This window comes from Calonectris borealis, chromosome 3, assembly GCF_964195595.1.
Source record: "Calonectris borealis chromosome 3, bCalBor7.hap1.2, whole genome shotgun sequence".
NCBI classification, from domain to species: Eukaryota; Metazoa; Chordata; class Aves; order Procellariiformes; family Procellariidae; genus Calonectris; species Calonectris borealis.
In genome coordinates this window covers 82,364,605-82,508,783 of record NC_134314.1, presented here as the reverse complement: position 1 = coordinate 82,508,783, position 144,179 = coordinate 82,364,605, and the positions used below count along the sequence as shown (strand labels likewise).

The 144,179-nt window shown below is 40.6% G+C and overlaps 1 protein-coding gene across 3 annotated transcripts; it reads left to right on the top strand.

Annotated features, from left to right (window-relative positions):
* The first annotated feature begins 32,656 nt into the window (after window positions 1–32,656).
* On the top strand, window positions 32,657–130,779 carry GALNT2 (polypeptide N-acetylgalactosaminyltransferase 2). 3 transcript variants are annotated; one of them, XM_075146409.1, is made up of 16 exons: window positions 32,657–32,860; window positions 86,613–86,703; window positions 94,041–94,194; window positions 96,460–96,558; window positions 97,133–97,200; window positions 98,132–98,197; window positions 101,460–101,581; window positions 106,772–106,859; window positions 110,634–110,721; window positions 111,286–111,389; window positions 116,214–116,340; window positions 120,404–120,496; window positions 120,699–120,782; window positions 122,579–122,705; window positions 126,465–126,584; window positions 127,867–130,779. In XM_075146409.1, the coding sequence occupies exons 1-16, from the start codon at window positions 32,744–32,746 to the stop codon at window positions 128,020–128,022; spliced, it is 1,704 nt and encodes a 567-aa protein (XP_075002510.1). In that variant the 5' UTR covers window positions 32,657–32,743; the 3' UTR covers window positions 128,023–130,779. The 3 variants fall into 3 exon arrangements, with proteins under 3 accessions (XP_075002510.1, XP_075002511.1, XP_075002512.1); XM_075146410.1 differs by having other exon boundaries at window positions 32,668–32,860; window positions 86,616–86,703; XM_075146411.1 differs by lacking the exon at window positions 32,657–32,860 and adding an exon at window positions 82,935–82,966.
* Window positions 130,780–144,179: the final 13,400 nt, after the last annotated feature.

The window sequence follows — 144,179 nt, the reverse complement described above, 5'->3', positions numbered from 1 at the left end:
AATTATCTCCGCAGGCATGTGGCAGGCAAGTCTGTTGCCATACATTTTTTATATACAGAGGATGAAATTTCGTGTGGTGATTAGAAGGTGGTACCTGAGGTGGGGTGAGGAGGTTCATTGGCTTTTAAAATGATTGTCTGTGTATCAGCAAAAATGTGGAGGGCACTTTACATATGAAATAAGAAAATTTAGTTCACAGTGGGAGCTAAATATCTCAAGCCCCAGCTCTGCATTGATTTACATATGCACTCAACTTAACCTGCCTGTGCTGCTAGAGGGGACTGGGAAACCACCGGGCTTGATCCAGTAAGCCTCACGTGGAGGTTTAGAGCCAAGGGAGATGCCCTTGGATACCGTGCTGGGGCTGCAGCGGGTGGCCCGGAGGGGCCCAGGGTCCCCAGGCACTGCTCCACCTGCCCACAGCTTGCCCATGTCTTTGGGCACTGGAAGGCACCTCGGGGAGCACCAGAAAGGACCCTGTCCCCGGGTGGCTTTGGGAGTCTCGCTGGGCGGCGTGGAGCTCCTGGTGAGGGCAGGGGTTTTAGATGCCCACGTGTGCTTGAGGTGCCTGGGCCAGGCGACGGTTGGGACAGGCAGCGGGGGACAGAGCTGGCCAGGAGGGCCAGGCCTTTCTCTGGCACCGATCTCCCTTTCAGGCTGCCTTGTTAACACGGGGAACAAAGATGGAGGGGGCTGAAAAGTGAACTTGACACCCGTTGCTTTCCCTCAGGCAGGACCCAGCTGCAGCCTGGACAGCTGTTTTGTCTGCGTTCTTGCTGGTTGTATTTTCCTGAGGTGCTCATTATTTTAGGTGCCCTGAGTTGTTTAAACCCTGTCCTCCTTCACAGCTGCCCTTTTAGCAGCTCTATGGATTGGCAATTGGTTTTCCTTTACTTTTTTCCCTATGCGAGAATAAAAATTGGAGAATTGAACAGTTCATTTTCATATTTACAAGACAGATGCACGCTGGCAGAACGAGTAGCTACGCACCTTATACAGTCCTCCTTGAGCGCTTTCTGCCCCTCTTCCCAGGCCCAGCCCGTGGTCTCTGCTCTGTCATGTCTTTCTCTACGCAGGTGAAAAGGTGCCTCTTGTGAGGTTTGGTGCATCCACCCAGAAGATCCGGCTGATGAATGAGTCTGTGGCTACCACGAAGCAGCATCTGTAGTTATTACGAATGTCACACAGAAACAAATAAGTGTGCTTTCGCAAATAAAACCCAAAAAGGGACTTTTTTTTTATTTTGTATTTTTTTATTTTTGTTTTTTGATTTAAAAAATCACTCTGATTTATTTGAATGCCCTTTCACGGGTAGTCTTTTTTTCCTTTTCTTTCCCCCTTTGGAGGAAAAAAAAGTGAAAGAAAAGATGTAAAAATGTAAAATGATGTATTTTTCTCTCATGGAACAAACCAGAGCTGAACATTTTTAACCAATTCCCCTAACTCACATGGCTCTTTACAATAAGCAAAGAGTGTAAAAATACTTAACAGGCTCTTGCCTAGACAAATATAAAGCAGTGAGCCCAAACTTTCCAGCTGGGTGGGTCATGCTGTTATTCTGGTGTCAGGGTGGGCTGGATGCCAGAATCATTTCTCTTCTATCTGACCTGCCTGTGCACCAAACAGTCTGTCGCTGGAAATCCCAACCCCTCCTCAATGTATTGCACAAGCACAGGTTGTTTGCAGCGTGTGCTGCCTGGGGACGGTGCGCTGTCCCCAACCCCGTCAGTCTGTAAGAGCAGATTAGGTGAACATGTTGGGAGGGCTGTAGGTTTAACATATGATGAGGCTTGATGGGCTTGATGGCTCACAGGGTCCCTTCGACTGCGTGGTTGTGCGTGCTATCCACGATGTTCTTGCCATTCCTGGGGAGCCCCAGGAGGTGTCCATCACCAGGACAATTAATGCCGCCTGGTCCTCACCACCCTCTTTCTGAGAAGCGCCTTCGGCATGGGCAGACAGCAGTGCACTGTCTGCTGTAGCTGCCCTGACAGCTGCTGGGACCACTCCTCCTCGGTCATTCCCAAGAGAAAAGGTACCAGGAGCAGGCTGTGGACCAGGTCTTGGTGGCCTGTGTTTGGTCTACATATGAGCTGTGAGTTTGGTATTCCAGATGCGGATGCCTCAGGACCTCTCCGGGTGACACACTAAGTAAAAGCAATGCAGAATAGTAAGAGTGGAAAAGACCCACAACAGTGAGACATTTGGAGGAAGAGAGATTTTGCTGGTAGGCATTGGGGTTTTCGTGCCATTACCCTAAGGAGTTAGTGCAATAAGTAGGTAGTGAGGAAGCTGCTCCAGAGGCAGGAGGAGACTGGACAGATGGCACCAAGGTGGAGCGGGCAGCAGCATCCCAGTGTGCTTCTGGAAAAGCAGCAAGGGAAAGCATTGAGGAGGAAAGGGACAGAGGTACAGGGAAAGGCAGAGCCAATGGGAACCACAAGGAGCTTTGGGATGTGATACAGGAAAGAAAGGTGGTGCATAATGTCCAGGCCTGGAGACAAGGAAAGGTTAAAAAGCGCCAGAAAAGGAGGTTATCTTTTATACTGGCTTGTACGTGTGATGGCTCAGGGAAGGATTATGGTTACTCTGTGGGGATGAGGGTGAGGTGACAGTAATAGCCTAGCAAGTGTGTGGCCCAGTATGAAATTGCAAGCTGTGTCCCTGGCTTTTAATCACTCTGAGAAACATCTGGCTAGGATTAGCATGGCCATGGCCAGAGCAGCTCCGTTAGCCGCCCCTTCAGGGCGGGTGAGCCAGTGGGCTGGCAGTGGCCGGCATGCGGGGAGAGGCAGGGATAGTGACTTAAACAGGTAACTTGAAGCAGGGTCCTCCCTTAAGACCTCCAAGCAGGACTTTGGAGGACGTCCCTGCTCTGCATGGACTACAGGGGCAGGCCAGGGAGGCTCACCTCATGCCTCCGGCATCGCAGCATCCTCCGCCAGCAACACAGTCCCAGGCAGCAGGGAGGGCAGGCATGCGGGGTGCCCCACACCACCCTACCCCATCCCACCTGCCTCAGTCATTGGTGGCCTTGCCCCTGCAGTGCAAGTGGCTGAAAGTCTCGGTCCACTCACAGTTTTATTTGCCCACATGGTTTGCAGAGAAAGGGCAACACAAGTATCATGAGCAGGTCTGTTGACCCCAGCTTGGGTCCGAGCAGTACTTGAATTTGCAGGGTGCTTGGTGAGTGCATGCTGTGGTAGCCAGTAAATGGTTTCCATATGCTATTCATGTTGTATTGTTCTTCTGACAGGTGATACCTTTTTTCCATTGAAATGGTATCCCCTTGTTGGCAGGCTGCGGGTCAGCAAGGGGGAGATGTGGTCTGTTCCAGTTAATTCTGTAATTGCCATCTAACTGCTGACAGAAAGCATTTGGGAAGCTTCTTAAGCAGCCTAATGACTTTACATTGTGTAAAGGAGCACTCAGCCTTTCCAGCTCTGTTGGTGCGTTAACATGTCATGTAATGAAACTATTCAGCCGAGATTAGAGGAAAGCTGTAGGAGCAGGCAGTGGGGAATTGGTTAGAGTCACAACTGTGTCTTCCTGACACTTGTATTGCCAGGGTCACAGAGACAGGCGGAGTGGAGCATGAAATGAGTACATTGCTCATAATTTATTAAACAAAACAAATTGATATTAAGCCATCTGACAGAGAGAGTACGATTCCCCTCCAAAAGCCAGCTATTGCAACGCCACCCTCATATTCCTATAAAGCAATTTTTGCCCCAAGATCTCGAAGCACATCCTGGTCTGAGCATTCTCAGTTTGCAGATGGGAGTCAGGAGCTCAAGGATTGCAACGTTCAATTGTCTGCTGCCTGTGTCCACAACCTGAGAGCAAAGCTGGGCCTTCAGCAGGATTTTTGAGTGCTAGTTCAGTGCTGTAAGTCAGAGGCCACGCTGCCTCACTTGCCAAATGGGCAACAAATTACCTACTTTAAAGCACCCCCTATTCAACGATGTCCTTTCATTTTGGACAAGGGTTAGCGTTTCTGTACAGCATTCCTCACAAATGCCTGTAGCTCAATAAATTGCAGTGGAATTAGATGGCAATTTCTATTCCACGACAGAAGCTCCCCCATGCCTCGTTATTAATAGTTTTCAAATGTTGAAGTTAAGTCAACAAAATTGCAATTGTTTTTCCCCTAATCTTCCAGCCAAGGGAGGGAGTATTTACACAGATATTGCTCAGAGTACTTGAGAAAATGTTTGTTTGTGGCTTTAAATAAAGGACTGCAAATTTCCAGCAGACCCCCCACAGGTTGTTTCACAGTCCTGTGCTTAGGGAACTCAGCCACAGCAGAGGACAGCCTTCTGCAACCCTCACAAGTGCTGGGTGGCTTGTGCTCCTGTGCGTACCTCCCAGTTAGATTCAAGGGACTACTTTCGTAAGCACCACTAAAAATTCACGTGGGTTTCAGAATTTGCCCTGGAAAGTCTGGCAGGGAAAAGTCATCAGAGAGTGGAGTGCTTTCTCAGTGCTCCAAACAGAAGAAATGGTCTTTTGTTCTTTCATGTCTCCATTTCCTTCCTTCCTTTCTGCCTTCCCATCCTCCCTCCCTCCCTGGTTTGCTTTCTCTTCCTTCTCTTCTTTTTCCCTCTTCTTCAACACAGATAATTGAAAAGCTGTCATTCTGGAATTCCTTTGTCCCTGCAGAAGGCACTGAATAGGGATTCCAAAATAGCCCAGCCTTTTCTTTTAATCCATAATTCATCATCCTAAATTGTTGTTCAGTCACTGCAACCCTGAACAAAATGTCACAGACGCAGCATAAAGAAAAGAAATCAAGCAAATGAAAAAGGGGCAAAAGGAAAAGCAGCAAACCCCAAGGGTATCTGCAAAGAGAAATAATTTAATCCAAAAGGCTCCTCAGCTCTCATATAGGAAACCTGACTTCTGCCATGTGTGTCACCACGTATTAGGGGAAAGCAGGACCAGTCTTATCCCAAGACGTGCTGTAGGGTGACTTACTGGGTGGAATAAAATGGAGACAGGACAGAGAAAGACACTAGAAAATAACCTTCTCCACCACCTGTACCTTCACAAGCAGGACTGCAGTGAGCAGCCAGGCCTGGCTCTGTCAAGACTTTCTCATCCCATAGCAGACTCTGATTTGCTCCAGCTGACACCAAGAGCTGGCACTGACTGAGCCCGATGACTCTGCCCCGATCCCCGTGAAATATTGTAGCAGCTACGGAAATGCTGGAAGAGCAGGACAGCAAAACGGGATAGGATCCAACGGGGGTGGTGGTAGTGTCTTCAGCCCTCTGAGACCTGTACCCAGAGCAAAACTCGTTGAGCCTCCCCAACACGCGGGGTGTCTCGCGGTGCTACACACACCAACCTGAATGTCACATTAATATGGGATTTCTTGAAAACACCTTCATCTGGAAGGAATCCAGAGAGAGAGTTTTGTGGCTTGCAACCTGTAATGTGTCTTCAGCTCTAAGCACATCAAGCTCTGGCAGTGGTCACCTGGAATTGGCTACCCTCCGTTCCCTGTGAAGTGCCACCAGCTTCAGGACTCGGAGCAGTTTGGACAGGGTTGCGAGAGGAGGCAGGTAGAAAGCCAGTCAGGCAAGAAAGGATCCCAAGAGCTGGAATAATTGAATTAATACGTACAAGTCTTCCTGCTCCTGCTCCCATTGATGTCAGTGGGGAATTTTACTACGACCTTCAGGGGAAACAGGATCAGGCTCACTTTTGGGAAGAGCAGATCAAAACCCGAGACAAAACGCTTGCACATGTGACTGCGCTGTGATTTGAATCTTGTTTATTTTCCTGAGATGCCCATGCAAGGATGTTGGAGAAATCAGATTAAAAGAGAAGATTTTAAGGTCCCCCTACAAGAGAAATGGAATGGAGAAAGCCATGGGGTTAGTAAATGCAGTTATTATCCATTCATCCCACTTATCCCCTTAGGCTTGTGGCATTCACGTTAGAGTTGTCCTTTGAATACACTGGTTTAAGTTAGTCTTGATGCTCCAAATAATGCCAGCAAAAAAAAAAAAATTGATGATAAATATATTCAAAGCCTTTTAAAAGCTTGCTCAGCTGTGAGAAAGAGGGGTTAAGTCCTTGATCCAGCAAGGTGTTTAAACATATGCCCTTATTTTAAGGGCGTGAGTGGTCCCATTGATTTATACTTAAGAATTCTGCTGAAGAGGGGTCTTTGGCCTCTGGCTCGGCAACGCAGTTACACACGTGCTTCACTTTTGGTGTGTGTAGTCCTGTGACTTTCCTGAGGAAACTCATGTGCTTGGCCAGCTCGGGGCTGAGGGAGAGTCTTCAGGAGGTGGACGGCACTGTAGTATGGCCAGGGTTAGAGGGAAAAATGTCCCAGATCCATGTCTCTGGCTCGGTCACCGCCTTTCTCTCGACTGTTTAACTCTGTTCAACTTCTTGTAGCTTTGGGATAAGCTATAGTGGTGAGAGAGTTTTTCGGGAAAAAAACAAACTTTCACTCAACATTTTGGCACTTACAGTTCTGGCCTTCGCCAGACATGGAAAAGAAAAGATGTAGCCAAAAAGTTTAGAGTCTTGAAGAAAAAGATACTATAAAAGTTTGGTTTTAATCAGGGAGAGGAGTTTCGGGAAGCAGAGAGGAAACAACAATTTGGGTCTAATTCTGCTCCTTCTGGCAAAATACCGCCCCCCTGCATGAGATCATTAGTGTGGCTTTTCTCCAAGCTGATAACAGAAGTGCCTGGCGTGTACGCCTTGCTCACATGCTCAGATAAACCCGTTGCCAGTTTTGGGTCTAAAAGGGATTTCTCCCCCAGGTCAGCTGCGCTGAGTTGGTTTCAGGCTGCTCCACAGGGAGAGGCAGGGGCTGCTCCCCCAGACCACTGGGGATGGTCTGCCAGCCTCCTCCCGGGGCCTTCGGTGGGAATAGCTTTCGGTCCTTTACCGCAAGACTTGAGCTTATAATAGGACATTGGAAGTATCGTAGGGTGGGGTGGACCATCCTTCTGCCCTAGGTCCCACCCCACATCGCCTGCGATGCCAGGCCTGGGCTCAGCAGCCCCAAGGTGGTCCCTTCCCACCCCATGTCTCTAAAATCCAGCTAGCGTGTGCATCGTGAGGAGGGAGACCCGTTACAAGCAGTAGCTGCTGGTGTCTTGGCAAGTAAATATTATCCCAGTAAGGAGATGAGGTCGATACATACACAGTGTATGGTTTGTCGATTCATTTTGACAGCTGGAATATCTTCTGACTCGCTGTCAATGCACAACCTTAGCTCTGCTTTCAAAGCAGAACGAAGCCTCTGTGCAGGGCACGGCACTACAGCTTTGGTGGGAGCTGAGCAGCACAGGCAGCTTGAGCAAACCACACGGAGAAATATCTGAGCACACTGGGACGCAGGAATGCTGGGGAAAGGATGATGGAGTTGTCTGGGATTCCAGCTCCTTGGGCCTGGCCCAAGATTTTACACTTTGTTTATACAATAGTAATCCTGAGCACTTCACGTGATAGATCCCCGGTGATACATTTCAGGGGAGTTGTTACACTGATATACACTGCTCGAGGCCTTGGCCTATATTTTCCAAAGGATTTTCCAAAATTTGCTAATGAAAAATGCCAGAGTGGTCTAATCAGCAGAGGGTCAGGTTACTGCGGTCCGCGGGCTGGGGAGCGCGGGGAGCCCATCTCCCCCGCCTCCCCCGGGGAAGCCCCGGCTGCAAGCTCCTCCAGCCTGCTGAGGGGTGCGGGGTGAGGTCTGCAGGCATTGGGAGACCGGGAGTTTATCTGCTGGCTCTCACCCCCTCTGGAAGACTGTCTGTAATGCACTCAGCTCCCACTTTCAAAAGCTGTGGGGCACTCCTCGCAGGGCGCAAGATTTAAAAGTCTCGACACTGATGAACTCCTTCAGCCCCAAACAGCACCCCAGAGATAGTCTCCTCCCTTTGCCTAAATTCAGCTCTGGGAGTGGCAGAAATGAGCTGACAGTGCATTAGAGCCTGCAAAATCGCATTCCCCAAATAAGATGAAATAACAGTTGGGTCTTGACTTATTCTGCACGTTCCTGCTGCTGTACAGCTCGGAAACAGAGCACTGCCCTTGCCAGTGCCTACTGGGGGAAGCCATTTGGCAGGAGATGGAAGAAGGAGAGCAGGCATGACCAGAGAGGTCAGGAGATCCCTCTGCACTGCTGGAGCCTCAGACCCACCTCTGTATATGAACAGCCCCAGTAGGTCAGCCCCAGGCTCCATCTTGCCCAGACTCCTGTTTCCAGCAGTGGCCCTAGGTGGACGTCATGCGTACGGCCCTCATCACCCTCCATCTCCTTGTCCAGAGCTTCCCCCCGGGGCGCTGTGTTCCTTTGAGGTAAGGACCAGCACACGTAGGTAGCAACTGAGGATTGGTATCCAGGTAGGAGGAATTTACTCTTGCTGCATTTATGGATCAACGGAGAAAGGGTGTAGGAGGAGAGAAGGGCTGATGAGAACACAGCAATCTAAACCAGATCGTTTGTCAGGATTTTGAAGTCTGTGTAAACCACATTATTAATACCTAAACAAGACTTGCTTTTTTCTTTTTTCTTTTCTTTTTTTTTTTTTCTTCCCTCCTGTCTTCCTGTTACAGGATTGCAAAACTCATTTCCGAACAGACTTATTTCTTTCCTGTTACTAATAGCAGCAGGAGTGATTTATATGCACATTGAGGGAAGAAGCATATCTGAAAAGAAAAACCATCCTTCCTTTCTTCCACCTGTATCCAAACTTAGTCTCTTTTCTTCATCCTTCCCTCAGGGCTCAGACGATGGAGTTACTGCGGTTTCTGGAGCTGCCATGGTAACTTGATAGCGTGTCCAGGCCCAAGAAGAGCTCAGCTTTGCATTGTTCAAAGCAAAAGGTCCCCCTTTTTGTTTCAGGAGCTGGGAAAGGCTGAGATGCTGAGTGAAGAACATTGCCTGCCTAGGGGCAGTGAGGTTTGGTCTGAAATTCACTGCTCCGGTAAGAATTTGTGTTGCAGGTTTTCACCTGGAATTCATTTTAACGATTACATCATGCAAGCTCTGGCAAAACGGAGTTTATAATGGAAACACTGGCTTTGCTTTAGTGGGAGCAATGAGAGGGCAATATCAATGCCTGTGATTATTCAAGCTTGTTTGGGGTATTTTGGTATTGGAAATCTGAAAGTCTTGCTCGGGGGCCACAACCCAGCCCCAGGCTGCAGCGTGGTGGCAGGGCCGTGGGTAGCGCCTGCCCCTGTGGTACAGCTGCTGGAGAGGGCGGCGCAGACCGTGGCCGAACAAGGCCTGCAAAGTCAGTAGCCTTGTCCAAATGCTTTTCTGTGCAAGCAGTTTACAGACCAGTACAGAAGAGCTCACCACTAGCACCGCGTCCACACTGTGGGAGAAGGGTCAGAGTTAACTGAAAAGGAGTTTCGGAGGTGAAACAAGTGGCTGGGGAAGGGCTTTGTCAGGATGGAATGCAAGAAGTTAACAGCAAATACTGCAGCTGATTTTGGTGGGAGGATTTTCTGTGCGAGGTTGGCAAGCGTATGTTAACGAGCATCATTAGAATTGGGTAACAATGCACTTCCATGTAGGGTTGCCTAACTCTTGCTGTGCTTTCAAGCTGAACATATGTTTTCAATTATTAACATGATTAATGGGAATGAGGTGACTTGAATCCCAATGAGTTCTATCTTGCCATCACACACAAACCCCACAATACGGGAATGTTTATGCAGTGTGGAAGTGCATGATTTCCTTCACCAGGAGAGGCCTTAGGAGGTCCAGGTATCTAACTCTCAGCAAGTTTGGAGATCTACAATTAGAGCCACTTGCTGTATTAAGTCCCTGGGCTCCTGCCCCTGTGTCTCCGGGCGCACGGGGTGTGGAAACTGCTGTGCAGGAGCCAATTCACACTGTGCTGTCCCAGCTTGGCATGGGTTTTGGTCAGGAGTCCGAGAAGGGCTGGGAAACATGAAACCACCTTCTTCCCATCGTCATCTGGAATAACCTCCAGGAAGCATAAATCTCTGGTTCAGCTGAGACTCTCACTATTTTGTGTGGGCTCTAAACCTTCCTTTTCATTCGTGATGGGCAACTTTTGCTAAGGTGTGCATCATTTTCACCCTGCCCTATGTTTTTGGGAAGGGAATAAGGGAATGTTTAATTCCTTTCCAGCTGCCAGACCCAGAAATCATCATTATACTTGGACCCTTTTCCCCCCATCTGTTAAGTCCTGGTCCGATTCCTTTTGACATAAGTATATGTCACTCACCCAAAATCTGAAATCATATCTCTGGAAGTGAGACATTCAGCCCCTTAACAAACAGGAAAATATTGGGTAGAAGCAAAATTGTACAGAATGAGTGTATTTGCTGAAGGTCCAACCTAGAAATGGACAGAGGAACACCCTCCTTCAGATCAACAGAAACAAAATAGTGCCATGAGCACTGGAACTAATGAAGCCAGCCTTCCCATCGGCTCGGGTCTGGTGGTTGAATGAAAGTTCCCATTTAAGTTTTCCTAGGGTTGCTACACTTTCAAATTTGCTGTCTCTTGCAGATTCTGTGGATTAAAGTGAAGGTAAATTCATATTATAGCCTTTACCTCAGTCACAATACAGATTGAGGCTTTCTCCTCTGTCTAGCTGCATATTTGCATTGATTCTGTAAGAAATCAGCTGTCTACAGGTAAGCTTGGAGCTGCTAAAAAGGTTTGGGATTGCAAAGAGAGCAAGCAGGCAGAAGGGGAATGATTTCATAAATCATTATTTCCATGGGAAATATGACTAAAATTGCTATACAGTGCAAGCGCAAATGGTTTTTGCAGTACCAGCAGCGTGTGCACATGTGTGTATGCAGATAGACATACAGTATCAGTTAGCATCAAGAAGCTGTGTGACTAAATCTCCTTTTTAATTTTGAAATATTCTCTCTATACATATACATATGCGTATATACACATACATATAAATGACATCTTCCTGTCTGTCTCTACGCATATATATGTCTGCGTTTTTCTGTCTAAGCATTCCATATATATCTAGACAGAGTATACAGCATTGTCGAATACGTTGGTATATGATTATTTTTCTTACTGCACTTCAGACATATTCTTTTCAGATTTACCAAATCAACCAAATAGGTTGCATATTAGGACTCCTGAATTCAGCCACTGAAAAGAGGGGGGTGTGTGTGTGCATGTTAGTGTATGTGAGTGTGTATGAATAATAGGTGATGTACAGCTATACAAAGGTTGCACTCACTTAGATGAGAGACAGCTACAAAATATAAAAGCAGTAAGGCCACCCCAAATAAGCACCTCTTGCCACCATGACTGCCACAACCCGAGCGTCTGTATGCTAGCAGATGGTCCCAAGTCACCTGCTCATTCTCCATCTTTCTGCGAGTAATTTTACTGTTAGCAAACACGAAAATTCATGTCACAGGAATAATCTGCAAATGGTTACGGGTGGTATTTCCATGTGTGACTGTAGCTGGGTTCTGCACAAATAAAAACTTGCCTAGTAATAAACTATGAGTTCCCAGACTGTAAAATACTTATAACTGGATCTGTGCTCAACTGCTCTTTTGCTTGGGTGAACTGCAGTGAAGGAGCGTGGAGCATTACCAGTTAACTAATGGCACGTTAGTAGAAAGCATGGAATAGGCTCAACACCGTCGCTGCTACGGGTGTACAATCACACAGAAGTTGCCGTCAAACAGTAACAATTTTTGGTAATTGCCAAGCACAGCGAGAGGCAGCAATCCTCAATATTCCATTACCCATTCTCCCAGACATCCACTTTTGCTGAGGAAGGGATTTTAGAAACAGAACCTATATTTAAGGTCAATTGACGTCTGAAGAGATTCCAATTTTTTTTTAAGTTGCCATTATTCAGCGTAATGCACTGCTGCGAGCATCTGGAAAAGGCAAGGCAGGGGGGTGAGCTGCTCTTGTGCTGGGAGCACAGGCAGGCGTCTGAAAGCAGAGCAGCTGCTTTTTGGTTGGGGCAAGGCAAGCCCAAACCAGGGACCTTAAATGAAAGCAAACTGCTGTTTGTGAGAGAGCGTGTGCCAGACCGCGAGCCGCTTTCCGCACGACGTTTCGTTGGCATCGCCTGGGCTAAAGAGGTTATTTATGGCAGGTCATGGGATTTCAAATGGAAGAGAGAACTGCTTTAGCAAAGGGTGCTGAGATGTCTCAGGCTGAAGGGCATGCTCTTATGGCTGGCAGAGTAGGTCCCAAGTGAGATCTTCCCCTCCTGCGTCCCCGGCAGCCTCCACTCAGGAGAAAGACATGCGTGTGCTACAGCTGGGCCTGAAGAAGAAGGCTGACTCCCCCACGCTTGTCTTGTTTTTCTGTATGTAGCATGAAGCAAATAAAACATGGCAGCCTGGGTTTTAATAACAAACGCTCATTATTCCTGGGAGACGGGCACAGTTAAAGGCGAGCAGAAGGAGTCCATTGTGGGTCGTGCAGCAGTGTTAGCTGGCACCTAAACAGGTTGCAGGGTTTGTCACCCTATTTTGGTACCAATTTTTTTGCTGGCAGACTTTCAAAGCCTTGGTGCCCTTATGCCAAAGCTTTGTATTTCATTCTCAGTATCAGATTAATCTGGCAGCTGGACTTTTCTTTGACCTTGCCAGAACCTCAGTTCTTGAAATATCTAAAGAGGATGGAGAAAGCAGGATTTCCAAAGATAGGTCCGGGGACTCATCAACCAGGCTAGGGCACGGTATGCAGTGGTGGGGAGACTGCTGAGACCCCAAACCAGCCTACTTGGGATCCAGTGCCCTGGGGCGCGGGCTGTGAGCTACAGCGGCGAGGAAGCAGAGGCTTGCTTTCTCCCACCCCTCCTTCTCCGACCCTTTGCATGGGCTGGCAGCCCCTGCCAAGTGGCTGGGGGAGAGCTGGGGGAGCATGGCGGCTGCTGCGCCCGAGCCTGCCTTCCCCGCGCTTCAGTCACAGCCCTAATTCACTTCCAGAGAGAACTAAGATAAACTGAATTAGGGGCTCTCTATTTCTGAATGAGAGTGTTTAATCCGCCGCTGATTATGTGTCAGCACCTAATCCACTTCCAAAGATAAATCAATTTAATTCTCCTGAATGTCCCCGTATCAACATGCCCTGAACGCGACTGAGATGAAAGCTATCTTCCATGCCTAAGGTGGCTGGAGAGATACCAAGTTTAAGGATGTTCGGAGCACCTGGTGCCTGAGGCAGACATGAGGCATGGCAGTAACCTACTTCCCGAAAACCCCGTGAAGTCTTCCCTGCAAAAACCCCCGTGCCCATGTCAGCAGAGGTGTTTGGTGGCTTCAGCAGGGAGCAAGAGCCAGAAGCCCATGGGTGCTGGTGCTGGCTCATGCTCAGCTCCATCACTTCGCACGGCTGAAGCACGTTCCTCCAGCTGAAGGCAACACCATGAACAAAACCACATTCTTCTGCCCATTGTTTCCAGCTGCAGTAAATTTTAAGCAAAATCAGATATTGTTTAACAAGAAAAGTTTACTTTTTTTTCTTCTTCTCGCAGGTTTCAGTTTGTAAACAGTACTTAAAGCTCTGGATTAGAATATTTTACAACTACGATGTGGCAGACCATCAGCACAGCAAGTAGCACTTTGATGAATCCCAGCAGAGACATAATGACCTGGAAGCATAAAAAAGACCTCAAATTCAGTTCTGAAAGAACCTGCAGATTTGACTAAAATATAGATGTATACCGATATTAATGTAAAACTGACAATCTTGCATTTGGTTTTTTGAGATAGAATGACACTCAGAATACAGTGTTTACTACTGCCGTGCTGCTATTTATAAGGGTCAAACCCAGCCAATTCAGACAGAAGAACGCACTGCAGAGTGTTAGAAGGGTGGTAAAAAAAAATGAAAGTTTTGCTGTTGGAAATTGTACGTCTAGAACATCATACCAGGGACCTGTGTGATATTTTAAGTGCTTTTAAATTAAACGTTTGTTTGAGAATGCCGTTTGAATGCCACCCCCCAAAAAGTCCGTAGCTTCTCATCACAGGACAGAACAGGGAAGTGTTTGGCAACCATCTTCGCAGCCCACAGTAAGTATGTGTGCAAGCCTCTATGTGATGCACAGAGGGTAAGAGCAGTTGCAAATATGAAGAAGTGCAGTTCTTTGAGAAACGCTAAATTTTCACTCAGAAAATCATGGAATTTGTGGAAAAGAACCAAGGTAATCAGGAATTTCGGTCAAATTTGCCAAATGAAATATTTTAAAATACTTTGTGTTCATGGTTTTGAAGTTGAATGTTTTGTTTGGGGAAATCCTAGGAATTATTATTATTATTATTACTATTATTATTATTATTGTTATTGATGGTTGTTATTATTATTATTATTATTATTATTATTATTATTATTATTATTATTATGATGCAACATCATTTGAGATGGAAGCAAACTATTTTATTTCAAATAAAACAAAATAGTTCAGGAAAAATCATTTTGGGTGGGCTGTTATTTGTTTCACAAAACCTCTAATTTGTTCTGGTTCACTTTTACCTGAACCTGGAGCTGTTTTTCATTTTCCCCCACCCCAAATTGCACACCACACTGAAAATCCAAGTATCACAAGCCCTAGATCCAACTTCTTTCACCTCTGTGATTCTCCCACACAATCCTTCTGGGCTGGAAGGATGTGTCCACGACACAAGTGGAATACGCCCTGCTTTCCAATCATGGCAAACCCCACAACCAGAAGGACTCACCTTTGATGAGTTAGTTTTATAAGACACCCTCTCTGCTGGTGCCTGGGTTTTTTGGAAAGAGAAGATCCCAGGTTTGCTCCCTCTGCCAGATGTTGGCCGAGAGCCTGTTGTCATCTGTTGATGTGGAAGCTCACTTTTTGAGATTCACGTCATCTGGTCCAGATCCATTAATATATTGCAGCCAGTGGCTTTTATGTGATGAGGGTGAACAGATCAGAAATCACCTAAAGGAGATCTGCATTGTAAGCAGTAGGGGGTAAGCATTCCTCTTTGCAGAGTGATGGAAGACAAGACTGGATAACGAGTGATTTTCCATCTCAGCAGACGGCTTTTGCACTTTCTTTTTGCTCTCTGCTATACACAGAATAAACTTCTCTAACTCATTCACAAAAATACCACTTCGTCCTCCACAAATCTCTCTTCAGTTGTGAAGTGCAGAGTCAACTGTTCTGAGTAAATATTTATTAGATGCTAATAACATGGTTCAGTATTTCTTAATTGTATCTTCCAAAGAATAAAACTGTGCTATTTGTGCCCAGAACAAAAGTGTCTTATCACTTCTAATCCTTCTCTTCTTTTCTCCATTCCTTCCTTATGGGTTTTCTTCTGGCAGTTGGTGATATGCCTTAAATCTGGTTTAAATCTATTTGATTTAGAGACTTTTTTCTCATGTGCTTGTATGACAGCATGATTCTTGTCTGGCTATAGTATTAACAACAATTACACAGTATTTTCTTATCGCCACAGCAGGGATGATACGATCCTGCGGTTTTATCCGGCTCCCATCTGAATTCTGTGGGAAATCGCCCTTATCTATGGCAGGAGCAAGCTTGAGTCCATTACAATTGCAAGCCGTCAGTATCACCCTTCAAGGTGTATACCGAGGGGCTCAGAGGTCCTGCTAGCTCAGGGCAGAGCTCAGCTGCCTGGATGAATTTGCGGGGATGTCTTATGATTTGTGCTGCTCCGGTCACAGCTGGAGACCAGAAGCCGAGCTAGAGGGATGGCCGGTTCCTTGCTCCAAGGCAGCAATGCTTCTGGTTGCACTAGATCAGGCAGTGGCTCTTAAACGTTTGCCTGAAGTGCCTGAATGTGAATAGCTGAGATGTCTATTGACAGCAAGTAGCTTCCAATCCAAGACACTGAGTTGCAATATGAGATGCAGTTAATACCAGCTTGAACCAGCTGGTGTTCATCTGCTTGTCCATAGCCCTGAATTATTTATCTGTTATCCATTGCACAGCATTTTATTGCTGCAGCTTACTCTTTTGTGCCTTGCACTCATTCTCAAAAGAATAGTACAGATCCACAGAAAAATCTCCCATGTCAGTATCCTGCGACCAGAAATCCCTTGTTTCACTGCAGCGGTTTTGAACAACGTGAGAAAAAAGGGCAATTTCTGAGATAGATGTTGTTCTGTCAACATACTCATTTGTGCCTTCTGCACTCGTCCAGCCTTTTTATTTTCCCCCAGTACTCTCTCACAAATAACAAGTGATGCACCACAGACAAGTCTGGCAGATCATCAAGATGCAAAGGTTGGACTGTATGTTAAGAGAAGAATTCAGATATTTTTAACGCTTCAGTCATTATTCCCAGAACACCGTCCTTTTGGTTTATGGACCTGCCATATAATCTGCCTGATAATTTATATACTATTTGACCTACCACAGTCTCAGATTACTGTTTTTATCACCCTGGAATAACCGGCGAAAAGTAACAGTTACTTTACTATAAGTTTCCAATGGAAGTGTATTTCCCTGTGCTGAAGGCAACGTGCCATATCTAAGGGAATTCCACACACGAGTAATTTCTGTGTATCCTTTTGCTTATGCTTCAGATTTTGTTATTGTTATTTATTTATTGAGCATTGCCAATGAGCTCAGTTTTGTACACTGTGTAGGAAAAGCACGCAGAGCCTGACTCTCAGCCAAGTTAAACTGGCGTGTTGTGCTCTGGTGAGTCTGGCTTTCACTCCCTTATCTTTTGGGCGTACCATCAAAGGGTTTCACACGGCTGCATTAGGTACCAAGCTCTTCTTCCTTTCGTTTGCTAGCTGTACATTCAAACACCTTTGGGGATCTGGCCTTGCTGAGAAACTGGGACTTAAATCAGGTGCAGTGGGAATTCTAGTACCTCATTTCTAAATCACACCGGTCTGCTTTTCCTTTTATTTTCCCTCTCTTATTTCTTTTATCCCCCTTCTTGTGTGCTGAAAAAGTGCTATATCTTATCAGAAGCAAATGCCACAAGGCTTCTCTTATTCCTTTGAACACAAAAGCAAAGTTCTCCTGGACGTGAACAGCACACAATCAGGGCACTTGGTGATGTGAGGTGTTGCACAACCAAAAAGTTAACCTGTATTACCTGCTTCCCTGCTTGGACCCCTAAATGTTGCTCACCAAGGGGCTACAAAAGGTCCCACTCATCTGGGGGGAAGATTATTTCCTTGTGAGCCCTGCAGGGAGCAGCCACAAGGCTATATTCCTGGGCATTTGGCAAACCCTGTGCTGCGGTATCATGAGTTGTGGGGAAGGGGTACATAAGGAAAGGGGGGGCAACTCTCTCCACTGCCATTTCTAGACAGGACCATTTCTCCTGGGAAGGTCCTGGGAACATCCCCCTTTGGACTCCAGTGGTGTTTCTACATTACTCAGAGCATTCTGGAGCAACATGGGATGGGGCAACGTACAGGTGGCCATGCCCTGATCGTGGAGGTTGTAAGCTCCCTGCTGTGCCTCTTACAGCTACTTAACTGTGCAAGGATGTGCTTACAGCTCGCTTGGGCCTCGTGTAGCTGCCGCAGCATAGAGCGGAGCCACAGGTAAGGCCCCATGTATTTATTAAGATCCTGGACAGACTTTGCAGTCCATACTAAACCCTGCATAGCTATAGTCCTACTGTTTTTAATACTGAGCTAACATAAAACTAGGTGTTCTATCAGCTGCAATTGGTACTCTGGCTTGTAGTGTACCCATAGCTGGAGTGATGGAGTACAGAAACTTACCCCAGCTGCAGGGGACATGAGCCAAAACTGGGAGCTGATGGAAAATGTGGAAAATGTGAGGACTTCTGTGAGGAAAATAGCCAAAAGCAATAAACATATAAGGAAATAAATAAGTAAATGGCTGAGGAAACATATCCCTGGGTGTAGTAAGAAAAATAAGTGGAAGAAAGGATAGAATTAGAGAAAAGGACTGGAAGAGAAGGAGAAGAGATGGGAAAAAAAAGAGAATTTTACTGGGTGTTCATTTTTCTTAGGGGGAGTTGGGAGAGGGAATTGGGGAATGGGAAGAAAGAAAATAGAAAAATTAAGAGCTCTGAAAGGAAGGAGAAAAGAAAGATGCTGAAGGATGTAAAAAATGTTAAAAATAACATGTTGAACTTATGGAATGGGAAAACATAGGCTGTGAATGGAAGTAAAAAGCAAGTAGAACCAGACTTTACTATCCTTATGCACAACATCTTGCTGTTCAGTGTGGGTAAGCCAGCGAGCCCAGAGGGATGCTCTGCAGAGCAAAGGGCCTATCTGCATGAGAGAAGGGATCAGAATCTGGCAGGAGGGTGAGGTAGATGGACAACTGAATGGCTGAGAAAGTGCAAGAGAAAAAAGAAAAATCAATGTTACTGTGGAAAGGCTGATGACAGAATGTTGTGGAAACAAATTTTGATTTTTCACTTTCTGCAATGCATGATTGCTGAGAGGCAGGAGAAGAAGTGGTCAGGTCTGGTGGTGGCTGAATAGTGTGCACATGAGCCCCTGCATTTTGGGGTGCAAGTGTGAAAACTCTTTAGAAGTTTTCTTGAGCTTTTCTGTGGTGGCTAGGACTCACCTGAGTGCATCCATGCAGAGACTTCTTGGTGCATGCTGGTGTATCAGAAGCCCAACAGCTTTTTATGTGCAAATTAGAGTTCCACCAGGAGCCTTCCTTTATTCTGACTTAAAATCTTTTTTGAACGAAAAAAGTCTTCTGAAAATACAGGCAATTGCATTTCTTTTATACTTTCCAAGAAAAGAATTACTTGCATGAAAGCTTCTACATTTTGCTTTACTACCTCTTCACACAGGTTTGGTTGTCTGTTGGAGGGGGGGAGGATATTCTCCAGCTATAACGAAAGCACTGCAGGGTGATGCAAGGGAGATCTCCGGTCTGTTTACCTCCACCGGCCTCAGTCCTGAGGTTGCCATCCAGCCTTACTCTCTGTGCTAATTGAATTGCTGGGGTTTTCAGGCTGTGAACAAAATCATTTGTAAGAGCCACTGTGAAGAAGGGCAAATCAGCCTGCATGGGGCTCCCTCCTCCTGCAGCTAAATGTTTCTCATAATTTGATGTTATCTCACACACGTTGATACTGCACCACAGTCTGCAGCACACAACAGAGCAGAGACCCGGACAAACATTGCCCATACTATACTCCCCACCACTAAGATAGGGAGCAGGTGAGGTGATGGTGGTACCTTCATTTTCTTGCTGCAGAGGCACTCCCTTGTGCTCTATTACAAACTTGCATGGAGGAAAGAGTCTGGTCCTTTTCTCTAGGTCCCTGGATCATAAAGCTGTTGCAGGTCTGCAGTGCAGTGGGAGAGGGTGGATTTGCCAGAGGTGCTGGGCTTTCAGGCTCTGGCAGAGACCTTTGTTTTACAGGACTCCTTGTGAAGCAGCATGCAGGGGGTAAACTGGAACAATGCTGTGGATTCCTCATTTTCTGGGCCCTGGCAGGGAGGAATGCAGGACTCACAGCAGTTCAGGGCTCACACAGCACCTTCACAGCAACCCACGGGTCAGGGTGGGGGGGCTGCAGCATCCCACAGCTCAGGCTTTGCCTTCAGCGGGGTTGATCCTGAGGTAGAGATTAGAGCCTGAGAGTCTTCATGGACAGCTGAACCCCGAATAAACCTTCTCTGCTTTCAACCACAGTGAAGACAAAAATTCAGGGTGACCTAGAAAATATTAGGAGTGGAGTCCCATATCAGAACAAGATCTAGGAGTGACCGGAAAGGGGGTATGTGTGACCACTTGAGTGTACCCATGTCACATCGCTGGGAACAGAGGCAGTGCACTGGGGAGAGAAGGAGGAATGCAACCCCCTCAGGACTCTCACTGCTGGGAAACCCACATGTGCAAGCAGGGAGCAGAGTTAGATGATGAGAATGGTCCCTGCTTGTCCAACAAAAGCATGAGAAAGGAAAGGTGTCTGATCCTGAATTTGTAACTGCCAAAGTGTTGAAGCGACTGAAAAGCACCTGCGGCTCAGCTTCAACACTGTGCTGTTGCAAACAAAAAGGAGCTGGATGGTGCTGTTGATAAAATAGGATTGAGAATGTTGAGAAGCTATATGAAACCACTGAGATAATTTCCCTGCTCCAAGTGGGATCAAATATACCTGTAGCACTGCCAGATCTATTCCTAAAATCCTCCGCTAGCACAGAGATCCGAGTCTCCCTAAGTATTATTAGACAGCCTTGAATTTTCCTCCAATATCTAACTGCCATTCTGCAGGATCTAGTAGATTCGTTCTTGAAAACTGGGCAAAAGGAATAAATGATTGTTGTCCTTTCTTGGACAGTCTTTCACATACTGGGAAACTGTTATAAAACTCCCTTTGGAGCTTCTAGAATGACAAACCTAATTATCTGAGCTGTTTCTGGTAAGCCACATTCTCTAAATGTCTTATATTCTTGTTGTTTTTTTTTAAAAGCCACCCAGAACTAGATCAAATACTCCAGCTGGGTCTTCACCAGTGCCTTGCAGAGCTGAATTCCCTGTTGCATATGACACTTCTGTAATAATACATCTCAGTATGAGATTTGCCTTTCAGGAGCTTTACCTGCTTTGCTCATATTTGCTTTGAGTCCTTCTGTAGCTCTCACATTCTTTTTTTTCAGTCCTTCCACCTCTTCTATGACTCCTCATTTCTGTATTTGTGCATTTGGTCTTTCATTTCTTCATGTAGTGCTTTGTATGGGTTGTTACTAAATTCTGTCTTGCTAGTTTTAGACTATTTCTCCAACGTATTGAGATAATTTTGAATTCTGATCCCATCCTCTGAAGTGCTTGCATCCACTCCCACCTTGGTGTCATCCACAAATTTTATAAGTGCACTCTCCACGCCATCATCTCCGAGATGGCAAGAAAATACTGAGCTAGGTAATAAAACATTATTTTTAAACCTTGCAAAGATAAATGGTGAGTTAAGTTCTGATAAAAAACACTTCAGGATGAAAAAGGTGTGAATCTATCATCTTAGCTCTAGGACTTCTAATCCCGGTTTGTGTGAATAGTTTGCATGTGCTACATACTTGAGTGAAGATTGGAAAAACGCAATCCTAATTTTTTGAGGGGCTTTCTTCCCCTACCAGCCTAACTGCAAATGAAAAAGGATGCAGTAAACTGAAGTATAAAAAAAGCTGTATTGTATAGCACAAGATAGTACCAGAAAGAAGTTTCGTATTCAGGGAATGTACAGCACTAAAATCCTTGTCAGTGTTGCAGTATTTTGACATATAAGTGGGACACATCTGAAGCCTTATCTTTGCCCTCCATTGCCTAGTGCTAAGAACTGGCGCAGTGACAGAATTCATCTTGCTCAGGAGTCAAGATGTTACAAGAGCCATCTCTAGCAAAAAAAAAAGAAGAAAATAAAAAGAAATGGCAACACCTATAGAAGTCTTACAGCGCTGGCTTGGCAATTGCAGCATCTGTACTTTTGACAAGCCTGGGACGTTTTGTCTGAACTCAGAAATACACAGTTTGTGAACCTGCTCTCTGCGGAAATGTCAAGAGGATACTTTCCTTAGCCTTTGGGGTGTTGCCAGTTCTCCCAAATTGCTGTCAACCTTGCCAATGCTTCTATGATTTTCCCATCTGTGTAATCAATTGACAAAATATATCTTTTTGCTTCCAGAAGGTATTCATCCTGCCTTTATTTGATGCTGCTTTTTCTGTGTAGGGTGGAGATCTAACTGGAACAATGAGCTGAAAATACATTCAATTCCAATTGCATCTGTTCTTTTTGTTTTGTTGGTTTTAGCAAATTTAATGGTTCTGAATGGTGCCAGATCAACAGCTTCTGTACCAATGTTCCCTTTCTTTTCAATACAGCAGGTACAGGATCAGTGCTGGCTTTACTAAGGCTTCTTTACTGGGGTGTATCTCAGCCCAGTAGGATGGAGAGCGGTGTACTCGCTCGGTTGTGGTCCCTGTAACAACCCACAGTGCAAGTGCAAATGTTGATCACGACCTGTGCTGTCAACTCTGATGCACTACGAGTGGCCTGAGACCGGGCCATTTGACAGACAGCTATTGAACGGCTTCGGGGACTGAGCAGCCCGGCCAGGTCTCTCTGGCGGATACTGGGAGCTCTGTGTACTGTTACCAGCCACCTGAGGCTGCCAGCTCTCCCAGCAGATGCGTGGAGAGCCTGCTTGTGGCAGGACCAGTCTGAATGCTTCTGGGCTTTTCTCAAGGAAGCGGAGGAAAATCTTAGCAGGGAGATTTACATGGGGAGAGGGTAACTGGTTACACACTGAAAAGAGGCCTTGGCTCAGCTGATTTATTTATTCAAACTTTTCTCAGCTCTAGGTAACGTCACTCCCCATGGGGCATGCAGAATAGAAGCACAGCTCTGGCAGGGTTTCCTACATTGAAGAGGTTCGTCTCTGAAGACTTTATTTCCCTTGGAAGGAGAAAGTCCTCCTCCATTTGTAAATTGCAAATGCAGACCTCTGTTGTGTTTGTAGGTGTGAGCATTGGTTCTGCATTTCTTGGGATGTCAGAAGCACGTTGACTACTCTCAGACATGTATCAGCTACTGCCTCAAGTTCCTGCCAGGACCCTGCTTCCTTGGCTGGGGGAGTGGGGTATGGGAGTCCTGTCAGGACCTCTTCTGGCTCTCGGAAGCCCTTTGTTTCAAGTCTTTTTTCCTGTGCAGCAGCACAGTACAATTTTTCATGAACTAAAATAATGACATGTGCAGACTGACGCTGACAAGCGCGCAAGATCTGAATCTGTTCAGGTCTTTCAAATGCAAACTCCCCGTCTTTCCTCTCTCTCTCTCCATGAGCGATGATAAGAGATCATGGCTGATCAAATTCAGCAGCTAAAGTACCAGTGGGATCCTGAACTAATTTGGTGCCCCATCAAATTCTTTGATATAGCTATACAACAGCTCAATGTTTTAGTGAGTAGAGGGAAAAAACAACTCTCCTTAGTGTATTGGGCCTGCTGATGGTTTTTTGGCTTTTAGAACAGAAGATCTAACTAAAATAACAATCTTATGAACCACCTCATTTTTCCTGTTTATTATTGTTACTCAAGCACATAGTAGGCCTGAAAATAACCTAGCCAAGAAAACAGCATGGACAGCAAGCAAACGCTATGGAGAGCCAGCACAGAGCATCATGATCAAACCCAGGGAAACTCCAACTGCTGGGTTAATTATTGTTATTTAGTCACATGCCAGAAAACGTGTTATTAATTGCAGCAAGAAAAGGCACTGCCCTTTGTCGAATTTAAAAAAAGTCTGCTTGCCAGGAAGACAGACAAGATCTCTGAAGCTGATAAACTGAAATAGAAGCAGGAAAGAGCAAGATAAAAGCTAACAGAGGTCCTGCAGCAGGTGAGACTTCCCATTGCATCCAACCCCTAGCAAGGTGGGGGCTTTCCCCATCAGAAAGCAGGGGAAACCATGACACCCAAGCACAGAGGGTGTGGCTTTTGTTCTGGCTGAAATCCTGTACCGGTGGCTTGACAGAGCCCTGAGGAATTGTGGGAGCACAAGGAGATAAATTTCTTAAGTACGGGGTTTCTCTGCAGTGTGTAGGTGTGTGCCTGGCTAACATGCAGTGACATGGCCCTCTTCCTGATGGGATCCTTGCCTTCAGGTGCGATGGTGTCTGTAGCGTCGAGCCACCACCCGCTTTGTGCTCTGGGGCTCAACTGCTCCAGGGCATGTATCGTGCAGGATCCTGAAAGGGCGGATGACTCAGACAAATAATGGTTTAGGTGAGGCACTGCTAGGTTTGGCAGGAGCTGTGCTGGTTAAAGGCAGGATTTTTGCTGGTGGACTGCTAGGGTTTCTGCTGGTGCTCCACATGGTGTATGACCGCCAAGGTCAATATTGTGTATGCACATTTGTCTCGCCACTGTCACGCTGTACTTCTGCGGGTACATCTGTGTCCCTAGGCAAGTATTTAGTGAGCTCTTCTGTGACAAGGACACACGGAGAATAGCTGGTAAATATTTTATACTGTGCAGTACAGCCAAGGATGTTTGATCCTGTAAGATTGTCCTGGGACATCCATCCAGAGGGGATGACTCAGGCAGTACAAAAGACAAATAAGTATACAGTAGAAGTGCTGCTTACAAAGATGCGATACCAGAAACAGTGTTTTTCTTGTTCAGCATCACAGAGTTTTCTATTCCCAGCATCACAGCAGGAAGCATCTCCTAAAATGTGGGGTTTTTTTCTCTCCTTAACAAGTGATGTGTGAGAGGCTACAGTGCGAAGGCATGTCCCTCATGCTGGGCTTCCTGGCACAACCAGTATATGCCCATATGTAACCAAGCAGAGGGCATGTCCTCTCTTTTCTGATTCTTCCCTCCTCTTCCTCTTCCTCTTCCTCTTCCTCTTCCTCTTCCTCTTCCTCTTCCTCTTCCTCTTCCTCTTCCTCTTCCTCTTCCTCTTCCTCCTCTTCCTCTTCCTCTTCCTTTTCCTCTTCCTATTCCTCTTCCTCTCCCACTTCCACTTCCCATGCCTTCCTCGCCCTTGCCTCCCCTGCCACTCCCCCTCCTTGCACACAAGCCTTTGGGGCGGACACTGGCCCTGTGAGCATTTCCATGCACAAAGTCATTTGCTGTGACAGTTTTTAAGACTGTTCTGTGCAAAGTATACGTAGAAGTGCAGTACTCTGTGCAAACGCCTTTCTTTTCTCCACTGTATATTACCACATTTCTGTGAGAGAAGGAGCTGATAGGAAACCTGATTCTTTTTCTCAACTTATATCAGTTTTTCCATGTTGTGGTGACATGACCTTCTACAGAGTTACTTGAATTTACACCAGTGCATGTGAGATGACAATCGGACAAAGTATCTCTCCTTGGACTTATGAAAGGAATGACCTTGCTGGGGAATTCCTGAGGCCAAAAATGTTATTTCAATAGGGAAGGCCTCATTTACACCTGAATGCGCTGGAAGAATCTAATTTACAAGTAAAAGTAAAATCATTATTTTATGCACACGAGGTGCATGTCTCTCTCAGCTCAGAAATAGTTTTGAAAGCTAGAGAAAACAGTGAGCGATACTCTGGTAGAATGGGAAAGGAAAAAGGATCTTAACCTCAGTTCACAAACCCACAGACCTTCTGATTACAGAAACAGGACAGAAAGTTCTTTTATCTGCCGTTCGACTTTTTAGAAGAAAACACTTGCTCCTCTACCTGAAACTCTTGAAAGAACAAAGGGGATGGAAAATACATGGTCTCTGCAGGGCAATCCCAGTTTCTCTTTCAAATTATTTTGTTTGTGTGATAGGCGCTGGGGCCAAGTTCATTGTGGTTCAGTCAAGTTACACGGAGATCTGGCCAATTCTGTTGGAAGAGGAGGAGTGTAAAACTAATTTCTCCACGTTTGCTGGTTTTGGCCCTGTTTTTAGAAACAACATCTTTCCTGATTTCAACAGATGATGATAAAGTTTTGAAGCCAAAAGGGTCATGAAGGCTACAAACAGGGTCAATTTCCATCCCCCGTGGTAAGTGAGCCTATTTACTTTCTGTTCCAAAGTACTGAAAGATTAAATTTGGGAGAAATCGATATTAGACTTCTAGAGGGTATGTGAACTGAAATAGCTGTGAGCATCTCTTTTCCCTCTTATATGAAATATGCCTGAGCGTGATACAGAAGACCTGTGTAATTTGTTGTAATGATTGTGGGATCCAAACACCAAATTTTGCAAATTGGCAAATATGCAAATGAACATGATAAAGTAATGTATTTATTGATGATATGGGCTGTGTGAAAAGACTACTTTTAATTGCACAGCGCAAAATATTCTTGAGCAATATCCGGGAGTACAATCTATAGTGTTGATAAAAATATATCACTGGGGTTTATTTGTTTAGCCACAGTTGTAATGCAAAAAGCAGACACGGTGCTAGAGCAGGTGTGTGGGGAGTGGTGTCCTTCACCTGGTGCAGAGGAGTCCCTGGGGATGTGCAGCACTGCTGACTGTCAGCCTGCACTGTGTCCAGGAGGAATAGCGTGGATAGGTTGCTATCCACTTTTGAGGCACGGGCTCCGTTGTGTGCATCTGAGTGGGAGCCAACAGTATGAAAATGGAAGAATGATTTTTTTTAAAAAAAAAAGATTAATCAAAAACATCTGAGCTGTATTCTGTCTGTCCGTATGGCACCTCTGGAAGTAACTTATAACTGTCAGTTATTAGGATGCTTCTCCAGAAAACCGGAGACCTGGTTTCCATGTCTCAGACTGAAAGCACTTTCTTTAACTCCTGCTGTAAAGGAAGTGGGAAAGAAGTAAGGAGACGCTTTCTACTGTCGAGCTGAAACTAAAATATTGTATAGCAAGGAAAGATTTTCTCTCTCTGCCCCTCTGAATCATACACAGTCACTGCAGAAAGGCATTTGCAATACCTAGGTTGAGCACTTGCTAAGCATCACCTTTTCCCTGCCATCTGTGTAAGAAGCCAGGGTCTGATATCCTGGGGAGCTGGTGATCTGAATCACTTATTGGTCTTTTCAATTCAGACACTGTGGAGAGAGACTCTGAATATGGTGCAGTAACTTTGGAAGGGAATGGCCTATGTTGCTTCCTTGTACTCTCACGTCCCTTCCTACCACATCTCCTTCATTCCTTTTTACATCTGTTCTTTCTTTTTCCCTGTGCCTCACATTCCCTGTGGTGAGCTGATGATGGTGCAATTAGCTAGGAAAGACTTTATTTAAAGAGATAAGCAAAACCTGCCTCTGGTAGAACACTTTGACTTGGGGAAACCTCTTTCTTGATCTCCAGAAATGTTATTATAGGCTAATTTAGCTGTATTTTCTATGCTTTGCTGTAGCAAAGCTGTATCATATATAGATAGCCTCAAATTACTTGGCTGTAGCCAAAGCTATATAGATAGCCTCAAAGCTATATAGATAGCCTCAAATTACTTGGCTGTAGCCAAATTACTTGGCTTGTAGACAAAGTACTAGTTGAGAGTACAGCACCATTGTGTGATGTGTTCACATTTGTCTTTGTTGCTCAAAAATAGTCTTTTGTATTATGCATTAGCACGCATGTAGGGTTTACCCCTAGCCTCATATGACTTACAGTACTACAGCTGCACACCACTGCAACATAGACTTGCTTGAGAGGAAAGGATGGAATTTCCTGCCAGGTCTCAGACCGTAGAATATCAGTCTTTACCACTCCTGACAGCTATGAAGAATCCAGCATGACCCTCAGAATTCAGATAAATGCAATGAAGGGGGACCAAATTACCTCAATCAAAGGTGAGGTCATTGTTTCAGCAAGCCTCTCTCCACAGCCGATTCTCTCTTTCATCTACCATCACTCTCCTATGGGAGATGCTTCTGAGCCGTATCACATTTTGAAATCTGATCATCAGCCTACAGAATGCCGCAAGAGGTTTGTTTTGTGCTGCTGAAGTTTAGTCCAACATGCTAAGTGACTCAGCTTGGGAAGAATAGTTGGCAATGGGACTGCAGTTTGTACTGGCTTCTGCCATCTTTAGCGGGAGGCCTACCAAAGGCTGAGTTGTTCTTTCTTTGTCTTCACCACCCATAGGAAAAGAATCTGTTTCCTCTCTTTGTAGAACTGAACAACTCCAAGGAATGTTGAACCTTAAACCTTATTTAATAGAGAGGAAGGGCTTCCAGATTTGGATCATTTGCCTTGGAAGCATGAGGTCTTAAGCTGATACTGCAAACCTCTTTGAGAAAATGCAGCGTTTACAATATTTTCAACGCATGATGTAATGTGTTGATCGATCTCTAATGGGGAAACAGCATTAAAAAACTGCTATCAGAGGAAATAGCCATTGCTTTATGCTTTAAAAGTGAAGATACTACCTTCTTGATATCAAAGTCTAGGACGAGAGAGCTTTAGTTCTAAAAGGCCTGAATTCATTCAGACCTTGCACGGCAAACCCTGTACAGGTCAGGCAGGGCGACACACTATTTTCAAGGTAAAATGTGCATGATACAATATTTGCTACGTGGGGTTTTAACAGCTCGAAAAACATTCTTGGAGGGTAACAAGATTTTCTGGAAGTGAGCCACTTTTGAGTGCTATTGCCAGCACGTCTGCCTACTCTGGGTAGCATCAGAAACTGTGCTGAAAAATTAAACAAACATAGTTCTTGGCATCTAAACAGATGGGAGAGGACATGTTGACTCCCAAGTCTTTAGCTGAGGAGGTACTCTGTTTCTTATTGTTACCACTGTGCAGTGAGGAATTGCAAAACACCCACATAGATTTTCAGACCTGCTAGCTGCACTTAACCTTTAATCCTGCAAGTACTCAGCCATGAGCATATAATTTTAAACGTCTGAGTAGTCTGACTGACTCCAATGGGAATACGCACTGAATGAAATTAAACATTTGCATAAACGTTTGCAGGATCAGGATCTTTCACTACAAACATAATTCTTGCACTACAAACACAAACTCGGCTCAGGCTGAGTACTCAGCTCAAGCTCTCAAGGCGTTAATGAACCTATACCCTCTACAGATGTATTTAAATTTCACGTTAATGTGTGATTTCTATGTTATAAACTGTCTTACATTAGGCTAATGTGTAACCTTTCTCATGAGAGAGGAGGAATGATATGCTTTCTGACATAACTGCATAGGTTTGAAAGAATGTAATCTGAACTGGATCAGCAATATATTAACTTCCATGTATCAAAGAGGTTCAGGCATCTTGATCAGATTTTTGGCCTTTTAAAGTTTTTAAAACCTATTTTCTGTGTTTTAGACCTGATCTGAAAATCCTCCTTCCTGTCTTTGCAAGGACGAGATTGCTTGCATGAGTAAGGGATTGACTCACTTATTCCTGAAGGTGAGGACTACTTTCCATTCTCACTGTCAGAGGATTCGTTCACCTCTGACTAGGTCATTTAACTCCAGAAAAGGATGAACAACTTTTGTGGTCTTTAGTTACAAGAAGATGAACACTAACACTCTGAATTAGACTCTGGTCATGGTTGTGTCTGGTTTTATACCCCCTCTCAAATAAATTTGGTGACATTCCCTCTGGTTTATACCCTAGCTAACTAGATCAGAACTTGGCCCATCAAATCTAGGTGTCTGCATTACAGATCAAAGGCAGTTTTGATGATTCCTTTGGCAAATTTCACTCCTATTTGTACTCTCACATGCTTGATCTCTCTTTTGTTTAAGGGACTGTGGTTGATACAGAAGCATTTATATTCTGTGAATCATTCTAGCAATGCTGCTCTTAAAATATGCTAATATTTTCTTTTGAAATGCACTGGAAAAATCATTAAAAAAAAATCTTACATTTTTCTTGAATTCTTTGCTTTAATTGAAATGCCTTTTTTTTTCAGTTTTGCTTTGCTGACTAAACATGTTAGGACTTTTGAGGCAAAGAGGTATGTGAATGCGAATGCATTGTAACAGAACAAGTAGCTTTTCCTAGAGTTAAAGCGATGTAACATTTTCCATTCTAAACCTCTGTGTTTTCTGTGGTCTCTGAAATATAAATGATTCAGGATGAAATCTGCCGGATTGGGACTTTGTCCAAATGTGAATATTTTGGGAAGATTTGAACAAAACTGGTTCAGCCAGTTCAGAATATCAGGAGAGTGAAAAAAAAAAATGTGTTTCTCGAGCTAAATAAGTTCTTACAGCCTTTTTTGAGCATTTCTGTAACTTTATCAGCAGAAGGCTGAAAAATGAACTCTGACATGGAAGTAGCCTTCCTTGAAGCAGACATGTATTTGCTTGTTCGAGAAGAAATTAGTTTTGATTTGACTGAGTTATAAACCTTTGAAAATGGCCATTGAGCATGTGCAGTGGATTATTTCAGTAAGCTTGCGAAGTGTGCAGCTACAGAAAGATTTTCTGCACATGCATGGCTGGTTAATTTTGCTGGAAAGGGAAAAATCTATGTAAGCACATTGCTAAAATCAGTGAAAATACCTGGGGCTTCAGGGAGACCTTCGAAAACTGTCTCAAGATCTTTTAGACTATGAAAAGGGCAAGAAAAGATTCTGTAGGATTTGCAAGGTGTTTAAAGAGTAAGTGGCCTGCAGATTTTGTAAGGTTAAATGGATTATGGTTCCAGAATTGGGAACTTTACACATATAAATACATGATGTTTTCTGAGGGGAAGCATGTCATGCACAGCACCCTCTCCCTCAGCAGATCTGCCCAGTGAGGGAATCCCCCAGCAGCAGGGAAGCTGCTTCTTCATCTCACTTCTAGCTGATGGTAGAGCTTAAGTGGCAGGAGTTTATCAGCATGTTAACAACCTTGGGCTGCAGAGCACGCTCCCAAATTATATAGAAAATCTTGCTAATTAAAATTTAGCCTTTGGGGTGGGGTGTGTGTGTCTTTTTAGATGCAGGCATGATCAGTGCTTTTGCAGGAACTGCTCTCACTTGCATCAAACACACTTCGGATAAATCAAAAACTCTCATCCAGAACATCTGCGTGTTTCCTGGCAGCCCATGCTCTCCATTGTACCTCACTTCAATAGATGCCAGTTATTTGATTACAAAACTTGTATTTTACACAAATGGGGTGTCTCTCTCCAACTCCCTCCAAAACCAAGAATCATAATGCTGAGTTTACTGAGAGAGTCATTTGCTCTGAAGAAAGAGATCTCTCTATTTTACATTCCCTGGGGTGCACTTATTTGGGATTTCTTCCTTTGTCTTTTCACCCATCCTATCTCTCCATCATGGCTCTGGCAGGTGGGAAGGTATGCAGTGATTCACGGAAATCTTTGCATGCCAGACAACTTCTGTCCAGGCTGTGCCAACACGGACACAAATCACCTCCCTGACGAGACTATCAGCAGAGTGACTGTGCCGGTGAGCAGGTGAGCTTTTGATGCCATTTCTTTTGGCTGCTGGATCTTTTCCTGCTCATGCAACAGAATTTCTGCCAGACCCCTGCCACATCCTGGCATGGCTTGATAAGCAGCCTTCTGCACAAACTCTGTAGCCACTGGTGCGGCTGAACTGGCAGAGGTCTGACATCGGTGTAGATAGGAGGACAGAAATGTGCGATACAGTCAGAATGGGGTGGCAGTAAAACAGCATATTGAAAAAGAGGTGAGATGACAGAGGAAACTTTTAAAAACTGGGAGTGTTCTACCTTGAGTGGATACCGTGGCTCTTAAATAGAGGTGCTTTCTAATTGTTAGGGAATGTATCTCTTCCCTTTTTAGATTTGCATTCTCATTTCTTGATGTCTCACAGTGAGATGAGATAGCAGCAAATGCCGAACAACAGGAAACCCAGTGGCGTGGAAACACAGCAGCATGAGCTGCGCACGCACAAGTCAGTGAACCACAGTGAGAGCTAGCAGCAGTGTAGCATCTCTGCCCTGAGGTCTTTAAGGGTGGAACTGGGTAAGCAGATGGAAAGGTAATTTTACCAGACAATGACCCATATCAACAGACCAGTCTCTAAGAGTGGAGACCCAGTTGGGTCAACCTCATGGGAAGATCCAGGCAGAGTCCCCCAGAGGTCCCTTTAGCCCTGCATAGGGCTGACCACACTTCCAGAGTGGGCACTGCCACCTGAGTAATGCAGTGACCCCAGAAGTGCAGGGGGAACAGGTGCGTAATCTCAGTGGTATGACAGGGTTGTCAGGACCTTGACGTCTCCTATAAGGCCATGGAAGAATCTCTTGAATAATGTGAGAAAGGCTGAGACTTACCAAAGGAGATGCAGATACCTGTCACGCAGAGGACACTGGGCATTATCCAACATGACTTTGCTTTCTCACCTTTGAGGTTTAATGAAGACCAGCCTCACTAGCTGCCTCAAGTGAACTGAAGGACATCACCTTCACAAAGCATGTTCTCCGTCCCCCTGAACAGCAGGGAGAGAGACAGAGACACGACTCGTGGTGGCCAGCCTGGAGTTTCTGCGGACCTGGGAGTCTCTACGTAATCAGCCAGTAAGGGTGGGAGTGAGACAACCCAAAAGAGGAGTGATCAACACACCAGTGGTGCTCGGAGACTGCACGGAACGGGGGTGCAGCCACTAGCAAACCCTGCGAGCCGAGATCACCCCTCATGTCAGAAGTCCCGCTCCCGGCGCTGCCCATGCCCCAGCTCCGCAGGGAGCCCGCAGACCGATCCACGGAGCGCCGCCACAGACACTTCGCCGCTGTCGGCCCGAGGCAGGCGGGGGTGGAAGGTGGCGGGCCGGCACCCAGAGCGCACCGCGCCCGCGAGGCGGCCCCCCCAGCGGCTCCGAAGCCACGCCGCGGCGCGGCACCCGCCGGCCGCCTCTCCGGCCGCGAGCCGGCTGCTCTCCCCGCCCGCCCGGGGAAGCCGCAGCCGCGGGGGCGGCCCCGCCGCCTCAGGGAGGGGAAGGGAAGCGGTCGCCACCCGCCGCCCGGCCGTTGGCCGCGAGGCGCAGCGCGCGGCTCCCGCCTCACGGGGCGGCGGCGGCAGCGCGCGCCCCTCAGGCAGGCAGGGGCCGGAGGGACCGGCCGCGGGAGAGGCGGGCGGGGTCGAGCCGCGCCGGTGCGCGCCCTGCCGCCGCGGGGGGCGCGCAGCCCCCGGCCCGTGAGGGAGGAGGCGGCAGCCCGGCCGCGGCCCGGCGTGCTGCAACCATGGCGACGCCGGTACTCCCGCCCCGCCCCGCCCCGCCCCCCGTGGGGCCGGGCGGCGCGGGATTGGTCGGGGGGCGGGCGTTCGCCCTCTGCCCCCTGACCCTGCGCGGCGGCGGCGGCGGCAGGAGCGGAGGCGGCGGCGGTTGCTGGCCGTTTCCTGGTGGCCTGGCGGCGGCGCGGGAGGAGGGAGGATGCGGCGCAGGTCTCGGGTGCTGCTCTGCTTCGCCTTCCTCTGGGTGCTGGGCATCGCCTACTACATGTACTCGGGCGGCAGCGCCGCGCTGGCCGGCGGCGGCGGCGGCAGGAAGGTGAGAGCCCAGCTCGGAGCCCTGCGCGGGGCGGGCGGGGAAGGTGCGCCCGCTCCGTGCCCCGCCGGCGGGGCGGCTCGGGCCGGGCGGGGGGCGGCGCTGCCCGGTGCTCGGTGCGGGGGCCGGGGCGGCGGGGGGATCTTCTCACCCCCGCGGGGCGGGGTGAAGCTCCCGCGGGCTTCTCCTTCTCCCCCACCCCGCCCGTCCGCCCTTCCCCAGCCCGTTTCCCGGAGGCAGATGGCTTCTTTGTGGACTTCAGACCGGTTTCAGCCTCGTCACGTCGCTCCCTATCCAACTGCGGCCGGCCACGTCCCGGGCCGGGGGAAGTTGGTGTGGGAGGGGAGAGCGGGGCGGGCGGCGGGGGGGGGGGGCCGGGGCCGCGCTCCGGGGCGGGGGGGACTCCGCCTCGGCTCCGCTCCGCTCCCTCCCGGCAGATAACGTCTGCCCTTTCCTTCCTTCCTTCCCCGCCGGCACCGGGGTCGTTTGGGCTCGTGTTCCCACCTGGAGAGTACGCGGAGATCCGAGCTGCAAATGCCTTTCCCCCTTTCTTTTCCCTCTTGGATGCACAGCGATTTCCTTTCTCCTCAGCCCTACGCGTGAAAGATACCGTTTTCTGATCGGTTTTGCGGTGTTTCAGGAAATAGCTGGATTTGTCACACTTCATGTCTGTGGTGTGGAAGGTCTGCCTCTTCCTTTTTTTTAACGGCTCAGTTACTAGTGTTCAAGAAGCTGTCTATTGACAGTACAGGAGTAATTTTGCGTTATGCTGTCTAGCAACTTATTAAGTAAATTTTTCAATGTCTTGCAGTAATTCATTGATCAGGAAAATAGCTGGACGTTAAGTACGTCATAGTTCATGTTTGTGTCAATCAAAACAGGTTTTTGTGGCATGATGTGGGAAGTGGCAACTTTACCCACTAACTCTGTTTAGAAAAATTAATTATGAATAAGTAGTGGTGGTTTTTTTTGTGGGTTTTTCTTCCCCCAAAGACTAGCAAAGCCAAGAGCTTTTAGAAACTGTTGTTTAAGCCTTATATTTTGGAATAGGAAAGGTGAAAAAGCATTTCATAATTGCATCATTTTTCAAAAAACCCCAAACAAACCCAGAAATGGGAAGAGGGCAAGTGAGCGAAGTGCACCGCAGCTAAGCAGTGTTATTTGCTAATAAATGGCAGAGTCCTGTTAAATGAAAAGTATTGTTTCTTAAGTCTAGCAGTATATAAGAAGAGGAATCTTTTTATGTTGCTTTGGTGGAGTTCGGTTCATCAATGCATGTATTCCCAGTAAAAATCTGCTGACGACTGGTTCCCATGGCAGGTTGTGGAAGCAAATACTTGCATGATTACTTACAAGATTACTTACGTGAGCAAGGGTCTAGAGAATGAGTTGCTGCTCATTGATAGTTGGCTCTCTGTTCGGATGTGTCCTGTTTTATTTTCTCCCTGTAGCTTAGGAATATGTTCAACAGCAACTTTTGACGTAATATATTAAAGTAAGTGTTAAGTGTGTATTGCTAAATACAAGCTCTTGGTCCTTCAAAGTACATACAGTAGCAGAAATAGATCAAGCATGTGATAAAAAGTAAGGCAGTAGCCTAAAGCCTTTCTTGAAGAACCACCAGAGTGTATTTAGAAAGTAAAAGCAATCTTGTGCTGCTGCTGACGTATAATGGGATAAAGAAAAGCCATCAAGGCAAATATATCTGCAGATAGGGAAATCATTTTTAACTCTTATGGTGTGTTTCATTTGGAGTTTCCAGACAGATTTGCAATTCTGTTCAATTCATTTTTACTGCTGGGGAAACTGCAATGTGGGGATAGTGATTTGCCCAAGGTCACCTAGAAGACTAGGTGAGAATAAAATAGAAAAGAAACCAGTTTTTCTGAGTACGAGTCTGGTACTTAATCTACTAGAACCTGCTGCTATTCATTATTGATATAAGTAGGAGTTTTTATTATGGTTTTAAGAGATCTATGATCCTGATACTTGCTTTGGTAGAATAATTTGTTATCATTCTGCGCAAAATTTAGTAAACCTTACTGGTCTGGGTAATTGGGAGAGTTTAGTAAAGATAATTTAAAGAAAATGAGACATTTCATAGGCCTGAGATGAAGCTCAGTGCTAGGTTTAAAATTGTGAAAGTTTAAAGTAACGCTGTGGTAAGGAAGAAAGTAGGTACTGTGACCACAAGAAACAAGAGGGGAAATTAACAATTATGTGTGGATTGGTGATTTAGGATTCTATTTTCTGTCAGTGAAGCATAAAATTTAGTCCTGGGCCTCAGTGTAGGTTAGCAAATGTAAGTAGAGGAAGATGTGTGTAATGTAATAGCTTTTGAATCTCAATAAAAGGCTTATTAACTTAGTGTCAGATCCTGGTGTAAAGCAAAAACACAAACTGTCTTAAACTTACGAACAGAAACCCTGCCGTAGTAAATTTCTTCGTGTGTATGACTTCATGTAGTCTTTATTACTTGCCCACTATTTCAATATAATGGAAACAGAGTTGCTTACTGAAGAACATCACTTTTAATAAATTGGAGTCTCTGCTGTGTTCAGTCTATAAAATTACAAAAGCGGGAGGGGATAGTTCTTCATTTGTGTGAGTAAGTAATTTGCATGTTAATTACAGATCTGGTTATACAAATAGCATGTTTTTTTCCATAAGGATGACTTTTTTTTCCATACACAGACCTAGTGTGTTATCCAGACATACTGGACTTGTTTGGTACAGCAGCCAGTCCCATGATGTGATGAACACCACCAATTCCCTTTCTCTTCAGTAGAGTTGAAGGTGTTTGCCCTTTGCCAGGATGCACCCGAGTAAGAGAATAGAGTGATTTTTTTTTTTCTTTGCTTTTCTTATTAGAGTAGCATCAGAGTTAATGTAAGCTTCTACTTATTTTGGTTCCCCATTTACAACCTTTCTAATGAGATCTATGAAGCTATTTGGATGTTGCAGTGTGGGCTACAGCCTTGCCTAAGTTTTTGGCCCCTGGCAACAGTGGTGGAATCCACAGCCCTGTGTGCAGTGCTCTGGCTTAGTAGGAGCTGAGCAGGCATGAAAGGGTCTAAAGCACACAAAGTAGAAGCTGTCTTATTGGTAAATGTGTAAATAATAATAACAAAAAAGATAGGAAGGTGCAATGCTTCTCATTCTGGACCTAGGCATAAAACTGTAGTAGAAAGAAATGATGACTTCGTGTCTGGAATTTAGGGTGTGACAACCTTTTTTCTTTTTTTTTTTTTTTTTCTTGAAAAGAAGAAAAGGGTAAAGTCAAGGCCTTTCATTCAAAATGTGCTTGGAGGGGACAGAAATGTGTGTGTTTGGTTGGTTTTTAATTTTTTTTTCCCACCTCCCCTCCAGTGAATCTCCAGTTAAAATGATTGTAAGCATGAGAGAGAGCCATGGGTTCAGTTCACTCCTTTTCCAGCCAGATCACTGGGCTGTAGACTGGAAAGAGTGAGTCTGATTCACTTGTTTAAAGGTTAGAGAAACAGTTCCCAAAACAGAGGCTGTGACACAAAAGAAGGCAAGTTGCAAGCCCGGCAGTTGTGAGATTGAGAAAAATGTGGGCTACTTTTGTGTTCACTTAATATGTTTTATATTAAAAAGCCTTTGGAGTGGAGACTAGAACTTCCCTTTTTTTCGTGGATGAATTTCCTAACCCATAGCAAAAGCAGTTCATGCTCTGTGTCTCAGACTTGCACAAAATGCGGCAGCTTCTGCAAGATGGTTAGAAAGTTACTCATACCCTCCCAAGCCTAAGTCATACTGATGATGCGATCCCCTCCTAAGACTGGTGTGAATTTGAATTTGTGTATTTGTCACACAGGTTTTGAGTTCTTTAACCACTAAACTCTTGCACAATAGAGTAACTGGATTGAAAAAAAACCAAAAAAAGCCAAAACCCCCAGCTGTTTTCTAAAGAACTTACTCTTCTAGGCATTAAGAAAGTAGCCTTGTGTAATTGAGCCCTTCAGACAGGACAGAGGAATGCCTGCATCTTGTTGAAAGCACCAAACGCTTCACCACTGCCAAGAGTGAAATCCTCCTAGGCGTACCCTGAAGGAGACAGAAAGGGGATTTACTGTTGAAAGCTAAGGCATCAGGAGAGGCCTGCTAGGTTAAGCCGCAGCTGGGCTGAGGTTTGGAGCCTTCTGGATTTAGGTGCCAGAGTGCTGACAAGCTTTTGCTTCTGTTGCCATGTAAAGAATTCAGTTGTTTTTAAGTTGGATCTCTGTCCCCTCCCACCCCTGTCTTTGCTATCTAGAGGAGGAGGCTAAAAGCAATCTTTCAGTAATGAGAGATGGATAACTTCTGCTTCTTAAAATTAGAAACATCTTTCTTTTTCATCAACTCCCCCCCCCACTAAAAACCCCCCACAACAACCCCAAAACCAAACAAAAAACAAACCCCAACCAAACCAAACCCCCAAACCACCTTGAACTAGAAGCTTGTTGCTCTCTTGGCTCACCAGATTTACTGGGTATAATGGAATGTATTGGAGAAATCTAATTTATGGTTAGTTGAGCCACAAGGAGGCAGGCTTCTCCTGTAGAACTGGTTATTATCCTGTCCATAGCACTATTTTTCCTTTCCATATTCGGGTTTTTTGTTTTTTCTTTTTTTTTTTTTTTTATTTTGGAGCAGGCTTTTGATAGGTGGCTGTAGCATGGAGCTAGCTGAGGTGAAATAAATCCAAAGGTAAAAGGTGATGCTTTGCCTTGACTACATGACTGATTAAAAGTGACTTGATCACTTTGGCAAAAGCAGGAGGAAAAGAAGCAAGCTTTGTAAATTCTTGTTCTACAAGGATAAAACTTTAGAATAACTCCTTTCAGCATACACAAAGCTTTGTTCTCCTCTTTCTTGTCTTGTTTTTTGGAACCCATTTAACAGTTACTGTTAAATAAGACTCTTATTGCCGTTATGCATAATGATGTACAAAAGCGAGCAAGAGCACTACATATACTAAAGATTTAGTGTACCTAAGTTTCTTTTTGAAGGTGTAAGTAGGAGGAGAAGGAAATGTGTTTTAACTTTAGGTGCATTAACCTGTTTTTGTCAGAGAATGAAACTGCGGAGTGTAACTTCTTTTGACTGTTTCTCTCAAGGGGTGTGAAGGCAGTAGAGCTGCTTTTTGGAAGGGGGTTAAAAGTAACCTCTCCAATTCTGTTGTTTTCTTTCATCTGAGGAAGGCATTGCCTGTTTTAATTGCTAAATACTAAGTTTAGTTTGCTGCATGATTTTTAAATATAACTTCATTCCCTTATATGATGTGACATTGGATGTGATTTCTGATATCTTGATATTAGACAAGTGAAGATATCAAAGGTTAGAAAAGTCAGATTAACATGTGTCTTTTCTGTGGCATTCAATTCCTGGAAGGTGCAAGGAGATAGAAAAGAATGTTCCTCTGTATAACAGGTAACAGTTTCTGCTAATAGATGTTTTTATTCTACACAATTTTATAATAAATGGAAAAGAAATTAAATGCTCTGGCACTTCAATAATAACACTGTCCTTCTCTCACTGGAATGTAAAAATGAGTCTGAAGTTTGTCGTACATGTATGTTTTCTTAATCTAACGTATGTCACTTGACAAAATGACTGTCTTGGCAATCCAGTCATTTATTTTCATGGATTACTTCAAAAAAATTAACTTTGAGTGCAATGAAAAGACAATCAAATGCAAATTTTGTGAGTCTGTTTAGGTGTGTGGTCATATTGGGCTCTTCCCTTTTTCTCCCCTGCTATTTGAAATGCTTCAGTGTGGGTTTTTCCCCTATGGAGGGGTAGTGAGAAATTAATTCTTAGCTAGAAGACTGTTGTGTTGTCCCCAGCAACCTGCCAGATTAGAAACTGATGATTCTGGCTTTGGTACAGATGCTGTCGCTCTTGGATTACTGATAGCTATTTTGTTTCATAAATGGAGAAGTAGAGCAAGGCTGCAGTGATGGCAGAAGGGGTTGGGGAAACAAGAATGACTTCTTCAGTAGTTTCATATGAAACAGGGTAGTTAACCAGCTTTTCCCCTAGTTTTTCTCTTTCATGTGGGTATTGAAGTAGTTTGCTAAGCTTCTCTGTGTTATTCCATTGCTGTTGTGGTTTGCTGCTTGCTGTGATCTCTGTGTACAAGGTTTGTAAGTTGTAGTGATGTCCTTTAACAGATATAGTTTAAAAATTAAGCAGTGCACTAATGAAGTGTGCCATGTACCTTACCTGTTCCATCTTGTCAGTCTTGTGTTTTGAGGTGTATTGCAAGTAAATGCCAGTTGTTCTTTCCATGTGTTCTAGATCCTTCAAAAAATACAACATGAAAAGTGATGTAATAGCACTTTTTTCTAATTTAGACAAGGCACAACATTACTTCATATGAAGTAAAAGAATATTAAAGATCCATCTCAGTGGTGATTACCAAAATGAAATTGTCATCACTTGGTCTTTAGACCAACCTAGAAAAACAAAATATAAACTATTTAAACATGTGTTAGAGAACTTCAATCTCGGTCTTCAAAATTACATGATAATTCCACATTTTTTCCTTAGAAATCATGTTGGGTTTTTTTCCCTCTTTTGTCTTGTCTGTTCTTTTGGTCTTTTTCTCTTCGGTTTACAATGTTATGTGATATCCAAGTGCTTATGTATAACTGATACTGTTTTGATAAGATGATGGTAGGACAGATGAGAGGTGCAGTATTGTCTGCTAGAAAGCCGCTCACAATGATACTCTACTACTGAATAGAAGAGAGACCTTTATACTGGTACTGGGTGTCACAAGAGATTAACCCTTGTTGCATGCCTAGAAACTGTTTAAAAATAATAATTACAGCCGACAGCCTAGAAGATGTTTTTGGTTGGCTTTTTGGTAACTACATATAACTTATAAATAATTTAATGTACAGTACTTTTGGTTAAGTTAAATCTGTTTGAAAAGAAAATATTAGGACACAGTTGATCCTGTGAAACTCAGGTGATGAATGTAAGCTGCTCAAATGAAGTCAATGCAAATGATAAATATAAACTTGTATTTTTGTTTAAGTTTATTTGGTCCACTTAAATCTTTTCTTAAATAACATACTCTTGACAGTAGTTTAGCAATAGCGGTACAAATCAATGTATAGCCACGTGTTGTACGAACAGTTTCTCAACTCCCTGGCCATTGATAACTTGTTACTAAATGTGATTTTTATTAGGACTTAGTGGAGAAGCCGTGTATTGCTAATATGTTGGCAATGCCATGTGTTGGCAATACATTTGAATTCTAATAACGAATCTGCAGGAAGCAGTGAGACATTTGCATTTTTTTTTGCAGGAATATGGGGCTGAATGTCATTGCCCGAATATATCGGGGTGGTTTGGAAACAGAATATCAGCGTGGGTGTTACAGAAGGAAACACTAAGCAGGTTGTTCTATTGCCATCGTGTAATGCAAAGTAGTGGTATCTTAAGCTATATAAATTTTAAAACCTGGGTGCATTCTTTCGTGCTGTTTGTTTTGAAATTAGTAGGTGCTCATCTTCTCTTCTACTTTTCCTTTTCATGTAAGCTTTCAGAGGAATAAGGGATGGATTGAGGAAGGAAGATTGGGAAAAAAAAAGTTAAATGTCCACATCAAAATGTTAGTTTTCTGTGTTTGGGAATTTAAAGGCATAGCATAAAATAGTCTAGATAACACTAGAAACTGATGCATCTTATGTTCCCTCTGGGTCCGTAGGGTTCTTTCACAGAAAGCTTCATATGGTAGACCTCTCCCATTAAGTGGAAGTGAAGATATTTAAATGTGTGGTGGTTGTTTTTCTCCATTATTTGGAGAATGCATTATTTTATGAAACCTGTATGTTACTGATGCATACCGATTACATGCTTACCTGTCATTCTCTAAGTGTTCATTTACCAAGTAATCTTACCATGAATGAATCAGTCCTTCATTTAATTATTGTGTCCTGTGGCAGTCATTAATGATCAAGAAAGTGGAAAAAATCAACATCTGTTTTCTTTCTATAAACTGTGACTGATAAATCCCCTGTTGGAATATAGAGTATTTTAAAATTTCATTGTGATTTTAAGGTAGGCTTTTTTTGTGGGTTTTTTTTTTGTGTTTTTCTTTTTTTCTTGTTTAATACTTGCATATTAAAGTTGTTTTTCTTCTGAGAAAACAAAGTAACTTGTTCATATGATAGCCTTCCAATGTAGCCTGTGCAAATTACTATCAACACTTCTTTTTTTCCAGTTGCCTTCTCATCTGTATAAATTGTTTATTTTCCCCACTATCCCTTTTTTATACACTGGTTTTGTTAACTGCCCAGGGTACCTTTATTGTCATTTAAACAAGTTAAAATATGCTAGTTCAAATAGCTCCACCACCTGACAGAGCACATCTGTGTAAAGGGACTATCCAGGCAGATGGTAGTTTTGAGCTCCGTTTATGAAATTCAAATGGGAAAGGAATGAGACAGTAAAAGAACAGAAAGTCAGAATTTTAGAGCATTCCATATATTCCCCCAAACTGCTGTGTAGTGCACATCAAAGGCAATAATTCGGATTTGTCGTCTTTATAACTATGGTCTCTTATGGGGAGGAAAGAGCCTATTGAAAAAGTTTCAGGTTCAGTTGTTAAATAACTTTTCTGAAGTTGTAAAATTGTCATAAAACCTGGGCACTTTTTTAGGGAAAGCAAAGAATAACTAGAGATTCTGCTCAGTTCAGGCATTAGCAAAGTGCAGTAGACTGTCTGTACTGAGTAATAGATCTGCTTGAAACAAAAAGACTTTCGCCAGGGAAAGATTATACAAAGAATTGGCACCGAGCTAATGCTATTGTGTACAAATTCTCAAAGAGCTATGACTTGATGAGGAGAAAATGTTTTCTCCTTGTATGAAGTTCCAAATGTTTAGCCACCCTGGAAATAATCATCATAGCTGAAATTAGTTTCAGTTACTAAAATAGATTTCCTCTAGCTGGCCTGTCGGTTAAAGGATGGTCAATAAATATATGAGTGTATATATGGATATATGCTTTGGTGAGATGAAATGTCAAGGTTTTTAGATTGCTTGACTTTTCCTTTTCTTGCTTCTTTTAAGTGAAATGGAAAAGTCTGTTCACTTAAGTACACTTAGGTTCTTTCAAGACCTTGGTAAGGAAAAGGAAAATTTCCTTCTCATTAATTACTTCATTTGGTAGCAAACTGCTACTGACTAATGGTGCACCAGCCTATATACTTACAGGTCGTTGTTCAACCATTGGGAAACGTCCCTGTCACAAAACCACTACTGTGGTAGGCAGACCTACCAAAAATGTGGGGGCGATTGAATTACAGTATATATCTGCTGGAGTGTTTTGCAAAATTAGGTTTGCGTATGTTGTCCAGACAGTGTAATAAGTTCTTGTTATGGGTGGTGGCATGTCTCCTGCTACAGTGGAACGCACCAGTCCTCCTGGTTACTATAGCAGACCATCCATCCACATCCATGAGCAACCTTGCTCATTTTCTCTTGCGTTATCTATAGGGAGCAAATAAGGGGTGTTCTTTAGTCCTCTGACTTGTGCTCTCACAGCACAATATGTTGCTTTGCCAACAGCCACTGACATGAAGATGTGCTATGTCATTTAGCCTCAACAAATGGTGAACCGACTGCTCTACCACGTGGAATAGTTATTACCCGTATACACTATGTTAGTGAATACTTTTAAAAGTTTTAATTAAGGAAATGTTCCTTTTCGTTCCATTGACAGCATCTAGCTTTCTTTTGGTGTTCTCTGTAGGTACTGATGGTGAACAGTAATTGTAGCAAGTGCCATAAGGACCTTGTGAGAGAGCTGGAGCTTGATTCTGTTACTTGATGCACTTTTAAGAACCATTCTTAGTACCTCTTAAGCTGATAGATGTCTATCAAAGACAATGCCCCTACTCCATTTGCTAATCTGTGTGCTTTTTGTTAATAAGCACATCTTAAGAACTTGCAGGTCTGGATAGTTAAATAAAAAGGCATTTGGAGTCTGAAAGAAGTATTTCAACTAAAAGTAGTGGGCAGTGGCCTAGCAAACAGCAGCACTTCTTTGCATCCTTAGGTTTCATACTTAATGTGCAAAAAGTAAAGGGGGAGAGACTTGGCTGCTTTGTACAGCAAAAAGTGTGCCTGAACATTTTTGGAGGAAACTTTTTTCTTTTTTTTTCTTTATAGAAATGTAAGTGCAAGTGTTGTTTAGCCTGGTAGATTCCTAGTGGGAAGACTGAACTGAGTGGAAGAATGTTGATACCACCACTGAGGTATCACAAGAGTTAGAAATATGTTAGGACAAAAAAAAAAGGAGAAAAAAATTTTTGAAGGACCTGTCTGCAGTGACTGTCAGATTTGTGAGAGACTTGGTAAGGAGGCAGTATGCCTCGTTAAGGTGCAATTGTTCAGTTATTCCCCATACTTTCTGAATATTCTCTAGCAAAAATAAGCAAGAGATTGATCTTGATGCTCACTTTAGCCTAGACCTAAAGTACCTGGCTTTATACACAGCAGAAGTTATTTGCTTAAAAATCCATTTCAGTTACCTACTGAGATAACTAATGTGAATCATAGTGGTGTTCTAGGAAAAATACTTCTTGTATCCTGGGAACAATAGCTAGAAAATCAAGATGATAAAATCAGTCTGCAATCATTTAATGTTCTCTCTCATGTGTGCTTGCAATACCAAGAGCCAGAAACTTAGGCAAAAACTGGTTTTATACACATGGATAGTCTTGGAGTGTGACTTCAAATTTTTCTTTTTAATTGTGTCATCATTATTCTTTAATGGTTGCAAATGTTTCAAATTCGGCCATGATTGTGTCTTTATTTAGTGATATGCCAAAGTAGTTGTGTGGTGTGGTGGTTGTGTGGGGTTTTTTTGTGGGTGGGTTTTTTTTTTAAGTTAAGCATGTTGAAAATATTTTTGACAATTTCAAGTAGTACATTTGCTAGGTTGTCTGTGTATAAGTAATCCTTTTCTTGATAAACGTGGCTGTTGTAAATACTGTCCGACAGTATTGGAAAGTCTGGTGAAAAGATGCCACCACTTGTTCAGGACACTTTTGACTGTTGTTTGCATTGCAGCACTGTCTAGAGTCCTGGTTCTATTGTGCAAAAGACTGAATGGTCTTAACAGGTTATTTAAACACCATGAACTTAGAAGAGGACTTCTGCCTAGTAGGATTTAGATACCTATGTGTGAATGTTCGGTGTAGTTTTACAGTACAAATTCTAATGTGGTCATCTCTTGGTGTGGCCTTTCACTCAAAACCAAATCTTTTTGTCTATGTGTATCTCAACAAGCTATATTAGATAATTGGCTTTTATGGATTAAAACCTCAGTAATTGAATGGACTTAAAGAAATGATAATGTCCCAAGTCATACATCACATGGAAAAGACAGCTCAAGCTTTTCAGTTTTCAGCATTGAAGTGTGATGGGACTTCATGCTGCTAAGCTTACTGGAATGTGGGTCTGGATCTGATATGGTAGTCAAGCTATGCAGTGAACCACATTTAGTTCATGTTGAGTGGTTGATGTTGACCACTTCTGAAACCTCCAGTTTATGCAAGTTCAGTTTTGTTTAGAATTGGAAATAAACATTAGAATATCATAAGAGCAGCTACAGTTCAGATGCAGGCAACGTTTTGGAAATATCCTGGCATTTGCTCAGATTAACTGTGATTGTGGCTGTCATCTCACTATGTTGTTATCCCAGTTACTGAGAAAAGTTTCCAGTCACAGATCTGGATAAGTGTGCAAGAAAATTGATGTAAAAATTCTTTCTTCTACTCCTGAATGTTATGTGTCCTGTAATGATTTTTTTTTTTTAAACTTACAGAAATGTCCTTGGTGTTCCAAAAGGTGTGCTTAAAAAAAAAAAAAAGGGCAGTTTAGGGGTGTTGTTCAATGAGCCTTGGCACATAGGAGTACTTTGGATGTTACTTCCTTTGAATACTTTACAATGCCCGAACTGATTGCTTTTCAATTGTAAATTACTTTGAAGATTTTTTTTTTAAGGGAACTGCTGTGCGAGTGATTTGGTAAAGTCTTGTGAAGACTTCTAAAACTACGTTAAGAGACATTGGGTTTAGTGCACCCAGTTTGTGATGAAAGCCAGTTCATAATGATGAATAAACAAGGTGTTGGATGTTAGTGGGTGTATGTACTTGATAGTCTTCCAAGACGTTATCTTCTTTTTTTAAGACGTGACTAGTAGAACTTAAGGAGGAACCCTGTACTTAAGATGGCAATTTCTATTAAAATAATCCACAGAAGCACTGAAATTATGGCAGTTCTTCAAGACTCTAAGCACTCGTTTATGTAGGCAAAACAACTAATAAGTGTCTGCAGTTTGCTTCAATTATTAATACTTTTCTGTTTGAGTGTTATATACCATCTTATTTTGAGTTTATCCCTAATTCCTCTTAGCTATATGACTGTGTCACTTTCCTCTTGTAGTGTCATAATATTTTGTCAGAACATCATGGCACATGGTCGATTTTTTTTTTTTTTTAAACATAATTTCTTAGGTAAGGCAGGTTTTTCAGTAGAGATTCTATTTTATTATAAAAGTGAGGATAGACGTAAAACTGGTTTTGGCAAAGTGTGTGTGTGATTTTTGATTTTGGTTTTTGTTTCTTTTAAAACTAATGACAGTGGTCTCTATGTAGATAGTGATACTTTGTTTGCTATACTGATATGTTGTTTGCTACTGTTTCTCATACAATATTTGCACAAGTCTGACTTTCTTCTCTTTGCCTAGAAGTGTGAACTTTGCAGTGATGCAGCTTGGTATCAGCAGTTTCAAGTGAGCTGAAGACATTTGTCTGCTCTTGTCTTTTGTAGGTTAATGTCCTCCTTTTCCTGGAGGGAGGTGATAAGAGAGGGAGCATTAAATGATCAGTCCAGAAAACGTACTTTCACATAAGCATCTTATCAGAATAATGAAAAATAATTTTTTTCTAGCTTTTTGTGATCAGCTAGTGCTTGCAGATATCAGTTTTCTAGCTCTGAATTTGTTTAGCTGGCTCTTTTGTCAGCTGAAGGAAGAAGAGTCTCTAATGGGAGAGTATTTTGGAAGTATGTCAGTATAACTGTTCTTCTGGCAACTGCGCCGATGTTTTCATTTAGACTGTTCTCATGCTCTTACTGGCAGTAGGCTGTAGCAGCTGGGATGTCAGCATGTTTGCTTTCTTGTGACATGGTTTAGTCTTCTTTTTCAGGCTTATCAGTTTAAGACAATAATTTTGTAGTAATTTTTTTCCCCTGTATTTGAATGGCCTTTTGCCATTATACAAATAGTGAAGAAAATGGGAATGAAATGACGGGAAGTGCTAGTACTGGCTACCCTTCTGGTTTTGGAAGTTACAGTGGTTATTGCATGCCTGAATGCTATTTTTTGCCCATAGTTCAATGATCAAGCAGTCGATTCTCTTCTTCCCTTTTTCTGAATTCTGGATTTTGCCAGGAAAACGAAGCTTTTCCCAGCTCTGCCAGTAAACAGCAGTGCTTGCCAGTTAATGCAATGATGTTAGCATGGATAGAACTACTGTTGAGATGGGAATTGTCCCAATTGTACTGTTTGAATAGGTGGATAACATGGTATAGGCTGTATTTCTACTGTTCCTTTTGAGTGCTAGCATGCCTAAGTATGTGGTCTTAATTTGTCCATGTTAACTTTAAGATTAATTCCCTAAATACTTTAGCCAGGAGTGTTCTTGTTTGCTGTTGAAGAAAATGGTAATTACTGGCTTATGTCTAGTAAAAATGCAGATGCCTTTTAGCATTTTATAGTGGAAGTAATTAGTCCCTACCATGATATTAGTAATCACAGTTTTTATGTTTACTTGTCCTAGTATAATCTCTCTCACATGTAGCACCATGTAGTTTTTCAACCGTAACTTGATTCTGCCCATTTTTTCTGGAAGCACAGTTCTAGCTCTTATGCCCATCTGGGTAATAGAGGTGACTTGTAACATACACTGCCCTCTTACTCCTTTGAGGATTGAAGATGTACAGCAGAAGTTTTATTAGTTCTATTTGCCCAGTTTCTGTGCTGTGCTCTTGGGTTTGTATTTGAATCTCTAGCGGCTGTACTCTTTATATCTTCGTTGAGAAAAAGTACCGTGTAAATAAATTGCATGTTTTCTTTTCCCTGCAAGTACGAAAAACTGCTGATATTGACATGACAGTATTCCTGCTGTGGAAGAAAGAATGTATGGTGAATAATTCTTGGGAAATCTGCTATCTAACCAGGAGCTTATAAAGAGAAAGTTAGATGGTCACTTGATTATTTTTCATTAACTAGAACTTTTATGATCCTAGATTTAAACATTAAATAATTGCATACTGGTAGAATATGAAAAAAAAAAAAGCTCAACGTTTCTGTTTCAGTAAGTAACTTAAACTAGGAACTGGCTGCTTCCATTTGTGATGCCCACAACCAGTGTTTCCATGGAGGAAGAAGGACTGCACGAATCTAATAATTTTAATAGTATCTGGCACACACCAACACACGTTTTACTTGTGTTCTGCAACAGAAAAGGGAAAGGTAATGATATAGGCTGCTACTTTGTTTTAAAAGGCATGGTATCTGTGGTACATAATTTTCATCAGTCGCCCACAAAGCATCCTGTGTAAGAAAAGGAAGAAACAGGGTGAAGATAAGCTGTAGGTCAAAAAGCAAAGAAAGGTATGCTAAAGAAGAGTAGCCTTTTACTTCCCTTTTCTCTATCTCAGCAAATCATCACAAGCCCTAAGAGAACAAATGTGTTTTTTGCTAATCTTACCATTAGTATAAAACGCTGCCTATATCAGCTGATCTTTGTGTGAAAGCCATATCCAGTTGAACTGAAGGAAATCTAGGGAGAATATGATGCTGCAAATGTTTTTAGTTGATGTTCATTTGTACTAGTGGCAACAATGTATAATTTTAGTTATCCTATTAAATTCACTTAGCTTTGAGGTTTACAAAACAATAAATAGTCTCTGTGCTAAGAATAACAATGCAGTTTTAAACAGAGCTGTTCAGTATACCTGTTTACCAAGTTTACTTCTAGACAAAGCCAATTATTTCCCATTAAGAGCAAATATGAGTGGAAAGCTGTTCTCTTCATGTTTGTTTTGTTGTTTGGGCTGTTGTGTCCCTCTACTTGACCATTTGGTTGCTTCTTGACAACTCAGCTGATTTATTTCTTTTTCAGTCATGTTTGGATTTTAATTATGACAAATGTTTTTTTCGTAGACTGTGTCAGCTGCCTTCAGATTTGCATTAGCAGAGAAGGAGACTTCTAGAAATGGAAACCACATCTGTCGTGATACTACAGTGTCTTTTTTGGCAGCTATAAAGTATGGTGTATATAGAGAGAAATTAAATATGTGGTGTAGGGGTGTACAAGACTAAGAAGAAAGATATGACACAGACATGGTGCTTCATCCTAGGATGCCAGGTGATTTGGATTGTACCCACTTTTGGTGGGTACATTTCAAAAAAACTTTCAAGTCACAGTAATCTATAAAAATCTGAGTTTTGTGTAGCTACAAACCATGCTTCAAAAATCACTGGAAAGATTCAGCTGGGTGGGAGAGCCCGCAAGAAAAGTTACAGCTCGAACTGTGACAAAACTAAGGTACTGAAAATCTTCTAAGAGAAGAGCCAGTTTACTCTGTAAACATCACTATGACTCCAACCATTGAAATACTGGGTTTAGGTTATCTTTAAAGCTAGAATACATGTCTGAAAGCTAAAATGAAGCTGCTTTTTTCCATTGATGGCTGTTTGGGAATTCACAGTAACTTCTGGCAGGTAGTTAGGCAGAATTAGGTTCTGGTGAGCATGGGACACCCGTGGCTTCCACTGTGTTCAGTGCCGCTCTGCGGTATAAAAGTTGGCGTTGAACTTGTTTTCAGTCTTCATTTCTTTTTGGGTCATAGCTCTTGCTAGTAAGTGGCACTGGTGCTAGAAATGTCAATGCCTATCTTAATGTTGCACGACTTCAGCTTATTTCAAAATTGATCAGAAGGTGTTTTGATAGGAGATCTGCAGTTATGAAAGGGAGGTGAAATTGCCAATTTAATTTTTTCCTGTGGTTGGATATCTACAAATTTTAACTTGTTTGCTATTTTACAATGTGGTTTTCAAATTCTACTTCAATGGTAGGCTTGGGCTATTCATTGAGAGAAGCTGTATATTTCACAACAATGTTCATTTGCCAAGGCTCTGTTTTGCAGCTGCCTTCTTAGGGATGCACTAATTCTGAATGTGTTGCATGTTCAGCATCCCTCTCTGTCCACCTTTGTTACTTAAAACAAAACCTGTCTTACCAGGTTGCTGTAAAAGAAATTGGAATGGAGATTTCTGTTATTGCAACAAGAAATAACAGGCACTGTTTTTGCAAAATATTTTTACCATTTTGTGTAAGCATGCTATTTTACTTTATAAACTGTCTGCATTGAGTGCAAGTGGAAACTATTATGTCTTATAAATAAAAGTTAATTTAAACGGCTTGTGATATTTTTGCCATTGTACTGTTTACAATCTTTAAGACTTCTTAAATATGTTGGAGCTTGTTTCTTTTTGAGAATGGCAAAATGTGTCTGATTTCCTCTTTCACATCATCATTTACACTGTGCTACAGTTTGAAGTAACAGGGATGTCGGAGCCTTCAGTTTTCTACATAAGGCTGTGGACCAACCCCTTATTTCCTAGATCTCGGGTTACTAGACAGTTATAGTTGAACATGTTTTCCAAACCAGAGAAATGTTGACCTGAAATGTCACAGAGATAAGGACATTGTAATAATTTCCTTTATAAAGGGCTGATGAAGTAGAGTAAAATCCATGTGGACAGGTCATTGGTACTTTATTTTTGTTTATAGGAGGAAATGCACTGTTACTGAACTATCTCATGGCATGATACTATGACCATATGGTCATGATTAATGCATAAGTATACTTAATTAAAAATTTGACAGTCCTTTCTTTTTTTCCCCCTCTTGCTCCCCTCGTTGTGTAGTGTTAACTAATAGGAATGAAATCTTAATATACGCAATTATTTTCCTCCTTGAGATAACCTTTTGGAGACCAAGTAGCTCCTGGGAGTCCTTGAAGAAGCACATTGTTCTTTATAACAAAGTCTTTCTTCTGCAGAACCTGAACAGCATCTTCCACATATGATCGTCATAATAAACACCACCTTGGTGCGTAGCCAATGCTTGAAATTCAAGTAAGGTTTACTAGGCTTTCTTTGAATCATTATATAGAAGTAGTACAGAGTCTACCAAACTTACAAGTTAAAATTAATGTTAATTTTCAAAATTATACTTAAAAAAATTAATTCCGTGTTCAGAGGGTTAATTCATGGCTCTACCAAGGAGCATAGTCAGCTCTGCCCTAGAAAGGGAGCTTTGATTCAGTTCATAAAGATCACTGAGTAGGTTCTCCTACTGGCTGACTGGCTTTCTTTACATCTGGTAACTGTGTGATGTCCCTCTGATTTTAATCTGTTTTCTCCCTTCCAGCTGATACTTGACCGCTGCAAATAAGTAGCCATGTAGTTCTTGTCCTCACACATAGTTTTTTCTGAGTATCTTCATACAAAGTTATGCTATTTTGTTGTTCCAGGTTTTAAAGAATTTGGCTGTTGGTAGGATTATACTGGGTTATCTATTTTACAGTAATGCTTTTTCTGATGTAAGCCATACATGTAGGCACTGACTTAAAAGAAAATAGAGTTCTTGCCTGTTGAGGTTTTTTTGGCCACCAGTGCAGACCAGTACCCTTTGGGGAGGAAATAATGTAAAACATTGTCATAAAAGAAGAATAATTTTTTTCGTCTCTTGCTTAGAGAATCCTCAAATTAGTGTGAGAGGGGGAAGTTCAGAAACAAAGAAAAATAACATGGCTATTTTCCTGCTGGAGGGAAAGTGTGACACAATGCTGTGCTGATGGTAACCAGAGCCCGAAGAATATAATGATCTTGCAAAAAAAGCAATTCTTCAGAGCGAGAATGTGTGTGTTGGGTGGTGGGAGGGTGGATGGCAAAGCTTCAGTTTATTATGTCAGGCAATTTGATGTTTCAAACTGAACTTAGGTATGAATTTATATCAAAGATTTTGAATGAAGGGTAACTTAAAGATGGCTTCACAAGGAGATTTTGAAAAACAGTTTCTGCCAGATCTGAATTTGTTGTCATTGTGGGCTTTCTTTTTCCAAAGAAATCTGCTCTAGTAGCAGTCTTGGAGTCTGTATTTGTGTGGCATGGCATATCTCCAAAGTCTTGGGAATTTGTTTTTGAAGAGTGGTGATGTAGCTATTTCTTTATTCTAGTTGCATACAAAATCAACCATCTTTGTTCTGCTCATTCTAATATATTCATTCCATAAAATAGATATAACCCTCAGTATTTTTCCTTGAAGCTTCCCTTGCCTTTGTGAAATTTTCAGTTGCTTGACCTGAAGAACTGGTTTTCAAACCCAGGAGTTTGTATTTACTGAAAGGGATATAAAAATTAACATTTCTGCTTTTCACATCTGAGATTTGTCCATAGCAGGTACTGATGACAAGAGTACAGTATGTGAACTGCAGAGAATTACGCTCTGTTAGTGCAGATTATCAACACAGATGTATAGGTAGAAATTACCACAATGCAGAAACCGCCTCAAATTTAGCCTGTGCGGAAGCTGTACGTCAACAGCTAGATTCAGAACTTGAAACATTACTTGGTTATTATAAGCAGTTGAGAGCAGCTTCTGGATTTTAAAAACTTATTTTAACATCTTTGACTGTAAGGTATACCTTTGTTCTACTTCTGTTCAGTGAAGTCAGTGTAAGCATTTGTCTGATGTAAGAAAAAAACAATCCGTTCAGTGGCTTTTTTTTTTTGAACAGCAACACAAGGAATTCTTGCCTGCCATTGCTCCTTCTATCCCTGTGACTGCTCTTAAGGGTTTTTGTCGATCTGGGATGGTTTTCCAGTGGAAAGGTCAAATTTTCCAAGCAGTCTTTTTTTTCCTGTTGCCATAATAGTAGTATTGCCATACTCCTGAGTAGCTGGTTTTCTGATCAGAAAGTAAGTCTTACGAAATACTGCATGGGCACTATCTGTTAAATGGGTGAATGAGTGGTCTCAATTTGTGCAGAAAGCAAATAAACTGACATTATTTTGTTAAGAGCCAGATTTTAAATGTGTCTAATTCACTGTAATTACTGATTGACTAGTTCAGTAATTGGCCACTTCTGCAGAAGGTGCATCTGGTAGCCTCAGACCACTGGTGGAATGGTCCTCGTCTTGAAATTCTGGGAAATGGGACACTAATTGTCAAGCTGCCACAGACTCCAAAGGCAGTCATTCTTGAAAAAATGTTTCTAAAACCAAAGCTTTCGAAGTCTGCACAAACTTTCATGGAAGTTTTTTATAAAGAAAAAAGCAGGTTTTCCTTGCCTTATTTCAGAATTTAATTTCTCAGGAAATGCATGTACTGGGGGAGAGTAGAATTCTTATGTTGAACACAGTATTGGTCCTCCTGTGTTTAATAAACTAATATTTTTGATAGTTTTAACTGTTGTTATGTTTTTGAAGAATGTGCTTGGAAGAGCTGATTAATTGGTATGAGACTGAGAATTTTCACTATGTTTAAATTTCTCTTTACTCAATGTTGTCCTTTAAGGGGGTAAGAACAGCTGTTTGTCAGTACAGGATATGTCTGAATGAAGTTTTTCTTTTGAGTGCCCATATCCAGCCCCTAGTATTATCCCCACCACACCTCCCTCCTCTCTTATTTGAGGTAGATTGAATTGATTTCTTCTTAACAGATTTTTAGCTATAAATCTTTGTGGCTTTTCCTGTGGAGGAGGGAGAACATAAGGAAAAGAAAGAGTCTGAAGAGGGTGTTACTGAATTCAAAGGGAAGTCTGGTGTTGGACTCCAGATAATTTTCCCAGTGTGTCTTGCTCAGACAACTGACAGAGTATGTTTTTACAAGCAGCTATGAAGTTCTCTTCTTTGGGGGGTGGGAGAGGCTGCATGGTTGCAGATATTAGCACAATAGTATTGTTGTATTTTTAAATCCAACTAGTGAATTTCAAAATTCAAGGGCTGAATCTCTCAACTAATACTGAAGGTATTTCAGTACCTCTATAAGTACAATGACTTTCTTCCTGGGCAATCTAGATTTCCGTTTCCTCCCTGCTTTGGGGGTATGCAGCGTGATCAGTAGCATCTTGTATCTCGTGTTTTAGTCTGGTTAGACTCCAAAGAGCAAGCCTATGAACAACTTCACAAACCCTGTGATTTTGTATTATGTTGGAAGCTTTTTTGCTTTGAATCTAGTAAGGCAAGTAGTGAAGAAGAAAGCCTCACAGCCAGGCATACAAATACCCTTTCTTTGATTTTGCTGTGTTGTACAGTAATAAGCATAGCCTATAAAAAGCATTCTGTTATCTTCTTAGTTCCTACTTGCTGTGAAGATCCTTTTTCTAGTAATGTGACAATTTTCCATTCTCGTACCTATGCTGGGATATGGATAAACTGTGAACTCCCTCTTCCTCATAGCTGCAAATGTCCTGGTGAGTGCCACTGAGAAAGGCTGTTGTAGATAGAAATAAGTCAAAATAATTGCTCTTGCTTGCAGGTTTGGCTGTCCTTTCTGTGAGATTTTCTTGTCAAAAAGGTGGGGTGAATCCACGACTACAGTAGAGTGCACGGAACTGCTGCAGCATCCATAGCTAGCACCTTGGAAGCACAACAGCGTGTCTATACTGCAGGAGATTAGACCTGCTCTTCCTGCTTATAAATGACTGAGTACTGTCAGGCTTGGCTCTCTGAGATGAGCGGGATATGTTTTGCTGTTCTCCATCACATTAGGGTGGATTACAATAAGGTTTTTGAGATGTGGCTTATACTGTCAGGAAGATTTAACTCTCTAGTCCATGATAAAAGGCTCCATTTGCATGAAAGTATTGTAGAAAAAATACTTAGCAGCACAGGGTAGAAGGGAGATTCTGGAAGCAACAAGGATGCTTGAGGACTATTCATTTTCAAGTCAAGCAAATGATTATAGCTCTTCATTCAGCTGTGCTCAGTGTTGTGGGTTAACCTTGGCTGGCCACAAGGTACCTACCAAGCTGCTCCCCCTCCTCGACAGGACAGGGGGAGAAAATACAATGAAAAGCTTGTGGGTTGAGATTAGGACAGGAAGATCACCCAACAATTACTGTCATTGGTAAAACAGACTCAACTTAAGGAAATTAATTTAATTTATTGCCAGTTAATAACAGAGTAGGATAGTGAGAAATTAGAATAAAAACTAAAACCACTTTCCCCCACCCCTCCCTTCTTCTTGGGCTCAACTTCACTCCTGACTCTTGTACCTCCTCCCTTCCTTTTATCATATAAAAGTACTGTAAAACTCAGTTGTTTTTTAATTTTCTGCTTGTCCAACTTTTAAGTGAGTAGAAACTCATGACATAACTTAAAAATGTGGAAAGGTAGTAATGCAAGAGAGTAGTCAACAATTGCGGTGCACAGTTTGTATGCACATTTACAGTGTAGTAAAATGTGCAAGCTTGTCTTGAACACAGGAACTATGACTGGGGACAAGTGGCTTCTGTATCATTAATAGCGTGACTGCGGATCTCTGACAACTTCATACACTTTTATTGCAGATGGTATCAGCACATGTGTTAAAAGATGTACATTGCTGAATGAAACAGCAGTGGTAATCAGAGCAGTAAGTGTGTGTGTGGAAAATCTCAACAGATACGTTCACTCTTACACTTTGAGGAAATAAAAGTGCACAGGATAGCACCATTAATATAAAATAGTTACTAGTCTTGCTAGAGGTCCAGTAAGCATGTGTGTGAGGCCCTTCATCTTAATAACAGGGTTGTTAGACAGCCGCAAGATAATGCGGTAAGTGGCCATGTCTCTACCTTGCCACGCTGTTAAAGTTTGTTTGCCTTACAGCATGTGTCACTTATGTGATTTTCCAAGAGTTTTGAGCCAGTGCCCTTTATCTTTGTCTATAAATTTTGGTAAGGCAATGCATCATTTGGAAGCAAAGCAATAGTGATGAGGAAACAATTTTCTCTTTACCTTGTCAGTCTAACTAAAAGTAGTCTAGCTCTGGGCAGCCCTGATTGCTCTGGGCTTTTGCAGGAACCGTCTTCTATTAGCTTATTAGCATTAATAAGTTTTTGTGATCTCAGTTACTGTGTATCAATACCTACTTAGCAAGAACAGATAATTGAATGGGCAGTACTACTGGGCTAGTAAAAGAAACTTTGCTAGAACCAGCTGTTCTGCAACCTTTAAAGCAAAGAGGGAAGAAAGCAGTGTTTGGGAAGGGCGTGGGAGAGAGGCCTAAAAAAACCAATTAGAAGGGCAGAAGAAGAAAATATGAAAGGATGTACACCAAAGGGGTATCATCAACACAGCACAGTAGGAATAGTTGCTCTGCTTTAGGAGAAAAGAGTTGGCAGAGCACAGGGAGTGGGCACTGTAGAGCTGAAGGAGCAGATGGGTCTTAGCGAAAAGAGGGTAGATCATAGAATGAATTTAAGCATGTTATTTTTGATCTTGTGCCTTTAAAGTGACAGTGGGTAGACCAAACAACTGTTCTTTATCATCACTTTTTAGGAAATGTAAATAAGCCTAAATGTTAATTCACTTCTAAAACTTCACCTCAGCTTACTTCTAAAATATTTGCTGGTGTGTTTGCTCCATACACAGATGGGGAATTTTGAGGAAAACCAAGTTTTTTGCAAAAATACCGCTCTCCTGCCCCAACCCTGACAACCTACTATAATATAGGACAAGTTTAGGAGTTAGTTAACTTAGGAACCAATTAACCAATTTTGGTATTGGTATGTATGTAGTTCTGTTGTCGATCTGTATGGTGAAGAGAGGCTGTTTGCTATGTTCCATTGTGGTCCTAGGACTTCATATCCACTTTGCATTTCTAGTGTCAGGAAAGTTTTCATTAGCTGTCAGTCCTTGGAGTGCACTATGCTTGCGTAGAGAAAACACTCTTGGAGGATCTTGCATCTTTCTTAAAAGTAGGGAACTACAGGTAGAGTCCTGGGGTAGAACTGTAGCTTTGGTTTCACCAGGAGGGGGGATGCTTTGAGCATGCTTGGGCTGTGCCTTAATAAATGCTGCAAAACTCCAGATATAGACACAATGCAAACTTTCACCAAGGAGTACCCCTTTGGCATGCTAAATCACTATTGTAGATGCAGCTGGTGTGAGCCACATCTATTGCTTCACTGTTAATGTTTTCAGCCAGCTGTAATCTGCTTACTGAATGCTTAATTTGTCCCAGATAAGTAAAGCAGGAGGACAGAGAACACTTCAGAAGTTTAGAAACTGTTGTGATGCTAATTCGTACTTGACAGGGTCAGATGCGGCATGTCTCCTTTGGAAGTTTAAATGGCATCCAGGTAGTCAGGATCTGCCACAGAGTTCTTCGTCAGCAAAAAGTTGGTGCCAAAACAGTGTTGCTGGTTAGGCTTAATAGTTGCTTCTGTGCTATGATGATATAGGCATTCAAGTCCAGTGCTTAATATTGACCATGCTGAAAATCTGTCTGCATTTATTATGTCATTGCGTCTCCCGAAATCATGTTACTTGTATTGTCTTAAAAGGAAATTGTGTCACATAAATTTATTCAAGTCCCAGGGAATGTGTTTTATTTGGTTCCTGGCCAGGATTAGAGGGCATAGCTGAGAACGTGAGTCTGGTCTGAACTCAGGTATGTTCAGTAACTCTAAACGGTTCTGTTTGTTGGGGGGAAAAAAAAAATGCTTCCAGGGTTAAATCGGAAAGAAATTAAAACACAAACTCAGCGACTAACAAATTCCATGAATGTAGGCCTTGCATGTTTGTTCTTGTGGTGGTTTTTCTGCACATATATGTTCTTTCATTAGCCATCAGGGTGTACATGAGTATAAGCCTTACAAATTTACGTGAAGAAGCAAGTATTGCTTTTTTATTTTATGTTTGTTTGCATCTTCAGAAACTCCTATCACTAAATTGTTGAGCTAATTTCTATGAAATTAGAACTCCGAGATTTCTATAAGGTACTGCTAGCACTGAGCTACACAACTCGAAGTTGCAATTTTTCTAATCATTCTTGATTACATCTTAGTCTCTTGCATGTCAGGGGTAATTAAATGTTGACTAATTATAGTGCTTTAGATTTTTTGCTGACAAAAATCTGCTTTAGAAATTGCAAATTCCTGTTCTAGTTATAGCTGTCTTCTTCCAGCCTATATTTTAACACCTAAAAAATACCACTTGGAGACTGCCTAAGCAAAAACGAAAGCAATATGAATTGTGGTGTAATTGAACTACAGTAAGCTGTAGAATTAGCTGCCCTGAAATGGTGGTGCTTTGTTGGAGCACATCTTTCTGTACAGCGGTTCTTTTTATACCTGCCAGACACTTCTACACTGCTTTTGCTGAAATCCAGGGTAGCAAAGGTTTGGGCCAGAGCAAGTGGATTTTAATTTCCATCAGTTGGATCTAGAGCATAGTCTTAGTAGAGAATTGGGTGGGTGCATAATGGTGCTCAACAATGTTATTCTGTCTCCTGCCATCCCAAAATACTGGGCAAACCTTTCCTACCTCTCCTTCTACCACTCTTGAAATTCTAGATACACTTTTTTTTCTGCTACAGATCAGTGTTTTCTGCAGTGTACTTACTGACTAACTGAATTCAAGTGATGGAAAGTTCAGTTATGTTTCACAAAACAGTATACGAATTTGTGCTGCACAAATGGAACAGCCGTAAATGAGATATCTAGTTGTGAGTTAGCAAGGTAACATCGCACTTTATTGTGGAAAGCCGCTACCTATGGAAGCGGTAGGAAGCTGATTAGTGTTTGAGGACATCTTTCAGAAATATAGAAGAGGATGATGTTATAGTGATGCTCTTCAGCATTTTAGAATGTAAGACTTGCTTTTTGGTATGCCAGCTGGCATAACTAACTTGTATAACTGAAGTGAGTTTCTAGAGGAGTAGAGGATAAAAGTTGATGCCACTTTTGTCAATACACTTCTATGACGTTCTCTTTGTTAACTTGACACGTTTTCAAGAGTGAAGATATGAACTGCTTAAGATGCACCTTTAGTTCTCTTAAACTAAAAGAAGGTTTTATGGAAATTCAATCATCAGTATCTTATGCGCAATATAGTGAGTTACCATACTAGAATGTCTTTTTTTTTAAGTATTACAAACTCTATATCCCATAGTATTTCTGTAAGAATTTCTAAAAAAGTATCACATATAGTCTTACAGGTTTAAAACGCCTCTTCACTTACTGTGACTGTATAGGGTCATAATTTTAGATAAGACAAAATATTCTTGGCACTTGTGATAATGCTTCTTTAGTTGACTCAGAAAATAGAGAGATTGCAGTGATTTCATGGCAGAGTGACCACAGAAAAATTATTCTTAGTACTAAAGCAGACTTTGGTTTTGGCTTTTTTTGTTGTTTTGCTGTAAGGCACAATCACAAGAAATTGTGAAAACAAAACTTTACTTATCTAGCTCGCCTGGTGTGTGAGAGGAGTATTGATTGTTCTTGAAATTGATTTAGAGATGCAGCTTGCTGCATGCCTCTGTGATGACTATATAAAAATCTGTGGGTCTGTTCTAAATGTGGCGGGTTTTTTAGTGTTTGTATTATAAACAGCCTCCTGACTGAGCTATTGGCATTGCTGTGTGTGTGTTGCCCAGGAAATGGGCAGTGCTCGTGTGCCTTCTGAAGCTTTGATACAACCCCCCTCTCCCTGCACCTTGTGAGTGGTAATTTTCAAAGCAACTTTTAATGGCCTTCTATTAGACATCAAGAGCATCTTGCTGCAAGTATGAATGCTTCCATATTCCTTAGTGGCTTGCTTGTAAAATTGTATCCATAAAAATTTTCTTTGTCTAATGTTGTACTAGGCAGATTAGTTTTGCATAAGAAGTTGTATCTTGTTTCCGCAGTTTCAGAATTTTACTTCTTTGTCTTCAGCTAACAAACAGGAGAGCCAGTCATGCACAAATCTGCCGTTTTCTCAAAATGGTTTTGACAATTAAAATTTGATTTCTGTTGCTGAAGTCAAATGCTGTGTTTTCCCCTCTCCCTTGAGTGATGAGCTTTGAAAACTTTACTGTCAGTTTAAAACAAGAGATAGGGCCTGATAGTCTGGGTGGAAATGCAGCTGAGCCTTTTTGGTTGGTTTTGATTGGGACCTCTGAACTTCGTGATTTTTAACTGAAAGGTTACAGTTGGTGCAGTGTACTGCAGTTTGTCTTTCCATTGGAATATTATCCAATCACTTCTATTCTACTTTCTTGTCTTCCATGGTATCTTAGCTCTTCTCCTTAGTCCCTTCATCCCTTCCTCTCTGTCCTTTTACTGCAGGAAAGAAGCCTTGTAGATGCATATAGTCAGCTCTTCCCTTGATTGACAGGTTATGTTGTTGCTTAGTATACTGGCTGTAAAAGCCTCTGTGTTCTATCAGTTTCCTGATACTGCACCTGCCAACTCCAATGAATCTTTCGCAGACCTTAATGTTTCTGAAGACTCTGTTAGTAATTGGAGTCCTAAACGAAGGTTTAGTGGTTCTGATCCTGGACTGTTGCTCTGGGAAGAAATGGGTTTTACTGTCGCCTCCTGCCTGCTGGGGCTCCAGAGGGCTGCCCAGATGCCCCAGTTTCTCTAGGCTCTAGTAGCAGGTGTAGTATCCATCTGAGCTGCTACTCCATCTGAACAGTGGAAGTGAGTGTTTTTTTCAAGGGTACTGGAAAAAGGTCTCTAATCTAAAACTCTGTAACTGGTTTTTATAACTGTTGCAGGTATAGCTAGCGGCCAGATTTTTGTAGGTTCCGTAGTTTCCCAGATGACTAATAACATCGTCCGGATAAGTAAATTCATATTTCTCTAGTGGCTTGGGAATGTTTTGAGCAAGAATATTGGGATTTGAACAAGAATGCTTCACTGTAAATTTGCTTTCTCTTAACTCCTTAAAGATTATCTTTAGGAAAGGACAAATCTAATGTCTGACCCTCATAAAGGAAGTTGAGAGATGCCCTGAGATTCTCTGCCTTCATTTGAGGCGATACTCCTCTTCCTAGTGGTCTGCGGCTATTGTAGAAAGAAGTGGAGAGGAAACACTGTATGATCTAGACAGTTAGCCCTAGCTGAAAATGACTCTAACATAGATAGAGATGTGCTTACCTGTTTAAATGCTTGTTGCTAAAGGCTTGTTCTGTGCCTTCTAAATTTCTTTGAAGAATAATGTCTGTAGGAAATAAATTTCTAGAGCTGTTTGAAGTTCTTTGAAAATAATAGGAGGAGGAAAATGGTCAACAGTGCAAATTAATATAAAAATTCAGCAGAAATTGAACTCTTTCTTTATATGTGATTCTTGCTTTGGCTAAAATTTAGTTATTATATCATCTTTTGTCTGTCCTTCTTAATTTGTCTGACTACCTGAAAACTGCTACAGAAATGATATACCCGCCGAAGATTATTAAACATTGAAATGCAAACACCCATAATGCTTAATATTCCTTGTGTTAGTTCTTTATGTTGTTACCCTTTCATACTTTATTTCCCACAAATTATATGCAGGTCTTTCTGATCACAACTTTGTATGAATATAGTGTTTTTGAACTAACGTGGATGCCACTTCCATGATGCTCTAGAGAAGTTTTGGTTTTTAAGGTTGTCAGCTGCAAAATGGTGTTTTTGAAAGTGAATTTAAGCAAGCTGAAATAATGAAAGATGTGAATTCCAATGATTGTCAGATTTTTTGGATGGAAAAAAACTTTCACAAATTAAACATGTGAGAAACATGAGTGTATTCCTACTGTGTCTGTGTAAATAGTCCAGGCTAAGCAAACCCTCTATTTAACACAAAGCTTGACAGTTCAGATTATCAGATAATTAGGAGAAAAGATGCACACAGTCTATCAGTTCAGTGAGGGGGGAAATGACTTCTTCCTTTACAGTTCAGTGAAGAAAAATGTTTTCTGCCCCTTAATGTGAAGGTGCACTATTTTTAAGAGTTTTGTTCTTTATTTCACCTATGCTTTCTACTAAGGTGTGGCAATTCATAGTCTATGTCCTTTGACAAATCTGAGACCACCAGAACTTGATGTTTTACCCTCTGTTCTCTCATTTTATAAACTTACGGAAAACTTGAAGGGCAGAAAGCCATTTTGCAAACAAACCTTTTTTTTGGGTCAACTTTTAAGATGTTCTATTGAGCAAGACTTCACTTGGAAAAACTACTGTATCTGACTTCTTGCTGTTCTTTCATTGAAAGTTGTTGGGAATAGTGTTAAAGATATCTTTGAAGTTTGTTTCTTTTTGAAGCTGTGAAATCTGCAGCGGTTTGGATTCCTGGTTATGGAAACATTTGTTCAGAGCATGACTGATAAATTAAGACAAAGCTTTCTTCCTTAGCTTAAACAGGAAAGGAGTGTGGTTACTTTTGAAGACTCAGGGGGGCTAGGTTAGCTGGTATAAAATCACTCTGGGAATTCTAGTTAGCTTCTTGCAAAGATGTTTCTTGAAATGCGTGTAGAGAAGGAAATACCTTTTCACTTGCAACTTTGTTCACTTGTGCCTGCAGCAGAAAGGAAGTTTTATCTCAGGAGTTTATTTTTGATATGTACTGGAACCTATAGCAAGGATTGTAATATTCCAGTGGCTCTCGAGCTCTTTTGTAGAAGCATGATAATTATTCATTTAAGGTATTTTGTACCTTTGTAGGTGCTGGATGCTTTAAACATCTTCCTGGAGTTAAAACAGTTTATGAAACTTCTGCTCAGCATTTCTGGACTGGAAACTTATGTCTAACTTCTATATGCATGGTTATAAATCTCCATGGTTAATTTGCAAAGTATTTACACTGAGACCATGCCTTCTAAGGATCCATGGTATTGTCTGATTTTCTTCTGTTCCTCAGTCATGATGATTTTGAATTACTCTGAAGACACCACAGGGAGATCAGGTTTTCCCTAAAGCAACTCTGCAGAACTGGAAGTTATTAGAATCGTCATAGTACTAATCTTCAATATTGCTTCAGCAATTAGGTGGATCTTAAATGCTCAAAATCACTTTACCAATTAATGATGACAGACTTTTAACAACATGCATCTCTGAAAGGAGTTTTATGCGAAGGACCTGCTTCTACATGATAAATTACTTCCAATCTTCTTGCAGAGTAGTGTTTGGAATGCCTCTTATATAAAAGGTTTATCTTAAACTTATACCAAATAGGCCTAATATATGGGGTACTTGATATATAGGTATATATGTATGTTTGTGTTTTTTTTTTTTTTTCTTCCTCTAACTATCAAGGTTTGGGCATCTTATCTTTTTATGGCACTGATAAAGATCATTCACTGATATTTTTTGTGTGTGTGTTTATGTAACTACATACCAGAGTTGCTTTGATTTCTTTACCCTCCCCCAAATTATTCTCAGTATTAGTTAATAGTTTTAAAGTAGAATAATTGTTATAGCTCTGCCTTTACTTCTGCCTCCTTCATGAATGACTTCTCTTCATCAAGAGTCCAGCTGTAGCAAATCCCTAAAGCTTTATTCCTTAGGCTTTTTTATTAAATTTCATCTAACTTGATATGTATTTTGTATGATACAATAAGCCAAATAGTTAATCTTTTCAATCTTCAAACTTCTTACTGAATCTCAGTCAAAAAAAGTTCGATTAGGACTCTTAGTTTTGTACAGGTAAATTGTTGGTGGGGAGGGAAGGAAGGTAAGGGTTTAGGGAGGATTGCTTGTTTAAGATGAGAAGCAGCTGTCTTAATTGACTACTGGTTAACTTTTCTGTCTCCATTGGTGTAATGTTGAAGAGGTTCTTAACTGACTTTTTAGTTTTGTCTTCCTCTTATCTGGGGACCTGCTATCTTGACTGTTATCTGCATTCTTCTTTCCTTGAAAGTATTGCATACATATTTGTAGAAGAGCACTCTGTCTCTTAATGCTACAGCATTTCTTGTAATCAAGATATCTGAAAATGAGGCTAACCCAATCTGCCTCCCCAAAACATTAATTATTGTAGGGAACTAATAGTCACATGAAACAGTGACTTTTGTCTTCTGAAAGTGCTGTTATTACCAGCTATTAAAGTAGAAAATGAAGTACTGTAATGCAAAGTTCATCTTTACAGTACCTTTCTCTAAATTTGCAGCAACTTAATTCTGCAGTTTTAATCATTCGATCAAGTATTTCTGTGTAAGTTTAGAAGTTTTGCCTTTACTAAGAAAGGTTGGCTTCAGAAAAGTGATACTTAGAGTAATTGGGAATTTCCTTTTGTTGTCAACATGAACTAATTAGTATCACATTGTTTGGCTTTTAGCACTAGCTAAGTGAAATCAAATTAAATTGCACATGTCTATTTGTTTCCAAAATAATCATTTTGGATGTTTGACAAATGGGCTTGCCTTTGTTATCACACACTCATTCTGGGATAGCTTCCCCATTAAAAATGAGAACAAGCTGCCTTTCTAACTGGAAAACTAGCAAAGTAGCTTTGTGTTTAAGCATTTGGTAGAGCTTAAGGCCCAATTATGTCCTTAGATGTCATTTAGACTCTATAGCAATACAAGTTAAGAAAAATCTAATATTTCATCTTTTGACATGATACTTCACTGCTTATTTGAGGTAAGACCACAGCCCTGTGCGAGAATGCACACTATACAGTGCAAGATGGGTCGCAAAACTGGCTGTTAGTCTGTCTTCTGCTTTTTATGCTGTTTAGTTAGGTATTTTTAACTTCTGTATGTCAACAGGTGAGTCTGTAGGCCATGCAATGTGGACCATCACTAGGGAAGTGAAGGGTTGCCTGTTTTTGAGGCATATTTATTCAGTTGCATTGATTGCAACTAAAGAGTATATTTTCTAACAAATCATTTTTGTATGATTCTATGATTTATTGCTGATGTGGCTGATGAGCTGATTGGAGATCAGGCTAAAGTTGTATTAGTCATGAATAACCCCACAAGAGGGGGACTAGGTGCACAGCAGATGTAAGTGGGGCAGGCATGTCCAGGCACCTCCATGTTGAAACAGTTAAATGTCATCAAAACTGCACATAATTGATTTGAGCAGGCTAAGTAGAGCAGTGGAGCAAAAGCTGGTGCTTCTCCTGACTGCAGTGAATTAATGGTAGGAAATATGGCTGGAGAAGAGCAATGTAGTATAAAATATAGCATATAAAGATATTTTTAGGGAATAATTGGTTATCAGTTGCTCTCTCCCATAGGCTTGTATGAGTCCACAGAGTAATGGCTTCCTGGCAGAGCACGCAGTTGAGCTGGCAGCTCTGAGCAGGCATGTATTGCCAACTTCCTCATGGTGCAGGGGATGGCCCGTGGCCAGCCGTGAACTCTGGGGATAGTCCTTCTGCGGGTCATTGTGGAGGCACTGAAGTGAATTCTGCCCAAAACACAGCCTTTTGAATTAAGAGGAAAACTACCATTTACTCAAGTTCTTTTTTCGTGCTGGCAGATTGGTCTAACAATTTAATTCAGCTCTTGCTCTTCAGTTAATGCCTAGGAAAGATATAAGTCATGTTGCAGTACATGGCTGTTGTGCCTTCATTCTGAAGTCTTAAAATTCTCTTGCAAAAAGTTAATGTCAGGAGTATCTGTTCTTCATTTAAAAAAAAAAATCAGGGAAAACTCTAAATGTCATATTAAAGTGTGTGTGTAGAGGCTTCAATGTTGGGAACATTCTATAAGGAAATACTTAAATCCTTGACACGGTACTGAGAAAGTGGATGGGCTAGAATGTATTAACTGCACAGAAAAGCTAGATGTTGCTGTACATTTGAGAATTCTGTAATATTCTATTAGCTTTATCTTTTAGATAGTTGGAGTAACGTCTATAGTATGCATTCCTCCAAGGGTTTAAAAACAAAAATTGAAAATCCTTTTCTTTACAGTCACCTTCTCAAAATGGAAAGGAATGTTACTAGGTAATATTTTCATGTAGTAAATTAGACAACTCTGACAGTTCTGCCAAGTTATTCTTCAATCATCCATAAAACAGAATTATCTTAGCAAGCAATACCTTAATTGGTAGACCGAGAAATATATCTAGTGTGCTTCTAATAAATCTTAATTTAAACAGAGTATTATTCAGAACAGGAATGTTGTCAACCCACAGATAAGCATTCACACAGAAACTTTAGGGTTAGCATGTTTCTTGCATTTTTTCTATCTTATTTTGATAAAGCACTTTTTCTTCTTGTTTACATCTATATAAATCTTATCAGTAGTAATTTAACTAAAAATAATTTAAAAGGTGAAGATTTGCTTGTTTGGATGCGAGTCATTGGAAGACTAATACAAGAGCTTGATAAGATCATGAGTAGGAGTTAAGAGGAAGCCAAACTTGGTTTTTTTGTGCTGCAATGAAACTTGGCAGCCTGAAGATTCTAGACTTTTCATTTCTTTATTAATACATTTCTCAGGATGGATGACATGCAGTATGTTTTTCTAGGATAAGAGAAGTATTGACTGCCAGAACAGCTATTTCATTTTCTGTTCTCTCCCATTTCCTATGAAAGGAATATGTTTCCATACAGTTTGCTAGTTGTGCAACAAAAAAGCTGTTCATCTAATAATTTTTCTGTTGTCCAGGGACTTTTTATGCATCTGCTGTGGTATTTGGCTTTATCAAAATACCATGAGGGACCAGTGGAAAACGAGAAATTTTTTTTTTTGTCATATTAGTCAATGTTGCTGTGTAAGGTGCTATAGAACAATTAAGAATGATTTCTCATAGCCTGTGTTACCTTCTGGAGAGGTAGGCTTCTGAGATGGAACCTGCTTTTACTTTTAAGTAGAAATCTTATGATGGAAATCTAGTTGGTTTCCACAGATTCTTGTTTTGTTACAAAATTTCGGTACTTACTGCTCTTACAAGGAAGACCTGTTTGAAACTTTGCCTGTAAGTGGTAGGCACCAGGAAAATTAATAGGACAAATGGCATATTTCAAAGTTTTGTATCTTTTATAAGTGTTAAATGTGTACTGTGGTTTGGTTTTGCCCACCCCTTCAGTTTCCATTGTGCTTGTGTGCATGACAGCTTTTTTTAAAAAAAAAAAATTAAATTCAGGGCAATTTTTGTGTAGAGGATAACATTCTGTTGAGAAAATACATCCCTTCTTTAGGTTCAGTAGGGATCACTAAAATGCAAGTAAACTTACTACCAGAAAATTGAATTTACTTATGTACTTTTTAAAATGTCTTGCACATCCATCTTCTGGGTCAGCCTAATAGATGAGATCAGTAGTTCTTCCAATGGCTGGAGAGAAAGAGAGCAAAACTTCAGGGGGCACAAACTCCCTTACTTCTAAGCTCTCTGAGCAGTCAAGAGGACTGTCCTCATAACCAGATTCTCCTTTTGATGATTCAAGCCTGCTACCTTGGCTGGACCATGTCCTCCCAAGACACTATCCATATAGACTATAACATTTTTGCTGCGGTGTGTGCTGAGGTGTGCTAGCTCTGCCACGTGAAGAGGACCGGTGTAATTGGTCTAGCAGAACAGACTTTTGCTGAGTGTCTGGGTTCACATGTTAGTACTTGCACGCTCTTGAGCTTCACAACTTTTACCTGGGTCATAGCTAACATAGCTGCACAGCGTGAACTCCCAAGTGTAATGTAGTGGTCACTTGGAGATGCCCGAGCCTGCCTTTAGGAAAATGAAACTGAAAGCTGAAGAGTGGTGCTCTGTTGGCGCTCGGTAAGAGATTAATAGGTATCTAGATGGAAGGCATGAGAAACTCTGCTTGAAAGTATTCTCTAATAGTTTTTGAGTCACTACTAGAAGAGCTCTATCTGTCAAAGCAGAGCTCTCCTTTGTTCTCCATTCTGCAGAGCCCTGATGAAGAGGTCCTGGACAGACAGGCTTTTCTGTGTTTGCCAGCTCTGCTCCTTTGCCTGTATCTCTTGTATGTCCTTAGTTCTTGCTAGCTGCTGAGTTGATCACTATTTGAACGGGCTAATCTTTTGGTGGTATTGTGCGTATGACAAAACCAGGTTTGCTTTTCTACGTATTCAGAACTAGATATCCGAAGCTCATTAGGAAATAAGCTTTAAGGGTTTTTTGAACTGTTTTTCAGCTGTAACTAAACATATTCCCAATGTGCATGTGTAACATCGTTCTGTGTGCTGAACCAATGTAGAAAGCGGATTAAGAATGCAAACTTCAAAAAGTCTGTTGCAAGAGCAGGGAAGACTAATTTTATTCTAGTCCTTCACTGAAAGCCAGACATGTCCAGTTTATCAACCGTGTGGAGGAGGAAGGTGGTATTGTTCTTCCAGCTCTCTCATTTGAGTTCCTTGACACTTGGTGTATTTCCTGCTTCCTGCGCTGTATTTTTTTACCCTACCTACATACTTTTAGTTAGAAATTCATGCTTTTAGTGTTTGACTGGCAATAAAGACATTATTTTCGTCAAAAGGTTACAAGATTTCAGTATAGTTTCTAGAAAGTTCAGAGCCCTGCAGCTCATACTCATCTTCTCCAAGAAAATCTGTTGTCATCAGGGATGCAGTTCTCCTTTTAAGGGGATGAAAATGTGAGAACTCAAAGTTAAGTAAAAATAACCAGTGTTTTATTTCATCTCCAAAGGAATTATTTCATTAAGAGAACAAATATTTATGTTCTCTCATCTGGAATATGTATTATTCATACCGTTATATAGTTTGTAAATATTCATGATTAAGGTTCATTTTGGACTTTAGAGCAGGTTTGTTTTTTCTTGATCCTGCTGGTGCAGAAGTCTAGGTTTCTTTTCATTTTGGAGAACCATTCCTCACAATCTCTGCTGCCTTCCAGAAGTTTATGGTAGAAATAATCCCAAGATGCTTTTTTTTTTTCCATAATTAAACCTTGAGTACGCAGCTTCTTTTTTTCTTTTCTTTTTTTTTTTTGTCTTTAGATGTGTGCGTGTGTGTGTGTGTTCGGGTTTTATGAGTAAACAATGTATTATATTCTCCTTTTTTTTTTTCCCCTTTTCCACCCTCTAGAGAGTTCCAGACGAGCCCCCTTATTCTGAAAAATCTCTTGACTCTGCTTCTGCTAGTTCTGCAGATTCTGCATTTTTCCTCAAATTCCTTTATCTCTGCTTTCACTAGAGTTTCCTGGAATTTAACCTGGACAGATCCAAGTAGATACAAAGGACTAACCTGGTTAAAAAGTGAGAAGCATTATCTTTTGTTCAGAAGAGAGCCCTCCTGATACCGCATCTGAGGGCTGATAGGTTATGTTCTCCAGATCACTTTTTGCATTGATTCCCCTGCCTGATGTGCTCGCCCTCCTTGATATGGTGGAAATCTTCAATATGAGGTTGTTTTCGGTGGTGGTGATAGGTGTTCCCCAAAATTATCCCTGAGAATTGCCATCAGGTATGTAAACTGTTTGAGAGGTACTGTGTATTTTTCATTGGGGAGAAGGGCAAGGAAGAATAAGCATCTGAAATAAAAACTGTTATGGGGGCACTGTCTCTCTTTATTTTAAATCACTCCATATAGAAAAGTGGATTAAAAAAAAAAATCAAAAAACCTTTTTAATCTAGAAACCTAGCAGAGTGCAAGATAGTAGTAAAAATCCATTAACATGTAGGAAAACTGGGCTAAGAAATCTAAATTAAACAGGAGTGGAAAAATGTACTACTTCAACTTGAAAGTGTTTAATGTGAGAAGATATAGGCATAGGTTCATCCCTGTGTAAAGGGACACTAAGAAATATAAGGTGCTGCTTGTTATTCACAAGGCTTAAAGTGTGGTTGCCAGTGAACTATTTCTGAATACTAAATTCACTAGACAAGTCTTGAATAATTGTCATAAGACTTTGTATCCTAGGCTTAAAAAATCTACTCTGCTTTTTACTTGCGGTGGTGTCAAGGGTATCTCATTATTCCATAAATACAATTTTACCATTAATTAAAACACTTCTGAAAAATAGCGCAAAAAGATATTTGAAAATCTAAAAATAGAATTGCCTTGTTTGTCTTCAGTGATACTAGTAGCAGGGGTTTGTAGTCAGTGGAACGAACTGATGCTTAAGACAGAATCAATACCTTCTATTAAACTGAAGTGTAAACTGCAGTGTACGAGTTTCTGTGTAAGTTTATCTTTGCCTCAAGTACGTTGATTTCACAAATGCAAAATCATCTTGTGTCCAAAACTAATCAATAAACCTGTCTGTGTGCACTGCTTCAGGCTTATTATAACCAAACAATGAACTGAGATTGTTCTCAAAGTTGTTGTTTGTAGTCATGTGTTTAATAAGACATTCTTATTATTGTATCTGACAAGCATTTAAACTAATAGCCTGATTAAAAACCAATTTACTTATAAAGGTGTTCCTTAACAGAAAACCTGTTGCTCCCATTGTAGGTCATGAATTTTAACAAATATTCAATATTCTATTAGTTTTTACCTACTTAAATATGATTTTAAAATTCTAAGTTCCTGCTTATGTCTTACAATTCACCCATCTCATCTTTAGCAATGGGTCAGTTGTTGTTTTCAGTAACTCCAGCCAAAAAAGAGAATTCTTTTGGTAGTAATAAAAGCAGCTGATAGAGGAATAAACCCAATAATAATCATGTACAACACGTATTCCAAACCAACTTATTATATTATTGTGCTTATGAAGGGAAACTCCTGCCCAGTTGCATTTCTCCCTGTATAAGAAAGTTTAAAGACTACCTTTATATAATCTCAGCATTATTTCTAAATATGTGCTATTGCAACAAATGGTTAGCATTGGGTATGGAGCTGACAATGGGTTTTTGAGTGTTTTGCCTTAAGTGCTGATGGTAAAGGAGTCACAAGCACAAGAAACTGTAAAAATGGTGGTTGCTGGGTGTTATGGCTTTGAAGCAGTAGCAGAAAATGTGTAAACAGTGTTTAGCACTGTTTACAAACCAAGTATGGCCATCCCAAATTATAATACATAGGTGTTTCAAGTGCAGCTAATGCTGACAGTAAGCAACTCCTTTTTATAATATCAGCAGTCAGAAACGTTTGGAGAAAGGGAAAGGGACAGCCTTGTGAAATACAGGATCAGAACAGGTTTTGATGTTAGGTTGAGGAAGTAGAGCTGACGGCTTTCAAAAGCGATGTAAGAAACCACTGCTATAACTTGCTCCTGTTTGTGTTGCAGCTTGATTCAGTGGCACCTGATCAGCTTGAGCATCAGGAATTCAACTCCAGTTTTAAAGACTGATTCATCCTCTTAGAGGAAAGAAGCGTAAGTGCATGAGCGAAAAGGAAAAAGGTGGAAAAGGTTGGAGTCCCCAGGCAATATTGCTCTGGGCTGGCAAAAAGTAGCAGATACTTGGCTTTTGGAAAGTTGCATTCAGTAGTTCAGTAGCTAGAGAAAGTAACATGTGTCTCCCACTCCTTTCCCCTTTTAAATTATTTGTGAATGTTGTTTTTAATGCTTGTGTAAATTTAGGGGAATTTATCTTTCAGAATTTTCTTTAGCACTTCATTTTTTCAACTTTAATCTCAACATGTGAATAATATCCATCAACAGAACAGCACACACTTTAAGAGCAAGTGACCTAATCTATGTCTCTGTCTTTATCTGTGTTTTCCTGCAAGTGCAAAATAAATGAGTTTTCAAGCAGTCTCTGTTTTTAATAATAAACTTTTAAAAGTTGCTGTTATCTGAAACATAGGTATCCAGTAGTGAGAATTAAGTGTCAAAGAAATATTTACTTTGAATTGTTGCTTGGTGGTTCTGAAGTTTTCCTTTATTTTCTCCAGGAGTGTGGGTTTTTTTTTTGCATCTATGTGTGTGTCAGTATTTTTTTAGCGTTCCTCCCGCCCCAGAAAACTTTTGATGGACTGTCTTGTTTCTTTCCTTCCTTATTCTTCTTCCTTCTCCAGCTTTTGAATCTGTTATTCAATTCAAAAAAACCTTCAATATTTCATCTTTGTCAAGTTCTTTGAAACTAGACAATGTAGTAGATAAGAACAGATCAGATTATGACGTCCCTGAAGGAACAGCTGTGTTGTGAATTGAAATATTTGTAACTCCTTGTAGGTTAAGATTATAAAGCCTAATTTCTCATGGCCTTAGCTTATAAATGCTGCTGCTTGCATAGTTCTGCTATTCTAGTCTTACTGAAGTCTTAAAAATGATGGTAAAGCTGCATTTAGGCTGCCATTCAACTATTAACCTGGCTATGTGAGTCGGAATATAAGGAATTTGACAGATCATATTTACTCATTAGTCTAGAAATAGCTTTTGAATTATTAGTCTGTGTAAGTGAGAAGTATGGCTGTGCTAATTACTACCTCTCTGAAGCTCAGTTTCACTTGTATGCTGTGGCTCAATATTTTGGTGCTTTTTTCCAAAATACAAAAAAAAAGAAGAAATTAGACATTAGGGGTAGGAAATTAGAGCAATGTGTGAGTTTTTAAAAATCTGGTGGCTCTAACTTTTGGATAGTGTGACTGGTCTAAAAATTGAAGCCAGTTGACTATACCTGGTTGTCGTGGTTTAACCCCAGCCAGCAAATAAACCCCACACAGCCGCTCGCTCACTCCCCCCTCTCCGGTGGGATGGGGGAGAGAATCGGGAGGGCACAAGTAGGAAAACTCCCGGGTTGAGGTAAAAACAGTTTAATAGTTGAAATAAAACGAAGTAGAACAGTAAGAATAACGATGAGAACAACAATAACAGAATATACAAAGCAGACGATGCACAGTGCAACTGCTCGCCGACCGCGTGTCACGAACGGGTCGTTTTTTATACTGAGCATGATGTCACATGGTATAGAATACCCCATTGGCCAGCTGGGTCCACCACCTCGGCTGTGCTCCCTCTCCCCGGTGCAAGCATCACCCAGCAACAGCCAAAGCATCAATGGGCCATCAACGCTCCCTTCACACCACACCCAAAACACAGCACACCCCCCAAGCTACTGGGAAGAAAGTTAACCCTGTCCCAGCCGGAACCAGGACACAGGTTTATTTATCCACACTGTTCAAAACAAGTCATTAGGAAGATAAGACAGTATCTGAGAACTTCTGACTCATGTCGTTTGAATCCCTCCAAGTTTGATGAACAACTTCTTATTCTCTCCTCTAAATCTTTTAGGTTAAACAAACTGTTCTAGGACTTCAGAAATATCCAGAAAAGTTGTTTTGGTTTGGGTGTGATTTTTTTTTGTTTTGACTTGGAGGATCTAGCTTTCAGCTAGAGGTACTGGATGTCTACAGCTATAACCTGTTGCTCTCAGAAATATTATCATTCAGCCTTGAAGTGAAAAGACTGGCTGATGAAACTCGACAGTTCTAATGCCTCATTGTGATGAGGAATTACAGATGATTTGAAAGAACAGCAATGAAGGAAGTGGTTTAAAAAGCCAATGATGCAACTGTCTTGATATCTACCTGTAGTATCTCATGTTACCACTTGTTCCCTTCATCCCCCTGTTGTCTGAACTGTTGGGGCTGGACAGCTGTTTTATGTGTTTATAAAGGATGAGCCTGCTTAAAGTTCTACGTAAAATGAAATTATGTATAAAAGAGTGATTAAACAGTCTCTACAATCAGTAAAAGTGGAAAATACAGCCATAGCACAGTCCAGTGTTGAATTTTTTTTTTTGTGTGATGGGATGTCTCTGATAGATTTAGTCAATGCAGTGGCACTTTATAATGGAGTGTGAGACTGATTTAAAGACAGTGATCACCTTTTTAGCCAGAAAGAAGGTTTCTATCCTGAAGAGATGATGTTCTACCCAGATAACAATTAGAAAAGAGTAGATGAGTCAGATTTCAGGTGTGAAGTGGTGTTACTGCTGTGCAAAACTGAGGACCACTGTATGTGAGGGCATAAATAAACCCCATGTTTTCAGACTGATGCAAGGAAAGAAAATGTCGCTGTCTCAAATCATGTATTTTTTCCTGAATATTTTGTGGAATAGCCAATACTAAAATAATCTTCACTCCTTTCCCACCACATCAGCTATTTCATTCTGTCAGTTCTGCTACTGTTTTGACTGTTACAGAAAATTAAATGAAAAATTATAAGAAATAAGAAGTAATAGCCCATTAATGAAACATAAACCCTTTATGTTCATGAGAATTGTTCTATTTTTTTTAAATGATTTGTAGTGTTGGATACTTACTGCATTACCTCACTGTATCTAGCTTGATTGACCACCAACATATGAATGAGTTGGTATGTTCGCGTAGAGTAATTAAAATATTTGCAGCAGTGCAGTGATCTTTCTCAATATGAAGCCTGCTGGTCAGTACAAGCATCAAACTCATAACCATATTCTTACTGGACCTAATTTGTGATTTTGGAGCTGCCTTCTATTGTATAGACATACATTGTCTTTCCTGAGTATCATGTAGTCCTTACTCTCTCATCTTTAAGGACTTTTCTAATCCACGTGACAATGTATTTTTCAGGATGCTGAACACACCCTCTTAATTTACTAGCTAAATTTGAGAATGCTGCTGTGGCTTGGGTTCAAGACAGTTGATATTACTATTTTTCTTAGTTTTTGTGAAATCTTGTTGCTTACTCTTAGGTTTTTTTCTTCTTTGGGGTAATGTATCCCTTAATTTTGTTATTTGCTGTTGTGCTGTGATCAAGATTTCAACTCTTCTCTCATTTGCCAGAGTGCAATTAAATTTTTTTTTTCTGTCTCCTAGTGGCAGCTCAAATTACTTATTAGGATTTCTGTTGCGCTTTTGAAAGTGCACTTGATCTCCCACCCTGTGCCTGCCCCCATTTTTCTACCACGAAGTAAGTCTGCGATTGGAGTTCACTTCTGGCTGCTAACGTGAAAAGGTGCTTCTCTCTGTGTGTATGCATGTGTGTATATATTTTTGTGTGTGCATATATATGTATGCATGCATGCACATGAACTTAAGGAGTCTTTCTCCTCAAATCCTTTTTTTATTTTCTTACTTTGGGATGACTTCTTACTTAAATGTCAGTATATGGGCGTATCTAGTGAGAGGAGGCAGAGCGCTCACTGTTGAAAATAGTGGGGTAGTACGTATGATGGAAACAGTAGATGATAGGAGTGACGTTTTGCTCTTATCTTTTATATACTATTCACGACTTCCAAAACAGATGATGGCTTTTACCTCATCTCTTGGCATTTTCCAACGTTAAGGCTAATATTCCATTTCCAAGTTGGTAGTAAAAAAACGTGTTTGAGCTAATGAATTCTGGAAAATGGTAGCTCATAAAATCCTGCAGAAGGGTTTAGATTTTGACTTTGAGAAGTTTCTAATAGTTTATGAGTTAGGCAGCCTTAAAGTGGAATCTGAGTTGGAGTCATCTTTCCTGTCGGAGTCTTCTGAGTTGTTAAATTCCAAGACTTTTCCTTATTGGTAGGTTTGAGAACAGCACAAAAGCTTTCTACGCTGCACCTGGTTTAGCCGTCATGCTTAGATCAGCCTTTAGTTCTGGCTTTCCCCCTCTTAGGTCAGCTTCTATGATAAGGGCTCTTTGTGGAGGCTGTGCGAGATCTCCGCGAAGAGTGCACAGTTGGTGACCTCTCCTCTGAGGGATTGCAGATGAATAGGCCATAACTTGAGCAGACTTTAGCCCCCATCCTCTTCTTGCTAGGCCTTAACATCCAGGAGGAGGTTTCCCATCTCTTTTTAGTATGAGATTAACTCAAGTGTGCCTGTATAGTGTGAAGTAGCCTTCCAGGTTGCTGCTTGCAAGTGTGCAGAATTCCTAGGATGCTTCAGTAAATTGCCCAGTCCTTTCTAAACATCTTCCCCTCAGTCCTGAAAAACTTGTTTTCCTATGAACAGGTTTGTGTATTATTAGCTTTGTCTCACAACTGAAGGTTATGTTCTTCCAGGTCTCATAGATGAATCTGATACACAGTGGAAATCGTGAAGGTTTTGCACAAAGAACCTAAGTCATATCTGAAGGGCTCCATTTATATACTTGGTATAAAATTTAGCAGCATAAAGCTGCTGCTCCCCTCTGTGCCTCACTATCAGCCTTTGCTCAGGACTGAACAACCGGGATCCCTACTTGAAGGAATGTACTTTCTCAGAAAGTACAGACAAACTAATGAAGCACCGATCAGAGGAAGAGCAGCGCTGTGTGCTAGGAGCAGAATGTGTAGCAGCAAGGCAGCATGCCTGATTTCCTGCCTTGAAGCTGTGGGTCTGTGCATGGTCGAAATTTTACTAACAGGGTGCTCTGACGCTGGTTTCCTGTAATAGCATCAGTTTGGGTGTTAACCTTAGCAGACAAAAAAAGCAAGATTTTTTTTTCCAGTTGGTGCCTTATTGCAGCATGGTGCCTTTCAAAGGTATGATGTTGTATAGTTTTGTTCTGTGTTGAGCAGAGATACAAAGATATGCATTGCCTACTTCAGATATAAATCTTGGTACTAAAATTGGGCAGAAAGAATTTGAAGGAAGTATAGATGTCCCTTATCTCTGTAGTGATTAGTATTTCTTCCTCCTGATGCAGGGGTCTGCCTTTCACACTTCTTGTCTGGTTTGTGATAGGCATTCGTTTCATTATGGGATTGAGCTTTGATTTAGTAATCCAGAGTGTTTCAGATGAACGATGCTGTGTAGGTCTGGCAAAACTGAAAGATGTTATTGGCAATTATCTGTGTGAATTTTGTACTATGGAGCCTTTAATGTTTGAATGTATTAGTAGATGTCATTTACTGTCAGAATTTTTGGACTGTATTAAAACTTTATATTTGCTGTGGACAATATTTTTCATTTTGATTTTTTTTTAAAAATAAGAATTTGGAGTTAAACACTAATGCTAAATAGTCATACTATGTGTAACGTGTCATGTGCCCAGAGCTGCAGAGACTTGTCCATAAATCCTAATGTTGGGATGGAAGGGAAAATATGCAGAGAGTTATTGAAGGCAGAAGTCATCTGTCAAATGCAAGCTTGTCATAAGGTTATTTAATTAGAGGAGTTGCTAAGTAATTTTTCAGAATTCTGGGAACTATTCCATCTGTTTGTGTTCAAAAATGTCCTCTTTGAAAGAGGTAGAAGGAAGTAGTTCCCTTGTTTTTCAGTGGCTCAGTTTCTGAATCTGAAGATTAACCTTTTCCCCTTTTTAAAAAGGTTAAGATTTTAAGTCAGTCTCGCTTTTTGTTTTCCTATTGTTTTCGTAGAGAACAAAGCAATGCTTTTGCATGCTACAGAAAAGATCCAAGACACAGTAACTTTAATTCCCTTGTCTCAACCTATCTTCAGTTTCCTTATATGCCTGCGATAACCTTCTGTTAGGGCTGAGAAAATGTGGTGTAATGTTGTGTTGCTTCATTGCATCATAACCCTGCAGATCTGATCCAGCAAAACACTCAACCTGTTAACTGCATCTCGTTTTTCTTTTTTCTTTTTTTTTTTTCCTCATCCAAGATAGCTCTCTTGGATCCTATTTCTATGTTGTTTTGTTATAATAGTCACCTTGATCCCTTTACTAACAAACTGCGGACATGACTGCCACAGCAGTTTTGCCTTTACATATACTTGCATTTCTGATAAATGTATATCCTTTTGATCTCAGTTACATTTGCACATTTAAATATTTATAAAACAAAATTAAGCTGGAAAGGTTTTAGTTCTAAGTGCTTTCCCTTTCTGCTCTCTGTGCTTTAAGATGTGTGTAAAGGCGTTGGAGTTTTCTTTGTTCTTCCCTTCTTCCCCAGCTAGTTCTTGTATTGCAGCTAAGGGATTGCCTACTGCTTCCTTCAGAAGTATATAGATGGAGAATTGGAAATACCTGGGTTATTGGCGTACTTCAATATACTTAAGTTACTGGGTGCATACATTTTAAGTTGAGTTCTGCTTATTTATTCAATCCATCGCTTTTCTTTCAATTACTTAACTCCAGTTTCCTGGACTTCCAGAAAATATAAGACTTTCTCGTGTGCGTAAATATTAAAAGAAAGCACCGCATCCTTTGCTTTCTGTGTTTGTTTTTTTTTCCTTTCCTTTGGAAAAGCTTTTTTTTTTCTTTAGAGAGTCAGTCTTAGAGCTAAGAGCAAGCAGTGATGAGTTGAATTCAAAGAGGATTAGGGACAGGACTTTGAAATGCAGGCTAATTCATCAGACACTTCTGATATTGTAGAATTAACAAGAGATGGCATTAAATCATGCCTGAGCATTTGTTGGAGTAATTGCCTTCTTTCAAGCAGAAAAATATGTAGTGGTTTTGAGTGATGGGTGATTTAGTGTTGTAACAAACCTTGTAATCCTTTACTTGTAATAGGAACACCCCTTTCAGCACTTTTTTCCCTGCTACCCTGGCTGCTGCTTCCCTTGCATCAAATATCTCGGATAATTTAATGATTGATCAATTGCCCAGTGAAATAATACATCTATACATACCCCCCTCCCCCGCCCGCCCGCCCAGCTCACTAGCAAGTCAGCTGAATGAATGGGATCACCTGATCTGCCACACCAGTGTCTGTAAGGGGAGAAGTGGGGACAGTCCAGCAGCTCAGGATGGAGATGTGGTGAAATGTGAACAGCCCCTTTCAGCAGCAGATGACCTTTAAAGCAGCTGACTTGTCAGGGTGGGAGGCACCAACTATACATGCTCACTTTGCAAAGCACTGCTGCAGTTTAAGATTTTATTGTCCCTCTGGTTTCTTCCCCTTGTTGGACTAGTTGTTCGTGGGATCTTTCATCTGCTGTAAGTAAAATCAACTGGGATTGTTAAACAGGGGTTTAGTCTAATCTTGTTAATTTTTTGAATGACTAACGTGCCCACTTTATCTCTTGGATCTGAATTGAAGTCTGTGTACTTGTATTAAGCTACTTGAATGTTCAGATTTCACATCTTGGAAAGTGCTCAAGCGAGAAAATGAATACACACAGTAATTCTCAAACAAGAGCTATGGACTTTGAAAGAAGCACACTGGGCAGATACTGTTTGTGCATCAAGCCATGCCCTACATTTTTGGGACCTGTCACCACTTTTTCTACTTTCTTCCATTCCAGAAACTGATCAATTAAAACAGTCAAACAAAAAAATTTAGAATATTCTTTGTAAACATTATAAAGTGTGGGAAAAGCAGTAGGGATGAGATAGGCATGCTAAAATTAATGCTGCTGCCCGAGTATGTATCTCAAAACACTTTTTAAGCCAAATGAGATACGATGACAAAACGCTCCCTGGAGGTGGACATAAGACATACCAAGATGCTTTTAACAAGTTGCAAATGGTCACAAGTTTTGTGCCATCTTCCTGACTCTTCTTTTTTGCTTTTGAAGTTTTTTTTTCAAGCGTATGTATAACAGATCAGATCACTCAATTCCTTTTGATTGATGATGATTTGTGATTAATTTATTCTTGGATTTTTTTCTCAATCTAGTGCAACTAAAAGAGCAATGTAAACACCATTGCTGCTGAGTGTGCACTTGCTGTGTAAATCATGGAACTATGTGTCTACACTGACAATAACTTCAGAATAGAAGGCTGTTTTAGACATTATTTTAAAAAAATGTGAATTATCTATTGAAAGAATGCCTCAATCTTTCCTTTTGGGAATTAAAATTGAGTCATAAGAAACTTAGATATTATTTTGAATTTAAATAATCATTGCAAATGTTTTGTGATGTTTTATTTCCACAGTCTGTGGCAGGTAGTGCAGACAAGTGAGATTTTTTTTTTTTTTTTAGACATGATAAATTTAGCAGGAAATACTTGATACTGTTTCTGACTCCCTGCTGCTATCCTTAGAGATGGTTATTCCTTGCTTTCAAAGGTACTGGTACACTTGAGAGTTTACCCTTCCATCAGTGCCAGTACCCTTAAATGTTCCTCCTCCTCTTCCCCCCTCCCCGCCTCGCCATCCACCCTCTGCATTTACACAGCTTCATGAATCATGAGGATTGAATAGTCTTAAAAAAAAAAAACCTAGCAAAGCCTTTTAATGGCTCCTCTGCAGTGTTTCCGATGCATTTGTGTTCTTTCTGGTGTATGAAACTTTCCCCTCGCTTCTGCTGTTTCTGTGGAGAGGTGGCATTCTCTCCCACGAGTCGGAGCGAGATTCTGTTTTGCTTTCTTGGGCGCTTCACAGCGGGTGCCGGTCCTGCTTCTGCCTGTGGTAGCCTCTGCGGAGATTTTTGCTTGGTTGGTAGGGCTTCTTTAGGCATGGTAGACTTGAGTTAGCTGATGTGGTTAGAAGTAGCCTCTGGCAAGAAGATCTGTTCTTATCCACCCACTCTTTATCTGTGTGGGGGTGTGTGTTACTGCACCGTCTTGTCTGTCCTCTCAGTCTGAGGACTACTTCAGCTCCAACAGTGTTTTTTTTCACTGTACAGCTGAAAAAAATGAAGGATGTGTTGTAGTTTTTTGGGTTTGTGGGTTGTTTTGTGGGTTTTTTGTTTCCCCTTTCTGGTGGTATACTAGCTTGCCAATTTTGGAAGGCAAGTAGCGTTTAGTTTTCTGCTTTCTTGGTAGCTGATAAGGTTGACCCCTAAAGTTTAGACACTTATTACTACAGTGGATGAAATCTCCAGGCAAAAGGGAACATGATTTATTAGAGGTCACCTGGAGCTGGATACCTGAATTCTCATGGAGCTGTAAGAGTGGTGTGGGTTTTTTGTACCTTTAGGATCATGTTATATGATGTCAGATGCTTATAGAAGAATTTACCATTTGTTGTAAAATATTGCAATACAGTCCAAAACTGCATAGCATTTGCGGCTAATCAATTAACTCAGTGTATGTTAAACCAATGTCGGCATTTGGGTGGTAAGTCATGCTGTTACTTTTAGGTTATCTTCAAATTTTAATTAGTTCCCTAAAATATACTGAAATGCAAATCTTTGTATTTGACAGCTTACCTATACTTAAAAGTCTACTGCCTGAGTAGCCCTACCTGCCCTACCTGGGGTTTTCCATTGCTCTTACCAGTTGAATAAATTTATTGTGCCCAGAAATCTTAAATGAAGTTGAACTGGAACTTCTAGTTGATCCCATTTGCTGTACAAATAAGTCTTCTGCTGCAAAGTTGGATCAGACCTTCCTCAGAGAATATGTATACATGTATACCAGAAACTTCAGATAAAGCATTATTTTTGTCTAATCCATTATGGGCTTATAAAATGTCAGGTTTTATAGTTTTTTTGGTACTTCAAATAGTGCCTGTAAGCTCCGAAATATGTACTTTGCCCTAAGTAAAGGTAAAACTTACAGAGCAGGTAGGGCACTAAGGCATTTAATTTTGTCTGGAGACTGCAGCTTATAGTAATTGGCATTTTCAAAATGTTTTGAGTATATTTACTGAGAGTATATCTAAACATATTTCCTATATATGGATCCATCGAAGTATAATCTTGATTACTTTTTCCCCTTTTTTTTCTGAGAATTTAAAATTGCCTTCTTGTATCCGTGAGTGGGGGGGGTGTGTGTGCGGGGGATGTGTGTGTGTGTGTGTGTGTGTGTTTGTTCCCCCCTGCTGGAAGCTTCTATTTTTGTTCTGAATATTCAAACATAAGAAAGGAATGTACCTTTGGCAGCAATTTACTTAAACTGAGTAAAGGAATAAGAATGAAAATTAAATCATCTTTGCTGTAATAATTTCAGACACTATGTCTTACAGTGGTAATTAAATATTGCAAAGTATATATATGTAATGTTCATTGTTTTTCTGGTCACTTATATTTTGCTTACTGGTGTACTTGGAAATGTCTGTTTTACTAATGCTAAGCAAGTTGGCAACCAAAGGAAGTCAGCATTTGTTTATGGGATATTTCTTGCTCATCTTGCCTGTAAGAATCAGCGTTCCAGGCATTTTCAAAGTATGCTTTATCTCAGTTTTGTACAAAACATTTTTTGCTGACAAGGGAAGACATGGGTGCCCTGTAATGTAATTACGTTAAATTGCTAGAGTGCTTGCCTGCTATATAGGAAAGCTGGATTCATTTACTACAGCAAGAGAGACTTGGAGTCATGTTTCTGAAGACCTTTTGGAAGGCAGCGAGCGAGCGTTCGGTCAGAAAGCAAGCCGACACGCCGGACTCTCTCCTCTGCTGAAGGTTGTCCTGGGTTAGGAGGAACTGGTGCTTCAGAGCCTGATTAGCTGTTCTATAAGCATCTAAGGTGATGTCTAATTAAAAGATTGTAAATTGAATTGGAGGGAAAAAAGAGGCAGATATTAAGTGCCAGCAGTAGCAAAGATGATCAGGCTTTGGCTGCGTCTGTAGCTCAGGCAGCTGTCTAACTCTGCCCGGCTTTGAGTCCTTTTCTGAGGTAACTAGGCTCTGTAAGGAGCCTTCATGCTTGGTTTAGGGATCTGAATTGTGGCAGGCATTAAACTGCTGCAATGCCAAGTGCTGCTCTACATAACATCAAAGTGCTTCTGTGTATCTGGCCCCAAGTACATGATCAGAACAGAAGTACATGAAGTGCTGAGAGGAGTGTCTGCTGCAGTGAGAGCACCCCTTCCAAAATCACCAACTGATGATTTGACTGATCTGTACTGCATGATGCAGCAAAGCCTTGTATTAGGCCAGCTGGATCAAATGATGCTCTTTGAAAGTGCTGCCAGGATTCAGTTTCCTCTTAGAAAATCATCAGTAGAAGAAAATCTGTCTGCAGTTGGCCCTTGGCCAAGATCTTAAAGGCAAGTACCAAACCAGATATTAAGCCTTAGCGTGTATTTTGTCCCATGAAGCCACATTTCTCAATTATACTATCTGAGCGTATGCTACCAAGGTAAGTAGAACTTTGTTTTATTCTGTGCAATTCCCTGCTTTGTATTCTGTGTGAACTTCTTTGAAAAGTTGTGCTGGTACATGGTGATGAGCAAAGCAGTTGGTTTGACGTGTGTCTAGGATAGCGGGATGGATTTAGCCCTTAAGTAGTGCTGTGTGTTAGCCTGTGAGATGTTTTCATCTGGCTTGCTGCCATTTCCATGGAAGACACAATGAACAGCTGTCCAGGTAGCACGTGGTGCAGTCATAGCTCCCAGCCATCTCCTGTGCCCGAGTGTTGCGTGCTGCTCAGCATCTGGGTTGTCTGTGAGAGGAATGGCTGGTATTAGGAGCATACTCAGCTCCCACTTAAGATGTTTTCAACCACAAGAGCTTTGCTGAAGTCTGTGTTGACTCGCCATTTGTAAGGCATGTGATATCTTAATATATTTAGTGATGTTACATGTTGGTAAGTTGTTCTCTTGTTGATAGGAAACCAGTGTAGGATAGAAATCTCTGCTATAATGAGTTCTAATACATAGCAGTTAAATGTCAAATCCGTGATACTTGAAACTTTAATTAAAAGAAAAAAAAAAGTATTGGAAGACAGAAATAGGAAAAACAGTAGTGGTTTTAAGTTTTTTATATAGGAGCAATACCTAGGGACTGGGATCAGTTGAGTATCTTTTTTTTTTTTTTTTTTGTGCTAAGTGAAATAATAATTGACAAAGCACTAATTGCTCTGCAATGCTTGTAAGGAATATAGTGTTCAATGCAAACACATATACCAAAACTAGAAGGGTAAGTGGTCTGGAAGATCTAAGTAAAGGTAATGAAACTATCCACTAATGTTCCCCTCTGTATAATTGCAGCTTTCTAAACTAAAATGGCACTAGTCTTAAATTTCGTGTTGAATGTGATTGTGTCTTGTTGTAGATACATAGAAATGCTGTAAAAATGTGTTTGAATCTTGCTTTGCATTTGTACTACCTCATCCTCCCTTCCCCCCCCACCAGTCAGAGCAGCTGCAAATGTGTAACTAGTCATTTCACGAAACAATTTTTTCACGTCTGATTCTTGAAACTGGAGTTTCATACTGCATCTTTGTCATATCTCAAATTCAATCTGTCGGGTAGTCTTAATGGAGTGGGTGAGTTGAGCAGGAAAAGAAAAGTGGTAATAGCAAGGTTTGTAAACTGATGCAGGCTTTCTGAGGCATAGAGAGAGTTTACGGTATCCTGAAAGAAAAAGTTGCTGCACTTCAGTGATTAATCAGCCTAAAAAAACCCCTAAAACCCACCAAAATTTGTTCAATTTAACCATAATGAATTGTGGTTATGGTTTGCAAGGAATGTTTTAACAATTTGGTAAGTAAACGTACATCACCTTAACTTCTGAGCTTTTAGAGTAGTGAAGGTATTTAGATAATTGAATTTTAAAATTACATTTAATTTATGTTTATTTGGTACGTCTAAAATATTACTACAACACTGTTGTAAGATTCCCCACTGAATGGAGTCAAAAGATTGCAATTTTGTTTCTTCGCATGTCATCTGGTAGTGAATCAGGAATTAATGGGAAACAGTGACATGATGTGTAAAATTAATGTATGCCAAATCCCTGCAACATGTGCATTATAGCCAGCGTGTACTTATTTTGATGTTGCTATATGTGTCCTGGGCTGAGAAAATAACTGCATGAATAATGACTGCAAATGTATTACTTTACTGGCGTTCCACGTGCATCTAATGTTTGGTTAGTGTCTATGTTGGTTAGTCTTTATGGTAGTTGGCCAGTTACCTCTTTATTTTTTAATAAGCTCAAAATACTTGTCCAAGTGTATTTACAGCATTTATGTATTTAGGTTGTAGCCTGATATTGTCAGCTTTTTTAGTATGTCAGGAAAATAGTACTTTAAAGTATTAAGTACTAATAGTATTTTAATATAGAAAAGGCATTAGCCTTTTCTTTTTAATTTTTATTCATTAAATCTCTCTTGTGCTCTCATGATTAAAGAGCTGTACCTCCTCTTAAATGGTTTCAGTTGCTTTCAGTCTTGCCTTAAGCTTAGCTTTTTGTATGAATGACTTCTGTCGATGCAAGTATTGTTATCTTCTACCAAGAAGATTACTCATCAAATACAAGTGGCTTTTTAAGATCACACTAGAACCTGGGATTTTGTTTCATTCCAAGCAAGCTGAAAAATCAGCTCTGTCCTGTGATGATGACAACATAGGAATGTCATTTGACCATATGGTTCATTCCTATATTGCACCAAATTAACATGCTGAAGCAATTTACAGTGAGAATTGTAAAGAAACTGGTTGTATTTATGTCTATGGTTTTAACGTCGTCTTTCTTCTCCTTTTGTGCACTTGAATTCTCTCTAAAGGATATAACATACTGTTTGCCCCTAACAGGCATGGGATGCCCACATTTACTTTCCAAATGCTTTATTGGGTGGAAGTTAGTGCTTGCAACAGTTTTAGCTGAGTAGCCTATTTTAAAAATCATTAAAGTAGACTTCTTTTGGGGAAGAAAAATACCACAGAGCCCTAATCTTGGGCACAAAGGTTCGAGGTTAATCCCATACTCTCCTATCACTACATTGTTTTACAGGGAGTCCTAGGAGGCAAGTTGAACATCCAGCAATCTGCGGTGGAAACTTTCATCCTGGCAGCTTGGCTCCCCTCAGAATTTCTGAGGGCTGTACACAAGTAGTTTCCTAAAAGCCTCAAATTTATAAGAATTTAAAATAGCATTTAGCTATTAGATCTCTAAATCTAACCTTTGCCTTTGGTAGTTTGTGTTTAAAAAAACCAAAACAAACAAACAAAACCAAAACCAAAAAAAACCACACCAAAGTGGAAGAACTTAATAAATAATCATGCTTAAGGGCACATGCTCCTCAGCTGGTAGGATTAATGGGAAGACGAGAGTTTTCCCCTAAAGACTTAAAGGGGTGGAGAGGGAAAGAGAATGAGGAAGCACTCAGTAGTTTTTGTTTAACTACAGGAGAAATCCTTGCAATTTTTTTGGTTGCTTAATGGATGTTTTGCATTTATTCTTCAACTTACATAGGTATTCTTTTAGACTTGTTACAGTAATTTGGGACAGTGAAGAGCTTGGTAGAATTTTGCAAAATTTGACATTCTTACTGGGAAGATTTTTCTTCCAGCTGCAGTTGGTACTTGCATTTCAGTGTTTCCATAGCGTTGTTATCTTTAACGTGGTGTACAAAGCCAAATAACTACTGAAATACAACTTTCCAGACCCATAGAAAGTTTCTGTTTCAATGTGCTGGTGGGACTCAGTGCACCAGCATAAGCCTTGATAATTTTCTTGAAATGTGGTAGGGGTTGGCTGATTTTTTTACTTATTTATTTATTTTTATTGCTTTAATCTTTATTTAAGCAAAATTATTGACCTCCACAAGGCCCAGTAACCCAAAGTATAAGAACCTCGACAAATTCTCTCTCTCTGGTATTCTCAATGCACAATTCTATAAAAAACGTGCATTTGTAGCATTTCATTCTTAACCGATTTAGTGTTTATATGGCTGTTCTTCTCTGAAAACGATTAACAATTTCAAGAAAGCATCAGTATTCAGTTTTGCATTTCAGTATTTTAGAAAGCCTTTTTTCCAACATATTTCCAGCTATTAGTGCCTACCTAGTGTAGACACTTAAGCTGAATTTACATTGGAAAATTCCGACATGCCTGGGGACATACTGAAATGTTATAATTTGCGGTTGAGATCTTCCCCAACACGAATTTGTCCTGTTCCAACTACTTGCTATTCTACCCAAGGAATTCCCAGATGTGGCTTAGGAGCTGGGATGGCAGAGGCAGTTTACAGTATGCACTTTGTGTTGAGGCTTGGGCAGATTCTTAGAAAAGGTATGAACCATTCTGCACTGCTTGGCTTCAGTGACTGGTAATGTTTCTAGGCCCACTTGATTTATTAGTATAGGTATAGTATTGCATCTTCTTACATGATATAGTAAAGGTGTTGCCTTTAGTGGGGTTGTGCAAATAAAACCAATGTTATAATTGATACTTCTTCAGTGCAGACTTAGAAAAGGCAACAGAATTTCCTTTGGCCAGTGTGCAAAAATAACAGAAGCTGGTGGCCCTTAACTCAGTTGGCTAAATGTAGTGTGCAAATCGGCATACAGTTGCAAACTATATATTTTTTTTTTTTAAAGTTACCCTCTTCTCCACTTCTTCCAAATGCACAATGGGATAAGGACCCAATTCAAGCTTGACGTCTTGTGTGTTTTTTGGTAATGAGCATACAAGGGTGTTTTTCTCTGTTGAAAGGAAAGTAAGATTTACAGATTTAGAATCAATGTTGGAAATTGGGGGTGGGGAGGAGGTGAAATTTATTAATGCTTTTTTTTCCCCTCCCCTCTCTCAATGGGTATAATCAATATTACTGGAATCACAAATCCAGCGGATTTGCCTGTGAAACCCATGATAAGCTCCACTGAAATGAACACATGAAAATAGCAACTTGCAGATATTTTGGAAGGCTTTTTCCAATTGGAAAACTGCCACTGTGGATATAACTGCTAGATAACCTGACTTCTCTTTTTCAGATAACTTTCCTATTTGGCCTATTCCTTGCTGGAAAAGGGTTTTCTTCAGGTTTTATTTAATCTTTTTGCCTGCCTTGCTTATTTGAGTATTACTGATTTTTTTTTTTTAATTAATAAATTTATTATTTCATTTTTCCTAATACATTTCTTTCTTAAACAATTATTTTTTTTTCCAAGTAAGAATTGTTGTATAAATTAAATGCAAAAGCCTGTCTTAAATTTTTTTTCTGTTTATTATGTTTTTCAAGTAATGAAGACAATAATCATCCTTTCTCTTAAAATCCAAAGTTAGCTCTCTTGGACCACTTCATGAGTTTAAAATCCACAAAGCTTAGTTATTGCTGTTCGCTTTGAAAACACAAAATTTAAATCAATTAAGGAGATTATTTTAAAGATTATGTACTTTTTTCAGGAGGACCCAAATGATATCGACCCCAAAAGGAAAGACGTGCGTGGCAATGATGGGGAGGACAAAGCACAAAGTGTGGAAACGCTACCTCCAGGTACTGCAGTAATGTTTGTTATGAAAGATCCATAGCCATAAAACATTTATCCTTGAAAGCCATAAAACATAGCAGTTGTTCTGATTCATTCTTTGTAGTTTGGAAGTGCTAGGATTATTTTAGCAATATGTACTTCTCTATGAAAGCTTCAGCTTCCTTAAATTTTACCTGCTTCACTACTCCTTTGGGTTTAAAACCATAATGTGACTCTCTGCTAGTACGTTTGTATCGTCCTGCAATAGGTTTGAGCTGCTGTAAAAGCCTCTGGTACTAAAGTAGTCCATTTCTCTCAATGGATAGCGCTGGCAGGCAACAGACAAGTTGCCTTGGGACTGTGCTTCTGACTGAAGATTCAGCCAAGGTTCATACTTTTGATGTGGCAGTTTTTCCTGAGTGCACTGATCATGTACCTTATTTTTCTCATACTTGCATAGTATTTGTCACATGCTGGCAAATAAAAAGAGCAACATGAATTTTGTTTCATTTAATGAAATGGTCTCATGCCCTGAGGATGAGCTAGGAAAATTAAGTGTTAAGGAACCTTCATTTCGTATGACTGCTTCCATAAAACTACTTCTGTTGCTGAACTGTTTCACATCAATGAGATTTAATATATAGCTAGAATTGATGTACCAAGGAATACAGAAATAGTAAAATGGATTTGAATATTTTACACTGTATTCAAAAAATTTACCATACAAGGAAGACAACTTCTGATCAGATAGCTTCACAACACATTTTACTCTTTTTCGATTAATCCTAATGTTTGGCTTACAAATTTGCTTTAGCAAAACATTTGAAATACTATGAGATCTTGAAGAAAGAAGTAACCAAAGTAAACTTTCCTTTAAGCAGCTGGGAACTTCCATCCCCAATAACGTGTGAGGTATGATTTTTGTTTTACAGTCTTAGACTCCTGATAGAGTATAAGCTGTTTGATATTCATGGCTTTTTTCTGTAGCCTTTGGCCTACCTTGTCTTAGCTGCTTTCTGGAGAGGGGATACAAGACTCTGGTTATGTATGTATGCTTTTTTGGCAAAACCTTTACTTTGTGTGTGAATTGGGAAATAAATACTGAAAAGTTGAAGAGCCTGGCTTATTTAACTTGGTTTCTGGCAGATCTTTCCGAGTATTTTTTTTTTCCCTTAACAGAACTCTCTGCAAATACTGTTACTGGGATTACAGGTCAGCTACTATTCTTATTTCCCCTTTTTGAATGTTTATGTATTCTGGGCCAAGCCCTATACATTTCCTCTAAGACCTTCCTTTCCCAGTGGCCCTAAGTAGCCATTTGAGTATTAAAAGAAGTGGGAAGCATCACCGGTTGAAAGGGAGAGATATCAGAAGCTGTAAGGGTTGAAGCTAGAAGTAAAATTAAGTGTAAAGTAGAGCAGGTCAGGGCTTTTTCATTTCATCTGTTGATTAGTAATCTCTTATGGCTTGATTTAACAGGCAGGAGAATCATTACTGCAAAGTATCATGAGAGTCTCGAGTCAAACATCAAAGGCTACACAGAATTATGCACTCTTAAATCACTATTTTGATTACTTTTAATTCTTGTAGGCAAACTTTCGAATCCTTATGGCAATGAAGCTTGGAATTCATATTTCTGCAGATTCTTTGCATTGTTCTAAAGCAAAGTGATCAAATTTTAGGCGGGCTTTGGTTCAAAACATTCTTGCTTTTCCTGAGATTAGGACACCTGTAGTTTAGGTTTCAGCATTATGCAGTGTAGTATCTTTCAGAACTTCTTGGAATTAAGGAATTGTTTATTATTTTATCTTTAAAATGAGGTTTTTTTACCTTCTGTACATCAGAGTGTATCTATCCTTTGACATTTGGTGACTTTTTTATATGCTGCAAAAGTCTATTTCTTCTTTTGTGAAAATAGTGATGTTAGTTCTTGTAGTTCGAAAGACCAACCCTGAACTGTCTGCATGGATAACTAAAGCAAAACTGCATAACCAGTTCTCTGTAATGATAGGAGTTTCAGCAGTTACTCAAACAGCTCTTCCTGTTAGTTAATAAAGATCTGGAATCTCTTAATGCCTGTAAGTCAAAATAATCATATCGAGTATGCTACTGCTTTTAAGCTGCATTGAGTCAGTAAGAGGAAGCGCAAGATATTTAGGGGATTTTGTATCCATCTGTTCCTACTCGTTGTTGCCTGCCGCTTGCTTGTGTGCAGATTTATCTGCTATGTTTTTTTTCTCTTTGATCTCACTTCAACCTGCTCTTACTGTTATCTGTCTTTTCCCTAATAGATCTGATTCATATTGCACATGGTTGACAGGGCCTTCTGCTGGAGCCACAGCCAGGCTTTGCCTCCTGAAGTCAAACTCACTTCTTTTTATATTCTGTGGGCTGTCACTGCTTTTCAGTAAATTTAGCCATATGAAGTGGTCATCTGTCTCTCTTCGCAAATTTACTCTGCTTTCTGGACTAGTGTTGCATTTGCTGGTTTTAAAGTCTTAGAAAATGGTAAATGATTGTCCTGGTTTTGGCTGGGATAGAGTTAATTTTCTTCTGGTAGCTGGTATAGTGCTGTGTTTTGGATTTAGTATGAGAATAATGTTGATAACACACTGATGTTTTAGTTGTTACTAAGTAGTGCTTACACTAAGTCAAGGACTTTTCAGCTTCTCATGCTCTACCAACTGAGAAGGCTGGAGACGCACAAGAAGCTGGGAGGGAGCACAGCCAGGACAGCTGACCCAAACTGGCCAAAGGGATATTCCATACCATGTGATGTCATGATCAGTATATACACTAGAGGAAAGCTGGCCGGGGGGGCTGCTGCTCGGGAACTGGCTGGGCATTGGTTGGCGGGTGGTGAGCAATTGGATTGTGCATCACTTATTTTGTATATTCTTCTATTGCTACCACCATTGCTACCACCATTGCTACCACCATTGCTACCACCATTGCTACCACCATTGCTACCACCATTGCTACCACCATTGCTACCACCATTGCTACCACCATTGCTACCACCATTGCTACCACCATTGCTACCACCATTGCTACCACCATTGCTACCACCATTGCTACCACCATTGCTACCACCATTGCTACCACCATTGCTACCACCAGACTATTTTATGACTATTTTATGACTATTATTATTTTATCTTCTTTTCTGTCCTATTAAACGGTCTTTATCTCAAACCATGAATCTCACTTTTTTTTTATCCCCAATTTTCTCCCCCATCCCATTGCAGGGGGGAGTGAGCAAATGGCTGTGTGGTGTTTAGCTGCCTGCTGGGTTAAACCACAACAATGATACATTTTAAATGATTTATATCAAGCTCCACTTGGATGGAAACTGGAATGAAATAAAATGTACCAAACTAGCACTATTTTTTAAATTACAGAGCAGAAAAATCAAAATGTGCTTCCTATTGAAAATCAACCAGCTTATTATTAAAAATAATAGCAGTGAATTACACTATTTTTGTTGATTGCCTTCTCTAAGATTTCAGAGTTGGGAAATACCTGGCACAAAAAGAAGCAGCTTCACTGGATTTCACCTGATTCTTGTTTCTACTTAGCTTCTCAGGCTCAGAACAGTCTGTAAAATAAGCACTTCTTGTCAAGTTTAAACCAAGTTTAGCACTGCAGCATACCCTAGTTCCAGGTTCTTAGCCAGTTCGGTGATTTTTTTTTTTTTCTTTCTCTATTTGAATCTGGTAGCAAACTCTGCGGTTCATTTACGATTGAGTTTAAAAGATTAGTTTATTGTCACGTTAGGTCTCAGTACAGGTAAACACACATTTGCTTGAATTTGAAGTTACAAAGTTGCTTAACTTAAGTTTGAAAAAATGTAGTTGTGTTTTCTGATACTCATTCCACCTGGCAAAGTCATTGAAACTCAGGAAACTACAGAGCCAGCTAACTCCCCAGAAGAAATTAAATTGAACATGCTCCTATTTGTGTACCCTAGGGAAGCATACAACAGTGGTTTTGTTAAACCACTTCTAACTTCAAAATTTAGTTGATAAATTGTCAGAAAGGCAAGCCTTTCAGCAAAAGTAAGGCTGGACAGTATACTTAAAATCATAGAATCATTGAGGTTGGAAAAGACCCTTAAGATCATCAAGTCCAACTGTTAACCTAGCACTGCCAAGTCCACCCCTAAACCATGTCCCTAAGCACCACATCTACATGTCTTTTAAATACCTCCAGGGATGGTGACTCAACCACTTCCCTGGGCAGCTTGACAACCCTTTCAGTGAAGAAATTTTTCCTAATATCCAATCTAAACCTCCCCTGGCCCAACTTGAGGCCATTTCCTCTTGTCCTGTCACTTTTTACTCGGGAGAAGAGACCGACACCCACCCTGCTACAACCTCCTGTCAGGTAGTTGTAGAGAGCGATAAGGTCTCCTCTGAGCCTCCTTTTCTCCGGGCTAAACAACCCCAGTTCCTTCAGCCGCTGCTCATAAGACTTGTGCTCCAGGCCCTTCAGCCATCTTTGTTGCTCTTCTCTGGACACGCTCCAGCACCTCCATGTCCTTCTTGTAGTGAGGGGCCCAAAACTGAACACAGGATTCGAGGTGCGGCCTCACCAGTGCCGAGTACAGGGGCACGATCACCTCCCTGCTCCTGCTGGCCACACTATTTCTGATACAGGCCAGGATGCCGTTGGCCTTCTTGGCCACCTGGGCACAATGCTGGCTCATGTTCAGCTGGCTGTCAACCAGCACCCCCAGGTCCTTTTCCTCTGGGCAGCTTTCCAGCCACTCTTCCCCAAGCCTGTAGCGTTGCATGGGGTGGTTGTGACCCAAGTGCAGGACCCTTAAGTTTGGATCAGCCTTTGATTTTCCAGCAGTTAACTTGGGCCGTTAGCACTTGTGGGCAGCCCATGTTACATATTGTAGTTCATAAAGAACACAACCTGTTTAAGAAGAATGCTTGTGATGGCATCACCCGTACCACTGATGTGATGCCCTCATGACCTCTTGGTTTAGCTACTCTTTCCACTGGATGGAAGGCGACTAGAGGAGTGGTTGCGGGTGGCAGTCCTGAAGCAAGCATAGCATTAAAATCCATTGGAAGTTCGAGTGTTTGAAAATTGGAAGTCCTATATAAATGCATTTTAAGTGTAGATTATATTTTGTAAAATGCATTAAAATCTTCATTTTTAGACTGGAAAAGCAGTGACATAACATGTCCTGTATTTCAGAAAATATTCAACATATGTTCCAGATTGATGCTATATTATAAATTAGAAGCAAGGGTGATAATATAGTTTAGTTACCAAGGAGGTTGCAAGAGCATTGAGAAATGCTAAGGGAGAAAGTTACACGGGGAGATGATCTTGTGATCTCTGCTGTTTCTTCCAGTTTCCTGAACCAAGCCACTCTGCACTTTGTATGGTTTTGTTGCAAGTGAGTTTTGGTGTAATCTTTGTAAACAATTTTGTATTGGGTTATTTGTAGTGTGGTAGCTGGCTGAGGTGTAAACTTGTTTTCAGAGTAAGTTCCTGGAAATATTTTGAAGAACGAACTTGAAAGGCTAAGAAAAACTCTTGGCAGTCTGTGGGCTACCAACAACAGCAGGAAAGCTTCCTTTTTAGAGGTCTTTCAGTAACTGGAGCTTGAAAATCTCCCTCCAGTTATTTTCCTATAGTTTCCCCTCTGGGCTGCTTCACCAAGTATCTATTAAATGTTCTGCAGTCTGTTTTTAACTTTCTAGTTCTGGCTTCTGTGTGTATGTGTGCATGTTTTAACTTCTTTAGGATGGTAATTCAGATGTAAAAACAGTTGCTTAGTATTAACTGGCTAGCTCTTAAACCAGTAATCCAAAAGTATGGGCACTTTTCTCTTACTCTGTGACTTTACTCAGATGTTGGAAGTTTCTTAAAAACAAACCAACCAACCCAAAACCACCTCCCCTCCCAACCTTGATATTTTTGCCTTACAACCTCCACTGCCATCTGATAACCAAATCACACCTTGGGTCCAAGTTGCTTTTGTAGATGATCTGGAGATTATAGAGAATTTTTAATGAAGTTGGTATTTTTCAGGTTAAATAACAGACAATTATTTTGTTTAATGATGGAAAGTATTCTTTCAATATCTACTAGATACTTGGTATCTAGCTGTTAGAGTAGTATTCCCTCTATGCTTGTCAGCTTAGTTTAGGATATGCCTGAGCTATATTATTTGTCTAAAAGCTGAGCTTGAATGGAATGACATCTCTGCAACCTGCTAGTTACTGAACTTAATTAAGAGTACCTCAAAAACTTTGTATATTAATTATGAAAACAATGAATATTGACTCCTCTCATCTGTAATAAACAGTGACCCTAAAAGACAGCTTTTGCTTTGTATTTTTTTTTATGCCAACAACATGCTGTGTTCACCACAACATGCTTGCAGGAGATTCTCATACACATCCGTGTTAAAACAAGAACGTCTGTATTGCATTAGAACTTGAGCTCTGATTTTGAGCTAAAGATGGTTTAAATTTGCTGTAGGTAGCATAGGTTTGGCTCAATAGGCAAAAAAGTAAACATTCAGCCAGAGGTAAGAACTGCCAGTTTTAAGACATTTGGTAAGTATCATACCGTTGTTTTATACCTGAAGATGGTGAAAGTCCTGAATTTTGTTCCTGGTGGCTGGATGCTAATGTACCTTTTCGTGTTAGTGCCATGACCAGTCACATAATAACACAGTCCTTGTTAAAGAGGGATTAATCTGTGAATCAATTCTGATTGTAAAGGAGATTGCAGTTATGTTGTATTGGAGAGCAATCTAGTGCTTTGTCTCCATGAAGTGCTGTCTTTTGAGAATAATGTTGCCTTGTACTTCTAACAGGTCTGTTCCTCAAATGGTTTGATTATAACTGACTGGTTTTACTTATGTAATGAGACAGTAAATGAAATTATAGTGGCTTGAAATCTTAAAAAATAAATGTTACTTGGATAACTTTATGGCCAGGTCATCTGCCATATTAATGCCTGTTGATATGTGGAGGTTTTGTTTTTTTTTTTTTAAATGGAAGTTGTGGTAGTTGGGTTAAAAAAAACATAAACAAACAAAAAAACCAAAAAACAACAAACAAAACGGACAAGATGAAGTATGGTCTGGTGATTACTTGTATAAACTGAGATATGTAAAATTGTTCAATTTTATATTAATTCATGGGGCGTTCTAGAGGAATTTAATATGCAAAAGTGACTGATGTTACAGTGTTAACAATACTGTTGAAGTTTAATTAGGTTGTTGCAAAATTAAAAACCAAGCTATTTCATCAGTTATGTTTGGATTGCTGAATGCTGTTCTTCAAATTGTGAAGATTAAATTGGATATTTTCCTATTTTTCTATTGTAGGAAAAGTTCGGTGGCAAGACTTTGATCAAGATGCTTATGTTGGCGCTACCATGGTGCGATCTGGTCAGGATCCATATGCCCGCAATAAGTTTAATCAGGTAGAAAGTGACAAACTGCGAATGGACCGAAGCATTCCCGACACTAGGCATGATCAGTAAGTGCCAAACTGAGCCATGTTTGGGTTGGATTAACTCTTTTGTATTTATGACTTTTGAGCAGCAGGTGATTTTTCTAAAGCAGGAGCTCTCCAGCTTTCGAAATGACAGGAACAGTAAACTGTGGTGCGATCCTTAAACAGTGGGTTAAAGAACAACGAATCTTATTCAAGTTTTTCTGTTTCCATGACTTCCATCAGTGTGTATTCTATATCCAAACTGGTGCTGCATTTCAGTCTCTTTTTGTTCCTATGTATCAGATGGCTTTTCTTGGTTTCACATTTGAAAGTGTCTTTCACTGTGAGGATGATCAAACAGTGGAGCAGGTTGCCCAAAAAGGGTGTGAAGTCCCCAGGCTTAGGGATATTCAAAGCCCAATGCACAGCCTGCTGTAGCTGGCCCTATTTTGAGCAGGCAGTTTGGACTAAAAGATTTCCAGGGGCCCCTTCTGACTTCAATTGCTCTGTGATTTTGTTGTTATAAGTATGTGATGATTGTAAACTCCAGACCTGAAGGAATCCATTTATGCACACCTTGGTGAACATAGGACAGAATTACACTTCAGATGCTTAAATACTTTTGCTACGTCAGGCTGCTTGTGCAGATTCAGGAAATAGTACACTTCAGAGTGAGGAAAAATATTACTTTCTTGTGGATAGAGAAGACTTTCATTTAAAAAAGGGTTTGAGTAACTTGACTAATCTTGTTTAAGCAGAATTGATTAATATTAAAACAACAGTTGCTCATTAGGACTTCCATAACTTAAAGAAAAATAACAAAAGCAGGTTGAACTTGGCTTTAAAAACTAGGCAAGCATAGTCTCAAAGCATAAAATTAGCCAACTGTGTATAGTTTATTTGCCTAACTAATTCTGCAGTGAGGATGAACGTACATTGACAGCTTTGTGGGTAGAAGAAGCTGGAGGAGACACCAGAGGGAGAGAGAAAAGGAAGGTGCCTGGTTTTTTTCTCCATAAAGCTCTTTAATCAGGAATGGCATGGCAAAGGAGATTTGTATAGAAACTCAGACACTGTGTCATTTTTAAATCCCTTGTATAATAGCATGGTTTTAGGTTCCTTTAAGCAGATGACTTGTAGATAGAGTAAAGCAAGTCTTGTATAATTTGCCATTAATTGATGAAAGTAGGAAGAATCTGGTGTTTCACTTGTTGCCATGAAAACAGTGAAAAGCACGATGCCTATGGTATACTGAGGAGCTTAAAATGACTTTTGAATTTTCTTCATCACATATTCTTCTTTTTTACAAGAAATGCATTCTAACTTTTTAGATCAGGTATTCTTTTCCCACAAGAGCAAAGCTCAGCCACCAACTTTTAGAAGCTTCTGTGATTCAGATATGCTGAATTTGGAATTTTTCTAGATATTTAGTAACCTCTGAGGGGGGTCTAACAGACAAATGCTCTCCTTTGAGAAGAACTTAAATAAGAGAATTATATTACAGTGGCTATGTTTAACTGTCAGTGTTGTGATTATATGCTAACCTGCCTGGGTTTTTTCACTAAATGGAGCTGGAAAAGAACCCTGCAATGGAGAGAAAGAGAGAGAGAAGTTTCTGGGGAAAGGCCGTGTCTGTGCTGTGATTGTTACTTAGACTTCGCCATGGAGCAGATATAAGTGCCCATCAGTCTGTAAATGGTCATCTTTTTAAAGATGTGGTTCTGTGTTTAGTTGGCTCAACATTGTCACAGCTAGCCTTGTTCTTCAGCTTTGTTTTTCAAATTCTGCATGTTACAATCCTTAAAAACAGTTTTCTATTCTAATGAGAAGTTATATCTATGAGCAAGACCAGGATGCTACAGTAGCTTTAAAAATAAAAGGAGAAGTGGACATATGCCATTCCAAAGAAGAGACATACGGTAACCTGTGAACCCATGCATTTTCATTGAAAGTATGCCCATTTGCTTAGATTTATTGCATGCTTTTAAAGTAAAATACGTGCTCTGGTTTCATACTCAGTTGCTTGAAAGGTATTTATGACATACTGCAGTGATGGTAGTCCGGTGACTTTTCTGAACCTGCCTATATTTGACACTGACTTCTTAGCCTGTTGTGTACTAAGACAACTACCAAAAGTGGCAGAAGAGGAGTTGATTATAATCTTATCCGAAAACAAGATATTTCATTCTTCCTAGGTAGATGTAGTGTGTACATGAGTTTAGTAGATAACTGCTTCACAATGAAGGCTGTCTGCTAAGCCTGGGATGTAAATATTATGTTCAAATGACAGGGTATTATGTCTTTCAGGTGTCAACGGAAACAATGGCGGATAGATTTGCCAGCCACTAGTGTGGTGATCACCTTTCATAATGAGGCAAGATCTGCTTTGCTTCGAACTGTTGTCAGGTATACCTAAGAGAGACCTTGATTTTTCCCTAAAGGCAGTTCATTTGTGTCAGATAATGGCTTATGATGAGGAAGGGAAGTAACAATCCATTATGCTTTTCTGAAATGAACCATTTGCAGAGGGAAAGATGAGTCTTAATTTTATTGATGCCTCCAGTTCTTACATTCTGAAATAGTGATGTTAAACAAAATTGCTCCCCTTAACTACAAATGCATGGAAGTGTGGAACCAATTACCAGATGATGTGTGGAGGTTGGCTGTATAACTAGTTTCAAGAAAAAAGTCAGGGAATGTGGATTCTCAGGGGATATTTGACCTAAAGATATCTGCAAAACTTCCATGTTACAAGTTGTCTAATGCACTGATTTCTAGAGGCTTGAATTTTGGGGGGGAATGATTCTACGTGTGCCTCTCTTCACAAAGACTTTCTGTAAGAATAAGCCAATAGCTGTTGTTGAAGATAGTAGCATCCTGGGCTGGGTTCTGTGGCTTAACAAAGTAACTGCTTTTATGACACTGTTACAGAAAATTAAGACTGCTTAGCATTGAATGCTTTTTTTTTCGTCTGTTTCAGTGTCCTTAAAAAAAGCCCATCACATCTTATTAAGGAAATCATACTGGTGGATGACTACAGTAATGATTGTAAGTACTTTTACAGGGTCCTAACTTTATTTTGTTTATTCTAGTAAGACTTTCTGTAGATGCTAGTAGGTGACTCGCTTGAGAATCGGTCACATGAATAGGAGTTTGCAGGGACTGATCCAAAACCAGGTCTTAATTCTTTTGTATCTGTTATTGTGGAAATGTGAAGAGTTCTGATAAATAGTTCAGGTCTATTTTATTACTTCCTGCTAGCTGAAGGAGCAGAGTGTACAGCTTTTACATAGCATGTTATCTGATATAAAAGAAAAAAAAACCATGATGCTTGCACCAAATATTTTTGTAGCACTGCTTTAAATGAATGCTGGTCTCCATCAACCTCTTGGAAAAATTCTTACTGAATCAAAAATAAATAAAGGTTTTGTAAGTACTAGGATATCACAATACAAACTTGAACAATTGAAATGGACTTCTGAGTAACATTTGTTAAGGGAAGCTAATGTCTACACTTGCATTGCTAGTTTATAGCTAGTTTAGGATAGGTTTAAGCCTTAATGTTGGTTAAAAAGTGAGCTTTCTTATATGCAAAGAAAACAGTTAATCCTAGAAAATAGTTTAATCCTATAAAAGTTTTTTTTTCTTATGCAATGTAGAAACTGTCTAAAATAAGCATAGAGAATATAATTAAATAAAAATATTTCAAGAGTGTAAAATTAAATTAGCTTTAAATAACATAATGAGGGTAGTAATTTCTTAACCTGGTAACTTTTCTTTATTTCTGGTGAGACAAATAGGCATTTTTTTAAGCATATATCTTATATTTAACTACTTATGACAATAAATAGACTTTCCACTACAAAGCTTTTGTTTTTCTTTGAAGATAGCCACTCTTATGGTGGTATTGGATGGTATTGGATATCAAATTGGTTCTCATCACTTGATTTCTTTTTTTTTTAAATTTTATTTTTTAAAGCTGAGGATGGTGCTCTCTTGGGAAAAATTGAAAAAGTGCGGGTTCTTCGAAATGATCGCCGAGAAGGTAGGCTTAATCTGTGGGAAGGAAGATACAAATTCCACTGTGTTGCCTTATCTGTTAATCTTCAAGTCTTTTAAAGGAAGATTCTGCTATACATTCCATATTGAAGGGAGGATTTTCACTTTATAAATCAACTTACTAGTGGAAAGAATAAAAGCAAATACATTTGTGCAAGTAAAAACAGTAGTTCTGATTAATTCTGTATTGTTGTGTGCGCAATTGTTGGCTTTCACAGTGAAAGCTGACTTGAGAAATTGTCTTTCACCCTCAACCTCTCCTTTCTCTTACTGTACTGAATCCTCAGTTAAGCTGCTCCCATTGTATGTAAGTTCTCACTGTAAACTGTATGAATGTTTGAAATGATCCAGCTTAAAAATAGCCCTTTTTTGCCTGTTCCCTCACTAGAGATCATTTTGAGGATCCAGTTGATGGACAGCCTGGCAAACAGTTTGTTTGGCAGACTTGAGAGGGTTTGAGCAGCCAGGAGGGCTGGGACCACGTATGCCAGTTGTGCTGAAGCCAGTGTGCCATGTAACAAACCTGTCTTACGTTTTTGTTTTCTTCTTCGTTGCTTTGTAAATTATGGTCTCATATCACTGAGCCCTTCAGTCAGCAGCTTCCTGGCTATGGAGCTTAAAGTATTAGATACAGGCAACTGTTATTCTACAGCTGTTTGAAATAATAACTGAGAGTTGACAGTTGAAATGTCTGACTGAGTTAGCAGATATGTGCTTGTTTATTTTTATAAGCACTGTATCTTTTAAGCTGCCAGCCTGGCCTGGGGAGCAACTAGAATCATTAAATTGTCAGAAACTGGAAATTACACACACAAAACCTGTATGTCCCGTAATTAAAGTTACTGCAAACTGGTGGGTTCTTAGTGTTTAAATGTTTTGTTTGGAATACACTTGTGAACAAAGACTTGTTAGGAAAGCAGGCTTTCTATGACTTGCCATGGTTGCAGGGTTCTGAGTAAGTTAATATCATTTTTCTGATCAGTACAGCACTTAAAGATGGAAATAATAGTAATGGGAAAAAACAGAATGGAGTAACACTTTTTTGATTTTTATTATTTAGTAATTATAAATATTAACTTTGTATTGCATATACAGATTTGTACTTAAAAATATGCGTCAGTATATCTGAAAATGAAATACGATTTGACAAATCTTTTACTATGTCAGAAAAGAACAACTCTTTGCAGACTGAAGGCACAGTATTAGTTTACTTGGTATTTTTGTGAGATTAAGATTAAATTATTACCCATGGGATTTACTGTACTGTTCATAAAGTTTTGCCTAGGCATCCATATCAGGCATCCACCTGATAATTTTTTAAATTAAAATACTGTAAGACTTCATTTGATTGCTGGCTTGCTATGCTTGAGTCTGATACTCACTTTGCTTTTAATTTTCAAGTGTAGGCTGATATTGATACGTCAGACACATACAAATTAAAATTTAAGAGAATCAGTAAAATCAACCAGTGTGTAGGATGCTAAGAGTAACACATTAGTATGAACAACAGAGAAAAGCGGTGTGTTTTAAAACAAAAAATAAAAGGATGGTGTCTATGGAGGGGATGACATTGACTGCCTTGCTTTCAGAAATATGTGATAGTAGCTTTTAGTCTCATCTGTAAGACTGGAGTATGGGAACAGATGTGTTTTGGAGGGCTTGGTAGTCTATAGAATAAATGTTCAGGGGAACCTTCTCGACTTTCTGTTGTAAGGCTGAATGTGATTGTAGAGGACTCAGTGACCCAAGTGGCCATCTCCATTTTTTTGGCCCTAAATCTGAAATTAGAAACGCTGTTGTGTGTTTTCTGTGGAAGGGCAAGACAGTAGATTCTATAAGAATGTAAGTTAGAAATGATAAGCTCTGGAAGGAGGAATTGCAAAAATAAAGGAAACATAGAGTGCTTGAGGAATGGTTTGATGTGGAAAAACTGAACAGAACAGGTTCAAAGGTTGGAATTAGGGAGCCAGCACAAAAAGCAATGAGGTACAGTTAGCTGCCCACGTGCAACAGATAAGGTGTAGAAAGTACTGTCGGAGAGCATCAGCACAGCGCGTATCTACAACAGTGAAGCGCTCACATTTGCGGTAAGAGACAGTACAAGGATCTTGATGAGGCTGTTGCTGAATGTTGGACAGAGCAAACAAGCTTTTCCTCTTAAGCATCTTGTATTCTGTTTGGCAGAGTCATATTTTGGAGGTTTATTTTGTAAAGTGGATGGAAAGAAATGGGGTTGACTCTTTTACAATGTTTCAGTTGGGGGTGGGGTGGAAAAGCAGAACAGATTTGGTGGGGAACAATGTAGAAAGAAAAAGAAAAAAAAAGTAATTACTTGGCTTTGGTCTTGAGTGACAATGAAATCAATAATTTTTGAATAGTAATAGAGAAAAGTAGGGAGGAAATTTGCAGAGGAATGAGAGGAAGATTGCTATTTTTCTGTATTGAAGTACATGATGGGATGTTCTGGGGTATGTGTGTATATGTAACAAGGGACGTTAAGGAATGGTGAGGTCATCCAATGAACAAATATTAAAAGGGAAGGAAGGAAGGAAAGGAACAGGATAAATCAATGAGGGAATCTGTGATTGAGGTGTAGAGAAGAGAAGAACCTTTTGGCATTACCAGAAGTTCTTCCTAAAGAAATCTTTTCAAGATAAGATTAAAAAAACCCCAAACCCAAACAAACAAGAGAATTGCAGGAAACACCGGGAAAAGACAGTTGAAGGGGGTGGGAGGAAGGCTCTCAGACATGAATTAATGAAGTACGGTTATTTCTGGAAGAAGTTGATAGAAGAACGGACAGACTGTGGTGGGAACTAAGATGGGGGGTGGCAAAAAGGTGGTGAGGATAAGTTAATGATGGTGCTTTCCTCAGTTGTATCATAGAACTGTTGGAAAGGTGTTTGTTTTCTTGAGTAACGTTTATCAGTATAAATACTATTTACTGTAATGCAGACCCAGCTGTACTTGTGTATCACTTTTTTTGAAAAGGTACTTTAATTTTTCTATCTAAATCAGATTGAAACCTGTAGACTAGGGTGCAATGGGTTGGAAACTTGTGGGCTGTTTGTTATGAAGTCATTTCACTGAATTGTTAACTAGCATCTCATTTTGATAATGGAACTTGTGTGTTTGTCCTGTCCGAGTTAGTGATTTAATTCATAACTTACTTGGAATGCAGTAGTTTCTCACTACAGTTGATTGTTTTCCTCAGTAAGTACTTTAAACTTTTTACCTTTACTTCTCAGGCCTGATGCGCTCCCGTGTCAGAGGGGCAGATGCAGCACAAGCAAAAGTACTGACCTTCCTGGATAGTCACTGTGAATGCAATGAACACTGGCTGGAACCGCTTTTGGAAAGAGTAGCTGAGGTTAGTAAAGAGTTCTTCTAAAGTAATTTCCTGAAGGAGTAGCTTTTAAATTTTAAAGCCATCTGGTTTATACTACATTAATTTTATGCATTTTTCTAAGGAAGATTTTTCTCTGAAGTGAGATGATCAGAGTGTTCTGTGATTAAAACCCACTTTTTGTTCATTTAATCTGTGAACACAGGAACATAAAATGTGAATATTTATTATTATCTTTACAAGCAATTCAAATATATGCTGCTTTGGTTCTTTAGAGACGTCCTCAGTAAGTGTTGAAAATCTTTAGAGCAAAGTATAGTTCTCCTCAACCAACATCATCTCAATGTAATTCAGTTTACCTGAGTATTTATGCCTCATTAAGATTCAGTGTGATAATAGGAGAGAAGTTGAGCTGTGAAACCAAAATTCTCATGGAAATTAGCAGGGACTGTGGGCTCTCAGCTTCCATGAAAATGATGCTTAGTCCTGGAAAAGCAATTGAGAGGATTGAGAGTGAAAGTATACTGTTTTCTCCAGGGGTTGGTTATACTTGTTAAGTTGCTCTGGAGGAACTCAGCTGAAGTGGAAAGTGAATCAAGTGTGATCTCAAAAAGCACAGGGGAACACTCAAGATAACAGGGTTTTTCTTCGTTCTTAATTCCATTCCCTTTCTGGTAAACTCCCCTTTCTGGAAAGGCTTTCTTTCAAAATGCTCCTGGTCAAAATGGTTTTGCTAAGCTACTCTGTCTTGTTAATGCCCAGTTCTTCGCTTATCCTCCCTACACTTCCCTTTGCGTTTCCCCTCCAAGAGGTGGGGGGGTGGGAAGGAAATAAAACTCAGCTTCTCCATTGGCATATTGAGTATATATCGACTGATGACTGGTTTTCCTTATTCTGTTTGGTTCTATGATGCTTTACTGTGTATTCCAGAAATACTGTAAGTTGCCTAAGACATATCAGCAGTTAAAATCCTATTTTGGAGTAGAAATAACTTTAAGCAGCTCAGACCTGGACACTGTTAAAGTACCTAGAGCCTACAAAGCCCTTGAGCATGAGTAACATAGCACTTCCTTCTATTTTTGTGCTCGTGTGAAGTGTTGCAGCCTCAGAATGTTTGGGGGGGGATTTCTCTATAATAATTAACTAGGAAAATAAACTTGAAGGCATTAAATATATCTCAGAAGGAAGTGGAGAATGCTTGCAGCTAAAGCACTAACGGATTCTAGGATGTGGGAACTGTTTTCAAGCCTTTTTGTGTAAATGGTTTGAAGCATCTACTTCTTCAAGAAATCAGAAGAGAAATGGTAATTTTGGTCAACAAAACCTTGCTTTTAGTAAGACAGCTATTTTGCCAATTACCCTGTTTCTTTATGACTTTTTTCAGGGCATACTCATTTAGCTTTCTGAAACTGATATGGGATATGAAAAAGTGTTAACTTTTTCATCATAACAGAATGTAAAATCTCTTATTAAATTGCCGACAGTTTTGTGAAGATCCAGTATTACACGTGGTGTACTTGGTGGGAGAAACTGGTGCATATTTTGCTTTGTGCAGCAGCCACTTTTTAGCAGCACATGTATTATTAGATCCTTCAAAACTTACTTTTCACAATCATCACTTGATACACACTAATTATGTGTGCCATTGAACAGTTTTCAGCTGTATGAATATAGTTTTCCATTCTTAAAAGCTTGATGTTAAAGAAATAATTTATGTGGAATTCCAGTTTACTTTTATCTGGGAAGATTCCCAATCAACAAGTATGGGGATTGATAAAGTAGCTTCTAAGCTTTCTGCTTCTCCAAATAATTAAGGCATGGATAGTGTTTACATACAGTATATGATAGTTCTTTGTTATTTTAAATGGATTGATTTTGCTCACCGTACAGACGGTATGTTACTTGATGTTAATTGGTAGCATTTTCTTGATAGTCTCAGTGAAAAGAAGCTGAATAGATGCGAACTCATTCCTCTTCTGGCTTCAAAGGTAACTTTTTCAAGGTCAGGGCTACTCTGCCTTAATACAGTATTTTCTGATGTGCTGCTGCATCTATTCCGTATGTGGTGGAAAGTGTGGGCTTTTTCTTTTTTTCTTTTGTTCCAGAATTGCCCACTTGGCATTTAATTCTGTTGGAGTTTTGGGGGATTAGTTGTGTGTGTTACAATATAAAAATTTATAGCTTCCAAGGAACAGTCTGAATTGAATCAGTTCTACAATACTCTATCTGATGTGCTGTAACCACTTTAGAAAGCTGTGTCTTTGACCTCTTGCTTGTGTTAGGAGCACCTGAGGCATCAAACCCTCCTCTTCAATTGAAGGATGATCCATCCCACAGTTTTCTTCTTTGAGATGGTTTCCTGGTTAGACTATCTTTGTCTATTGACCAGGCTTGCTTGGCTTTCCTAGAGGCGTCTGACACTGCTAGGGATTTTTCTTCAGCAATTTGAGCGAAGGCTTAAAGCAGAAGCAGCATACATACAAGGTGAACATTTTAGAGTTCAGAAGTACAGATACCTGTGTAACCTGGAGCTGGTATATCATCTTCTTTTTGTTCCCTCCTGGAGAATGGTTTTCTGCCTGTTTCCCTAAGACTACCTTTTATGCCCTCTAGATTTTTTTGTGTGTGTTAGGGGAGATTAAACGAGGAGACAGTGGAGGTTAACCCTTTGATTCCCCCAAAATGTCAACACAGTAATGAGTATATGCAATCTTGAAAATATTGGTAACTACTAGCTATTTCATGAACATTTGTCCGCTTGACTTTTTCCATTTCCAATTTCTAATCACTTTGATGTTCTATTCTTATAATACATCAGTTATATGAGAAAAATGAAAATTGAAAGATCCTGGTGCAGAACTGAACTAATCTGTTTTCATAGCATAGCTTAAATCCTATATCACTTTTAGGAAGGTATTTTTAAACAAAGATGATCTTAAAAGGAAGAAAGAACTAAGATTAAGAAATGAGATGTAGATTCCTTTTTATATCTGTCTCAGATTTTTGTGACCTTGAATGAGTCAACTTTTAACTGGCACAATGCTGAAAGGAAAATATTTATGTTTTCTCTTAAGAGTGTTGTGAAACTTAATCTTTGAAGTGTCTTGAGATTTTTTTTGGGGGGAAGCAATGTATGCAGAATCTTGAGGATAATTTCTGATGGTTTATGAGAATAATATATAATAGTCTAACTCTCTAGAGCATACATAACCTCCTTATGAAATATTAAAATGAAATAGTCTGCTACAAATTTCCAGGCACTACAGACTTGCAGTATTCACAGGTTATTTCTTTCCACTACCCTCACCAAGAAGCACATGGTTTTCCAATTGTGTGTTCCATTATAAGTTATGGTGTCAACCCTTCAGAATGAAACAAGAGATTACAAAAAGAGGTTCTTTTTGCTTGTGTTTTTGTTTCTAAATCAGATTTCTACTTTAACCACATCAGATTTCTACTTTAATCACACTATGGTTAAATAAGTAACTTGCTTTAGGATAATTTAAAGGGAGCAGCTGCTTTTTAGTGTTTTGAGTGAATGAACTCCCTGTACTTTGGAGACCCACAAGCTCTTTCCAGCAGTCTCTGCATTAACAACTTTGTAGTGCCCTGCAAAACATCACCTTAAGAATGTGTGAGTCTTTTGTCTGCTTTGCTGCTGAGCAAATCTGTAATTTCAAATCATGGAAGGAACAACCTGCTTCCAAGCCAATAAAGTGGGGGTTGTTCATCGAACTGAATGGTCGCAACCTAGGTATTTGTCTGTCAGAGAAACAGCTGTTGAGTTGTTTAAATAATACATTAGGTGTAACAAGTGGTGGTAGTGTGGTGTCGCACTGATATTGATAGGACTGATCAGACCAGCAGTAAAAGCCTGAGGAAATCCCAAATGTGTAGAGACAACGTGCTACCTGCTTACTCAGCACGGTGGAGTGGAGATAAGTTGAAGCCTAACTGAAGCTCTACTTAATGTGACACCTGATAGATTGGGCAACTTTTACCACCAGGTTCAACCGAGCTGAGTAAATTTTTGTCAGAAAAGGTTTTTAGAGGTGGCCATAGATGTTGGTCTTTTCCCAAGTAACAAGTGATAGGACAAGAGGAAATGGCCTCAAGTTGCGCCAGGGGAGGTTTAGATTGGATATTAGGAAAAATTTCTTCACTGAAAGCATTGTCAAGCACTGGAACAGGCTGCCCAGGGGAGTGGTTGAGTCACCATCCCTGGAGGTATTTAAAAGACGTGTAGATGTGGTGCTTAGGGACATGGTTTAGCGGTGGATTTGGCAGTGTCAGGTTTAGGGTTGGACTTGATGATCTTAAGGGTCTTTTCCAACCTAATGATTCTATTCTATAAGCTGTCTCAGTTTTTCCTTCCTCAAGAAGTGCTTACTTCATAGAGACAAACTGGCTTAACCATGATATTGCATTTCTAATATTAGATGAGACTTTTTTTTTTTAGAGTACTGATGTCTTGTGATCCTGCTGGATGATGCATGTGGAGTTGTTGGAAGGATTTTTGTTTTTTCTTAAAAATTATGTTGACAAGCACATCAGCTAAGGTAATTAACATTACTCAGAGTAGTATATGAGACCATGGTCAGACAGAGGAATGTGGTATCTGTACTACTGGAATCTTGGCTGCTGGAAATTAATAGCATTCATTAGTCTGAGGTGTTTTTAGGTTCTCTTTTCTATCTAAGTATCTGATTGTGAAGTGTGATTCTTCTAGTGTGAAATGGGTTAGCATTAACCTAAGACTTTCCTAATTGCAGAAAGGCCTAAGTGTTCATTAAAGGTTGGAGTAATAAGACTAGTACACTGTGTGGCTAGAGATTTGCTGTGGAAAATACCAATTGCCTGGATGCTTCTTTTCTTTCAGCTGGTTTTAAAAGCAAGAATGGAAGTGCTGTTTGCTCAACTGCCTTTAGAACTACAAGTTTGCTGCCTTCTTCAAGAGCAAGTTGGAAGAGGGGGATTACTTGAATATAAGTAGCCTAGAATAGAAAGAGGATGCCCAGCTATATAGTGTGGTTTCTGCTTTCTGAAGCAATGCTATTCACAGCACCGGCTATTCAGAGGCATAAATGGAAATAGGGGGAGAGCTGGGGGAGGTGTGCTAATGAAATCCTGGTGAACTGTTCAACATCTCATCCTGCCTGAATCTTTATATATTGATTTCATTATTTCAATATTACTTTCTAATATTTATTTTAGGACAAGACCAGAGTTGTGTCTCCTATTATTGATGTAATTAATATGGACAACTTCCAGTATGTGGGGGCGTCAGCTGATTTAAAAGGCGGTATGTACCTGTACTGGAATACAAATTAAAAAAAAAAAGGCATCAAGAATCAAAGCTCATAATCACTGCAGTTGTGGAATGAGCAGTTAACATACTGTTCTTCCCTTTCATTATCTAGTTTAAGTTCTATAGGTCAGTTGTTTCTAGGCTTCAATTTTAATTGGCCGTATTGTCTTCTGCCTTAAAACAGTTCATCTTTATTATACTAATTCTTAAAAGTTTGTGCTGCAATGTGCAGTATTCACTCCAATGCTTGTAGGATTGTTTAAATGTGTCAGAAGCAGCTTATGGCCAGAGCTTATGATTCTCTTTTTAGATAAGACAGGCTTTAATTGCTCTCTAGATTAGAAGCCCATCAGCAATGCAGTGCCTATGAGTTTTTTTCAAGATGCTGGTTTGCTTAAAAAATTTAAACTCTTCTGAATAAGCAGAAAGCTTTGCAATGTGTTTAAAAAATAAATGTTTGTTAGCCATGATCTGTAATTGTGAAGAGAGTAACATGTGACCTTGAAAATTTGTAGTGGTTATACCTTTACAGTTACAAAATCTCCTGTTAAATTGAGTTTAGAAGTACTACAGTTTCACTATGTCTAGCTAGTGTAAACTGTTGACAACAAATAGTAAAAAGACTTGTGAAGCCCTCAAAAAAAAAAAAAAGAAAAAATCTTCCCCTCCCCTTTTCCAAAGGGGGGAGGGCAACCACACACTAAATTCCTTACTTATTACAAGTTTTTAAAACTTTTTTCACTGTAAGCAAGAATCTAGCATTTAAAATAGCTGTGTTCTGCCCCCCCCCTTTTTTTTTTTAAATAATTGTTCCCACAATCCTGGAAACTAGACTGTCTGCACAAAGATGTAAGATGAGCCACAATATAGAAATTACGCAGTTCTCTTCCCATAATGTTTCAGTGTTCTCTGAATGGACTTTCTTGAATGAGAAAGGAAAAACCAATTTCGAGCCTGTTCTGTCAGTTATTAGTCTCTAACTGGCCACCAAGTGTTGTTCCAGTAAACTAAAATAAAAGCAATATTTGCATAATGTCACATATGCTTCAATTTCCAGTCAGTGATCTGGAGGTGAGAGGTTCTATATTCTTTTAATTAACGTTCTGAAATAACACCTACAGTGCATATATTCACAGTATGCTAATGTATAGTTCTGTGCTGTTATCTGCGTGCCAGCTTTATTAAAACCTTAAGGCTTTTACCCAATCTATTCATTATGCCACAAGTATGGAAATCTCTATACCATTATGTGGCTTTTAGTGTTGTCTGCATAGGAGGAGAAATTCTTTCATTGAAACCTTCGACTGGTTCCTGCAGGGTTCTTGCTCTTTAATTCTTCCCAAGTGAAGTGGGAGAAGATTGAGAGATCACTTCACTTGTTACTGCTTTTCATGCTTCATCTTTGGAACTACATTTCCCAATTTTTTTTTTTTTTTTTTACTTTTTGGTGCTTATTTTCTCCCCCTATACACAATAGAAATAGATTTTTTTTTTTTAAAGTGCATGGAGCTTCCGTACCTCTAGACTGAGGAGTGAGAAGCTGTCTTTTTTAATGTAAAAATAGAAATTTTGCGCATATCAGTGTTTAAAGCTATTTGGGGGCCTGTTGAAACATGAATAATATATTTCTTTTCACTTCCCAGAGGACAGATTACCACATTAGAGGCACTACAGCATTTGGCATCACGGGACACTTTCATTGGGCCAAGTCTAAACATGGAAACCAAACTATGCTTTCAACCTTAGATACAGTATCTCTGCGGCTGAAGCATGGGGAGTTGAGACAGCTGGGACAGCATTTGTGCCTGGTCTGTTTTGAAAGGACTTAATCACCCAAGACAAGCAACCTAGCAAATGCTACAAACTTTTTAAAGCGGACAGGGCTGAAATAATTCCCAAGTCTGGCCCCTCCTAAATCCATGCACTTCATGTTACAAATATTTTTTGAGAGGGGATTTGCAAAAGTGTTTATGCTGCCCTGAGAAACACTTTAATTACTGGAATAAACTGTAGTTAACTGAGATCTAATAATTTAGAGTATGCCTATGATGCAGGTTACACTGGATGGAATTTCATACTGGATATGCACTTGTGTTTAAAAATACTTCTTTTACAGAGTTACTGATATTATCTCATTGAGTGCAGATTTTTCCCAGAGTCAGTGAAAATGGAGACGGAAAACCAGTTTTTATGGGTAGACAATTTACACACTTGTTCTGGGTTTGTAACAGAGTGCTGTGTTCCAAAAGAGACCCCTTGTGTTCACTGGAGTATATGTAACTCTATCTCTACTGCTTCTGCCGGAGAACAGTAGTTTTTTTCAAGTTCTCCCAGATGCAAGTAATTTTGCCTGGTACGTATGATGAAATACAACTTTTTAACTGCATGGAAATATTGGAGCTCATTTTCCTTTTCATGCTGGAGGCTTTGCAGTACTACAGATTGTAGCCATTTTACTGTTTTGCTACTTGAAGTTTTGGAGTAGTTAGACGGTCTTTCATTTTTACAGTGCAACACTTCATGAAATACTCAAACATGGAGAGAAAGAGTTGGTATGCATACTGTAAAGACTGCTCAGGACAATTTCTGTATTGTGTGTGATAAATATCTTGTGAGATAAAATGAAAACTTTCCGCATCGGTCATTACAATGCATGTTTATGGATGCAGACAGACAGTTTGTAGGACTGTAATTGTTGTGTGTTTACCTTAGCTTTTTCCCCAATTCCCCACGAAGTAATTGCTTTATCTTTATGCTGGAGAAAGAAAACTATTGACATCTGTGTACCAGAAATCTGGAAATCATTCATTACATGACCTCATAGGATCTCAATGTGTTTGGCAGCAGGCAGTCTGTATAAGGCTGATTTGCTAGGTGTACTGGGAGAGGGCGATGGACCTTGCGTAGTTTTTTAATAGATGTTCATGCTTATGGGCATAACCCAGCTCAAAAACTGTTATGGAAGTGTTTCCTATAGGAAGTTTGTCTTACACCAGCTGTGTATCATTGTCTAAAGGAGGTAGTTCAAATGGTTGTCAGGTAGAAAACTGCTGTAGGTGACCTATTGGTCTTGTCTACTCTAGTGATCTTTATGTGGTTCTGTGCTTAACTCATGAAAGGACCAGACCAGCTGTTGCTTTGTGTACACACATAAGGGAAGTAAGATTTTGGTGCTCTAGCGCTTGCCTCAGGTTTAAAAAAATGATGCACTTAGAAACATGCAGTGGGACAGGAGGAAGTTAAATGAATGTTAATAAGTGGGAGCTACGTAACCTGTTGTGACATGATAGAGAGCTCCTGCTGATAGAGGAGTACCAAGGGTACTGCATAAAGCCTGTGTAAACATAAATGTGATCGTATGATAAGAGTTGAAATGCAATTGTACAGTAAAGACTGGGAACATTTGTAATGGCTGGAAGATCTTCATAGGATGTTATACTTGGTGTAAGGATATGAGACGTTGGATTCATATATAAGGCTTTTGCTTTGTCACTTGTTGACTGGGTTTCTTACTTTGTGTAATAGATGGCAACAAGAGAAATCAAAGTTATTTTGTATTTGAGATTAGTTTTTTTGATTGTGCTGTCAACTTCTTTACTTTTCATCTGGACTCCTACTTGTTTGTTTTCTACCCAGAAGTTTGTACAAGTTTAAATTTTTAATTTAAATTACAGTTCCCAATGTTTTCAGTCAACATTATGTTACTATAAGTTGAATGATGACCACAGTCTTTTTAACATCCTACTCTCTAATATTTCCTTCTTGAAGGCTTTGATTGGAACCTGGTGTTCAAGTGGGATTACATGACACCAGAGCAAAGAAGAGCACGGCAAGGAAATCCAGTTGCTCCCATAAAGTATGTCTGTACTACCACTTCTCCCTCTAACTGATTGTAGTTTGCAACTAAACAAAGTTAGAAATCATATTCTCTGAGTCTGAAAGGGGATCTTTGCTATAGCTTTCACTAACTTTCATTAATATTGAAACTTCATTCATATTTAGGTAGCATTATGAGACTCTCAGAAATAAATTGTATTTTAAAAAATACTTTAAAGCATACTGGTAGATTATTTACCCTTAACAAAAAGTAGATGTCACTTTGTTTAAAGTTGGTATGTTTTGAGGGCTAAAACTCCAGTATCAGTTTTAATGTTTTATTGCTGGCACAAATTGCCACCCTTTACATACGGAACTTGTGAGCCAAATGGAGATTTGGAAACTGCCTCAGAGGGTGGTTATAGCACTATAGATGCCATAGAAATGTGTGCAGACAGTGTTTGAAGTGATAGTTGCAAAATTAGTTACATTCGAAAGCATTGCAATTTTTTTCAAGGAGGTATTAACCTTGAGGTGCAAATAATAGTTACCTCCTAGTTCATGGTTCTGTAAATACTTAATTTAATTTTTCTTGTCTGTTTAGGACACCCATGATAGCTGGTGGGTTATTTGTGATGGACAAATCCTATTTTGAAGAACTAGGGAAGTATGACATGATGATGGATGTTTGGGGTGGAGAAAACTTAGGTATGTGTATTATTTACCTTTGGATCAGTCTTGAAAGAAAGCAGGTTTCATCATTGCCTTTACTGTCACGGAGTCTTCCTGATTTTGTGCAAAGAGGGTTAAAACCAGAGTTAAAACTTCACATGCGTTATTGGCAAAATACAAAAAGTTTATTTCAATGAAAGAATTAAAACAAGGTAGGAAGTATATGCTGAATATGAGAGAACAAAAGTATTTGTTCATTAAGCAGTGAAATTTTTTTGTAATGGAAGTTGGCTGATAAACAAAAAATTACAGGATGTAGATAGGAAATTACTTTGAAAAATGTCGCCTGGTTTGAAAGTCACATCTTCATCTAAAGTTATTGTTTAAAATACAATAATGTTTAAATTCTGGCAATTTAAGGCATGTTTTAAGATGTTGCTGAAATTTAATCGTGAAAAATAGAACACAGGAGTTCATGAGTTTAATGTTCTTACATACATCTTAAGAAATCAATTAAAACTTAGCTGACTGAATAATAATCTATTTCTTAATGTTAATAATACTATACTGCCTGGCATCTAAACTTAGTGAGTTTTTAATCAGCCCTTTGAGATAATTATGGTTGAGAAGGCATTTTTGCTGTAATCACTTATTTTCAGATGTTTTAAGTGAGTGGGATTTAGGGAGGAGGGACTGAGAGAACTTGTGCTTTAGCCATTTCTTCTTTGACCTGGTGGTTAGATCTGGCTTTAGTAGGGGTTTTTTTGGCTTTTTGCATTACAATATTGTACAAAGTTTTTTTTTCCTCCAGTTAAGACCAGTATACTTGTATTGAAACAAAAAAGATTTGTGAGGAGCAGAACTCTACAACTTCTCAAGACTTCCATTCTGTCATTAATTTAGTTTTTTAGGGTAGAGATTCATCTCAGACATTCTACATAGTGTGTTTTAGGACCAGTTCTAAGGATAGAAGCTTGCCTACTGCACGTGCTAGCTGCAAAATCCTAAAATAGCTTGAACTTGTAAAAACCTATGAGCATTTTGAGTTACTGAAATATGCATAAGCACTGAGCATATGCTTGGCCTACAAGGAAATGTCTGCTGTATACAGCGCAATAATATGGAGACATGCTAACCAAATGTTTAACACTCTTGTAAGGAACTTAAAGGTTGGAAGAGGCATCCTTACAGTCCAGTCTCTGACCTTCCTGTGCAATACTCAAAGAAACCTCTTATGTATTTTGAACAATTACTTTTTGTGTTTCTGTTTTCTCACTATTTTGGCTGTATATTGTCTTCATATGAATATCATAGTTTTTCATTTTTTAAATGTCCTGGAAAGTCATTGGATAAACTTATTACAGCAGTACTCACATTCACTCTGAAACCCTCTCTTGCCACTAGAGCACTTAAATATTTGATTAACTGCAAGCCTGTACTTGAGTGACTGAGTTTTTTCTGAAAATTTAGCAGCTGCTTTTATGCTTTGATAATTGAGGCCTTGATAGCAGGAAAGGGCACAAGCAATAGCTCTGCACTCAAGATGAGAAGGCTGCATGCAAAAAGCTGTTTATGTTGCTCCTGCTGCATTCTGTTCCCTCTTCTCCATGGGAAGGAAGAGATGGAGACTTTGGGGTGCCTTTTCTCTGCTCCCTGAAAAGGCAAAGTCAGTCACTACAGCAGACAGCTAACGATTTGTTCATAGCTGCCAGACTAACTGAAGACGAGTAAAAATCACATGGCGTATGATATAATTGGCAATAAATGACACATGCACCAAACACCGGAAATATGTGATGTGCAGTTTAAAATTCAACGTGCACACTCGTCAGGCCTCTTTACTCTCAAGCGTATCTCTGGATCAGCAGCATGATGTTACATGCAAATAACCTGCTAGATGGACTTGCAAAATAATTCTATACATTATATTTATGCTTTATAAAACGTAGCATTTTTCCTTCAAGCATGTACAGAGCAGCTCTTGTATGAGATTTTGTTCACATGTTAGTATAGTCTCAACGTTACAAATTTCAAGATGGGCCTGCAGTATTTTGCCTAAATTAGCCAAGAGGCAGCTCTTACCATGAAGATATGGTGCGTTTTCAGATTGTTGCTAAATGTGACTGATAACACGTGCTTGCTGTACAAAACGTGGATCAAGGTTTGTTCAGTCTTGTCTTGAATTCGTAAACTCTAATTCTCAGAATCTTTACAATGCTTTTTGATAAGCATAGGAGGATTGGAGTACACTGGAGAACTGGATGGACCATTAAAAGGTTTGCATCTAATTTGAAAACCTAGGCTTTTCTTACTGATTTTGCTAAAATCAGGGAGTGAGTAAGACATTCCTTGTCTTCTATATCAATGACACACTACAATAAAAGAGCAAATCTGTTATTGAGAGGTGTAACATAATCTCATGCCACTGAAGAATGTTTGATATTCTGTTCATGCCTTTTTAATGGAATGGAAAAACTGTCCACTGAAATTGTTACGAGAGTAAAATTTCTTCTCCCACTGTTTGAGTGTGGCAAAAAAGATATCTTATGGGAGTTTATGGGTTTTTTTAAGTTTCAGTTGCTGTATATTCCTTTTTCTTTAAAAATCATGCAGGCTTTAGAAGCCATGTTTGTGCAAATAAGAATTAGTTTGCTTCTCCCTATTTACTAGTCCTTTGCTGTCTTTCCCATAGAGCTATTTTTCATCATTTTCACTTTTTTTGAGATTCATCAGAATCTAAGGTGCTGGAAAGTATACCTGTAGGTTTACATTTCTGGGAATTTATGGAGGGAGAATTAATCAAATTAATGTACATGGTAGAGGAAGCTATGAATAATGAAAAAAGTTGACACAAGATATTCCTAAATTACTTCTAAAACAAAAATACTTTTGCAATGCCTACATACATTCAATAGATGACAGTACTTTTTGGATTAAACCTTCGTATGAATCATTTAAAAAAGAAAGAGCTTTAGGCATACTGCATGGGCCTTTATTTTTAATGAGAATGTCACTTTACCTCATTTCAGAGGTGTCTATTTCCTAATACTTTAAGTCTAATACTAGATTTCGAGCATTTAGTTTGCACTTGCTTGTCTAATGCAAAAGCCTTTATCTTTGATCAGATCTCCCTGTCTTTCACTAGGCTGTCCTCACTGAGTGCAGCATCCCCTCACGGTGGGGTAATAACTCATGAACTTTCGAGCAAAACTCCATGAATAATGCTTCAAAGTGGTACAAGAAAACTATTACTCCTCTGCTTTTACAGTTTGAGCAGTGTGGGACCAAATTTGAGCTAGACACGGGAAAGCCTGAAGTCTTTTATCTGTGTTAATTTGTTCTGGTAGAAACATAGAAGTGCTTTTGTTACTAACTTGCTTAATAGAAGCAGTGACCAGTCGTTTACTGTGGTTCTCATTTTTTTTCGTTCTAAGCTCAAAATAAGAGGTGTAAGACTGAAGTCAGTGCTGTGAAAAATGTTCAGAGAGAATGTCATGTTCAGTTGCTTTAAAAATTATTTTTGCCTATTGTCCCATGTAATTCAACTGGAAAATCAAGACCATAAGTTACTGGCAAAGACAATATTGTCATTAATATTTTTGGAATATGATCTGTCTATAGATTGGACTATGTGGACTGTCTAGGATTCATGAATATGCCTAATCGGCCCCAATGCAACAGAATTTATCACTGAAGTAAAACAAATGGGAAATGATCCTTGTAAAAGCAAAGACCATTCAGAAGAAAGGCAGTTAACTTGCACTGTCAACAGTTAATCACAGCACCTCTTTTGTTTTTTTGGTTTTTTTTTCCTTTTTTTTTTTCTCTGGACAGACCATCAAGAAGACATGCTTTCTAACCTTTGGGGTTTTTTTTCTAATTTAACTTTTCAAGTAATGCTATTTTTATGACTTATTTTGTGTATGTGGGAGGAAGGCTTCTGGGGGAACGAATGGCACTTAGTAAAAGATAGACACTGACTTTAAATTAGAGCTGCTTAGTATTTTTCTTTTTTTTTAAATCTGTGGAAAGATAATGATTATGAAGAGGCTTGAAACTAAGGGTAGCACTCACTAACTGGTGGCAGCTGCTGGACTAAAGGGGGAATCATCAAAATTGAAACAGTGCTACTGGAAGCACCCTTCTTGCTGTGCTGATTTGGAATGAATGAGGAAAAGTTCTCTGTCAGCCCTGGGTGACTTCTGCTGTCAAAGGTCTAAGTTGAGAAAGGTGTATAAATATTTTTAGACCTTCTTGTCCTCACTAGCTGGGTCAGATTGGCTTAGATGTGTACTGTCCATAAACTTCAGTTTACAGAAGCTGCATCCTTATTCAGTCTGTCTTCAAATCAAGATTGACTTGATGTAACTCCTTCCACAGCCAGTTTTTGGAAGTGTTTGGTTATCTACTATAGTAAGTTACCAGCTCGAATCTATTGATTGTTTTATCATGCCTTGATTTTGTCTGCTGTGTTATTCCATCTTTAGCTGAAAACATTTATTATAAGCTAGATCATGAATTTATCTAAGTGTATCAACTTTTGCTTACCCTTTAGATAAAGCACAGTAATGGTACTTACAGAGCTAACTTACTCTGCCAAATTGCAGCATGGTTTGGGGAATGCTGGTAACCTCAGAAAAGAGAAGACATACAGTTTTGCTTCCAAGTTAATATGATTATTTCTCTTGAGCTTGGAGAATAATAAATGCTCATATATGCCTTTGTTTATTCTGGAATTTCTCAGAAAATTATCTTATTGGTCTTCTCAGCAATACTCAATAAAAGTCTTCTCTGTAAATAGTATACTACAAAATTACAGTATTTTGTGATGTTGGTCTTTCATTCATGTTTTTATTTCAGAGATCTCGTTCAGAGTTTGGCAATGCGGTGGGAGCCTAGAAATCATCCCTTGCAGCAGAGTGGGTCACGTATTCCGCAAACAGCATCCTTACACGTTTCCTGGTGGGAGTGGTACCGTGTTTGCAAGGTAACTGTTAAGTCTTCAGCTAAATAGCAGTGCTTTGGATTTCTTCAGATGATCAGCAGGTGGCAGTAATTTCATTTTAAGGATCTTTTCTTTAGAAATATTTGCAATATTATCTAGCATGGAAAAATATTAATTAAAAGGAAATTAATGACTTTGAGGCAACTATACAGATTGAGAGAAGAATCTGAGAGTTGAAAAAGGGAAACTTCTAGTAGATGCAGCCTGAGGATCTGGAAAAGAAGGAAGTGCTTAGCTTGGCATTCTATCAGTTTTGAGAACTTTGTGTTTATTTGGTTTTAAAGAAAGTTTTATTTCCAGAACTGTCTCATAAAGCTTCACTTTATAAAATCTTCATTTTATAGAAACGGTTTCATCATTCACTAAGAGCCAGTATACACTTAGTTATGAATATGCTTTGCTTGCTTTTTGTTAATACATGATTGGTATGTGATACACAAATGATTATGTAGACTGATTCTGGCATTTGTGCCAGTCTGTTGGCAACTTCGTTCTATATCCTATCTGCCTTTCCTGTGCTAGGTTTAAAAATGCTTTTTCTATAGACCTAAGAAACTGCAGTATTAAGGGCTTAGATTAATATGCCTGTTAATTTTGCTGTTGATTCAGTATACGTTGGTAGCTGAAATACTGAGCTATTTCCTCAGTTTCATCTCTGTAGAATGAGAATAGCAATTCTGATTCATGTTCATAGTGGTTTTTTAAGTAACATGGATGAAGGTATTGCATAAGTGTATGGTAGACATTTTGACTGAGGCTCTATCAGTTGCAACTGAAGAATCACTGTAGGTTTTGGTTTAGAGAATTGGACTGGATGCTCAGGGGGCTGAAGAACTACAAGTCTCACCTAAAGATTCTGTGGGTTAAGAGCTGCAAATAAAATTGTTTATTTATCCTTGAAGGGATATGGAGCCCAAACTCTGTTTAACATGAAGCAACACAGAGAGCACAGATGTACTTAAAATTCATGAGAATGTTCTAAGCTGCTGATATATTTGGACTTGTGTTTCACCTTAGATTGAGGAACCTCCTTAGGGGTGTAGTTCTTCTCTTCCACTCTGGTTATGCCACCAAGATGACTCTAATGAATTTAATAGTCTGCTAAAAAAAAGTCACTGTCATGTTTCTTCCAGTAGTTATAGTAGGGATTTTTCTGGTCCCCTATTCTTTGAGATCTGTATCTTACTCTGCAGTGAAAAATGAATAATAGTACTAATGGGAAAACAAAAGCTAGCAATGAAATACCTCTCTTAATACATCACGTCTCTATTCCAGTATTTACAGCGTGCATCAGGAGGGTAGAAGGATCTACCAAGTAAACTGTATTATGTAGGCTTAGGATGCAACTGTTTTAGTTTCATGGTAGGTTTTAAAATGACAATGTCATAACAAGGAGTTTGGTTAATAAAAATAAATAAATATAGAAAGTGTGCTGCTTTCCCACTCGGCTGCAGCTTTTCTATCTTTGGGCTGTTGCCAAGATGCTGCTTTTCTTGTGATGTTAAACAGGTGCTTAAACATAGCTCAAGTGAAAAGTAGGAAAAGGGTGTGGCTCTATGCATCCAAGGATACAGCAGACATCAGAAATGCGTCATATTAGCAGGGCTTGAAGATTCTGCGTTTGTACTGGGATTAAAGGTTCTGGGGTTTGTTGTGAAGTCAAATCATCGTGATTCGATCACTCAAATATCCTGACAATTACTATGACAGGTTTTTTTAAAGTCGTATTGTGTTTTCCAGTCATTTGTGTTCAAAATGACTTTGAAAAGAGATCCCACATGTGCTAGAATGGTGAGGACAGCTGAAGCCTGCAAACTAGCATCTTGGGTACTTACATCCCTTTCCAGATCCACCTTTCTCTGCAAGTGGTTTCTTACCTTTGCCCTTAGCTGTCCAGCTGTCTCAAATTCTGGTGTCCTTAAAATTTTTTGTTTCATTGGAATTATTTTTGAATTGACCTAGAAAAGTTGCATATCACTTAAAAGCAGGATTGACAAGTTGCTGTATATTTGAAGGTTTCCTCCTTCATCAGTTTTCTTGGGTGTCAAACCACTATAACAATGCCTTAAAATCAGTTTTAGCAATAAGAGAATGAGAAGCGTAAGGTAATGTGATACCCTTGTAATACAGGTATTATCAGATATGTGTAGGACCACGGTGCCAAGAAACTTGGTACATGGCATCTGTGTTGGTCTTACAGTCGGGACTTGTTAGCTTATACCATCATCCGTCCCTTGACTGTATGCCGTTTGTTCTGGAGTGCTCTGGGTAAGCATCCTATTGTTAGCTAACTAGTCAGTGTGCACTGCCTTTTGGCAGCCAAAACAAATTGGTGATTCTGGATGAGAGACTGGGCGTCCTGTTTGATGAGAGGGGAGACCACATCCTGGCTGTGTGGTGGGGGCAGATACAGCTTGTGTCTGGCAGGATTTGTTAGACCAGTAAGCACTGCCTTAATACACCACTCCAGACAAGCTAATAAACCTTGCAGACCCCAGTCTGCTCCATGCAAAGCTACCTCTGATCAGTTGGTGCTAGGTTTCATTAACTGTGGCTCAGCGTTAAGTGCTGAGTGCACCCTATGCTGTGTTCCTCAGTACCCTGCCTTCTTTGGGGTCTTATTAGTTTAGGCAGTTCTCAGCATCTACACAGTTTCCATATTTGTGTCGCACTAAGCCTGAACTGTCCATCCTTGACTACGGGGAAGCGTGGTGCAGGCATGCATTCTGGCCTTGAAAGTGCCTTTGGAGTTGTTGAACCCTGGCAAACCGAGTAGTTCCTCTCCCACCACCAAAATCTGTTTGGCCTGTGGGCAGCCAAGCTGATTGCTGAGCAAGCAACAGGGGCAGGTGCTGAGTGGCTGGCTGACACTCACAGAGGCCTGAGGGACTGCAAGTGAAGATAAACTGAAATAGCTCTCTAATCTGGATTGCATGGGATTTTGCTTACAAAAAATTTAAAGGAATCTTTGCAAGGAAGAATCAGTCCTCAAACAAAAAATGATTGAGGTTTGTCTTGTGGCTTTTTTCTTCCTCACGTCCTTCCTTCTGCAAGAACAACTCACTTTATCCTGACTATTTTTTTTTCTTTTGAATTGGAAAATCATATTAAAGAAGTTATTGGCTGACTGAGTTTACTCCAGTTGCTTTAGAGGAACTTACCGCCAAATGTAAAATAAGCTTCAGAACATGGCAGTTGCAAGTGAAATAAGACTTCATTTTCTAAGCATGAAACTACAAACAATAGAAGTAAATGAGTTTTACATGGAAGCCAGCGGATGGAAAAAGACATTACCCTCTTGCAGTCCAAAAGGAAATTTAAAGCTACCAGTTACATAAATACAGGAATTTTAGAGATGTGTTTGATTAGAAGTAAAGAGTTTGGGTTAGTATTTTTCACATTTATTGCAATAATTAATCTCTCTTGAATTTTAAAGCATTAAAAATATTTTCTAATTACTGGTTCTTCTCCGTTACCTCAACCACAACAGACTCTTGGTTCATAGCCTTAAATGTCTTTTTGGAACTGTGAGTGCTCTGTTGGTAGGAATAGGATGAAGACTGAAAATATGTCTTGCCTGTGTTAGCATATCTGTTTTCAGAAAGGTAAAAGACATTATTAAATATTGCCAATTGTTGAGATTTTTGTTTCCAATTAGCTTGCTTATCCAGGTGAACACTCACTGAATTTGGCTTCTGTCAAGTTACTCTTATAAAAAGAAAAAAATCCAACCAAACAACAACCTAACAACTTCCATGAAGTTTGCAGAAAGAACTCCAAGGTGTGTATTAAATTCTGGATGAAAACCTGAAGCAGTGATGAGTGTGGAAAAGACATACATTTCATTCTAAATGCATTGATTTCAGTTATGTTACTCTCTAATGGTTTTCTATTACTTAGCCCTTTAATAGGGAATCTTCTGCCTGGCATGAGGCAGCTGACTATGTAGTGCTAGGAAGAATTAAAATCAACCCAAGGGTAAATGACATGGTTTAATTGCAGCTAGAGAAAATATAACCTATGTGTTTCATATGATTGTCCCTAGAAATACACGCAGGGCAGCAGAAGTCTGGATGGATGAGTATAAAAATTTCTATTATGCAGCAGTGCCTTCAGCCAGGAATGTACCTTATGGCAAGTAAGTCACAAGTGCTTCTTTGCCCTATTCATTTATTCTTCATGAGACAGCACCTTCTGAGGTGAAAGCAGTGCTAGCTCTCACGTGTTATCTAAGATATAGTTCTACAGTTCTACTGTTCCTGAGTTTTCTGTGTCTTCCTTCCTGTGTATATGAAGACAGCAGCCTGACTTTGAAAACTGCTCCTTTTTTTCCCCTCTAGTATTCAAAGCCGAATGGAACTCAGAAAGAGACTTAGCTGCAAACCCTTCAAGTGGTATCTTGAAAATGTTTATCCTGAGTTACGGTGAGTTTTGGCTGAATCAGAGATGGTATGGAGTTCTCTTTTTTCACTCCCCAGAAATCATCTGTTTCTCTTTCTCCTTCCTTGGATCTAAAGATGTGTTTTAATTTATTTGTGAAAGCAATGCCTCATGTGGGCTTATTTGCTTTTGTTTTTTATAAGTTCTATTCCTAAAGAGCCATTTTTTCCCTAGTAAGCTGCTTTTTCTTTTTCTGTTTACTGCAACTACAGCGGCAGTAGCAGGTATTTTAGAGAACAGAGTTCAAAGGACTCAACTTATCTGAGCCTGAAGTTAGTCTCCTACACAATCCGTTTGCTCAGAAGTGCACTGTTCTGTATCCTGCTGTCATCCCTTTAAAGCTTTTGCCTTCGCCTAAGCACGTGCCTAGTTGAGTGAGAAGACTGAATCTCAGTACAGTACAAGTAACAGGAGTCAGCAGACAAAAGAGCCTTGTATGTTTGGCAGACACGGGTAGATGCCTAAGACTCTAAGAAGCTGTGTCTACTGCTCTTTCTGTCTCTTGTTCTCTGTCACTGGATAATCACTGACTTTTGGGGGGGGTGAGAAGAGGGAAATGAGGGGTAACATTGCTAACAGTTTCTGTAACATGAATGCATCCTAACTAATGAAAAATCCTCAAAGAGAAATATTGTTATCACTTTTTGAAAGGATAAAAAGGTTTTTGTTCAATAACCTAGTTGTTAATAAGTATGTCTGTCAGATCTGAGTCTATAAACTAGTTTGTCTGCTGTCAACCTAATATTGATAGTGTAATGGTAAGATACTGTGTGTGGCTTATAAGAATAGTTGTTTTTTTCCTGGGGGCACTTCATGTCAGTAGAGTCAGGTAACTGCCAGTGGCATACAGGCTTGGAATGCAAAAGCACCAGCCATTACAGCCCTAGTGAAACATGTACAGAACCACACATACTAAAGAGTCTCATAAACCAGGATGATGCTGAGGAAGTAAGTTATTATTTATTTTCCCTTAAAAGTGCCAGAGGATACTTATTTTTGTTTAATTTGTCAGAAAAAAATACATCTTGCAAGCTCTCCTGGAAAATGTGCTACCATAAGCACTGCCTAAGTGTAACGTTGTCTTACTCTGTGTCATCTTGCATGTGCTCAATCTGCTGAATGGAATTACTATACTCATATCATAGTCTGAAGTTTTAAAAGGAGCTAATATGCCCTTGCTTTACTGTTTGACACGACCTCATGGTCTCTACCCCACAACTGTACTTTGTTGAATGGGTTTGCCTGGGTATTACAATACTGTATGAGTACACTTTATGTGCAACCATTAGAAAATAGATATCAGCAAAACTTTTTTTTTAAATTCCTAACCCCTTTTCTAATACTTCAGTAAAAAGAGTGGGGAAAATGTAGAATGTCATATTTCTGCCACAAACTAGCTTGGCTGAAAAAACAAGAGAGCTTGATGACCTTGACTGATAGCATTAGGCTTGAATGACGTTAAATTATGATGTTAAGTCATCTTTAATTTGCCTTTTGTGCTGAGTTTATATGTTCATCCTCATTCTCTGGTACAAGTCTTTTTGTATTCTGTCCTAAGCTTGCAAGTTTACTGGTGTTTGATCAGTTCGTGATCAGATAATTGCCTTCCCTCCTCAGAAGATGATTGAGATTTCCAGGTAGTAGTCATCACTTATCTTTAACCTGTCATCTTAAAAATACTCTGAGTAAAGACAAGGAGTTAAAACAAACAAACAAACAAACAAAACCCCACAAAAATTAAAGAAACTGAATTAAGCAGATATTTCTGGTTTTATTTTAGGGTACCTGATCATCAAGATATAGCTTTTGGGGCTTTGCAGCAGGGTACCAATTGCCTTGACACTTTGGGCCATTTTGCAGATGGTGTTGTTGGAGTTTATGAATGTCATAATGCCGGGGGAAACCAGGTCTGTATGCCTTTTTTTTTTTTTTTTTTTAATGATCACATACTGTAGGGAAAAAAGAAATTGAAGTGAAACTTTTTAATTCAAGCAGGTACTGGTGATAGGAAGATGAACACAAATCAGCAGATCAGTTATAACAGATTGGCTAAATAACTTCTCTTTCAGATATAATTTTGCATTTTCAGGATTAGAATCTGAAGCCAGAGATTCATTCAGTGTGCATCAGATTATCCCCTTCCTTTGTCTCTATTAATATTTGCTTTTACACTAGAGGCCAGTAACTTCCTTCCCAGGAGTTTTGTACTTGTATAGAAAGCTTTTTTCAATGAATTGGTGTGTTTGATTTTTTGGGGGGGATTTTTACTTAAGAAAAGATTTGGGTTGTATTAAGCATGTGGCCTAAGGTCAGCAAAATAGAAGAATGCTTTACTGTAATGCCCTATTAGTCACTTCCAATTTGCGGTAGCAGGGTATAAAAAATCTGTCCTAAATCCCCTTTTAGCTCTTCTAGAAAACAGAGGTGCCTGAATGTCATATCCTATTCACTCACAGTAAAGGGAGTGTTTCAACAAATCCTTTCTAATCCTACTCTTAAACTAATTGCAAATGTGTCAAATCTGTAAATGAGAGTATTAATTATTTCAAAGAATCTATTTGTGCAGTTGTGACTTAGTTATCATTCATGAAATATATGCATACGTGCTCACTGGTTTGTGTGCTGCTTTGTCAACAAAATTATTTTCAGAATCAACCTGACTATAAATCAAATGTAAGTTTAATACTTCAAGTACATCTGTTAAAATAGGAGGCTGACCAATTACAAATCTAGTGCTGAATCAGTATCAGAATTTTGCTCTCTCTGATTTAAATTAGAAGGGGAAAACCCTAAAATCAGACTAAGCCTAAAATAAAGAAGTTATTTCCTGAAGAGGTATCATGTTGATTTGAATGCATTGCCATCATACATCTGAGATATGCCTCTTTTTCCTGTCATTAAAGAGAATATATCTGGGGAGGCTTCTTCTATTACCTTTATGAAGTACATTCATCTTTCAGAACATCACGGTTTTTAGGAGAAAGGGGTGGACATGTCAGAATTGCTTTGGTGCAGAAATCTTGGAAGTTTCTGGTGATGTTGTGTATTCTCTATAGATACAGTTAGCTTCCTTTTTCAAACTCCCCTCCCCTGAATCTGACCCTCTTTCCTGTGTAATTTCTTCCGTGGAGCTGACCTTGACAAACTAATATACACTTGCTCTGAACAGGTCCCTGTGAAAGGACATTCAGACAGATTAAGAGGCAGAACGGGTCAAAATGAGGTTTTATGTCCAAGCAGAATTTATATTGGGTGGGAAGGAATGAATAGAGTGAGCTCAGCATGGGAGAAGAGGGATAGGGAACAAACCAGAGTCTTTAAATCTGTACTATGTGTTTTGCACCTATTCTTATCAAGAAGGTTTGGGGCGAGTTGGGATTAAGAGTACTCAGATATTATAGACTGTGGAGACCTTCTCCTATAATTTGAAGAGTGTATTCTGGCTTATGCTCAACACGACTTAAAATGCAAAATTTAAGTCAAAATGGGATATCTGCCCTGCCCCCCACCCCAACAGGTTGGTGGAATTCAGTGATTAAAAAGGTAGATGTGCACCTCTAAAGAGCTGAAGAAATTGTGGTGTATTTGACAATTATGTACAAATATGTAGGGTTATGATAAGGAGCTAAAGGTAAAGCCGAATGCACTTAGGTGCAAGAGGAAGGTTTCAGGTTAGTGGTGTTCTACTAACTTTATATTTCTGATTTATGATGTCCTGATTTTCAAATTGTTACGCAGAGCTGTCCTATTTCCCGCCTGTGCCCTGAGCACATACACTGCTTGCCATTTTTCTTCTCTTCTGGTGTAGTGGAACTTGCTTAATCTTATCTCCATTATAGCTAGTCATAGTTCCTGATCACTGGAGGAAAGCATCTATACACTCTGTTTCGAACCATGAAGGGTCATCACATAGATGTCTCCAGCAGCAGAGCTTGGAGCTTTTTGGCTTTTAGAGGTGTTATTTCTTGCGTGATTGCTGTTGTGTCTGGGGCTCTTCCAGCCTTCTGATGGAAGATGTATAAAGCAATATCTTCAAGGATCTAACTTTCTCTGACTGCAGGGTTCTCAAACACGAGTTTCACCCCTTTCCTGGTAGTATTTTCAACTGTTACTATTCAGTATAAATCTTATAAAGGGGCGTTTTTTTTCAGGGGCATTTGTGATTCCTGATAAGCTCTGAAAATAACTTAATTCCTTAAGCTGTTAAAAGTGGCTATTAATGATTCTTGTTGACATCTTACGAACAGGACAGAGCTGAGAAGGCAAGTGATTTTGCTTCATCTGAGATTAATATAGTGGAAAATATTTTGCATATTGAGAGTGAAAAGAAAAGTTTTCAGCTTATGGGTTTGGGAAACAAGTAAAGGGATACACGGAGTTCTCCTGCCTTTGCTTTGTTTTGCATAGTTGTCATTATTCTAGTACTTGCGTAATATGGTACCCATCTAATGGCTTGCTACCCGTACGGTGGCTATTACTTGTAATCGTGTGGGATAGAAGTTCTGATTGTTTCCTGAGCATCTGTTCTCAAAGGAATTTAGTAATTTAACAATTAGATTGTTAGATCTGCTGAGTTTAAAAGTGATTATGCAAGCCAAAAATTCAGTTATGGCGTTAGAAAATAAGTAAAAAAAATGGGATGGGATTAGTCATTTAATTTCTGAAACACTCATTGCTTGCAAAATAACATTTAAATGTAGCCAGGCTTGGCCCTGTGTATCTAGGGTTTTGTATTACACAACTCTGAATCCTCTTTAGTTGCTGGAGAAAAGCTAATTGTGCCTTTTTAAGTAGCGACAAGCATGATTTGGATAATTAGCATGGCTTTAGTTGATAGATCAGCTTCCTTCCTCAAAGGATAATTAGACAAATGAAGACCAATCTGGATCTTGGAGACCAAACTTTGGGGAGAAAGGCATGGAGAGAATCTGAACATCAGTGCAAGATTAGGCCCTGCATAGGATGCTGAGATCAAACAAGCTGGGCAACAGTACATTCAGAATGGCTTTTCTTTGCTCTCTATTTAAGAAGTTGCATATTCCGTTGTACATCACGCCTGGGATAGGAAGTAACATTCTCCCTCTACCCTTGAGTTTGTCCCGCTTGTGTATTGCTTTCTGGTGGTCTCTATCATATAAAGAACTACTGTTTCCTCACTGTGGTACATATGCTTTGTTTAGGGTGTGGGTAGGGTGGCCAGTGACGCTGCAGCCCAAGTTTTTAGGGTTTTTATGTATATAATTATATATATATTTTTACATATATATAAATCTCTCCTACGTAGAAGGTGAGGGGTGTGTAATACGCACACACAGAGACATACATAGAAAGATAGATAAAAATATAGCTGGATGAATATTTGGACAACTCTCTCAAACCTGAGGACCTGTGTGACTGCCCCTTGTACTTGTGTAAAGCCAGCAGAGGGAGCAAACAGCCAGCCCAGCCCGGCGCTGGCTTGGGGGTATTGAAGCAATTGGAATTACTGTGTTTGAAAAAGACCTTTTTTTCCTCTCCTGCTCTATGGAAAGCAATGAACTGTTTGAATGCTCATACGCAGCCATTTACAGGATTTTAACCTGTGCTATATATGCAGAGATAGCATGTGCACCTCGTGCATATGTCAGTATACACAATTTTGTACACTTTTTTCCTTCCTTTTTTAGGAATGGGCCTTAACAAAGGACAAGTCGGTGAAACATATGGATTTGTGCCTTACTGTTGTGGACAGAGCACCTGGTTCACTAATAAAACTTCAGGGCTGTAGGGAAAACGACAGCAGGCAGGTTAGTATGTCGCGAATGCGCTCTGCAAACGGTGGGAAAACAAGGGTTGTGAATGAGAATGCAAGAACGTACACTGGTAATCATATCTGCTATCCGTTCTACTCTTCACTCTGTCTCGCTGTTGTTTGTGTGTGTAAAGTTAGGATGCAGAGCAGCAGGAATAAGCTTGTGGACTGAGCTTTTCTTTTCATAGGCCAGTGACAATCTTTTATGAACATATAGAGGTGTTATCCCAACACTGGCCGTATATAAAGGATTCACCCAACAGAGTTGATGTGTAACAGTCTTCAACTGCCACGTTTGTTTTCTGAAATGAAATATATATTCCACAATGTATTTTTGAAAGGCCTTCTTCAGTGAAGTTTGAAGATTATGTAGTCTGTGGTTTGGCTTTCCTTTCTTTTCAGCTGTGACCTGTTTATAACAGCACCAGACTCCTTCAATGCATTTTTATTAATGCAGCATTGTAACTTCATCTATTTCCCATGCCTGAGGAAAATCAGATTTGCAGAGTCATACCATCTTTTTGATCTGGTCATGCAACAATTCATCTCTTTCTGCTAAGTCATTAGTTCTGATCATCTGCCAGCTTCCTTGCTTCTGTATCTCAGTTTTTGCAGACAGATAACTGAAATGCTGTTCCTTGATGAAGGAAGAATATTCTTGCCACTTTTCAGAAAAGGAAGGCAAGATTTTCTTTATCAGGTTTAAAGGCACAATGTGTTAGAAATACGACAGAAAAAAAACTTTTTTTTTTTAACATCATGTATTTGGGATTTACTCTATCCTTGGCATCACCTTGGGCAAAGAGCTTCTGACAGCACAGATTAACTGGTTGTCTTCTGTATAATTGAAAGGTGTCTGACAGATTTCTGGATTTCTGTAAAGTTGTCTTTAGTGGTTGCGCTTCTTGCTTCTCTGTGTTCAGAATCGTAATGATATGTGGATGGGTTTTGCGATTTTTATTTTTTCTTTAGACTGAAGGTTTCACACAGGTAACATGGTGTGACAGCATATTTGAGAAGTGCTGAAGTAGAGGAAAATTATTTGGTGTGTTCTGTATCTAATGCGGTGTGTTAGCTGAATGAACAGTTGTTTTGGCAAGGCTTGCCATAATTTATATACTCTTATTCAAAGATGATCTAAACTGCCTACCATTATTGAAGTTTTCACAGCTTTCCCAAGCATGAGCCAGGGAAGTTTATGAAGACTTCAAAGGATAGGGTGTGGAACTCATCCTTTTCCTGCTTTTCCAGCTCAATAACTGTATTTTCTCTTCCAGAAATGGGAACAAATTGAAAGCAATTCTAAACTGAGGCACGTTGGCAGCAACCTTTGTCTGGACAGCCGAAATGCCAAAAATGGTGGCCTCACCGTTGAGATCTGCAGTCCTTCTTTGTCACAACAGTGGAAATTCACACTTAATCTGCAGCAGTAGAAGGACTTGCAAGCAAAATGCTGGTTCGATTCATAGACGTTGGGCAAAGTTTTGATTGAATTACTGATGTATTTCTTAAAACTTTCCACGGAACTTATATACCTCAGTATTCCACCTTTATCTGAAAGTAGGAGAGTGCTGAAGCAGACACCAGGGATCCAGGGGACTTGGAGCACTGCAAAGATGTCACTGAACATGACTGCAGTACAGTTCCTTCTTGGTGTGAAGACTTCAACGGTTCCTTTCTGTCTTCAGTTATGTACTTGCACAGCAGATAATTAACTCTAGGAACAACTGATGTATGATAAAAAAAGGATCTGAAGAAACACCTGTGGGGAACAGGGTGTGGGAGGGGGGGTGGGAAAAATTACTAGGAGAAGGTCGTTTGAAATCTCCATTTGCATAGAAATCATGGTTTGTCGTTTCCAGAAACAAGTGTCATTTTGAAGGTTTTTTTTCTCCTGTGTGTACTTGGTAATTTGAATATGAACTTTTCTATGATGGACTCTAAATATAAATATATAAAAGTATATATATTGTCAGCTCCCAATGGTTTATATCAGTTTTCATCATCCTATAATTGTCAACGAAGTGATTGACATATGTATAACCAGAAATTGGATTGGAATGCTAGGAGAGTGAAACTTTATGAAGGTGCGGATTTTGTGCTGCTGAGTATGATGTCCGTGCTAACACTGGATGCTTTTGCTTTGCAAACTGGATCTACTTCTTAACACTTCACCCTCACTGGAGATCATGAAACTCAGGAGGAGAAAGAAAATAGCAGAATAAGCCAATGCGTCTGCACAGATGATTGCTCGGATTGTTTATTCCAACTTGGAAGTTCATTACATGTGCTCTGGATAACGTTAAACTTGTACTTGATATTTGTGTTGATCATTTCTGTAGTACTTTGTCTTTAAAAAACTTCTTCCTTTGTTACGAAATGATATAAACAGTGCAGATCTTTCATGCAGCCATGTGGGTTCATGTCAACAGTTCTATTCTGGGCCCTAATGAGAAAAATTTCTTTGTCTCAAACTCCCCTTTTGAGTTGTAGAAATAAGATAGATTAGTAACGTCACTGTCGACAGCACACAATCTGAATTTTAATTTGCAAGGATGAGCAGCTATGTAATATCTCTGAATTGCACTTGCTTAATTTATAGACCTACTACTGGGGAATTTTCTTCCGTTTTGTTTCTTTAAATGGAGCTTTTGAATGGATTCAGGCTTGGCTCTGGGAATCAGCCTGGATACCAGCGGATCCTATGTGTTTTTAACCATAGAACCTGTGCATTTTGCAGCTTCAGTCCAGCTGATGTCATTTTTATATTAAAATAATGCTGTCAAAGTTAACCCCAACTTTGACCTGTCCTTTCTTATGTTTGCATAGACTATATACTTTTTTATTAAAAGCAAATGCTTCAATGAGCTTTTAAAATGAAAAGGAAAGGTAAATATGTACTAATAAGTGAGACAGCATTGACAAAAATTAGTGCAGACATGCAGTGCCAGGAAGTGGTTTTGGTAAGATGATGGATCTCGGAAAAGTGTAAGGGTTGATCGTAAGGAGATGAAAAACATCTGCTCTACTGTAGTATGCTGGTACAGTTCCCCTCTTTCTTTGTTCCTGGAAGTAGAGTAGTTCCTGATGTTTCAGTTTCCTTTGGCTGCATCTATACATTAGGTATAGAGGTGGTACTCTTCTGGGCAAAATGGCCTTAACTGTGCCAGTCAATGTGCCCATAAACACCTTGTCTGTCTGAAGTTATGACTTGCAAGTACCTGCATACCTTTGGATGGAGGCATTAAATCCAGTTTCTCCCATCCATCATCTGACTTTTTTTATGAATAATGAATACTTCTTTTTGCTTCTTCACAGTCCACTTTCTCCAAAACTTGCCTGTTTTAGAGGCCATACAGTGGATAAACTATTTTTCAGCTTTTAGCCTCTCCCTATCTCTAGCCTTTAAACTAGCTGAGAACTTGAAGAATGTGATTCGTAAACATAGCAGTAGATTTCTTCATCTTCTGGAAAATAAATGCTGAAATATGGGCTCAGCAGTAAGTCAATCGTCTGAGGTTTTGAAAAACAGAATTTAAAAGAAAAAAAAAAAAACCCAACCACTTAGCTTCTACCACGGAGGTATTTCCATTTGCAACTTCGATCATAGTAAGGGTAGTACTAACTGAAATCAGCAGTTGCAACTCTGAATATTGACCTGCCTCTTAAGTCTGAATCAGAATTGCTAATAAAAAAATCCGTGTTCCACCTCTTAAGTCTTTAATGCCAACTGCTATCATATAAAGTAGGAGTATTTTCACTAACTGCCCGTGGATGCTGTGCATAGGGGTTTAATATAGGAGCTGTATGTTAAAGACAGCATTGCTTTTGTTTGAGAGAACAGATGAGAAGTGGTATCCTTTTGTTAAGTTTACATGACAGTGTGCCAAAGTTACTTACTGTGATTTTAGGGTTTTTTAATGTTGAAGAAATTCACCCATTTGAAAGATAAATTAAGAGCCCTTGAAGCAAATTGCGATGGAGTCTCCTGAGAACGTTTCTTACCGTCTTCAGAGCAAGAATGTTGATATTGTTTGTTTTGCAGATTTTCAAAACATAGTTTGGAAACTGTTTTTTCAGTTGGTTTGAAAAGTCTGCTGTACAGAGCTTGTACTTTGTTCATTTTATAGATGGAAACCATCCTTGAAAAATTGTTTAACTTAAATAAAGAAGAATGCTTTATAGATAAATGTGTGGTGGTTGGTATCACTGAGTAAAACCGAGAAGTCTGCCTGGAGCTTGTAGATTGAAGTAGTTTCCAAATGCTTCAGTTCACTTGGTTGTTTCATAAAGTTCCTTTTCTAGAAGTGTGTATATGTGGTTGTATATTTGCATTTATGAAAAGAGAATTTGTATTTAGATTAATATGATAACTTTGAGGAAACTCTTATTTTTAGAAACAGCTGTACGTGGAAGAGTGAGTTAACGCTGACTGTAGTCACCTGAAAATGTGCTGTTAAGGCACCCCCCTCCTGCCCCGCTAGCCCTAATCTTCTCGAGGCTTCCACTGTCCCTCTCTTTGCTGCCAGAAGCCGCTACGCCAAGCGTGACGGGGCCTCCAGCAGCCTGCAGGATGACTGCAGCAGCAGCTCTCGTAGCGGACCGGGGTGCCTGTCCTCGCCTGTTCCTGTTGTCTGTCTGCTCTCTATTGTGCAGGGCAGTAATTCTGGTGTCTGTGGTGCACTTGAAGCTAGATCTTAAATACTCCATATTTAGAACAAAAAAAGACTTTTTTTTTAAGGAAGGTATTTTGGGGGGCAAACACTTCACTGGTCCAGCTTAGAGAGCTTGCAAACGAACTTGCACTGGCACGGTGGGGAGGGAGCAAATCCTCTGTGGTCGGTGGTGGAGAGCTGCGAAGGCGAGACCCTCCTACTGCTGTAAGAGTAAGTGGGGCTGCAGCCAGGGCATGGTGCTCGATTACAACATCACCTTGGCAGAGGTGGGCTGCAAGCCAGACGGGTAGGGGAAGATACGATGTTCTCCGGCAGGGTAAATGGGAAGCAGGAGAATGAATGAGGTAAAAAATCTCATCTGTGATGTTTGTCCAGCTTCAGAGACGCCTCAAGTCAGTTCTTGGGGCACATCCTTCTTTCCCACTCTGTGGCATACAGGACTAGGATCTTTGCTCCTGGTCTAGGAAACTTAGCTTTACAGTTAGCCCCAAGGACATGTTCAGCTAGCATAACCTGCAGAAGCATTCATAGGAAAGATTTAAACGCTCCTACTCTTTTAATTCTACCGACAGGAAGATTTTTACCTGTCAGGCTGTAGGAAAGGAGAGTTCTTGGGTGCAAACTTACTCTCCCTGTGTGCCAGAAGTCAGTGACTAGTTGGCACCTTTCAGAAAGTCTAAATGAAATCAAGCAAATAGATCTTTAATATTTCTGGTTGGCAAAAATTAAAAGGCCCTGTCAAACTGCAGTAAACAAAAGAAACAGCCTTGCATTTGCAGATTATATCTGAGAACTTAAATGAAGATTCTCCATCTGAAATGCCCTTTGACACCTGTGAGCTGACAGGTAATATTAAAAGATAATTATAACAGGTTTCCGGCAGTAGAAGCTTTTAATCTAACCCAATGTTAAATGTAGAAGTGTGTCTCATACGTCTCTGCCTAGAGTCTTATACATTTTCTGTGTGTACAGTTCTCACTAAACTTCCTAGTACAAGTATCTGGACTGAATGAACCATCCAGCAAATTGTGCATTACTTCTGACCGGAACCCCATTGTTTCCTTTGCCTTATACCCAAGCATATACATGAAAAAAGTTTCCCATTCAGTGTAATTCATTTTCTGGAATTTCACGTCATGCTTTTTAGCCAGTTTCTACGCATGGGTTTACTCTGCTTGCCTATCACTGTCCACAAAACCAGATATATTTATACCCCTTTTATAAGAGAACATTTCATCTTTCCTCTTTGTAGATTAACAAAAACATATTTTAAATCCTGAGTTTTCAAGAAGATGCCTGCGTGTGTTTGGAAAGGAAGCTGAATATTGGGAGAGATTAAAAGGCTGTAATCTGCTTGAGATAAGGACTGTCATCTTGTTTAAGGTGGGTCCTATAGAGCATTGTCCAGGTCCTGTCTGGGGTGTTACTGCCATAACCTTAGTTATTTTAAAATGTTATATTTCTATATGCAAATACCAACTCCTACTTTGCCTCACTTAGATGTATATTGAATGTAGATACTCTATAAAGTTTATGTGGTCCTGTTGCATGCATGCATCACCTGTGTCCTCATCCAGTCTGAAATGCAGTGAATAATTTCATAGCAATAACGTGTTATAGAACGCTCTAGAAAGAGGCTTTTTCCTGTACAGAATGATATCAAATGAATAGAAACCATTGAAAAAAATAGTCTGGGATAATAAGCCATGATTACAGAATGAGCACAAATGTCAGGGTTGCATCTTTTGTTAGACTGCACATTTTATTTACAGCTTAACATCCAGTAGCTATTTTAAGATCTGCTAGTAATCAAGCTTAAAAATTGGGAATTAAGTCAGTCCGCAGATGTTCTCTCTGTACAGCCCTCCAAGAGGCTGTCTGAATGGGTGCAAAATACCCTTTTGATTTGATTTGATTTCTTGCAGCACAGCAGCATGTTGTTGCTCTGTGTGCAGGAGGAGGGACCTGTTTGACTTCGAGTCCCTATTTCTACCCAGCAGATGTTTTTAATCCAAGGATTTTTTTACCTTTTTTTTTTATTGAAAAAGGATCTGGAAGCAGCAAATAGCTGTGTTTTCTGCTATACCTGTATTAATTAAACCTCACCTTTAGTAATCTGGGGATTGTGATAAAAAGCGGGTTAGAAAATGACCACCAAGAGTCTGTTGTGCTCTGGCTGCGTGGTGAGCACCACTTCTGCAAAAGGCTTTTCTCTTAACTTTTGTGCCACCTTTCTCCCTGTCCAGCCAGGTGTTTTTGAAGTGGAGGTGAGGTGGTTTGCTAGGTGGCGGCTCCCTGCTCAGCTGAGCCAGCTTATTTGTGGCTGCTGAGGGGGAGAGGGATGCTGACCCTGCCACTCCTCCCTTGTGCTGGCGTTGGTGCCCGTTCCGTGAGACAATTAAGTCAATAAAGCAACAGGACAAGATTAACTTTATTTTTTTCTGTCTGTCTTGGAGTATTGAGTTGGCCTTTTGAAGGGTCTAGAGAGCTGGAGTTGGCACAAAGTGGCAGGGTTTCCTAACCAGAAGCAGGCGAGGGGGGAAGATGTTGAACCTCCCCCCCCGACCCCTTCCAGCACCAGTGAAACATAAAAGCAGCTTGCCCGTCCTGTGCAGCGGTGGGGCCCAGCTTAAGGTCTTGCTCCTCCCTGCTCATCGCTGCGAGGCTTTGAGTTTTGTCACTGTCCTGCGCTGATCTGTGAGCTAGCAGCAGTTAAAAGAAGCATTAGGAATGGCTCATGGTGAGCCAGCGTGGGGTGTAAGGAAGGCTGGCAAAAAAAACCCCGTGGAAAGAATGGTGTTGCTTTCAGAGCTGAAAGCCATGAGAGTAAAATCAAACCTCTTGTTTTCATGAGAGAGCCTGAGCTGAGGGATGTTTTGTTTTGCTTTCCAGTTGAGATGCCTTTAATAATAATAATTATTATTATTATTTATACCGAAACAGTCTTATTGCTAATATCTGAGTCTTAAGCCAGCAGCACCTGTAGTGGCAAGAGAAGAGGAAAAGCGAGAGAGGGAAAGAGAAAGGACGTTTTTAAGTTGCATCAAGGTCTCGGTTTCAACATCAAGCTAATGTTTGACAGGGATTTTCCTACTTGAAAGGGACATAACAATTTGGTTTAGACAATCTCGAGAAAGCAAATGCTCCACCTCGCATGCAGTTTGTGCTTTGCGTGGTATGGTGCAAACCATACTGGTGTTGGGCTCTCTGCCAGCTGGTTTCAGAAGTGTATGAAGATGTTGCTTTCACTTTTCCTATTGAATGAGTTGTTTGAAAGGGGGTGGCGTCTTTAGGTCACAGTGAGGGTCCAGGCTTCTGTCGTAGTAGGAGCCACAGAAGAAGACGACACATTTACTGGTATCTTGATGTCTAGGTAGAAAAGATGAAAAGAAAGTGAAGTGGAAGGGAAAGAGGTGCGAAGTGAGAGGGTGTGGAGAAGCAGCTGCAGAGCTGCAGCTTAGAACGTATTTCGAAGTCAGTAAATTCATGGTTTAAGGTAAAATGAGATCTGGCTGTCCTGTGCTCTACAGCATAAGCTGTAACATCTTTGACAGTGATATCTGTGCCAAGTCCCCAGCTTCTGTTTGGATATCACCTCCGACAGGAGTGTTCAGCTGGGATGTAAAAGGCTGGATACAATTTTCAGAAGTGTTCAGGACACTTGTTTTTAAAAATAAGACTTAGGCAGCTAAACATCATGGGAAACCAATGAATTTGAGAATTAGGAAATAGTATTCTTCAGCTGGTCTAATTCTCTTCTTGTCAGCTATTCCAATATAAGTTTGTTTTAACAAGTAGTTGGTTCCAGGCTGAACGTCTAGCTTCAACTCCCAGCCATTTTGTCTGCTAATTTTCATTCCTCAAAATATTCTTCTTTGTATCAGAGCTTCTGGAGCCCGATTCTGTCATCTCTTAACTTTTCCCCTTACAGACTGAGCCTCTTAAGCTAGCTGGGAAGCAGGTTTTTCAGACCATCCGTTGCTACAGCTGTTCCCTGAGCTGTCCTCAAGGCAGATGGAGGGATGGTGAGGAATGGAGGTCCTCCTCTCGACTCCAGTAAAAACAGGATGAGGCACTTACAGCTGTTACTTATGCAAGATTTCCGCTGACGCTTACCACTCATGGTGTACTTCGGGCTTTGTGATTAAGACAGCCAGCTTTTAGACAGTGCTCTGAGAGGCTCCGAGTCAATGATCCTGAGGGGTGGTACATCTTCCTTGGCTTCCAGCAAATACAGCATAGCAAGGTAAGTCAATGTTGGGCCTGTACATGATAAGGTAGGGTTTGGGGTTTTTTTTTTGGATGAAAACAATAAACAAAGCACTGCCAGATGTCCATAAGCAGTGTTTGTGGGCTGCTGATCTGAACTGATACTCCTGAGGGTCTGCCAGGTTGCTCAGGGAACATCCCAAAAATTGGTTGTCCACCTGGGACCCCCGACCTATTGTGGTTCCCATTTTTCAGAACAGAATTATGTGCTGGAATAGATCAAAGTATTCACACAGCGTGCTGGTCAACCTGAAGCGGCATGGAGAAAATGGAATAAGGGAGGCAGACATAGCTCAACTACAAGCTGAGTGGCACTGAGCAGATGCCACGGCCCACCTTCTTTCCCTGTTAATTTGAAGTCCTTTATCAGCAAGGAGCAGGAATTGTCCTGCTCCGTTTGATTTCAGCTGGAAAGGCATGGTGCCTGTACAAGAAGAGGCTAGATCATGAACAGTAAGGAGAATACAGACAGGGAGTTAACTCTTGGCTGTTCTTTACAGTGAATGAGAAGACAAAAACGGATGTTTTCAGGTACCAGGTTTAAGACAAAAGTACTTCACACTATTGAAAATTACTTCATGGATGTGAAAGCCCTTTTAGTGAAAAAAAAAGGGCTGTAAAACATGCAAACATGTAAAACGTGCACCAGGAAATCTCTAAGTCGGAGGTGACGGGAGCTTGGAGGCCAGGTGGAGGAAATATTAGTGTTAATCTCATTGGTTTGATCTTTCCTTAGGCATTTGCTGTTGTCAAAGTCTGGATACTGGATTAACACATCCTTTGGTCTGTGTTGGCTAATGATTTCCAGCTGAAGTGCTCTGGGTAGCTCATACCCCAGGCTGGACAAACAGGCGGATGCACAGAGCATCTTGGAGAACAGCAGGCAAGGTAAGCAATGGTGCATCGCCAGGAACGTGTGAGGTAGCAGTGCCAGCTGAGCACACCCAGAAGTAATTACCAAGCAGCTGATATTTAATATGGTTTGTGGAGAATCCCGTCTCCAGCTCTCGTTTCAAATTACCTTTCTTTGCTACAGCTTACTTACAAAGTGTTCTCCTTAACCTCTTGCATAAAATGTGAAAAGGTTTTTGGTTGATTATGATATTATAGAATCATAGAATCATTAAGGTTGGAAAAGACCTCTAAGATCATCGAGTCCAACCGTCAATCCAACACCACCATGCCCACTAAACCATGCCCCTAAGCGCCTCATCTACACGTCTTTTAAATACCTCCAGGGATGGTGACTCCACCACTTCCCTGGGCAGCCTGTTCCAAGGCCTGACCACTCTTTCAGTAAAGAAATTTCTCCTAATGTCCAATCTAAACCTCCCTTGGCACAACTTGAGGCCATTTCCTCTTGTCCTATCGCTAGTTACTTGGCAGAAGAGACCAACACCCACCTCGCTACAACCTCCTTTCAGGTAGTTGTAGAGCGCGATGAGGTCTCCCCTCAGCCTCCTCTTCTCCAGGCTAAACAGTCCCAGTTCCCTCAGCCGTTCCTATATTGGCAAATGGCGGCAGAAAGTTTTTAAATTTCAGACTTTCACCTAGAAAGATGAAACGTGAAAAAATGAGCCTAAAAAAGGTCAGGAAATTAATTTTGTGTTTTATTGTGAATAGCAGAAATCTAGTGCCTTCAGGGATCAAATTCCACATGCCATTTTAAGAATTTCCTTCCTATCCAAAACTGCTATAGATATAAACCCGTAAGAATCAGCATTCTCAATAGCCTCTTAGGTAGAAGGTGGCATCTTTGACATTCTGGTATCTCTTCGTTGCAGTCCCTAAGGACAGTCTTTGAGAGCTCACATAGACTTGTGAAGGAAAAAAGTTTTTATGGACTTCTGGGAACATACCATGGAATTTTCCATGAGCCTGAAAGCGATCATCTTTGTGCTGCATCTGAACTTAGACCTTTATTAGTAGTGCTTGGAGAAAGGCTTCTACGAGCTTCTGAATATCCTCACCTGGCACAACGGGGGTCCTGGTTCAAGACGGGGCACCCTGGGCTCCGTTGCTAGAGAAATGCTGACAAAAAGGGGAAGTGGCTTTTGCAACCTGGGAACTGCTGCACTGTGGGATTGGTGGGAACCAGCCCCACCGTTTTTGTTAGTGCCAGGACTATACTTCTGTGACACATCTCACACGGATGAAACAATTTCTGGCAGTGAAGCCGAAGATATGCCCAGCCTGTGTGGAGCAGAACTGAGCCTGGCAGGAGTGAGCAATGCCCTTGATGCAAGGACCATCGAGTGACTTTCTGGAAAGATTAAAAAAAAAAAAAAAAAAAAAAGCATTCCCTTGAACATTGAGAGGAAAAGAAATATCTTATTTAGACCTAGCCAAATAAAAGGTCGTTTCATGGGGGACACAAAGGGTGGGCTCAAATCCATGTGAGTTGAACACAACCTTTTAGCCTGCTCACTCCGTTCTGGCTTTGCCTGAATATTTGCATCGGAGGTGGCGTCCACATCGGCCTCGCTCCCTGCGTCTGCAAAGGCCGGAGCAAGAGTAGCCACAAACGTGTGTTAAGCGTTTTGTTGAGCTGGGGTTGTAATGTGTGAAGAGCTCTGTAGTGAGCTGATGCTTTCTGTTTTGTCAGGGGCTGCCTTTCAGGGCAGGGGAGGTTATTACCACTCTTGCCCCTCGCAGGAAAGATTTGGGGAGATTGTACGTACAAAAGAGGCTGTCTGAGCGTAAGGTATCCCCAGAGAAAATGCTTCTCTGTCTGGTTCTCTGTACGGTTATTTCTGTGTTCACCTATACGTACCAGCCTACTGCTTTTTTTTACCTGTGGGAAGCGGCCTTCCCTTTCCCAGCAGACCAGCCCCTGCTTGCCCGGCGTCCCGCGCCGGGAGGGCTCCAGCCGTGCCTCCTGCTGGCAGCTCCGTTTTCTTTGACTGGGTGCCCTGGAGCACAAGTTTCCTTAGGAAAGCCAGAGATGGCAGCAGGACAAGTTTCCTGCAGGTTCCCTTGTTCCAGTTTCCTCCTTTTGGAAGAACAGAATTTGATTTTTTTTTCCTCACGATTATTATGGGCTGCAAAGAACAGCTCTTAAATTAGCCCTGAGGAGGTGGAAAGGTAGAGAAAGCTCACTGCGGGGAGTTTGGTCTGACGCATGTAATAAGCACAAGCTCTACCTGATTCGATCGATGAACCCTGTCATAGGCACAGCCCTCTCTTTAGTTTGTTTTTGTTGTTTCAATTAACTTTCGGCAGCCGCGCCAAACACAAGTCCTGCGTCTTTTTCCAACCGCTGCTGCAAAGTTACAGTGAAGCTCTTTGGCCAGAACTCGACTCGGGAGGCTCTGGTCCGTCCAGGGAGCACCCCGTGAAACTTCACACACCTGTGTGAAGGTGCCAAAAGTCTGAAACGTCCCACGACAGCGACCCTTCATCACCCTTTCCTAAAACACTCCCGCTCCAGCTTCTCCCCACGGCTTTGGGCAGCTCTGACACACCCACAAATCTGCTGCTGTTCTCGCTACTTGTTTGGGACGCGCGTGTGCTGCTTGGCCAGAGGTGCCCTCGCCGGACGCGCGCGGAAGCAAGCACTTGCAGGGCGCTGCTGGGGAGCCGGGAAGGGCAGCGTTTGGGCCCGTTGGCCGTGCTGTGCCGACGTGCACCCATGTGGATAAGGGCCTGGCGTGTGTGACGCTGGCCCCATTACGGGTGCCTCTGAAGGCTGTCCCTTTTGGGGGGGCTTACTCCTCCTCAGCCCTGGAGACTGTGGAGCGGTTGCGTTGCTCCAAACTGAGAGGATGCCCCTGGGTTGTCCCGAGGTGCCTGCCAGGGGTGAAGGCATCCCAGAGCGTCCAACTGGTGGGAGGGGAGGAAAGGCAGCGCACAAACCCCTTCAGAGCCCTGCAGCGTGGATGGGCAGAGCAGGACTTCGGTGACCTGCCTAGGGAGTGGTGTGCCCTCCGCCGAGCGCCTCAGTCTCACCGCCCTGAGGGGCTGGCAGGAGGGAAGGGCAACTTCAGGACCAGACCGTAAATCCCCTAGACTCCAGGTAAGAGTTTATTCTTTGTTTTCAATGAGGGAAGATGACTTTGCAACCACCTGTTTTTAAGTAAATCCGTCTTAAGGAGATAGAGCTGCTCACGTGTTCCTGGGGGCTTCAGCCTTTGCGTAGGGTCCCGAAGAACAGCAGCAACAGCAAATCTCATCCACTGCTGATTTTCATTAACCATGTCAGAAACTGGGTTAAGCTACCTCAGGCGACAAAATCCTGCAGGCTCCTGTGAGGCTGTCGTTGCTGGAGAGGCTCTGTCAGCTGGGAAAGGGCACTGCTGTCTCGCAACAATGAACCAAACTGTTACAAATAACTCCTCATTGTTCAAAAAGAAACAGTAAGAGGAAATTCTTTCTTTCTCTCTTTTTGTTCTAGTTTTCTCCCTTTTGGGTAGCGTCAAAGTGATTTGGTTATTTGCAGCACAAAAGCAGAGCCGGTTGGGACCAGCAGCCATAAAACCCAGGGGACAACAGGTAGGGCGAGCACATGGAGAGAAGAGGAGGGTCTGGCTGGCCTGGCATACCTGGTGGTTAAACCTTATGCACAGCCGTGAGGTTGGGTCCCCACCTACGTAGCTGCAGGGCAGGATTTCCAGCACTGCTGAAGTTTGGGCTGTAGCAGGGAGGCTCTCTCGCAGCCCAGTTTTGCCAGGCACCCGGTCTCCCTTGCTCAGAGGGTGCCTGGTCATCGCTCCTGCAGGCTGCTCTGCTGGGAGAAATGTGCATCCCAATGCCTTGCAAGCTGCCTGTGATACGCAGTTTACAACTGGTCTGCTGAACCACCCTGCCTCTATAGATGTTTCCATTGAAATTTGGTGGTGATGTTACTGGACAGATCACGAGAAACAGGTCGTTCATGGTAGCCTGCGGGAACAAAAGTTCAGGAACCTCTTTTGCTTATTGCATGAGCAATAGAAAGCTGGTGCTGGCACCCACTGAGTCTGCTCGAGTGTCTACATTTGGTGTGTGCGTACTTGCCTCAGGCCAGGGGGAAGGCAGGTATATTTTATGCAATGTAAAAGCAGCTTCTAAAATCACTGTAGTGCACAATGCCTTGGAATTGGCTGCTGTCACCCCAAGTAAGAGAGAGGATGCTGCTGAATACGGATGATTCGTTTAAACTACCTAATGTCTGTTTATTGCATTGGCCAAGACCCCCTTAAGGAATACGGATGTTTAGCAGCTGGTCTGGGTCCATCTGAAGTACCTTTCAGATTCATCAGAGCTTCTCTAATCCAGGGTCACGTGCGCCAAGATCCTGGCTGCAGTAATGAATTTTCTTGATTAAAAGTGCTAGTGTATCTCATATTTTAATAAATTTGTTAAACCTGACTTGCAGTATTTTATAGCACTGATTGCTTAGTCTGACTGAGGCTGTGGGTCATCATCTGCGTTGAGTTTAGTAAATACTGGACATTATCTGGTGTCTGAAAAGACAGAAACTGTGGAACCCTGCAGTGGCACTTTTGAAATTGCTTTTCTAAACAGAGCAGTGCTCTATCTGCTCTATATTAATCACGGGTTAGGAATAAAAAAGGTGATTATTTGAACACAAAAATGTTATGCTAGGCTAGTTGTTCGGATGCCTCTTCCATCCAGTCTCAGAAGCAGCTCTGTACCAGGTGGTAGTGAGTTGTTGGGCACAGTAATGGAGAGGGTTGAAAAAAGATGAATCAGACAATGAGAAGAGAGAGCGGGTACAAACTGGAGGGAAGCTGACAGGTACAGAATTACATTTATCGTTGCAAGTGTTGGATGGGGACTTTCTTCTGTGGCTGAGTGGAGATAGTTGCTTATGTTTGGAGACCAGCTTTTTCAGTCCAAATGTTCAAGAGATATATATGTACATTAATTCATGTATTTGTCTTTATCTCCAACAGTTTTGGTGTTAAAAGGCTTTGGGATACAGATGGACTGTAGGCAATGAACCTTTCCAATTCCTGAGAGTGATTTGCAATTTATTCCAGCATGGCTGGCTGCAGATGCTAATCCTATTCATAGCAAATTAAAGAAATGTGTCTCCCTTCCTCCCCTTTCCCTCACAACTTTGCATTTTTGTAGATTATTATTTGGCATCGTCGTTCCTGGCTGCTGGAATCTTGACAAGAGTCTCCTTTTTTTTCAATTTTGTGTCTGTCCAGAACAGATGAAAGTGGTTTGCTTTTGCTGTTTCCCCAAAGAGTATGAGACAATGCTGCGACTTTAAATCCTGCCTTGTTGTTATTGGAGAGTCCAAATCTGGCAGAAGGAACATCTAACTCTTTTAAGGTTTAAATCCAGCCTTGAGTCATGGAAGTATGAAAAGGAGCATATTTTGGCTTGTTGCACCTCAGCGTGTTCGTGTCGCAGTGGGTACCAGCTGCCGCCGAGTCAGTGCGGGGCGAGGGCTGGGCTGCGGTCGGGGAGCCAGTCTGCTCGGGGGAGGTTATTCTCATCCAGGCTTGTGAACCACCCCCACGAGCCTGAGAACTTGCTTTGCTAGTGGTCTTGCTTCTTGGGTGAAGGAAGGATTTCGGGTTCCCAGGCAAAACCCTTAACAAGAAACGAATTCTGCAAAGAAAGGCTAAAGCTGGCAAAATACCTCAATTCTGTGCCAGTATCTCTGATGTCAGTGCAGGCGTTCCTGGGGAATCCTGTCCAAGCCCTCACCTGGGGAAGTGGGAACAGCAGAAGAGGGAAAGAGGTCTCTGGCTGCTCAATTCTCGTCACCTTTTGCCTTGTGTTTTCTTAAACTCTCATTCCCAAAGACGAAGCTGTGGCTGGCTGTGCATCTGACCTGTGCTGTAATGGAAGGAAACTGGAGTGCGGAGACAGACTCTGAAGAGAGTGGAGATGGCTTTGCTTTGCAGGGGTCTGATGAGATGCAGTTAATTACTGTGTGTAAAGTGCTTTTTCAAGTCTCGGATGAAGGTGCTTTAAGAGTTCCTGTGCTTTGACTTAGTGATGGCTGGGGGTATCCTTCTCTGCAGCCTCTGTGACTTGGCATTTTTTTCTCTCTGCTCCTCTCTGGGGATGAAGGGGCAAGTGGAACAGGATATTAGAAAACACTGCAAAATCAAATGTTAAGTTTGGCTTAATTAAGAAAGACTACATTGCTGGAATTATTAATTGCAAATTCTCTTGAGAATAATTTCACAGGAGATTGAGTTACTGCAGGCCCTGCCCTGATCTGAATGGATGGCATTGTCTTAAATGACAGCGCTGAGGTTATGCGCGCATGTGTGTCTCGGTGTTAATCAGATCCTGGATTTCATAATTTCACAAATTAAATTCCTTGTTTTATTCAATTAGTGCGGTAAAGATGATTCACATTGCTTCTCGCAGCTCTGATCATGTAGCCTGATTACACACAGCATTAGCTCCGGTCACGGCGCATCCAGGGACCAGGGAGCAAAGCCATGTGCTGCTGGGGGTGGCTCGCCAACCATGACGGTGAACTCTGAGAGATTCTCATTTGGTTTGTGACACAGCTGAACATCTCGACTGGTGTGTGGCTGGTCCCACCGCAGGGGCTTGTAATCAACTCCTTATGTCCCTCCTGCCTCTGCGTGCCTGTGGAGTGACGTACGGAGTCACCTGTGGGTGCAGGTGCTGTGCATGGCTGGTTGCATCTTTGGGAGCCCTGCCACCAGCCAGGGTGTGTTCGTGCCAGTCCATCACCCCGGCGATGCACCTATGTTTCCAGCCTCGGCACTTGTTTGGGATGAGCCAGCCTCCGCTGTGTGCTGCAGGCTGTGGTTTGATCGCTTCTGGATCTTGGATGTGATGTCTCAAAGTAGAAACCTGGGGGTTCCTCCCCAGCTACTCAGCAGTGACCGTTGTGGTGCAAAAAATTCAAGGCATAGGAGAAAAGGAACCTTTTTCTTGGAGGAGCTGATCGTGTGAAGGGTCCAGACCATCTTTTAGATCACACTAGAATGTCTTTCAGACCAGAACATCAAGGGTTGTCAATTCAGCTACCTCTATGTTGACAAGATTTCTGAGAGCTCAGAGGCGTTGAACATGCCTGAATCTCTTCCCCTCCCCTTTTTTGATACCAGCTCAGCAACTTAAGAAAAATAGTCACCTACTAGAGACTGGGTCCACAGAAATATTACATAGCTAAGGTCAAGGGGCTCACTGCTGGTCGCTTCTGCTAATGTTTAATAAAACACTCTCTGAAAATCTGGATTTTTCTTTGGACAACTTAGATGCAAACTAAATTTCTTCCTGTGGAAAACAGAAGTTACTATGAAGACATACCCTAAGCAGCATCCTGAGCAAGTTAAGACACGGCAGACACCTGACACATCACAGCAAGAGGTCAGTGTTGAGCCACACTAGCACACACCTGGAGAATGCTCTGCAGCCTGGCCCAGGTGTACGGCTCGGCGGCCACGGGGGAACGAGGAACCAGGTGCAAGGCCTGGGGGAAGTCTTTGTTGTGGTTGTTGGCAAAGACCCACTGTAATCCCACTTACGTGTTCTCCTGCAAGGTTTCTGCTCCCTTTGTGGATTAAGGTTTAAACAAGGTCGTAGTAACTTGTCGACTTGGAGCTGTGAAAGAGAGGTCATCCGCAGATGATGCCTGTCTGGTTTTGCCTGCAAATGCCACGTACCTGACATGCAGGTCGTGGTTTCGGTAGGCA

Coding starts and splice junctions, on each gene's coding strand:
- GALNT2 (XM_075146409.1), top strand. CDS start 32,744: ATGCGGCGCAGGTCTCGGGTGCTGCTCTGCTTCGCCTTCCTCTGGGTG. Junction 110,722..111,285: donor AATCCAGTTGCTCCCATAAA/GTATGTCTGTAC, acceptor TTGTCTGTTTAG/GACACCCATGATAGCTGGTG. Junction 111,390..116,213: donor TTGGGGTGGAGAAAACTTAG/GTATGTGTATTA, acceptor TTTTTATTTCAG/AGATCTCGTTCAGAGTTTGG.